At 47.7% G+C, this 143,525-nt stretch overlaps 1 protein-coding gene and 2 long non-coding RNA genes across 19 annotated transcripts in view; 1 reads left to right on the top strand and 2 right to left on the bottom strand.

Annotated features, from left to right (window-relative positions):
• Positions 1 to 32,496, top strand: part of LOC102553495 (uncharacterized) — a 510,601-nt gene extending 478,105 nt beyond the window's left edge. For 2 of the 11 annotated variants that reach the window (XM_087589474.1, XM_087589470.1), the window contains 6 exons: positions 21,995 to 22,212; positions 23,238 to 23,432; positions 25,574 to 25,765; positions 27,132 to 27,312; positions 27,425 to 28,006; positions 28,717 to 32,496. In XM_087589474.1, coding sequence (XP_087445600.1) covers positions 27,211 to 27,312; positions 27,425 to 27,970 — 648 coding nt within the window. In that variant the 5' untranslated portion in view covers positions 21,995 to 22,212; positions 23,238 to 23,432; positions 25,574 to 25,765; positions 27,132 to 27,210 and the 3' untranslated portion in view covers positions 27,971 to 28,006; positions 28,717 to 32,496. The other 9 variants (XR_015640100.1, XR_015640099.1, XM_087589471.1 and 6 more) reach the window with 9 other exon arrangements.
• Positions 32,497 to 34,349: 1,853 nt separating this feature from the next.
• Positions 34,350 to 38,404, bottom strand: LOC120097565 (uncharacterized). Its single transcript, XR_015640514.1, has 3 exons — positions 38,326 to 38,404; positions 36,360 to 36,462; positions 34,350 to 36,189 (listed from the first exon to the last, which is right to left on the bottom strand). It is a non-coding gene; the product is annotated as an uncharacterized LOC120097565 (long non-coding RNA).
• A 20,463-nt stretch (positions 38,405 to 58,867) lies between these two features.
• On the bottom strand, positions 58,868 to 133,369 carry LOC103694002 (uncharacterized). 7 transcript variants are annotated; one of them, XR_015640475.1, is made up of 5 exons: positions 133,058 to 133,369; positions 132,358 to 132,448; positions 64,073 to 64,253; positions 63,693 to 63,863; positions 58,868 to 59,042 (listed from the first exon to the last, which is right to left on the bottom strand). It is a non-coding gene; the product is annotated as an uncharacterized LOC103694002 (long non-coding RNA). The 7 variants fall into 7 exon arrangements; XR_015640473.1 differs by lacking the exons at positions 58,868 to 59,042; positions 63,693 to 63,863; positions 64,073 to 64,253 and adding exons at positions 106,790 to 106,993; positions 108,284 to 108,392; XR_015640472.1 differs by lacking the exons at positions 58,868 to 59,042; positions 63,693 to 63,863; positions 64,073 to 64,253 and adding an exon at positions 105,471 to 105,682.
• Positions 133,370 to 143,525: the final 10,156 nt, after the last annotated feature.

Below are 143,525 nucleotides of genomic sequence, written 5' to 3'. Positions count from 1 at the left end.
TCGGAGCTGGGGACCGAACCCAGGGCCTTGTGCTTCCTAGGTAAGCGCTCTACCACTGAGCTAAATCCCCAGCCCCCCAAACCCTTTTACAATGGTCGGGGAAACAGAGCAGGTCCCAGGCGGGACCGCAACAAGTGGGCGCAGAGAGGGGGAGGGGAGACAGGGTCTTCAGGCAAGCAAAGGCAAGGAAGGGTCAGAGTGGCCCGCAGCTTCAGGCAGAACTGGGTTCTGGGCAACAGCAGGCACAGACGGACGCTCTCGGGCCTGGGTCTAGGCCTGGGCAGTGACTAAATCTTCAAAGGTTTCGTTCTGGGGAAATGTGTGCACTGGCTAAGTCTAAGGGTTCACCTGCGTACTATTCCTTGGAATTGGAGTCTAAAGAGAACGCTGCGAAGGCCTCTGCCCAAGTGGTCCCGTTGTCTTAAGTAGCAATAGTACATAAGTAAACAAAACCGAGAGCGCGTTCTTGGAAGCTGGACTTAGCGGCCCTTTCGTAACCCCTGCTTTATTTTAGACTGTACAGTCCTCCGTGTCTTTGGGGGCTGTGGAAAAGGTGGTATTGAAAGGATAACATTATTAAGGCAGTTTTGTCACCAGACCTGGTTTCTCTACTGAAGAACCAAAGGCCAAAATCTACTTTTCACATTGATGGAGACCTGGGACATGGAGGGAGGCTGGAGGGCAAGGAGGGGGATAGGTTCGTCTTCCTTTGAGCCCCATTGGGAATTCCTCCTGAGATGCTATCCCGTGAACTGGCGATGTTTGACAAAGACGGAAGAGATACAAAAGCCCAAGGAAGTAGTATACCCACAGACAAGGAGCATATGTTTGGTCAGGACAAATAAAAAGCACAAAGTTGCCAAAATCTTCTAAATTCTCACCTGCACATGAGCAGACTCCATCAGCAGGAACAGGACAGAGCCAGTTTTCAGTGTCTCTTTGTATTTGTTTTAAATGGTAAGAACTCTCGGTGAACTCGCGCATCCTTGCACAGTGGGCACACCGTGTGGACTCACAGGCTTAGGTAGAAAGTATGCTCCGAGTTCAAAGTTCACAATGGAAGACCAGAATGCTGCAGAACCAGCTGCTAAGTGACCTTGGGTGTGGAGGGGGGGATTTGTCCGTGGCAGAGCCGCTGGCTGGCCTTAGAGTCTTCCTGAATGCCCTGCGGGCAGCTCGTGAGGATTTAATTGCCCTCAGCCACTTCAGAACGGCCGTGTGGGTACATTAAAGACTCTGTTTGTGGAGAACAGCAGGTCACCACACGCAAAGCCTTGGAATAGTCAGCCAGTCAAATCAGTGGAAAAAATCAGCTTTTGTTAGATTTTGCAGTTTCGAGAATTAGGCATTCACTGCAGAACTGCAGTTGTGAGAAATTGCAATGTCAGGCCTGTTCCCAGTGGGGAAATATTGTGAGTGTGGAGGAACGTAAGATTGGGCCTGACAATGGGAAACTGACAAGAGCCATCACCCAGACAGTGTTTTCTCTCCCAGCACCCCGGAAATGCTAACAAGGGATGCCACTTGGCAGAGGTGGTGGTACTGAGTCAGGTCTGCACACTGACTGGAAAGAGGCACACACCGTGCAAAGTCCTGACCCCAACTTCACACAGAGAACCCACTGGCAAAAATTTCCTATAGATTTAAAAAAAAAAGAACCCCCCAAACGCCAGCATCAGAATCTTCTAGAAAAAAAAATAAAATAAAGGGACCAGTGTCTTGCTTTTAAGTAGCAGAACTGAGGACATCCAAGTGAGTGTGTTTAACCAGTGAGCAAGCAGATTCAGGCTTTAATAAGCTCAACCTCTCAGTCGCTAAGAGGAGGGGCTTGCACCTCTCTGTTGGGTGAAGGAGCTGAATCCCAGGCCTTTGTTTCTACAATGAACTAAAGAGAGATGACCAAGACATCTGCTTTCTGGACTTGACAAATAGAGCTTTCTCAACATAGGGTCTGTAGTTCAGACATAAGACCAAAATCACCAAACACCCAGCTCCTTAGGATATGCCCTAGAGGGCTTCAGAGCCCAGCAAACAGGAGGCTTCCATGAATGGTCAGGTAACATAGAAGCTCGCCCTTGAAATTAGTGACCCGTGGAACTGGGGCTTTAGCAGGTGTGGCAGAAGGAGCAAATGCCACGATGCACTACATGCATAGGTATTCTCAGAAAGCTGTCAGATTCCCTATCTGCTCAGCAGATGTCCTGTGTCATGACTGGCCTGTCACCGGGTGCCCATAAGTTTAAGATCAACTGGGCAAGTCTCACTGCCTCCTGGGTGAGACACATGTCACCCAGGAGGAATGATATGGCAGTCATTCAACAGAGCACATGTCAGACGTGTCTGGCCTAGCCTGAGGAAGACAGAGAAAGCCTTCCAGAGCACATGAAGCCACATGTCCCGTAGCTGCCTGGTCCTCCCTGTGTGGAAGGTTCCCTGGGTGATTTGCCCAGTGGTAGACTGTGATTGGTAGCAGTGGTAATGTGACTTTAAAGAGAGCCTTTGTTACGGTGGGTTTGGACTGGGCTTGTGGTACTAGACACAGAGCTTTGCAAGAATGGTGGCCTCTTACAGTCTGTACAGTGACCGGACAGGCTGACCAGAGGGGCTGCATAGTAGGAGAGATGCTGGATGCTGACCCTGGAAGACACTTGGAAAGCCTGTGTTTCAGACAGTATGTGTGTGTGTATGTGTGTATGTGTATGTGTGTGTGTGTGTGTATGAGTGTGTATGTGTGTGTATGTGTGTATGAGTGTGTATGTGTGTGTATATGTATGTGTGTATGTGTGTTTATGTGTGTATGTGTGTATGTGTATGTATGTGTGTATGAGTATGTATGTGTGTGTATGTGTATGTATGTGTGTATGTGTGTGTATTGTGTATGTGTGTATGTATGTGTGTATGTGTGTGTATGTGTGTATATGTGTGTGTATGTGTGTATGTGTGTGTATATGTGTGTATGTGTGCATGTGTGTGTATGTGTGTATGTGTGTATATGTGTATATGTGTGTATTGTGTATGTGTGTATGTGTGTGTATTGTGTATGTGTGTATGTGTATATGTGTGTGTATTGTGTATGTGTGTGTATGTGTGTATGTGTGTGTATGTATGTGTATTTGTTTGTATGTATGTATGTGTGTGTATGTGTGTATGTGTGTGAATGTATATGTGTGTATGTGTGTGTATTTGTTTGTATGTGTGTGTATTTGTTTGTATGTGTGTGTATTTGTGTGTGTGTGTGTGTGTGTGTGTGTGTGTACAGTGGGCAACTATCATGATCATTAAGATCAGAGCGGCAGTTCATTGTTATAAATTGCTCATTTAGTTCTTCAATTTGTGATTTTTGAGGGAAAAAAAAGCACTGAGAGAAGAGAGTTGTGGGGTTGCTTTGTTTGGATCTGAAAAGTAGTGATGGAGCCCAGTTTTGTTTCCTACTCCTGGCTGGCTGTCTCAGCCCACCCAACCACACCCCAAATACATCTGGGATGTCCTGAAGGGCAACCTATGCAGACCAGGGAGGGGAGGCACACGCGCGCGTGCACACACACACACACACACACACACACACACGTGAATGTTTTCAGAAATGAGTGAGTGAAAGGCCTGTTGGGGCCAGTCTTCCTAAGGCCTTGTTTTTTACCAAATGGGTTTGAGTATGCATAACCTGGATCAAACCACCCTGGTGTGCACCAAAACATTCCTGCTAGCCGTATGGTGGCGGCAGTATTTATTGGTACATACAAAATCATTCTCCTCAAATAGGTCGGAACTACATCTGTGAAATGGGAAGACCCTGGGAGAGCCATGTACATAAAGGTGCTGTGTGCAAATCAACTGTCTTGTCTTGCATGATGGTGGGGTGGTCTTCACTGTAGTCACAGGTACAGCCACTGACCACCACTCCACTGTGAAAGAACTCGGTATCTGATTGGCAGGTAAGTTAGATTTGAAGCCAGAGGGAGCAGGAAATCTCTTTCGTTTTGAAATTTAAAATGCTCGATTAAAACAATAAATCCCTTATCTCCATGTTCTACCGGGGGGGGGGGGGGAGGGGGGCGGAAGTGCCAATGTAGTGTTGATTTTTAAAATGCTATGAAATTTAGGTAAATTACATGATCTACCTGCTAAGGGAAATTACACATAGCATAAAAAAATAAGACGATACATTATTATTCTAATGTAAATAGATCAGATTCAGTAGCTATCCTAAACAACGGAATGGCGCCTAAAGTCACAGTCAAATTACATTATCCCGTTGCATCAAGACATAATATAAATTTAAAAATAGGTAAACTTAAAACCAGCCCACAGGGTCCAAGTTTGATAGCAATATCAACAGCATACATTCTAAAGCGACACTCTTATGAAGAAATTCAAATAGAATTTAGGGGACTTATTTAGGATTTATTCTAATTAGCACCCAAAGGGTCACCTTCCCATACTTGCTCTTACAGTCCCTGCTGTTGGCACTGTGCGAGTGAAGCTCTTCCGGAATGAATGTACTCTGAGGGACCAGAGGTCACATGGGGACAGATACCCCAACGTCACCAAGCGCCTGTCAACAAACGGCATGCTGCGAGCACCGCAGCTATGTCTGATTTGGGATTTTAGGAAGTTGTAATTTTCAACACAGCCGGGTTCTGTGCACATCGCCGAGAGACAACATAATCGTTTATGTGAGATGGGTTCACGGGGCGGATGCGCGGATCGCAGGAGCGGCATAGAGAAAGCTGGCCTGGCCTGCTCCCGTGGAGCACTTCGGCCTTCGACCTGTAGTGCAGAGATGGGACAGCGGAACAGCACATCTCCTGTGTTTTGGAGTGTGTGAAGAGCTGTGAGCTCCTGGCTGTCGCTCTGGCCCTGTGGCTACAGTAGGGCAAGAGTGGGCAGAGGAGCTGTGTGGCTTCCCCGCTGGGGCAGGGGTGTGCATCGTTCCTCAAACCGCAGACTTAGAGAATGGACTCAGAGGTTTCACTGTGGCCTCAGTGATGGGAAACATGCTCTTCGTTTCAGAATCCCCTGCTATTCTTGGGCACCTGGGGAGTCCAGGGAGCGCTGTAAATGGCAGAGTATTAATTAAGATGGGCTTTCCTTTCCCCTCTTTGCACTAGAGGGCTTCAGGCATCTGGAACGGAGGTGAGGCAAGGAAGAACTGCCACATTGAACCAAACCTGTAAAGCGCTATTCCACCCAGCTGCTCAGGGATTACGAGGGACCCCGGCATGGAGTTATCTAGATGCTGTGGGCATAGTTGTCAGCTGAACCCAACAGTTACCTCCAGGCGTCTGGGTTATTAACCCTTGTGGTGCGAGTCTGAATGTGTGGCCTGCGGATTTGAAATACCTAAACACCAAACTGATTATAGCTGTGGTAGTGTCCGAGTACAGGAGGCTGCTGAGTCCATGCCTCTGGATCGAGCTGTACACACTGCCCGTTCCAACTCTGTTCTCTACTCCTAGGGGTCCCAAGCTGCAGGTTCCTTGGGACCCCACAGTGAACTCAGAGAAGCACTGCGGGGGTTTTTAATTCACGGAGAACAGGCAATTCAGGGCATGTTCTGGGTCTTGTGAAGCAAGTTCCTCTCTGAGGGTAGTTCTCAGCCCCAGTGTGAGCTTGGAGCTAAATGACCCAGGTGAAGTACCAGCTTTAGGAAACTATGTTTTTTGACAGACAAGTGTGGCATTAAAACCGATTCCCGTGGGGACAGTGGAGCAGACCAGGAAATGCAGTGCCAACCTCAGCCTGGCAGGGTTGAGCAGTACATGTGGCTTAGAAGCATTAAGGCAGGCGTCCCAAACTTGTGATCTTCAAATGTGTCTGACTGAGGCCAGCTATCCTGGGATACATGTGACCCACAGACCACAGGCCTGGCACGCCTGCAGTAGAGAATTTTTATTCTTTAGTGAAGTGAAAACATGTATTTTAATCTCTGTATATCGCTTTAAAATGACTTCCAAGCTATTGTAACAAAAATATCTATTAAATTGTTTGGTGGTCTAAAGCGTATAACAAACCTAGCAGGTGTTTCTCTTAGCCTGGGAGTTGTGCATAGTGTGAAATTTTGCACTGTTCACAAAGGCATTAAATCCCAGCTCACAGATTCACTTGGAAACGTGAATTGTCGCTTATGTCCTCACGCGGTTGCATAGCTTAATTCAAGATGTGGCTCGAAATACAATTTTATTTTTCCTGCAAATAATTGCCAGAGGTGACATATTCGTTCTGGGATAAATAGTAAAGTGTTGGTTTAATTAATTAGCTTTTAAGAATTGTATATAATTTTCCCCCTTACGGAGTGAATCGTTTACTTTATTATCCAAATTTCACAGTCAGTGTTTTGAAATTGAGATGACATTTCTAATAGTATTCTCAGTTTTTAAAGACCGAAGCAATTTATTTATTTATTTATTTATTTATTTATTTATTATCTATTTTTGAGTGAGCAAGAAAGTTTTCACATTGGAATCTTGCTCATTGGTGTAACAGAATTTAAATCAGGGATGATGGAACATTAGCAACGTGTGAACTCGGGTGCTTGCGCCGGGCACTTGTGTCATTAGCTCTCTGTCACGTTCGGAGGTGAATGATCCACATGCCAGGATGTCTACTCTCTCCTCAACAAATGTTTGTCTGCAGGAAGAGACCCTCAGTAAAGGCCGTGCAGGTTCCCAACTTTAAGTCTTAGCTTAGTCCATGGGCTCTACTATAAACAGTGGTGGACCAACATGTTCCTTCTTTCCTTGGGTGCAGGATGGTGACAGCGTCTCTGATCCCGGACGTGTGGGCAGTGTGCAAGTGGCAGAGATGATGCTGGCACCACGTGACAGTCAGCTCCCTCCGTGAGTGCAGAAGCCCGTGAAAAGCAGAGGGTAGGACTAGTGTACAGCTGTATCCTGGCAGGTGCCAGCCCCCGAGTCCCATCCCCTACAGGGAAGGAAACCCTATGGAGAAGTCAGTGGTACCACCAAGGCCCTGAAACCCCGGCGTCTGAGCGGTGTTTTATTTTTATTTTTTTCAAATGGTTTCCCTTGTGCGTTCAGCAAATATATACAAGTATTCCTTCGACGGTAGTGTTTCAACCTCGTATATTAAATTACTCTTCACAAAAGATTTTTGTTACCTTAGATTGTATTTTCTTCTTTTGTTTTGTTGAGTAAAGTTAAGGAGGATTAAGTGGTGGTGGCGGGGGTGAGGGGGACACTGTTGTCTGGTGAGTATTTGCTGGACTCTTGTTTAGACAAAAGCGTAGAGTCTCACTCCATTCTCTAGTTCCTCCCCCAATGCCCAGCAAAAATACCCGGGGTGGTATATTTTCCCCACTATGAAGAAACCCATCAGAGCAGGTGAAGATGACACCGGGCTCTCTGTCATGACCTCCTAACTGCGCATGAACAAGGAGATGTTACCTTTTTAAAAACTTGTGTCTGTCACAAGGTCCTGGGCCGCAGGAACAAATGGAGCAAACAACTCTGGTTAAGAAACTCGTGTAATGTTAAAGGAATCTGAAATAAGAGGTTCTCAAGAAGCAAGAGAGGAATCACAGAGACAAGAGAAGCCACTGCCAAGGGCAAATCTGGGAAAGGTAAAGTTTTAGTGACAGACCTACAGTCTAGCACAATGGGGTCTTGGGAGACCTCTCCTCAGCCTGGAAGGAGCACATCAAAGTTCCCAAGATTTGGAATTAGGATCCAGCCATCCACGGACTGATGGAACTATTTCAAGTCAGAGGATTACGCGAACTGACTGTGCAGTCAGACAGCCTCTGGGCTGGTCTCTGGGACGCCCATAACAGAGTGCCATGCAGGGAACCTTGAAGGATAAAACTTACCTTACATATCTCTGGAGAGAAGACCAAGCTAGAGATGTGAGCACCATAGTTTCTTTCTTCTGTCATATCAGAAGACATGGCCACATTCCCTGGGTGCTGCCTTAGGACTTTGCACTGCTTGGCTTGTAGAAGCCACATCAGTTTTCTGCCTCCACCTTTGCTGTGTACAAAAACTCCTGTGGGTGCCTGCATCTAAAGTCCCTTTCCTTCCTTTTCTGTTTTATTCTTTCTGTATGTGTATATATGAGTGTGTGCATGTTTGTATTCCGGGGAGGCAGTGCACATGCATCTGTCTACACACTTGCGTGTGGAGGCAAACATTGGATATCGTTACTCAGTCATTGTCTACCTTGGTTTCCGAGACAGGTCCTCTCACCAAGTAGTCTGAAGGAGCTGACCAGTGAACCTCAGAGATCTGCCTGTTACTCTCCAGCACTGAGGTTGCCCTCGAGTACCTGTCTCTTTAAGTGGGTTCTGAGGACCAGAGCGTTTTTTACTGACTGAGTGATCACTACATTTTTCCAAACCCCTTTAAAGGACAGAAGTCACTAGCTGAGGCCCTCACAGATGAGCCTGGCCTGATCTGTCTGCCTGCAAAACCTTTGTTAGCCACTAAGTGTCCTGGGTCAAGGTTTCCAGCTCTCTCTGGGAAATTCGATTCAAGCCACGATGTTCACTGTTGACTGAGAGCCATCTTTCCTAGTAAACACTTTTGTTCGTTCTGAGGTCCTGCCTCCCTCGCCCCAGAACAGGTGACACAGCCCTGCAAGCTCTCACACAGTGCAGCGTCTCCCAGGGCCTTTGCAGCAGCCTTTCACACAGCCGGGCAGCTGCCCTCCAGTTGACCTGAGTCACCCGAGTTAATAATCTGCTGCCTGTGTGGTGAGAGTCACAGAAGGCTGGAGGGGAGAGATGGGTCATTGTGTTAGGACAGCACCAGTGAGCACCTATGTGAAATTCACCCCTTGGGGACACAGTCCCAGAGGAAGGGAACTGAACAATTTCAGGGTGCCATGCTAGACTTACCTCACTTTTTCCTATTTATCCTTAATCCAATTCCTTTTGTGGAATTACACGTGCCACCGTAAATCGCCTTCATCCCTGTGGGAAGAACACTGTGCAGGGACAATGCCACACAGCAGATGCCAGCTCTCCAAACCCTCCTCTGAGCAGTCAGTACAGTAAGCTGAGATCAAACCCCGGGCTTCCAGCAGGCTAAGTGTGCACCATCTAACTTAACTATATCAGGCCCTCAAAAGAAACCAGGAGTTAAGTCATCTACCAAAGGATGTGTCGTTAAGGAATCTAGAGCGGACGGGGTCTAGTAGTCATGATTAATATCATACATGTGAACATTGTACAAAAGATCGAGAGTACCGTCAGGCTTTCATGGTGCCCAGCAGCCCCTTGCTCCCCTTACCCCAACTGTCTTTCCTAGCAGTCGCTTCTTCAACCTCTGGCCATCTCCCCCACGCCTTTATATCCATATTTCTGCATCCCACACCGGCCACTGCTTCGTGTTGATCTGATCATTTGATCATTTGGTCATTGCACAGTCAGACCTTTGTAGCAACCGAGACTTTCCTGTCCTTTTATTTTTTCTATCTCCTCCCCACACCCATCTTTCTCATAGCAGGTGAACCCTGGTTAGTTCCATTGACGTTTGGAGTTTGTTTTGAATAGACAACTCTGTTCACCACTGAGCCTGTGGTAAAGTAGGATCATATTCCCTTTCCTGAGGGCAGGACTGTGGTCTCTAACGTCACTCACGGCCCCGTTTGGTGAGATTGCTCACCTGCTTAGTTTTTTGTTACTCGCAGAGCAAACAAACAGTGGCAGATGCAGAAGAGCAGGAACACCGTCAGCTCAGCTCCTCAGTGCCAACCCTTCAAGGGCCTACTGTGTGTCTACTTGCTTCAAGTTGGAGGGTGCCGTATGGCCACTGCCCTCTCACAGTGGTCCATCTCTCTTCCATGTAGTTCTCAGATTTGTAGACCCCTTGCTGATCTTGTGTCTCTCACACTGGTCTCCAACTCTCTGCTAAGAATGATCCTGAACACTTGTTCCTACTGCTTCTCCTTGAGAGCTCTCGTGACAGGTATGCGCTACACATCTGAATTATGTGGTGCTGGGGAAGGAGCCAGTCTCACACATGCTAAGCAAGCTCTCTACCAGATGAGCTACATCAACAAACCCACTGGATCCCTCACTTTGTGTCTCCTTGCTTTCCACCCTTGTTCTGGCAGGTGATCTCTTCTAAATAGCAGCTATATGAGAATGGTATTTTAGCTGGGTATAAAATTCAAGTGAAAAATTGGTATGAAAAATATTCCCTTGAGAGTTTGTCTTGTCAAGTAACATTGTGTTACTTGAGACCAGTCCTTACCTTTTAAAAATATATAGTTTGTTTATGGATACTTTATTTGTAAATAAGCTGTGCTTAATGTAGCATAAAGCTGATACAGTTGGACAAAATGGCAGGACCACAATCAAGGCAATGGATACATTTAATTTATCACCCCCAAGTTTTCTTTTCTTCCCCTCAGGCCCCACAGCACTTCTATCTACAGACAACCACATGCTGCCTTTCATCACTACAGAATGTTTTGTAGTTTCTAGAAGTTTCTAATCAGAAGAGTTTTTATAAACTTTTTTTTACCTGATTTCTTTCACTTACCATAATAATTTTGAGATTCATCCATATTATTATAGTGCAGGTATCAGTGGGTCCTTTCTTTCTTCTTTCTTTCTCTCTTTCTTTCTTTGTTTTTTGTTAAGTAATATTCTGCTGTATATACCACAGTCTCTTTACTCACCAAGTGGTAAATATTTTTTTCAGTTTTATTTTATGAATTTGGATATAAGTTCATGTAAAGACATGTGCTTTCATTTCTTTTCAGCCCAAGGAGGAGTGGTAGGGCATGTCCAATGATATGCTTATTTGATTTAAATTTTTTTTTGAGATGAATTCTAACTCTGGTCACTTCAAACTCTCCATGACACTGAGGGTGATCTTGAACTCCTGATCTTTCGATCTCCGATTTCCAAGAGCTGAGATTTTTTGAGTGTATTTACTTCTTATGTGCCCTGGGAGTCAAACCCAAGGCCTTGTGCACACTTGTCAAGGACTGTACTAACTGAGAAGACCCTTTCCCTGGTCATGTTAGTTCGGTTTAGGTGATGGTGTTGCCAGGCCTGAGGGTTCCATCTATCAAAAGACTACCCACACTTGTTTTTCTATCTTAGTTCTATGACTGAATACTATATTACTATCATATTACTATCCCACAGTGGTTTCAATTTGTGTTTTCCCTGACTACTGCTAACCCTGGCACCCTCTTCCCAGAGGCTCATTGGTCAACCTGACATCTTCTTAGGGGGAAATTCTCACTTACGTTTTGCCTGCAGGTGTGTCTGTGCACAATGGTACATGCTGTGCCCTTGGAGGTCAGAATAACCCATGTTTGTGGGTTATTTTTATATTACAAAACTTTAAGAGTTACTTTGTTTTACTTTTTGAGACAGGATCTACTGTGTCTGAGGCAGACATTGGCGTTGATCCACCTTCCTCCACATCCCAAATGCTGAGGTTCAAGGCACGAACCATACCTCACTAGAGATATCATATATTGTGAATACAACGCAGCTGTTGGGCAAGCATTGTGTCTTTTGAAGAAGAAACATTTAGAGGAGTTTTGATGAAGGCCTCATTTACTGATTCCTTTTATACCCAAACTTTATGTATCATAATTAAGAAATCCATGCCAAATTCCGAGTTACTATAATTTTCTTTCCCAAGTTCACCCCAGAAGGTGCTGCCCAACTCAATAGCCATTATTACGTGCAGCCATTGATATTTCACATGTAGGGGCTGGAGCAATGGTTCGGTGGTTGTGACCACGTGTTACTCCTGTAAAGTTCTCAGTACCCCCACATCATGGCTCACAAGCACCCCTAACTCCAGTTCTTGGGGCTCGAAGCACCTCTTCTGACCTCCAAGGGCACAGCATGTACCATTGTGCACTGACATACCTGCAGGCAAACACCCATACACAGAACGTAAGCAAATCTAAAATAAATACATTTAGCAGATACCCAGTCAAAATAATAAAGAAAAACATGGCGGTAGACCAGTGTAAGCCCAGAACATTAAGACATGGAGGCAGGAGAATCACTATAAGTTCTAGGCCAGCCTAGTCTAGTATTTCAAAGGCACCATTCTCTCCTTTCCCCTGCCTCAGCACCTGTCAAACAGTGGCCATGGAGATGGCCTAGAGGTTGAGCACTTCTTGTTCTAGCAGTGGATCCTGGTTTGATTTTCTGCACCCACAGAGCAGCTAACAACCATCTGTAACTGCAGCTTCATGGGAGCTGGGGCTCCTCTCTGACCTCTTATGGGCACCAGACACAAATGTGGTTCGCGGATATGTATACAGGCAAAGCAATCCTATGCATTAAAAAAATTAAAATCTTAAACAAACAAAAACCTATTGGAATACACAGAGAAGAGGAGTTTGAGAGTAGATGCCTGACCAAGGCTAGCTAGGGCTTCATAGTAAGACCCTATCTATGAGAAAGCAAGTAAAGTAGGTAGGTAGGTATGTAGGTAGGTGGGTAGGTAGGTAGGTAGGTGGGTAGGTAGGTAGGTGGGTGGGTGGGTAGGTAGGTAGGTAGGTGGGTAGGTAGGTAAAGTAAGTAAGTAAGTACGTAAGTAAGTAAGGCACCCTCCCTCCAAATCCACTGGCCACCTGTGCCTAGTTCTACTTTCATGGCTGTTTTGCAACACTGATCTACTGATCTATCTTTGTGCCAACATCGCACAGTTCCAATTGTGTTTTCCACTATGCCTCATAGACAGGTAGCAGTGTAAGTTACCCAGTTTTGTCTCCCCTAACAAAGATGTTTTAGTTCCTCTGTGTATTTTGAATTTCCATATAGGGTTTTTTAACTCTCCCCTCCAATAAATATAAGCAAAGACGTCCCTTCTATTGGACCAGCACGGTGCTGCGCTCCTCTGTGTCCTGCTGCTCCAGAAGGAGCTGTGGAAGGAGGAGCAAAGGTTTGAAGCCACCTGGCAAACCTACCAAGACCTTTTCCTTCCAGGGCAGGGGTTGAGTGTTTGCCTGGCATGCACCAGGCTGTTAGTGCAATCTTTTTTTTTTTTCCTTTTTGCCCATCTTTATTAACTTGGGTATTTCTTATTTACATTTCAATTGTTATTCCCTTTCCCGGTTTCTGGGCCAACATCCCCCTAACCCCCCTCCCCTTCGATATAGGTGTTCCCCTCCCCATCTTTTCCCCCATTACCACCCTCCCCTCAACAATCACATTCACTGGGGGTTCAGTCTTGGTAGGACCAAGGGCTTCCCCTTCCACTGGTGCTCTTCATTGCTACCTATGCGGTTGGAGCCCAGGGTCAGTCCATGTATAGTCTTTGGGTAGTAGCTTAGTCCCTGGAAGATCTGGTTGGTTGGCATTGTTGTTCACATGGGGTCTCAAGCCCCTTCAAGCTCTTCCAGTTCTTTCTCTGATTCCTTCAACGGGGGTCCCGTTCTCAGTTCAGTGGTTTGCTGCTGGCATTCGCCTCTGTATTTGCTGTATTCTGGCTGTGTCTCTCATGAGAGATCTACATCCGGTTCCTGTCAGCCTGCACTTCTTTGCTTCATCCATCTTATCTAGTTTGGTGGCTGTGTATGTATGGGCCACATGTGGGGCAGGCTCTGAATGGGTGTTCCTTCTGCCTCTGTTCTAAACTTTGCCTCCCTATTCCCTGCCAAGGATATTCTTGTTCCCCTTTTAAAGAAGGAGTGAAGCATTTGCATTTTGGTCATCCTTCTTGAGTTTCATGTGTTCTGTGAATCTAGGGTAATTCGAGCATTTGGGCTAATATCCACTTATCAATGAGTGCATACCATGTGTGTTTTTCTGTGATTGGGTTACCTGTGAGTGTAATCTTTTGTAAGACCAGACGATCCCTGAAAAGACAAGAGCATTACATACATTCTCTACAACTTCAGGATTTCCTATAATTTACCAATGAATTTTGAAGAAAATGATGTCTTCGCCATTTTGATCCTTCAACCACTTACTTAATCACTCTTTATTTTCTCTTCGTTATCTTCTGTAGTTCTCAGGACCCAGCCGCGTCTGTCCTTTGTCATATTTGTACTGAACAATTCTCTCAGACTTGAGGTGGAGAAAAGCAGCTCTACCTCTTTCTCTTGGGCCATCACGTGGCATGGCTTCGGACAGAGGGAGCCCAGACACTGTTTGGTTCTTGATAGGAAGCTGCCAGCCTCCAGGAGTCTGTGGACACCGCCTCTAAACTGACTCCTGGTCCTTTCCTTATGACCTAGTTTGTTCCTCTTGCTTTATTTTAAAGTCTTATCTATAGCCTTTCAGGGTTTTTAGTTCTTTAATTTCTGGGATTGTTTGTTTGTTTGTTTTTAATTGCACAGCCGTGTGCTTGGACATGAGTCTTTTCTTGTCCATTGTTCTGGGAACTTGATGTGTTCTTTCAATCCTGAAAATCATACTCTTCAATTCTGAGAAATCTGTGTGTCTTTAAAACCTCTTTCCTCTGTTTTCTCTTTGTAAAGTTCTTATTAGGGTGATAACTTCTCTATCTTCTTGTGATTCTCATAATTTTCCTCTCTCCTATATTTCTTTTTCTCTCCTGGTTTCTTTTTACCACACAGTCCCTCATGGTTATCAATCCTCTATCCTACATCTGTTTTATTTGGTGATCATACTCATATACACCAGGCCTTTTTTTTTCTCTGAGTATGTCTTTTGGTTTAAATATTGCTTAGATTTTGTTTTAAGAATTAAATACCTTCTTTCTGATGTTTTTTCTAGGAAATACTTTCTGTTCTACCTTTTCTGATTCCTCTCCACTTGTTAGTTCTAGATGCAATCTTTCAAAAGGAGGCTCTTCTCTGAGAATATCTAGCAACCTTTAAACCTTTAATATGTATTAATATTTTAAAGCAAGCATTAAGAAATCTGGGGGGAGCCTCGGGTGTGGGCTACCCAACACCTGGAAGCTTTTCAGGAGACTATGACTTAAATTTTTTGTTGCAGGAGTCCTCAATATCATCTAATTATGGCTGTCTCCCCCTCGTGGGTTCTGCTTCTGCATTCTTGGTGCTGGGTGGGGTCAGAGGACCTGAAATCCAGTCTGTGGACTTTGTTCAATCATTGCTTTCTGTTTCCCCTTTCCCTGGGCTGTGTCTGTGGTCTCAGCCTGCACTGTCCATCCAGCCTAGTTTTCTGCAGAGAAACCTGTGGTGTTGGAAGTGGCCCATTCAGCCTAGTTCTCTGTGTTCGAGGTGGGATAGCTGCCAATGCCAGGCTGGGGAGGATCCTCCTGGACCAATGGTTCTCCATCAGGGCTTCAGAGGGTCATTTCAGAACTTAATACAGTAATCTGGGCCTCCGTGGCTCTGCTGTAGGAACCAGTGTGTTTCTTATGATTCTGCCTGTTTGCCCTCTGCTTTCTTAAGTCTTCTCACCCTTCCCCTCCTCTCCCCTCTGTCACCTAATTCTCTTCTTGGTGGGGAGGGAGTTCTGAAAGAGGAAAAAGAAAAAACAGAAATAAATTGTTTCAAAACACTGAACTTGACTAGGAGTTGCTCGGTTTCCAAGTTTCAAAGCAAGCGGCTTCCACTCCGTGCCCTCGTTGCCCTGCTGGCTACACAGAGTGCACTCATGCTGACTTCGCTGCTTTGCCTTATAATCAGTCTGTCCTGAGGTTTCACGGTGCTGGCTACATTGGGGCTTTCTCTTCCATCGGGCCTCAGGCTCTCTGCCTCTCTCACACGGCTCTTCCTCTGTCCTTGATCTCCCACATCCTCGTGAGAAAGGCAGGCTGGCTTCAGCTCCTCTACCTCTGCATTTTCGTTTGGCATCGAGCTTTGCCATGCCACACCACACTGGGCTTCAGTCCAACCAACCCATTCAAGAAGGGGAGAGATCTGAACTCTTCCAGGTTAAATCATGAGGTAAAGTCCATCCTCCTGACATCATTGGAGCCACTGCATTAGATGTCATCCAGGCACGGTCATCCAGTCTACCTCTTCCTCATCTCACCTCTAGATTGACAGCCATCAGTATTCACTATGACAGCCATGGATGGTGGGATTCTTGTTTTAGAAAATGTCACAAATGTTTTCATGTCCACTGTGGTGGTTCTCAACCACACCCCCACCTCCACCAACAGTCTCCATGAGAGGCAAGTGACCAGGTGGCACTGAGGTGGCTGTAGCTGGGTCTCCATGCCAGCACATGCCCAGAGGACACAAGGCAACCAGCTGGCCGAGGACTGCATATAAGCATTGCGGATCATCCACAGACATGAGCCCTTACTCCTCAGTCAAGGGATTGCGGTGGAAAGATGACTCAACGTTTTCAGTGACTCATGAAGTCACACTCGAAAGCATTCAGGGCAGAAATTCTCCCAGGGTCTATGCAGTGCTGATTGGTCATTCCCCATCATGAAGAAAAGAGTTGGTGCAGGAACAGAAGACCCCAGATAAAGTCAAAAGGAAAGACTGAGGCCATAATCAGGCATATGTTTCCTGCACATAAAAAGAAATGTATTTAGAGATTTCAGAAACAGGCAATCAGCTTAGAAGTCTTTTATGGCAAGGCACTGTCCGAGGTTCAGAACCTGAATAGGAGCCCCATGCCAGGATTTTAATTAATTAATTAATTAATTAATTAATTAATTAAAATTTTTTACTACACTGTCCTTAAGCATCCCAAAGGTCGCCGTGCTCAACTGCTCCCTAGATTTGTCTTGAATCAAAGGTGGCAAGTGGGAGGTCAACCAGCTGTGAGGTAATCTCGCAATGAACCTGGAGCGTGTGTCAGGCATGTGTGGACAGGCAGTGTCATCTCTTCACACAGCAAGAACACCAAGACTGGAGCACACATCTGGGCTGCCTTTCCGAATCAGATGAGGAGCTTACGCAAGAAAACCCAGATTCCTATTAAATATCAGATCAGGGAAACCTAGAAATCACACATTTCCAGCTCGCCCACATGAGGGCTTCCATGCGGTTTAGGGTATTCAGTGGTTCGATGAGAAACTGACTCGATGGACTCACAGAATTAAGGGGTCATTTGCTAAGTCAGCATGGAAGTCAGAGATCAAACAAGGTCTATGAAACTCTTTCCAGGGCCACCCCAGTGTGATTTGCAGAAAGTGAGTTCCATGAACCAAACCTGTTCCTCGCATATGTTATTATGTGAAAGGAGTGGCCTGTGGTTACTCCCAGGGTGACTGAGTGTGAGTAAAATCCTGAAAATGTATTATTTACAAGGATGAGAGGGCAGCAGATCCAGAACTGTCTCGCCAGGACATGTTTGCTGTCCAGGAGCACTTCTCCGAGATCAGGTGTCCTGGTTCCAACATCATTAATTTACCAGGGCCCACTGGCTCAGAGCTGGTGTTCCTTAGACACCGGTCACATGCTGCCAGTGGTACCTACCACATTCAGGGGTTTGACATGCAAATGTGACTCTTTTTGTTTTTAATAGGGATCTCACTATGGAACCCTAGCTGGCCTGAAACTTTTTATGTAGACCATGCTGGCTTTGAACTCACAGAGATCTGCCTGCCTCAGTCTCTTGAGTGTTGGCGTGCACCAACATACCTAGCCAAAAATAGCATTTTGGGTCATCTGAGGGTATAACTTGTTTTCAATAAAATAAAGAAAAATGGAGAGAAATGCATTTACATATCTAAAATGAAGACAGTGGGTCAGTATTGGGATAGTGTGCCGGGTCAGTGCTTACAAAATTGCAAAAGGAGTAGCTAACTGTCCACAGTGCATGGTAGCCATCCCAAGGTAGCATCTGGCTGGGGCGTATGTTCCCTGGTGCGTCTTAGCAATGGAACGTATAGCAGGATCATTTGTGCAGCTTCCTGGAGATACAGCTTCTTGTCCAGGAGCAGATACCCATGCCTGGTCACCCAAGTGAGGAGCAGGCATGTGCCAACACTGTGCATGGATAGCAAACTGACTCCTGGCTCAGGAAACTCCGAGGACCTCTACACCCAGGTGAAGCCCTCCCGCTTATCTCAGATGTTAACTAACAGAGTGAAGGAGAAAAATCATCTCACCTGGCTTCCTCGGTGCATAATCTCTTCCTTCTGTAGCCTCCAAGTCATTGCAGACTTCAGAAATTAAGGCAAGTCATTCAACATTTAAAAACAAACAAACAAACAAACAAACAAATGAATGAATGAACAAAAACTAACTCCAGTAGGCCTGGGGATTGGGGGAGGGAGAGCTGGAGAGATGGTTCAGGGGTTAAGAGCACTGACTGCTCTTCCAGAGGTCCTGAGTTCAATTCCTAGCAACCACACGGTAGGTCACAACCATCTGTAACAGGGACCAAGACCCTGTTCTGGTATGTCTGACTACATAAATAAAATAAATAAATAAATCTTAAAAAACAAAGCAAAAATCCCTTACAGGGGTGCCCAGTAGCTTTTGTTTTAGTTGACTCCAGATGGTTGACAGACAAGATTTACCACTGCAGAATCCACTCGGAAAGTTGCAGGCTGCCTTGCAGGAAAGGTCTGGAATCCATGCAGCATGGCTGCCTTGTGCCTTTATTTACAGACAAGGACACGGTAAACAGAGCTTGTGCAAGTACTTGTTCTAGATCAGGATCTCAGGTCTGAAATTCCATGGGGTTTTGTAGTCTCTCTCTGTCTGTCTCTGTCTATCTCTGTCTGTCTTTGTCTGTCTCTTGTTCTCCCCATCACGTGCTTATCCTCTTTATAGTGGTGGACTTGTTTTACCTCCTCCATCCATTCAACTCTGATACTTTTGACTGATTTCTCTCACAGCTGTCTTTCCTCATTTCCTGACATACCTAATAACTTTTAAGTTGTATAGTGGACACCATAGATGTCACATTATAGAATGTTTCAAGTTTTTAAGGAATACTGATTAGCTTGATAGTGTGTATATGTGTGTGTGAGTGTGTGTGAGTGTGTGTGTATATGTGAGTATGAGTGTGTGAGACTTGTGTATATGAGTGTGTGACTGTGTGAGTGTGTGTGAGTATATGAGTGGGTATGAGTGTGTGAGACTGTGTATGAGTGTGTATGAGTGTGTGCATGAATATTGTGTGTATGAGTGAGTGTGTAAGACTGTGTGTGAGACTGTGAGTGTGAGTGTGTGAGTATGTAAGTGGGTATGATTGTGCAAATGTGGGTGTGTGAGTGTGTTTGTGAGTGTGTATGAGTGTGTGAGTGTGTATGAGTGTGTGAATGTGAGTGTGTCTGTGTATGTGTGCTTATTTACACATGTGCATGTGGAGGTCAGAAGTGACTTCTTCAATTGCTTTCCACTTTAGTTTTTGAAACAGGATCTCTCACTGAGCCTAGAGTGCATTAGTTCCGCTACACTGCCTTGCTGGTGAGGCCCAGGAATCCACCTCTCTTCTTCCTCAGCACAGAGATTATAGACAGGTGCCACTCGGCCTGGCTTTTACCAAGTTGCTAGAAATCGAACTTAAGTCTTCATACTTACAGGGGAAGCACTTTGCCAGCTGGGCCATCCCCCAGACTTAAGCTTGATCCTTTAAGATTGCCCTTTCATTTTCCTGGTGCAGAACAAACTTCTGGGCTGCTGGGCCTCTGTGCAGAGGGTAGCTTCTTGAGTGAATGCATGCTGGGACTTATATTTAGGATGCTGTGTGAGCTTGTCTGTGCATTAGCTATGTTTTCAGAACCTTAGCTTCTTTCTGATAGTGCTGACGTCGAAAACTCCTAACTCACCTTTAGTCTGAGAATAAACTACAGGCTGAAAGCATCTTGTACCTGGGATGTGTTAGCATGGGTCACTTCTCCACCTTCCTCCTTCCTACTGTCTGAGGTAAAGGTGGTTCCATCTTGCCCTGAATCCCCATCTGCCTGGTCTCACAGTGGTCCTCAGTACTAGGACAGTGGAAGGAGTGGAAGGTGAGCCACCCAGGTCCAGGTCCGAGGCTGAAATCCAGTATGTAGATCACAGGGCAAGCAAGAGCTGCCCTTGAGGATGAGGCGAAGAGCAAGGAGTCTGTGAAGGCAATGGCAGACACCTGGTGAACTCTGACCCCACCAAACATCCCAGCCCAAACTGCCCTGACCCTCATCACTCCACCCTCACCAGTCTCCACCCCTTCTAATGTCTCAGGCCCAGAAGCTCCCTTCACATTCACACCCATGCTCAGACCTGGCACGGGCCCAAGCATTGCCAAGGAGGTCACCCTGCTTCCTCCTTACCTTTCATGGCTTCGACCTACCTGATGTTTAGTAGCTCCCTAAGAATGCCTACTAAGAACTACTGGAATGTAACTGGAAGACTTTCACTCCAGGCTGCCTAAGTATTTGCATAACAGCTAACTCTCATCCAAATCTCTGACTTTCTTCAAGCGGGCCTTTGGGCCTTCGCCTTGTCTCTGTTGCATTTTCTCTCTCTGCTGTGGAAGCCCAAACCCCAAAGAGTGTGCTTTTAGCCTTCTCCCTTCCTCCTCTTTTAACGGTTCGGTAATTCATCAGTCTACTGCCTCCATGGCCTTTGACTGACAAGCTGGACAGTACTGAGCATACAGGGCGGCATTCCAAGCCTCCTGAGACAGGATTCCCAGCGTGTGAGATTCCTCTGTTCCTGCAGCCCCCTCCCAAGACCCTGCACCCCCGCCCAAGCCCCCGAAGTCCCCTCCCAAACCCCTGCACCCCCGCCCAAGCCCCTGCAGCCCCATCCCTCCCAAGCTTCTGCAGCCCCTTCCCAAGCCCCTGCAGCCCCCTCCCTCCCAAGCCCCTGCAGCTCCCTCCTGCAGTCCAATCAGTTTTCAACAACTTTCTTTGTGACTCACATCATGGCTGATAGCAAGTTCTTTCTCTGCTTTAGCCTGTAGAGTTAGTTAGTGCTCACCTGAGTCTGTGGATAGGTAAGCAAGGTCCTCTGAGGAGGAGGAGATGAATGCTGTGAAGAAGAAAATGTGTTTCCTTTCCTCAGAGGCTGGGTTCTATCTGCTTAGGCTGCTCGATTCAGTGGTCCATGACAGAAGGGATCTATAGACACTGGCCTGCACCCCAGCAGCAAGCACACTGGGGATCAGGAAACACCTTAGCTCAAATCCAGAACTCTGCCCACATTGCCTCCTAGATCTAGTCTCGTACATCCCTATGTCTCTAATCTATGAGCATGTTTCCCTGATGCTCATTCAAGCCCCCACCTAACAGGTCCAAAGTCTAGGGAAATCCCTGAGGTCTGAGAGTTGTAGTATATTAAAAACGAGTCCAGATACTTTCACAGAATCAAGGACTAGCAAGAAGTTCTGATTTTTTTTAAGATTTTTTTTAATAGATCGGCAGGCATAGCATCTATTGTAGCTGTTGGTTTGGTGTCAGTGAGTAATGAAAGTGTCATTCTCTGTGATTTTTATCAATTACAGTAAATATGCCAATAATCACCCACTTTAGCTGCTGAAACACCCGTGCTGTCTGGAGTCGAGGCTGGGGACCTCTCAGAGGCCTCGAGAGGTAAACCCCACAGGTGTAGACTGACGTCTAGGCAAACAGTAGTTAAGCTAGAATTTGGAGAGGAGGGAAGTGTTAATGTATGTCAAACAGACAAATTTGGACTTTTCCATGAGGGTCTGACAGATCAAACAGGAAATAGGCAGAAATTACTCTCACAGTAAAAATCTTGTCATTTACAACCGCTAAAGCAGCGGGCTCATTTAACACATCAACTCAAAGATAATGATCAGTTCCGCCTGGTGTTTATCCCTCCTCGAGAGTGTAGACACCAGGGCAAGCTTCATGTGTCTGTAGGGGAAACCTAGGGTGACCGTCAGCCCCTATGGCTGCAGAATGAGTCAAGGGCCGACTTAACTGCCATACAGGCTAAGATGGGAGAAGCTTTCTACTTCTTCAAACATAAAAATTATGAAGAAACATGACTGGAAAGTGACAAGAGTGGTAGTCTCTCTGTGACTAATGTCAGGGTAGTCCCACCTGCTCCGTTTGTTTGTTTTCCTTGGCAGCTGTTTGGAGTCATTGGAGCCGAGAATGCATTTCCACACTTCAAGCACGTGAGTGCTATCTGCCATGGTCCCTAACCAGTTCTCAGCCAGTCACCAGAGTTCCATCTATTTCAGAGACCTCGAACATCCGCTGTCAGCAGGCACAAGGCTGTGTTCCGAGATGAGCAACCGAAGCCTCCTCTGCATGTGTGAAAAAGAAGCAAGAGGAGAAAGCAGGGCTCCTGAAAGCCAGGCTGATGAGGGAAATTCCTGTGCTGAGTAAACATGAATTTCTGAATAGGCAGAGTCTATGTGTGAACAGCACAGGAGCTCGCCCCACCCCACCCCGGCAGGTAAGCACGGAGATCACATTCAGGGGCTTTAGGGAGAGCAGTAGGTTACCAGAAAGACATTGACCTAGACCATTCCTCTGTTTTATACTTCTCTGCACCTCTCTGGTTTCGCCTCCTCCTGGGCTTCACTCAGGTAGGAAAAAAAATTGCCCTCTGCCGCAGATCTCTAGGGTGCAAACCCACCCATGAACAATGCACACACACCTTTTATTATATCTGCTACACCTGTCGGGACACAAACCTGCACAGATCACTGTGCACGCAAACACAGCTACACATACCTTTAGGTACACACGCATGTACACCCCTGCCCACACCTGCTCATGCCTGCATACACAAACATACCTGTACGGATACACACACATGCCTATATGCACCTTAAGGGACACACATATGCATGCCTACATCTGCACAAATACATGTACCTGCCCATGCCTATGTGAACAAACACACTACATATATCTGCATGGGCACACACATGCTCACAACCACCCACACATTATCATACCTGCAGAGGCATACAAACGTACTTGAAGGGGACATACATACATACATACATACATACAACATGCATACATACAAACACATAAATACATACTACATGCATACATACACACACATAAATACATACACACATATACATACATTCTACTATTAATAATAAAAATCTAATGACTTTTCCTTCTTTATGGTTTTTCATGTCCACCCAGGGATACTCTGTGAGATCAAAACTGGTCCCTGTGTCTGTCTCCAAGGACACAAGCCAGTTTAAAAAGAAATCATTCGCTTAACAAGGATATTTATTTATTTATTTATTTATTTATTTATTTATTTATTTATTTATTTTTTTCGGAGCTGGGGACCGAACCCAGGGCCTTGCACTTCCTAGGCAAGCGCTCTACCACTGAGCTAAATCCCCAACCCTTAACAAGGATTTTTAAATCAGTTTCCACGGGTGCAGCTTGACTGGTTAATGACTTCTGAAGTTAACATGTTTTGAAAATAAGAGTTACTAACTTCCACAGACAGCCAGGGGTTTCAGGGAGCCATGAAGATGTCTCAGCAATGTACACAAGACACGCATAGGTGAAGCTGGACACTAGTCAGACCTGTGAAGTAACTTCCTGTAACAGAGGGAGGAAGACTGGCGGGGATCAAGTGATCGCATCACCTCATTGGCTCTGCAGGTCTAAGTCAACTCAAAGGCAACCGTGGCCCAGGTAACTCACTTCACTCCAGTGTAGGAATGTTCACGTGGGGGTGGCGAATGGTTTTCTGGGAAAGTGAACTTATCAAATGACTTGAGCAAGGGGTTCTTTCTGTAATCGATGTGTTTCCCAGGAAACCTGGACTTCTCCATCCACCTTCAACTATTCCTAATGGGAGAATATTTGTTTTCCTCAATGAGTAAATTATTATCATCACATCATCATCATCATCATCATCATCATCATCATCATCATCATCAGTGGTAGTAGTAGTAATAGTAGAGTGTAGTTATTTGAAACAGGCTTTCTATATACAGTCTTGGCTGCCCTGGAACTTACTATATAAATCAAGCTTACAGAGATCCTCCTGCCTCTGCTTCCCAAATCCTGAGATTAAAGGCTTGTGTTACCATGCCCAGCTAGAGGAATACTTTTAGATTGTAGTGCAACAATGTGTATGTTGTGTTCACCACACACTATTGTTAGCACACTTGCTAATTCATAACAAGTTAACTTTCATAGTACAATGGGCATGTTTGTAAAATATTTTGGCAAACCGTTACAGACTCATTATTGAGTTAATTAAACCTCTCACCCAGATTGCTTTGGGTTCTAAGAGGCACACATGGAAGGTTTTTATCCTCTCTAGAGTCTGATGCACCCTCAGATTCAGCAGCCAGTCAATGACATTCCTTTCTCCCCCTTCCACGGTGGTACATGAAATAGAAACACACAACACTCCCCAACAGTGCAACACCAAGGAAATGCTCATGCCCATGGAGGGAAGCATGACGGAATTTGTGGTACGAATGGTCTAGGATAAAAATGTAACTTGTGGCAAGATCAACTATTCTTGCTGATCCCCGTTTATTTAGGAGTTATAAACTATTCCCCCATGACTCCTTTTATCTCAAGAGCATTTTGCCACATGTATCCAACATAGAATGCCCCTCGCCATTTCCACTACCAACTGAAAAGGCTACAGGCAAACTCTAGCAATTTCTCAAAGAATGAAGCAAGCCCTTGGCTGCGTTTACTTAGCATACAAATGTTGTTTAAAAAAAAAAAAACAGACATTCGACTGCTGTGCAACGTTCTCTCAGGGAAACAAGTACTACAACGCCAAGAAGTTCACCCTCATCCTCCACCTGCCACCAGCTTCCCAGGCTGCTCCTCTGTGTCTGTTCTCAGAGACAGGACTTGTAGAGGGAACAGGGCCATGGTGACATGGTGAGGGGATGACGTCGTCGTCGTCATCGTCATCGCCATCATCTTCATCGTCGTCGTCATCATCATCATCATCATCACCATCATCATCATTGTCTGATCAGGCTCCCAGATAGGAGCATCAGTTCTGCTGGTGCCATGCTGGAAGTGATTCTCCTCCAGAGCAAGCAGGCCGTGCGTGCGCCTCATGCAGGAGCCAATGCTGTGAACTCATGGGGAGAGCCCTGTGGTCTGAGGGCTGAAGGTGGAACTGCTTTGCTTTCAGCCCCTGCCCCTTGCCTCGGCTCATTTTTCCCGGACCCTCCTATATGCACGGTGTGAAGGGAATTACCTATTACTTCAATTATTTGTCTCTTATCAGCTGATGTTAAACTACAAGGATTTGCATTGAATGGACACAAAGAAAGAGCAAGTCACGGCACATCGCCAAACGAAAGAGTGATGTTCAGGCGAATTTAGCCGAAATAATTTACTGCTATAAAAGTGGGGAAGTGGAAGGTACAGCCTTTGACCAATAAATCCCTGCTGCCCGTGAAACCCTTATCTGGTCCCCTCCGATACATTCCACACAAGGAAGCCACCGTCACTGGCTCTGGCTTGTTATGTGTAAACCTTGATCTTCTGCACTTGGTGTCCTAAATATGGGTAATTAGCATCAGTTTATCGCGCTTCTGCATATTTCCTGTACTCTCCAAACACGCGAGCTTCCGTTGGCTGCCATTCTGCTACAGGAGATTATGAAGACAGATTGCAGAGAACGAATATGCTAAAAGAGATTAGGAAGGAATAGAAATAGCAACTTGGCCAATAAATTCCTCGTGAGAGCCTTATCATGCAATTACACGTTGACTAGCTTCACTCTCCCAGCCTCTTAATCCAGTGCCCCCACCAGGAATAAAATTTCACTAATTTCTGAATTGCCGCAGATCCTCCTGACTTGTCACCGAGAGTGGCTGGAATGAGTGGTGCTGCAGGAAACGCGGAGCCGAACTTTACAATAAAAAAAAAAAAAGTAAACTTTGAATGTCAGCGACATTCGACGTGGGCGACGTGCGTTGGGATGTTCAAAGCGGCTCAGAACCTCTGAGTGAGCACATACAGTCTGGGTTCTCAGTCAGGTAACTTTGCTTTGAGTCCCACATTTCCTCATCGGGGGTTGTGCCCTTCCTGGTCCGTCTGAAAGGGAGGGCTTCCTCACCAGTCCACCAGACTGCCAAGCGTGTTTGAATGCAGAATGGTGCACTAGCTGTGACTCCTTCTTGTTGACCTGACAGTAGCCTGAGCAATTCTGGGACACTCCCTCCACCTCTTTAAGTTCAGTTTCCTCCTTTCTCAGACAGGCTGTCTCTCACAGCCTCCCGAGTGCTCTAGCCCCCTCTGCACATTAAGGTATATAAATAGGAAAATTCCTGCCCACTCTGCACCGTAAGGAGTGCAACCAAGAACACTGTAATAGGGCTGCTACAGGGGGAGCGTGATTCTTGTTCCTCCCTGACTGTTAATGTTATTCTCCCCAGGGCTTTATAATAAGTTAGGTATTTAAAGAGGCCCATTAAGCCTTTCGATCTACCAGGGGACTATTTATAGCACAGAGCCACAGTCAGACATCATGAGGCCCCACAGAAGCAAGGTACAGCAGCAAGAACCCCACAGGACTGAGCTTCTCTTGACTAGAGGGCATACACGGACATCTAGATCAAACACGAACCTGTGCTCCCAGAAAAGATGGGCCTTCCCCTTCAGGGTGGAAGGAATTCATTAGCTAAGAAAACCCAGAGCCATTGTGAAGCGAGTTTTAATGTGTAGATCACAATACGGCCTCTGCTTTCTTTTCTCTATAGACGATTCCTACAGGGATTTGCTGACTTAGGGGTCTCATGAGCAATCCAGAGGAAGGGTTCTAGGTTTCCTTTCTGAAACTGTAGCTCAGATCAGCATCCACAAAGCAAGCACTCCACGGTGCCTCTTTCCACACGGCCACTGCATGCACTGTTTCTAGAAACCTGGTGTAGCTACATGAGGAGCCCTCGCTAGATGAGCAGGCACCCAGAATTCAGGTATGGCTGGACCTTGAGAAGGACGGCTTTGCCTTTTGCAGGCTGTCTGGTCTTTTGTTGGCTGGCAAGGATTTTGTTTTCCAGAGAGGAGCCTTCACTAACCTTGAGTGGGAGAGAAGCCTCTGAGGCACACAGAAATACTTGTCTGAAGGAGTTGGCTCTTAGAAATCACAGCACAGAGGCCTCCAGCAGAAGGGGAAGCTCCTGTAGTAGCTGCCACCCTGCAGGCACCCCTCTTACTGGGGTCACCAAGAAACAGCACTACAGAGTCTTGGAAGTAAGAACGCTCCTCAAAAGAGAGGCCCAGGAACCTGTTGCTAAGGGGCCAGGAGGGCAGGGCCTCTGCTGGGTCTGCATGAAGGAGCCGGGTGCTTAGTGATTCCTTCCCGGAGCCTAGGTTAGGGATTCTCTATGATGTCACCCACAGCTCTACCCAAGCAAAGATGCACTTCGACTGCTAGGCCTAAGGCACACGTGGATGCTGGAGCTCAGCTCGACAACTGGGAATGGAGGACCCCTCCAGAGCCCCAAAAGACCCCCGCCCGGGGGTGACATCAGTTGGGGAGCTATTAATAACTGCCCTCCCCTCTGTCATATTTCCTGAACTGGTGAGCTTTGTGGAGGGGGTGGAGTAGGAGGGAGCCGCTTGCCATTAATCTGGGAACAAACAGCTAACCCCGGTGACTGGTATTTTCCCTTTTCTTTTCTCACTTTTCTCAGTGTGGGGAAGGCGATTGTGAGGCGCTCTGCTGGAATTTGGCAGCGCGGAGGCTTGGAGAGCAGCCCCATGCTGGCTCCTATTCAGCCGGCCAGTTTTCCTCGAGCTTTGGAAGTTTCACTCAGCCGTGCACTCAATGGCTTCACAAAGCTGATTACAAGCTTCAGCGCATTCCTGAAGGAGCCAAAAGCGACGCAGGTGCAAACGAGCCGAGGGAGCCCCTTATCCCGGTGACAGAATGGGACAAGCTGGGAAAGGCTTGGACCACACAAATCCAAGGCTCACCAGGCAGCAGAGAGCCTGCCTTGGGAACCGGGGGTCATTATCCGCCCTATTCAGCGGGGCCGGGGACCCTGGGGCCGGGGAGGCCGGCCGGGCGCAAGCGCCACCGCCAGTGCGCGCCTGCGGCAGTGGGGACCCCGCTGGGCGCTGCAGCCCGTTGGGCTGTTGGGCGCTGCGTTTGTTCCTGCCGACAGCGGTCCGCGAAATCCATCCTGCTCGTGAAAGTCGGTGTCCACGCTAACCCGGGTACTGGAGAACGAGGGTAGCGAAGATGCGCAGTACGCGGACAGTGCGCAACTTCGGTAATCGAGGCCGCATTCACTGACATGATCCTACCGCAGGCCACTCTCAGCCCCCACCCCCACCCTCGCCCTGGCCCTATCCCCCTCAGCGTGTCTTCATCTTTCTTCTCTACGAGTATTAAGGGGAGCTACCTTAACAAAGTGCTGTGGGCACGGGCGGAGGGTGCAGGGGCGGAGAATAGTGGTAGGTAGCCCCGCAGGACCAGATCACCAGGTGATCCAGTGCACCCGGCGGGGCAGTGGCGAGCCTGGAGAGCCACCTCTGCCTGTGTGAATTAACGACTTTACTGCCAGAGACGAAAGGACTACAGGCCGCGGGGGCAGGCTGGCTCCCAGTGTAGAGCTTGCAGAAGGGACCAGCGTAGGACAGACTGAGGTGGGACCACTGTAATTCAGGGGACGGCTGATCTGGCCTCCTAGGCTGCCCCTATTCCCCACCCCAGTCCCCGCTCCGCCATCTAGGCCAGCACAGCACGAGTAACATCAGCCTAGAGCCCTCCCCTCCCCCGTGTCCTCCCACTCCCCGCCCCACGTCTCGAGGCCTCAGCCCAGCCCCACGCTTTGCCCGGTTGCACCCCGAGGTGCCCGCGTGCAGGGCGCGGGCCGGCAGGGCGCGCTTGCCGACGCTCTTTTGTCTGATAACTAATTTGAGTTAATGCGATCTTTATGTAAAGCTAACAGCGGATAATTGTCTATTTTCTCGCCAACAGTCTCCATCACAGTCACTTATCTGGAAACCTGCGGCTGGATTAATCGCTATATTCCCAAGATGAGCAGTGCTGCAATCCGCCGAGAACACGGGTGGGAACACGGAACCATACCCCAGGTTCTCGCGGGGCCAGCAGCTGGCCAGCTCCCTGCAGCGAATGCTGCACAGTTGCTGGCACCTGTTCAGGTTGGGGGGTTCCGGGCACTTAGGTGCCCAGAGGCTGTAGAAGAAGGGAAGGACATAGGCCTGTGGGAACCCCGGCGCGTGAGAGAGATTGGTTGGCCCCCAGAGAAGGCAGAGAACTGCCTATGCAAATAAAGAGCTTTTTGACCTGACGGGAAATAATGCTTCTGAACCTTCAGACCATGGCCTATTCAGATGCAGAAAAATGTTCCCTCCCATCTTGATCTCCCAGCCTCACCCCTACCACACCCACCGCTGAGCCTTAGGCCCCTCCCCTGTGATTTCTGCCTTCAGGAGTTAGCAATATTTACTTAGGAACTGTGGGCGTGGAAATAAGTCGTACTTGTCCAGCCCCTGGTCCTACTTATTCAAGTTAAAGATGGTGGGCTGTGTGGTGCCAAAGCTCTAGGGAGAGTGCTTGTCTCCAAATCCTTTCTCTGCTGAAGTCAAAACATCACCTTTGAGGGAACTATTAATCGGTGCTGGAGATTGCCCTGCCTGAGGAGGTGTGAAAGCCAGGCATCAGCATGTGAAGCTTAAGGTCATAGAGATGGAAACTGTGTGCCTCCATTTTTGGCAGCATATTAAACATCCAAGATGGGCATTGGCCCATCACACTATTAGATTGTTAGATGAGGGGGTACCCCAAGATGCCCCCCCCCCAACAGCCTCTGCAAGCTCCTCTTAAAAGTGTCCTGGTTGTTCCTCTCCAGCAGCTTGAGGAAACCTTCAAGAGCAAATATGTGAATCCCTGCAAACCAGTTCCAGCTAAGGTTCCCAGGACAGCCGTCCTCGTGCCCTCTGGATGCCTTCCAACTTCAGCTCTCACCTGAATCCTGTCACCTCTGATCCGTGGACAATGCGGAGCCGGACAGGCCCTGGTCAACCAGGCAGAACAGGTCTATGCAAATGCTGGAGGCCAGCCCTGGGAACAGTGCGCCCATTGTCCAGGGCCTTTCAAAGCCGGGAGCAGCTGCTCAGACTTGCCGCCCTGGACCCTCGACTGCCAGAGTAGCCTCATCATTGCGAGACATAGGCTCTGAAATCATACGCCCCGAGTTCACGAGCAGCCTCGCCCTGGGTGTTTCTGTCTGTGCCACATTTCAAAGTCCAGAGCTGCTTTTCCGTTGTTGGGGACCATAGGAGGGCAGGGGCAGGGGAGAGTTTGCGGGTTTCTTACTAGAGGATCTGAAAACTTTACAGACTGGCCTTGGCTCAAAGGACTAAGTGGGCAAGGCTTTTCTGTTGTCTCTCGCTTGCTGTTTGCAAGTTTAAGTGCATCGAAAGGAGCCAGGGTGAAGAGACAGAGCAAGAGCCAGCCACAGTGCTGAGGATATTTTCATTAGCTTGGCGCTTCCTAGAGAAGCCAGCAGGCTCACTGGATCAGCACCCTCAGACCACCTCAGCTCCCTTCACAGAAGCATCAGTGGTTTATATAACCACTTCCATACTCCCTCCCTGACTTCCCCTCCCCTCCTCTGCAATCTGAATTAGAAGGGATGCTCTTGGGCCAGGAGATGGTGGTTCCTAGTGTAAGAGATGAGAATGAGGACCAGCACTGGGTGGCCTGTAGTGTGTCAAACCTGAGACTACATCCCTCTGGTCTTTAGGCACAGAGCCTAGTGGAGAGGATTTCCAAGGATTTGGGGGGAGAACCAGGGCTTCTGGTGAGACAGCTTCCTCCTCACTTTAATATGTTTGGTCCCAGGGACCTCAAGTGTATTGCATTTTGCTTTGTTCTGGGTCTCATTCTGTAACTCAAGCTGGCCTAGAACTCAGTGAAATCCAGGTGTGTCAGCTTTACCGAGTGTGGTAGCACAGGCCTGAGGCACCCTGCTCTGTGGACACGTCCCCTGACTCTTCTCAGGACTCTGCTCCTGATCTCTCTGCCTTCTCCCTGGATGGAGCATGCTTCCAGAAAACAGCAAAAAAACCACTAGGTCACTTCTAGCAGGATCGTACTCAAGATAGGAAGGTTGCAGGGTGTGTCCTCCTATACTGCGTAAGGCCTCCCCTCTGTACCTCAACCCTCCCAAGGAGCCTTCCCAATTCTTGATAGCCTGAACAGGAAGGGCTCAGATAGATGTGAAGTGCGACAAAATATTGTTTTACACAGGAAAAAAGGCTGGAAATTAGTGGAGCAGAGATCCTGTAACACACGAGGCTTATATATTTGGGTTTGATCCTCTGAGCATTCTAGGCTGCCCAAAAGCAGGGAGACCATAGGGCAGCCATTTGAATATTACTGTGGTGGGGAAGGCATCAGGATGTAAACTGCATGGACAAGCTGGGCTGTCAGTAAGGACCAGATGCCCTAGAGATGCTCAGGAAGTGCAGAGGTCATGGATAGGAGGGTTGATAGGGCTGGCAGCCAGAGATGTCATGGACAAAACAGGGACTCCTTTCTGCAAAAGAGCCTTTCCTGTTTCTGGGGAACAGTTATGGGCTTGCCCTTGCCTCTCTCCCCTTCCCCCACACAGTGGGCATTCATCCTCACATGCTTATGCACACTTGCACACATCAGGTGCCAGACATCAGCTCGTAGGTATAGCAAGTCATTCACAAGTGACAGACTCACACTCAAAACCAGGGCATTCCCTAGTTCTAGAGCCGGGTTCCAGCTGAAGGCTGGATGACTCATCTGGCCCGAGTGTTTGACCTCCAGGCAGAACCTGAAGAACTCTGGGTTAGGCACACAGGACAGTGTGAATCCAAGGGCCTTTCCTTCTGTCCTGTCAGGATCTGGTTTTGTCCCAGGTTGGACAACTTGTGGGTGGGCTTGTCAACTTTTCTTCTGTGGTTCCTGCTTTGCCTTTTCTGTTTGTATTTGTTCCTGGGTTGCTCTCAGAGTTACATATTTAACGCTATCCAGGAGGGTACCTGGCCAGCACACATGGTCCCAAGCACCCAAAATTCAGACTGTCATGCACAGATTTTTAAAGCTGCTGAATGAGAAGGAGATCATTGATTACTTGCGATGTTGGCTACAGAAATAGCGGTACTTGGAATGTGTTGCATTAAATAGAACACATTGTTAAAGTGAGCCTCACTGACAGCTGCTCTTGGAAGTCAGCGTGGCCTTGTTAGCTCCTCTTTCTGGCTGTGTGCCTTTGGTCTTTCCATGATCCTCTAGGAAATGGAAAAGGAAAAAACAAGTGCAGAGGAAAGGACTGAGCCTGCGCTGGGTAGAGGCAGCCAGAGACCCTCCCAGCTCCTTTCTAAGTTACTCTTGTAACAATCAAAACTCCCTTGCTTGCAGCAACAGAAAAAGAAGTACACATTGTATTTATTGCTGGAATTGTATTCTTTCTACTAGAGCTTTGATTCTGTTTAATTACATTATGATCTCCCACAGCCTTCCTTAAGCCCTGCAGCAACTTTTGAAGAATCTTGGTACTACCATTGGGTGGCAGAGGAATGTTGATTCCAGGAGCCCCTGTGTGAATGCCATGGCATTATAAAGAAACCTCTTTCTGCTATTTTCAAACTTTTAGTCAGCTCTTGACACTTTCTGGCTTTAATTTTGCCTTACAAATGAGTCACACAGGTCTAACTGCCACCACTCAAACCAAACACAAAATTCTGAGCAGAAACTTGTCTTCTATGAACAGGGCCTGTCCCAAGAATGAGTTCAGTCTGGAAATTCTTCTCTGGGCTAACACAGAGCTTTAGAAGCATATGAAACCAGACTTAGGCCAAGGAGGCCATGAGGGAACATGCTTATAAAGGTCTGTGTTACATCCCCTCATGCACTGGGGAGTGTGCTTGCCATAGTGCACGTGGAGGACAGAGGACAGCCTTCAGGAGTCACTTCTCTCCTTCCATGCTGTGGGTCCCAAGGATCTAAGGCAGGCCATCAGGCTTGGCACCAAGTGCCCTTAGATGTTGAGCCTTCTTGCCAATCTAAGTAAACTTTAATATTAAAAATTTTCAAGGTACTCTCTATATATAATATTTTAGATACCAGATGTCTGTAAGCGAAGTCATAAAAAAAATAGAAAATTTATTTCATCATTTGATAATAAGAAATGAAAAACCTGCTCCCTGCTTATTGTCCTCAACATATCCTATTAAAGTACACCATGAACATTTTACATGAAAAGGCTTGGAGTATATACAGCATCGTTCAATATATTTACTTTGGGTATTGTATAACCAATATGAAAAAATTTGGGAAAATATGAAGTTAAGTCCACTATGCCAATAAATTGGAAATATCTCGGAGATAATTTTGAATAAAATGATTTTTCATCATAAAAGGAGTTGTTGATCATTATTTCTATGCCCATTAACTCTTCTGATTTTGGCTGAATTCTATCTAAGAGAAAAATTATGAAATACCAATGTCAGGGTATATATAAATGAGCTGATATGGTTTCTTTGGGGAATGCACCCCTTGCAAAATATCATTCTTAGGATTTTCTGTTTAAGTAGTAAGAAATTAGTAGCAGCATCCTAGAATGTTGTATGTATGCATGTATGCATGTATGTTTATATGTATGTTTGTATATCTGTCTATTTATTATTGTTTGCTTGAAATGGGTTCTCATGTATCCCAGGTGGGTCTCTAACCCACTGTGTTAGCTGTGGGAGACCTTGAAGTTCAGATCCTCCTGCCCCTAGCTCCTGAGGACTGGGATTACAGATGTGTTCCACCATGCCCAGCTTTAGGCCATGCTGGGACTAGAACACAGAACTTGGTGCTATTGGGAAGGCACTCTACAAACTAAGCTACACTCCATGCCCCCACACTACATATTTTTAATAGTTGCCAAGAAAATACCTTCAAATGGGGCACATGTCTTGTTGAAGACATTAGCCTCCTATTAGCTGTCCAAAAAGGTGCCTCGTTCATGTAGGATGGCTGGTGTGTCCCTGGACAGGGTGCTTCTGTTTGTGATAACTCCCCGAGTTTACTCTTATTTATACAGACCCACAAGCAAAGCAGCAGGACTTCAGCCAGTGCTGTCCCTGTTCTCCTACTTTCTCAGAACCATGTAAGATTGGAAGATTCCAGAATGTTGAGTAAGGACACAGGAAAGATGAAGGGAGAAGGGGGCGGGGGTCACAGATCGCACATAGCAGAATTCAAATTAGCTAATGCTCCTGGTTTTTTAGGGAGTGCATTGCATGGCCCCATTTGCTTCATCTTCTAAGACCATGGAGATGCTCATGGGCCTTCTGTTTTCCTCCCCCGCCCCCAGGAGATTACAATGGTTATGCACTTTCAAATATTCACAGGCAAGATATTGTGGATAAACAGCTCAAGACTCACTAAATTAGGTCACTGCTCATATGGGGCCAGTGTTATATATCCCTTGTGTTGAAATTATCTGGTGTCAGCTACATTGATTGAAAAATTGAAAAAGCACTACAGACCAGGGGAAAAAGTCTTATTACAAGATGTCTCAGAAGCAGATAAGAAAGGAACGAGGGCCTCTGTAAACGAGGTTCTTATCTAGATTTTAATATGGCAGTAAGCAAATTATAAATGTTTTTGCAAGTAAGATAAATTACATAGGAAAGCAGACACATCTAAAGCTCTCGAGATTCTGGGCTAGCCATATAGACTTCGTGTGTGAGCCAAGCTGGTGTGTGTGCGTGCGCGTATTGTGTGTGTGTGTGTGTGTGTTCCCCCAAGACACATTCCCTCTAAGGGCAGAGCCTCAGCAGAGTCAGGATACACCACCTGGACAACTATCTCATTCAGTTCTCAAGGTTGTTCAAGACATTGAGGCCAAAACCACTGGGAGAACCCCTGGCCTTAAATCTCCTCATTAATGATGGGTGCATCAAGCAAGTTTTTTAGAATAGATCTCCCAAGGAAGCCCTGGACCATGTCCAGGGTGGACAGGCCCGAGGGGATGTTCTTCAGGCTTCCCTACAATGAATGGCTGAAGTCAGAAGCCAGTGGGTCCTTTTACCAGACAGCTTCTTGGTAATGCCTTTGGAAACCAGTAAGCCCAGTTGAATCTTGTCCCTGGTGTCCCCTGACCAACCACAGTTAACCAGCCTGTGTTCCAGATAATTGTTCACGATCATTGATACTATGTCTCAAGACATCAACACAAACGATATCAGTGGAGATATGTCAGGAATGCACTCGGTGCCCTGGAAGCTTAGCACCCTGGAGGGCTTTCCTGTGTGTCTGAGTGGCGCTAGCCATGATGACCTTTCACTCCAGGTCCAAATCATGTTACTGTGGAAAGGACATACCATGAGCTCTAAAACGACGGAGTGAGAGGAGTCAGGCTGCCTGTGAGGACAGCGGTGAGCTCCCTGCTGCACTGCAGGATGGCTAGAGAGGAGGTTAGCCACAGCTGCTGTGGCTGGGAATGGTGCTGAAGCAGCTGCTGAGACCGAAATAGAAAACATAGACGTTAGAGGCTGGGGTCTGGAATGAAGAGTGTTCAGGCCTCAGAACACGCAATTTCATGTGTAAAGAACAGAGCTGGACGGTTCAAAGTCACCCCAACTAGGCTTGAAGGCCTCTGTTCCTGTCTGGTATGAACTGGGAAACCTAGTGTCCTTGCTGGGGCCACTGTGGTGTCTGCTCTAGGTGTCTGTGCTTGACCACCCATACCACTCATGTGGGGAGCAATGAGTGTCTGAGACAGAGCTGGACTCTCTCCTCAGTTAATGCAAATTGGGTATTGTGGGGGGGGGGAGTCACACCTCCAGGAGGTGAGGCCTAACACTCCAACCAATCCCTTTGGAGCTTCACTGGCTGGCCCCTTCCTAAGCCATTTTGCAACCTCCTGGTTGGTTCACTGGATTCAGTGAAATCAGGACTTGTCTGAGAGGTACAGAGCTAGGGACTTCTTCCAGGCTTTTCACAGCCCCACTAAAGTTGCACGAAAGGATACGCACTGAGGGCTGACCGGAGGAAGGTTGGGGGAGTCTTCACTCAAAATCAAGCTCTCGCTAATTGGGAGGGCTTTCTTCCTTGTGGGTACAAGCACAAGGTTCCTGGCTTGTGGAAGTTTCTACTTCAAGGTTCTGTCATGAAGTAGGCAGAGAGGGTGGGCAAACTCTTTCCCCCCCCCCCGAGGCTTCCTGAAGCTTTTCGAGCCTTCTGATCCCCAGCCTGAAAGGTTCTCTGTATCTTCCCTGGGTTTGTTTTCATCTTGATAAGACAAGGAGGAGATACGACTTAAGAAACACAGGGATGACCTTGGCATAGTTGTAATCGTGAACGTTTCTTTGAGAGGCAAGGAGGAGCACCGTCACCTTGTCCTGGGAGTACAGCAACTCCAGGGGTCTCAGCCAAGAAGGACAGACAAAAGCATTCCTGGTGGGAGAACAGCATTAGCAGAGGCATGGAGGTGTCGTCGGAGGTGTGGGGGAGCACGGGGTCTGCAGGGAGCTGTTAAGGGAAAGCATTCGGAAGCCAATGAGGGAGGGTAAGCGGTCATAGCAGATAGGCTGTGTTCATGCAGGGCCTGACCCCAAATCACAAACCTGGAGAGCGGAGTGTAAAGAACAGACTTCCTGGAAGAGGTGGGACCTCGTGCTGCTGGAAAGAGGGAGACACAAAAAGGGAGGCTGTGTTTCTTGGTCCATTCTGTGAAAGATGCAAAGAAGCCAGGTTTAACAAGGGCAGTGTGGACCAGTGAGCACACACACACACACACACACACACACACACACACACACACACACACGGTGCCTGGTCAGAAGAGAGAGAGCCTATGCCGGTGCAGTGTAAGAGTGACCTCCAGGTGCCTATATTTGAAAAGGGTGCGTCTGAGTGATGGCCCTGGCTAATTGAAGGTGATTCTGCTTCCTGAAGTGCTTCTGTGAACGCGTGGAGTGGGTGGGCCATGCGTGAGTGCCATGCCGGCTCTGAAGTGCTTTCCAGGCTTTTAATGAAAACATTGATTACCAAGGTTATTATCTTGGTAAAATAAAGTGCTTCTCCCACTGTGGTGGGCTTGAAATTAAAACACTGGCACTAAAGCACAAATTATAATTCGTGTTTAAATATTCACGTGCGTTATTTTTGTTGATTTTTGTCTCTGTGCGTGCGTGCATGGGTGCATGCGTGCGTGCGTGTGTGTGTGTGTGTGTGTGTGTCAGGCAGTCATGTGTGGACACTGAGTGTGAAGACACTCACTCGATCGCTATCTACGTTATTCCTGAATCCGAATCTCACTGTAAGGACCTAGGTAAAATATTCAGGCCTAAATGGAATTTTAAGGTCCTGGTAACAGTTACCTGGCTCGCCTGCCATAGTAAGGAAACTTCCTCGCATGTTTCTGCTGTTACTAAGTAACTTGCTAATGCCAAAATTGATCGCATATTCTGTTGTGCTCTGTACCCTTGGAAACCAATCACAGCAGAAGTCAGTAGAACTGCTCTGTCTAGTCACTCGCTATAAGCTTGGACCGGAACCAACCACTTCTGGACAGCACTTCCTGCACCTGTGTATGAGCCTTTGGGGTAAAAGCTACCCCTGCGATGGGCACCGATACAAGGAACTATTTGGAATAAGACTTCCATTCTGAGTAGCTGTTGAGTAGAGTTTAAGTTCTCAAGGCCGCCCTGGGAACTGACATCCTGCTTGGCAGAAAGAGACATGTATGTGGGTAACTGACATCATGGTTGGCAAATTAGGACTTGAATGTTAGGCAAGTCCCCTGCCACAGTTGAATGTGCCAACCAATGGGAGCAGGTTAAGTGTACAACAAAATCATGTTCCTAAGGGAACCCCTATCCCTAAATCCTGATTGGTGGAATAACCTGGCACAGATGTTTGAGACTCTGGGGCTTAAAAACCCTGTAGGATCACTCTGGGTCATGGTTCAGTTCCCTGGTCTACCAGTCAATAAACCATCCCTGTCTGAGATCAGTGTTCACGTGGTTTGTAGGCAATTGCGGGAGCCCAACGCTCAGTGACTAGCTAGAGTGGCAAGCTGTGAGCCTCCGGATTGGTGTGCGGCACCATGCCTGGAGTTTTATCTGTGCCCCGGGATTGAACTAGTTGACAAGTATTTTACTGAGTCTTCTCGTCGAGCCCCCCTGTTGATTTTTCAATAATAAGATAGAGGAAATTAGCATATTTCAAAAGACTGGTCGTTGTGTTTGAGAGGAGGACAAGCTGTTACACTTTTCTTTTAGACCTACAGACAGTGCACAGTTCTCAGGATCCCAGCCAACTTCCGAGCACTTCCTGTGCCTTCAGCTGGATCGCCTCATGCGATCCTCAGATACCCCACAAGGCAGCTTATAACCCAAGATGGCCACCTTGCTGGCTAGAAATCTGGGGGTGTCACTGCACTCAAGATCTAAGCTGCATGAACGGAAGCCTACTCTCCACTGGTCTTGCCTCCCATATTGTTTTACAGACGTTGTATCGGTCAAGTTTCTCTGTGACAAAATCCTGGAGAATTACATCTAATAAAGTGAAAAGATTTATTCTGCTCACGGTTTTGGTGGCTTTACCCAATGGTACAGCCAGCTCCACAGTCTTCAGGCCTGTGGTGAGGAGGGTAGCTCTTTGCTTCCTAGCAACCAGAAACAAAAGAGAAGGACAGGAAGGAGTGGGGATCTCAAGACAGCCTATAAGGATGCGCCCCCAGTGATTTAACTTCTCCCTAGCTCCTGTACTAATTAGTCTACCATCCTCCGGAAGGTGTGTCATCCACTGTAATCCAACTCTTTGGTGGCATTTAGATGACAGTCATAAAAATGGGAGGGGGAGGGACGCTGATGCTCGTGCTCCACCAATGCTGTACCGAGACTCACATATGCGCATGCGCGCGCGCACAAACCATCATTTCCCTCCTATCACGAGCAATCCAGCGCGAATACGTTTGCCCCTAACTCGTACAGGAGTCCTGGTTTTCCTGCTTCGTTTTCTTGAAGGCCCATGGCCAGCATGCTTCAAGCAGGTCCATCATCTTTCCCAAAGCTAGAAAAAATTTTTTCATTTTATAAAATACTTTTTCCTTTTTTATTAAATTATTTTTATTTCCAACATTGCTCCTCTTCCTGACCCTCCCTAATTGCTGGTACTTCTTTGCTGTAAAATATTTTGGATTGAGATTTGCCCATTGCTATTTTAAAGATACAGTGTTATTGCACACTTACAGAGTAAACACATGTTCTGTGCACTACTGGGAAACCAAAACATTGTGTGAAAATTCCTTTACCATCAAATTTGTTCCTTATAGTGGTCTGACCTCTGGACTACAACATGTCTGAAGTACACAAGCAGACATGGTCTGAAATGTACAGTGTTGGTAAGATACGTGGAGTGGGTATGGGGCGCATTCATGTAATCTCAGCCAGTGGGAAACTGGGCCATCCTCACATATATGTTTGAGGCCAGCCTGAGCTACACGAGACGCTGCCTCCATAATAAATAAATACAACCTGGATCTCTTTGTCCTTAATAAAAACAGATGTGTAGAGAAAATGACCCCATACAGGGAGGCAAAATAAAGACATTCCGACTTGGATCTGGAATGACCTCAAAGTGGTTGTCAGCGGATGGTATTGAATGGAAGTTGGTGGAAACTTTAGGAAGTCAGAGCCAGCTAGAGGAAATAGGTCACGCTGTGGTGATGTTCTTGCCTCTCATCCTTTTACCTTCCTGTGTTTCCTGGCTGCCCAAAGCTGAGCAGCTCTGCTCCTCTATGACTTCCTTCCACGACTTCTCACCACGACCGTTCTGCTCCTCCGCGAATCCCCACTACGACCATGATGCTCTGCTCCTCCGCGACTCCCCACTACGACCATGATGCTCTGCTCCTCCGCGACTCCCCACCACGACCATGATGCTCTGCTCCTCCGCGAATCCCCACTACGACCATGATGCTCTGCTCCTCCGCGAATCCCCACCACGACCATGATGCTCTGCTCCTCCGCGACTCCCCACCACGACCATGATGCTCTGCTCTACCACAGGAACAGCACAGCCGAGTAGCCATGGACTGAGAGTGTTGGAATCATGAGCCACGCTGTCTTTCCACCTCGAAGCTGATTTTTCTTAGTCCATTTATCATAGCACCGGAGAGTTAACCAACATGGAACCCCAACCCCTGACCCCGTTCCACCCAGACACTAACTCTGCCTCTATTCCTGTCTTGGGTTCAACTTGTGGGACCACAGGTATGGACAACCTAACAGGAGGGAAGGGAGGTGAAGGCTGAACGGTGCTCATGAGAGAATGGTGAGGACCAGGGATTTCCTCATGCAGGAAAGGGCTTCAGGCTTGGTACTAAGACAGCAGCAGAGAAAGGGAGGACTGGGCGATGTCCTCTGAGTGGCAGGGCAGCGTGCCCCTGAGTTGAGTCATGACTACCCCCTCTCCAGGTGTAAAATCTTAACTCCTCTGCTTCAGAGACTGCCCCGATTAATAACTCCCTTTGTAGATGTAATTGGTTAGAGGTGACCCAGTCCCTCTGAGCATGTAGCTCTAGTTGACACCTTAGAATGAGAGCAAGGGCCCACAGAAAGGCCAAAGCAGCCGGAGCTGCCTGCAAAGCCCACCTGGTGTTCCGAGTCAGGAAGACACCTCTCCAGGTACATTAAGGCCTGCCTGTTTCCCTAAGCTACCTAAGCTAAGATTTTCACTCCCAGAACCGTGAGGACTCAGTGTGGGCAACCCGGGCTGGCCACATTGTGCTGGGACGGCCCCAGACACTGACTCAGAGCCCCTAAGAGGAACAGGCTGGCGTAAGCATGGTCTCCAGGGCTGGAGTCAGGGGTGGAACACTCAATGCCCAGAGCAGGTCCCAGGGTAGAAGGGAGCTGTGCCTGAGCGAAGTGGGTTGGCAGGAAGTGGACAGCTGGTTCCACCCCTACAACCTGCCAGGGACATACGTGTCCCCTATATCACACCTGGTTGAGGTTCTAGGACAGGGAGATCTCAGGTGTACTGGTGTCCTTAGCTACTAGGTGAGAGGCAGATCAAGTCTGAAGTTCCTGCGGTGATGATCCAGGGTACACTCCCGTGCCAACTACACTTAGGTGATCCCCTGGGGGACATAGACAGTGATCCCCAGTTTACCTTTGAGGAGAAGCATTTAGCAGGCTGTGTAAGTGAGCTAGGGAGAACGGACCACCACCAGCAGCAGCAGCAGCACCCTGGGTGCTATGAGCACATGGATCTGGAAGCAGTGAGGTCTCTGCAGCCCATGGTTCCAGAGGCATCAGGACGCTCTGCACAGGCAGATGCTGGAACTGGAGGGAGCTCAATCCTTACTCCGGTAGGCACAAAGCCCTGGGCTCAGCACTGCCTAGAATCAGGGGATACACACTTGAAATCCCAGGAGTTCAAGGTCACCTTCAGCTACATAACAAGTTCTAGGCCATCCTGGGATACATGAGGGAAGGAAGAGAGGGAGGGAAAGATAGAAAGGGAGGGAGGGACGTCAACCACTTCAGTGTTTACCGTATTTGCATTTATACACATAACATCAGCACCCTTTTCCTTGTCCCCTGAGCCAACAGGAAAGGCTCCTGACCCTCCTACCTTGTCATCTTTCCTTGGCGGTGGGCTGGGGTCTTTAAAATAAATTGGACAGAATGGGCCACCTATTCTAACCTCTCAGTTCTGGTGCATCTCAGGCTGCTGCTCCAGGGGTGCAAGGCAACTCAGAGACAGGCCGAGCTGATTTCAGATCTGATTGCAGCAAGCAGGGCAGGGTAATTGCCAATCAGGCGACAGGAGGTGAGATTCAGAACTGCATCATGGGTAGCCCCACCTTGGAGTCCTCCGGAGCCCCGCAACACTGGCTACTGCCACTCACAGAGCTGAGAGGCAGAGAAGCCCCTGCATTGTCTCACTGAGCTGCTGGACCCCTGCTGGGTCCCGCCAGCCCCAATCAGGGTCCTCTTGGGAAGCTGCCCCTTCCTGAGATTGCAGGGGAGACCAGGATGGCCTCAGGGTTCTTAATGAGCTCAACATCAGCCAGACTCAAGACTCAGCTGACACCATGGGATCAGGGCTGGGTGCAAGGCCTAGGGGCTGCTGCTGGCCACATCTGCTTGGCCTTCAAACGGGTTCAGACTGGGACACCACCTGAGGTGAGAGGCGTCCCCCAGCGTCCCCAGCGTCCCCACCGTCCTCTGCAGATCTCTGAGTAAAATCACACATTCTGAATTTGAATATGAAGGCTAATAAATGAGACACGAAATCAAAATTCCTCGTATATCAAATGCGAGCTGCGCAGCGGCAGGACTTTAAATAGATCTGTGGCGACACGCTTCAAAATGGGCAATCTGGATGGGGGAGCTCGAGTGGCACGGGTGACTTTGGGGAGCAGACCACATGGCCTATGGGCCCTGCTCCTGTCTGTGATGGCCAGGGCTGTGTAACCTGTCTTCTTCCTGAATGTTGATTCTGGTTCCCACTTGACCCGTTTAGAGGATCCTGACAGCTCCCCCTCCCCCCCCCCAGCTGAGCAAACATGTTTTTCTTTGTCTCTTTCACCCTTTAAAGCAGAACCCCTGTCCTAGTGACCTGTGTATCCTATAGTGAGGGTAGTGCTCTGTACATGGTGGAGTTGGCTGAGAGGGTAAGAGGGAGAGAGAACTGAAGAGGGGCAAGGAGGAAGAGAGAGAAGGAGAGAAGGGAGGAGGGAGAGAGAAGGGAGGAGAAAAGAGAGGAGGGAGAAAGAAGGGAGGAGTGGAGAAGGGAGGAGGGGGAAGAAGGAAGGGGAAGGGAAAATAAAAGGAGAGGAGGGGGAAGGAGAGAGGGAAGAGGGGAGATAGGGAAGGAAACCAAAGAAAGCGAAATGTGGAAATGAAGCTAAATTCCAAATATGCCTATGGTGGCTTTGATCTCTGGCTTGCACTGTTGGAGGGAGAGAGGAGAAGGGAGAGGGAGAGGGAGAGGGAGAGGGAGAGGGACGGAGCTCTTTTCCAGGTGGCACTACAGGGACTCAGGTATTGGGGCCTTGGAAGCAGCAGCATACATTGGTCTGCCCTCACCACCCAGTGCCTCATGAAGGGCAGTTTCTGCAAGCCACACCCAACACCTTACAGATGCACCTCCTCCCCCAGTGGCCAATGCCAGCTGCCAGGGCTGTAAGCACAACCCTGAGAGCTCCTAACATTAGTGTCACCCTTATGTCTCATCCTTCCTCAGTTGCATGCTCCAAGAAAGAAAGAGCAAATCTTACTTTAGGGGTAATGCTCCAAGGGGACCACCTGCGACCACAGGATGTGTGCGAGCCTGCTTTAAGCCTAGTTATCCAGGCACACAGACAGACACAGACAGACAGACACAGGGTATGTGAACTCAGAAAAGCAGTACATTGCTTTTGACAATGTTTACAAAAAGATGAACTTTCCTTTCATGCACGGACCTGCATACGTGTGAACTTGACTGGAGGCTCTGCTGTCAAGAGCTATAAAGTCTCAAGTAAAAAACAAATTAGATTTATTTGTTGTGTATTTGCTCGCACAAATGTATGTGCACCATGCGCTTGCCTCATGTCCAGGAAGGTCAGAAGTGGGTGTCAGGCAGCAAGGAACTAGAGTTGTACATGGCTGTGAGCTGTCATGGGGCTGGGTCCTCTAGAAGAGCAGCAGCTGCACTTAAGAAGCACTGAGTCATCTCTCTAGCCCCTAACATCTCAGCGTAGGTCCTGAGCTGCAGCACTGCGAAGGTGTGAGCAAAGAGCTTTTGTGACTGGGGAGAAAAGGTCATTTTACTCTTGTGTGTAGAGGATACGGGCTTTTCGGGAAGTGTGGGAATGGTGTTCATAGCCAAAGACTTTTGGGATGAATGGGTCTGAGGATTTGATGGTTTTCTAGAGGTCCCCACTCCCCACTGACATCTCTTTCTGCATGTTCAGACACCAGCTGCTGTTGTATGCCACATGGGTACTAGAGGTACTGGGGGCATTTTAGAAACCTCCAGTGCAAAGATTTGCACAGGCACTGTTAGATTCCCTGGAAAGAGTCACTTAAGAAGAAATAGCACCACAGGGCTCTGTGGCCACACACACTTGTACTGGCTGGTTCTATGTGTCAACTTGACACAGAGAAAGGAGACTCCATAGAGGAAATGCCTCCATGAGACCCAGTTATAAGGCATTTTCTCAACTAGTGATGGGGGTTTGGGGGCAGCCCCTTGTGGGTGGTGCCATCCCTGGGCTGGTGGTCTTGGGTTCTATAAGAAAGCAAGCTGAGCAAGCCAGGGGAAGCAACCCAGTAAGTAATATCCCTCCATGGCCTCTGCATCAGCTTCTGCTTCCTGACCTGCTTGAGTTCCTGTCCTGACTTCCTTTGGTGATGAACAGCAATGTGGAAGTGTAAGCTGAATAAACCTTTTCCTCCCCAGCTTGCTTCTTGGACGTGATGTTTGTGCAGGAGTAAAAACCCTGACTAAGACCACACTCTGAAGCAGTTAGAGTTGCATCGTGATTACTGATGTCTTCTGAATATTTGCATTGAGGAAGTAGGAAGGGGTAAAAGGAATGGCTGCTCTTCTATGGATACCTGTCTTAGGGTCTTATTGCTGTGAACAGACACCATGACCAATGTAAGTTTTATAAAGGACAACATTTAATTGGGGCTGGCTTACAGGTTCAGAGGTTCAGTTCATTATCATCAAGGCAGGACCATGGCAGCATCCAGGCAGCTACATCTTCACCCAAAGGAAGCCAAGAACAGTCTTAGCATCCCCAGGCAGCTAGGAGGAGGGTCTCCAATCCCACCCCCACAGTGACACACTTCCTCCAACAAGTCTTCACCTTCTAATAGTGCCACTCCCTGGGCCAAGCATATGCAAACCATCACATTCCATTCCCTGGCCTCCACAGGCTTGTTTAAACACATGAGTCTATGGAGGCCATTCCTAAACAGAGTATAATTTTTAAAAAAAAAAGTACATTTAGTTCAACTTCCGAAGTCCCCATAGTCTATAGCAGTGTCAACAAAGTTAAAATTCCAAAGATCAAAGTCTCTTCCAAGATCCATCTAATCACTCAGCTGTAATTCCCAAATTAAGACAGGCAACCAGCTGGGCAAACTTCAACATCTGCCATCTCCATGTCTGATGTCACGCGGTCTTCAGATAGTCAACTCCTTTTTCATCCTTGTTGACTACAGCAAATTTCTTTCTCCTGGGCTTGTTCCACTCCCTGTTAGCATCTGGCATCTCTAACATCCTTGGGTCTCCAAGACAGCTTCAGTGTCTGAGATCCACACATGATCCTCCAAAGGGCTGGCTTCACTTCTCCCTCTGTAACTCTCAGGTTGATCCACTCCACTGACTCAGCTGTTCTTGGTGATCATCCCATGGTACTGGCATCTCCAATGCACTGGGGTCTTCTGTTGCAACTAGGCTTCACCAGTAGCCTCTCACAGTCTCTCTTCATGGTGCCAAGCCTCAGCTCCTTTCCATGACACCTTCAGTCCTGGGCCATCAACTGCAACTGGGGCTGCACTTTCACCAATGGTCTTCTATGGCCTCTCACAGTGCCCAGCCTCAGCTGCTTTTCTTGACCCCTTCATGCCTTCAAAACCAGTACTACCTAGGTGTCTCTTACACATTACCAAGTCCAGCCACAGCACAAAGTACAACCTTGGTTGGCTATCTCTGGAACACAGCCTCTTTGTGCTCTCAGAAACACTTCCCAGAGGTTTCACCTCAATGATTTTGGTCTTTTCTTAATCACCACTAATTTCTTAGCTCCAGCTGACCAGCATCAATTGTCCCAGTAGTCTCCTCCTCTTGAATATAAAGCCACAGACACATGGCTGAAGCGGCTGAGCCCCCTCGTTCTATTACATTGTCACCAGCTTCCTCTTTTCTAACTCTTTCACCTGGACCTTACTCTGTAGATTGACCTTGAATTTAGAGATCTGTATGCCTGTCTCCTGGGATTAAAGGTTTGTACTAAGTTGCCTGGGGCTAACATAGCTGGGTGGATCTTGCCCCAAGGTCATTACTTCCTTCATTCAATTTAATATCCTTGAACACAGAATTCAGCTCCATTTTACTTCCTGGTGTCCCTTTAATACTCAAACTATATATTTTGGGTTTTTTTTTTCCTTTTGCAACTTCCCTTTTTTCATTAAATTGCTCTTCAAGAGACTTAACCACAGAACAAAATCTATGATGGGCATTTCTGAGACTTCCTTTGTCAATGCAATTAATATGAGTCTTTTCACCTTAGCCTCAGGCAGACTCTTCAGACAAGGTTAAAAAGCAGCCACATTCTTCACCAAAGTACCAGAAAAGCAGTCTTTATAGCACATACCAAAGTTCTTCTGATCTGAAATCTCTTGGGCCTGGCCTGCAGAATTCAAATCACTCTTAGTAACAAAGACTTCTGCATTCCTACTAGGATAGCCCATTAAGCCCCATTTAAAGCATTCCACTGCTTTCCAAATCCAAAGTCCCAAAATTCAGTCTTACAAACAAAAGCATGGTCAGGCCTATCACAGCAATACCCCACTCCTGGTACCAACTTCTGTCTTAGTTAAGGTCTTATTGCTGTGAACAGACACCATGACCAATGTAAGTTTTATAAAGGACAACATTTAATTGGGGCTGGCTTTACAGGTTCAGAGGTTCAATCCATTATCATCAAGGCAGGACCATGGCAGCATCCAGGCAGCTACATCTTCACCGGAAGGATGCCAGGAACAGTCTTAGCATCCCCAGGAAGCTAGGAGGAGGGTATCCAAGCCTACCCCTATAGTGACACACTCCTCCAACAAGGTTACACCTTCTAATAGTGCCACTCTCTGGGCCAAGCATATGCAAACCATCATAATACCCAAACCTGAGCTATGTTCTATGCTGGAGCAAGTGTGTGCATGAATGTGTGGTGAGGTTAATATTAGAACAATGGAGTGTGCCAGCTTACACATATTTCTGCAAGTGTGCAATGTGTGATCACATGTGTCACAATGGCATTAAGACTCTTGGAGGACATTTCCTGGGGAGATGTGAGCATCTCAAATAGGAAAGTGTGCTGTTTGGTTCTTGTCAACTTGACATACTCGGGAAGAGAGAAACACAACTAAGAAATCGCCCCAATCAGATTGGCATGGAGGCAAATCTATGAGGCATTTTCTTGATTAATGATTGCTGTGGTAAGTCCCAGCCCATTGTGGGTGGTGCCACATGTGGGCAGATAGCCCCAGGAGGTATAAGAGCAAGCTGAGCAATCCACGGGCACCAAGGTAGTAATCAGAGTTCCTCCATGACATCTGCTTCAGTTCCTGCCTTGTGCTTCTGCCATGGCTTTCCTTCATGGTGGGCTACAAATTGTAAGCTGAAATAAACCCTTTCCTCAAGTTGATTTAGGTCATGTCTGTCACAGCAATAGAGAGAGAAGTAGGACAGGAACTAATGACAGACCAAGGCATTAGAAACAACAAGACCCAACTTGGTGAACCAATGTGTTTATTGGGCTTATTAACAGATGCATAGGTGGTGGGTTAGTTACAGGAGCAGAAGTGACACATCACCAAACCATGAATGACAGCTCAAGAAAGCTGGAACTCACTGCACGATTTGCAGGCAACCCAACAGAACAGGTTGGAGAGTGAACCTTCCATGCATCTGGGTTTATCTGATGGTGTCTTTAAGCAATCCTTACTTTGTAGATAAGCTTGGGGAGATTCCAGTATATCAGAACTGGTCAGTTTTAGGGACTTTCTGAGACTTCTAAGTTGTTTACTCCCTGAGTCAACAACTTTAAAACATCCTGAGTCTCAAGAGCTTCCCTCCAAGGCGGAATGTTTTATCTCAGAGGAAATACACACACACACACACACACACACACACACACACACACACACACACACACACACACACGTATGGCCATTTTGCCTTGAGAGTTCTGGTCACTTTGCAAGTCCACCAACACTTAAATCGGCAAAGCTAGCCCTCAGGAAGTGGAGTAAGAGCTTCAAACACAGGATTTCACTAGTGAGCCATGAGTCTGGGCGCTCTGTGGGCATGACTTCTGGGCGCTCTGTGGGTGTGGCTTCTGTCAGACTCTTCTTTGGTAAAGTGTCTCTTCACAGAGTTAGGCAACTTCCCAGCCAGGCAGGTTAATCTTACTGATGGGTTTTTGACAATTCTCTCTATACCTTGCATAGGGTCTTTGTGAGGTAGTAATTTAAAAGCATCCCGGAATAATCTACACCTTTGACCTTTATAATTTATAGTGATTTATAGTGATCTGGACACAGCCCAACTTTTAATTTGGATAAATTCATGTTTTCCTCTATAGATCTGTTTTTCACATCATATTTAAGAACAATTTGTACAAGCAATGCAATGTTCTTTTTCCTACATTTCTTCCAAGTGTCTCTGCTACAGTTTTGAATTTTACGTTTATATCTGAGGTCAATTTTTAGCTATAGACAGAAGGTTTGTTTTTCGTATGGCGTCCAGTGGCTGCAGTGCCACTGGCTGACAGGACTGTCTTTTCTCCATTGAATTATCTTTGTACTCTTGTCAAAAATCAATCGTGTGGGTCTATTTCTGGACTCCATCCTCCTGTATTGATCCCTGTCTGTCTTTTTGCCAATACGGCATTGTCTTGATCGTTACAGCTGTAGACTGAGTTTGGGAATTAGGTAGTCTTAATTTTGTGCCTTTTCAAAATTGTTTTTTGTATGATTCCAGTAACTTGTCTTTCTACGTAAATTTTTGAGCCGGCTTGTCTGTTACAAAAGAATCCTGCTAGGGCTTGATTAGGACCAGCTTCATATCTGCAGATGGATTTCCAAAGAATCGACAAGCTAATATTACCTTCGTATGCATGCCTGAGGTACTGCCCTGTGTGTGCATGGGTACTGCCCTGTGTGTGCACGGGTACTGCCCTGTGTGTGCAGGCTTTTCCAATCATCCTATGACTTTTAATATGTTCTGTCCTCTATTCCATGATATAAACACCTGAATGTTTCATTTTTGTGATTCAGTTGGAAGAATATTTAGAAGTTAATTCCCAGTTGCTTGTTGGGAATGCATATATACATACATGTCCTTCCATGTTGCTGTATTACACTCTTGTTAATGCACGTGTCGGTCTTAGCATAGATATGTGGGTTCTGCAGGATCTGTGTGTGTTGATGACATCGCTCGTGAAGAGATGGACGTTTGTTTTCCTTCACGACTCATGTAATTTTTCTCTTTCCCTTGTCTATGCTTAAAGGAAACCTCTCTTATGTGATATTGGATAAAACCGGAAATGGTTGAATGTCTTACCTTGGTCTGGCTTCTTTCTTTGCTTTTGTTTTGTTTTTCTTTAAGACAGGTTCTTTATGTACAGCCCAGGCTGGCGTTGAACACACAGCGATCCTCCTTCTCTGGCTTCTCTCATGCTGACATTACAGGCATGTGCTACTGTGTCCTGCTCATTCCCAGTGTTAATAGAGAAGCAGCTACCCTTCCCCCAGTGCCTGCAGTAGGAAAGGCTCAGGCTTGTGGTAGAGACTGGCTCTGTTGGGTAAACATTCCTAGTTTACTGGGGTTTTCATAGTAGTTCGGTGTATTTGGCCAAGGGCTTCCTGAGCCTCCACAAAGACAACAGTGTTCATTTTTTGTAGTCACCGATGCATACACACACATACACACACACACACACACACACACACACTCACACACACAGACACACACAGACACTGACACACAGACACACACACACTCACACACAGACACAGACACACTAATAAAACATTTTATAAAAAGACACCCAAGAATCTTCCCTTCCCTTCTACCCTTTCATCCAGTTCTCACCTATATTAGCACTTTTTCTCACTGCTCTGACCAAGTACCCAACAAAGACAATGTAAGGAAAGAGAATCCATCTTGGCTCACATAAGAATTTCATGGTAGGGAGCCCACAGTGGTGGGAAGTGGGCTGCGGGCCTCGGCACATCCTTGGTCAGGAGGCAGGGAGAGACAGACGGTGGGGTGCAGCTGACCTCCTCACCTTTTTCTACTTTAGGACCCCAGATGGCTCTGATCTCACTCAGGGTGGGTCTTCCTTTCTCAGTCAATCCTGCCTGACAACTGGATGTGGAGTACATTCTTGGAGCGCACACATGGTGCTGTGGTTACTAGGACAGTGCTGGCTCCATGACATGCTACACTTCATCTCGGCACCCTGGCCCCACAAAGACCTGGGATGAGGAGGTCTCAAACACCCAGCTTAACCTTGAGCAACAGGACATAGAGCAAGAGGCCTTGATGTGGGCAAGAACATTCCCACCCACTCACCCTTTCTGTTTCCCTTCCAGTTCCTCTAATAGTAAGCCATCCAATAGTAAGGTATATAGTCCTGCAGTTTGTTATGGTACTGAGCTGGACCATGAGGTCTCCAGATGTGATGGGATCAGCTAGGCCATTGATGAGTGACTGTCTTGCATGCCTTTCATTTTCCTTCTGCTTCCTTGCCTTCCTTGTCCTGTGCCAGTCTCTCTCCTTCCTCTATGCCTTCTCTAACCTCTTTTCTTTTCTCCAAATGTATTCCCTGCTCCTACTGCCCCCCCCACCATCACCACCACCACCACCACCGGCACCACCACCACCACACTGCCTGATACAGATTCTCTAGTCTGGTCTCCAATCTCTCATTCAAACCAACTGGCATGGCTTATGAATGACCTAAAACACATTCTAATACACAAAGTGTTCTCTAGGGAATAAGGAGATCATGGAGGCAGAACAGGAGCTGTGGGGGATGGGGGAGGGAACGCTTGACCACAGTTAGCAGAATGCAGACTGCTACTGTAGAAAATACCATACATGTAGTCCAGTGAAGAATTAAAACAGACTGCTACAGCATCCAGAAAAGCAGTTCACAGGTGTGATGGTTTGTATATGTTTGGGCCAGGGAGTGGCACTATTAGGAGGCGTGGCCTTCTTGGAGTAGATGCGTCACTACGGATGTAGGCGTAAGACCCTTGTCCTAGCTGCCCAGAAACCAATCTTTTCCTGCTTGCCTTTGGAACAAGAGGTGGAACTCTCAGCCTCTCCTGCACCATGCCTGCCCTGGACACTGCCGTGCTCCTGCCTTAATGAAAATGGACTGAACCTCTGAACCTGCAAGCCAGCCCCAATTAAATATTGTCCTTGTAAGAGTTGCCTTGGTCGGCTGGGGATTTAGCTCGGTGGTAGAGCGCTTGCCTAGGAAGCGCAAGGCCCTGGGTTCGGTCCCCGGCTCCGAAAAAAAAAGAAAAAAAAAAAAAGAGTTGCCTTGGTCATGGTGTCGGTCCACAGCAGTAGACCCTAATAAGACAGGGCCCCTTTCTGAGTGTGCACAGGTAGTCAACTGCGCTGAGTAAAAGCTACTTACTTCGTGCAAACTCGGTTTCTCTGTGTTGAAGTTCAGGAGGGAGCAGTATCTAGTGCTCAGAACACTGTACTGGAGTCAGCAAGCATCCAGATCTGGTTTATTTTGAGGACTAGAGAGATGGTCCAGGGGTTGAGAGCGCTTGCTTCTCCTGCAGAGGACCAATTACCTGCACCTGTATAGCAGCTCACAGACATCTATAACTTCCCAGGCATCAGGTGTCCCCTTCTGGGCTCTGGGGGCACTAGGCATGCACGTGGCGTTCTTACACACAAGCAGGAAAAACACCCACACACACAAAATAAATCTTCTCAAAGATTGTTATTGGGTCTCCTGGAGATTGTGAAGAATGGACAGACAGGAAGGGTAACTAAAGAAGCCGCACCTCCTATCCTTGTTGCTGTGCTAAACATTGATTTGTTTGCTTGGTTGGTTCATTTTGAGACAGGCTCTCTCTAGGTAGCCCTAGCTGGCCTTGAACTCACAGAAGCCTGTTTGCCCTGCCTCCTGAGTGATCTAAGGAACCCACCAACACTCCCTCCATGAATAGTAAATGACCTTTTAAAGAAACAATTGATACAAGCTTTTCACACTGTATTGGATCTTGCTAATGCTTCTTTTAACAGACTCTTAGCAGAGGACTCCAGAGACCAGTTACCACCTGCCACCCTTTGTATAAAAATGTCCTTACAAAATGTTGCAATGCTGCCCTATACTGTGCCCTTCAGGGTTAGAAAGGCACCTGAGAGGTTTGCAAGAACCCAGAAGGAACAGGGTTGGGGAATCAGACAGGCTGCTGTGGCCAGGCATAGCTACAAAGTTCTTGGAGTTTCATGCTTAGGTAAGGCACAGATGATAACACATAAAAGAATGAGAGAAATGCTCTAACAACAGCCTGCCTGTGCCTGTAAACAGAGCAATGGTTCAGGAGTTTGAAGGAAAGCACCCTGGGTAGGTTAAAAAAGACACCTCCAGAAGCCAAGGTCCCAATGTCGGAGATGGACTACTTCGTAACTGTTGTGGGCCAAAGAGGCCCCCTGGGACTTCTTGCCCACAGACTAGATAGCTAGGCTCTACTGCTGAACACACCCGCATATGTTGGTTGTAGACCTGAGAGGTCAAGTTGGGATGGAACTGGAAGCTTCCTCCTTGCTGTCTAGGTTTTGCTTCACTAGAAGGCATTAAATAAGCTACTGGTGGAGAATTTTTTAAAAGCAGTCCCACTCGGCTGCAGATCTTGCATGCTGTATTATCAGCATGAAACATTGTATCTACGGATACAATAGTGGCATGACTGCTAGGGGTGTAACCAGTTCTTTCCAGTTGGATTTCATCCTGTTCCACATCTGGTGCTGTCAACCCTGTCAATATTCTGTACTCTTGGAAACCTGGGGTGTAATGAGAGAACCAGAGTTGTTGTTTTAGTACAAGGGTATGCTGTGCTTGTGAAGTTGACTTTGGAATGTTTGTATTTAGGACTGTAAGTTGCTGTAAGTTGTCAACCACATTTAGGGGAACTTGTATTTGTAGTATCAGTTGCTGTGAAGACCCAGCCAGCCCAGATCACTCTCTCTGACTTGTTCATTCTCTGTCTCCCCGTCTCTATCAATCTGTCTCTAGCTCTTACATCTCAACCTGAAGACAGCCTTTTGCTCTCCCCCTCCCCAAATAAACCTCTTGTGTTAGATCTCCCACAGGGTAGCACACCTTACTCCCAACCTGCCAAGCGTATGTTTCACCCTGTTTTACCCTAGCAAGACTAACAAAGACTCGGCAGGCATATTAGTCAGGGTTCTCTGGAGTCACAGAATTTATGGAACGTCTATATTGAGGAAATGTATTGTGATGAGTTAATGTAGTCCAACTAACCCAACAATGGTCAGCTGTGAATAGGAAGTCCAAGAATCTAGTAGTTGCTCAGGCCCATGAGGCTAGCTGTGTCAGCTGGTCTTCTGTAGAAGTAGGTTCCAACAGATGTGCTGGCAAGTAAGCAGGTAAAGAAGAGTGAGTCTTCCTTCTTCCAGTGTTCTTTTGTAGGCCTCCTGCAGAAGGTGTGGCCCAGATTAAAGGTGTGTACCACCATGCCTGGATCTGGGACTTACTTTGTCCCAGGTTGACTTTGAACTCAGATATCTCCTTGCCTCAATCTCCTGGGATTAATGGCCTGTACTGCTTGCCTGGGCCTAAGTTTTTCATGGCCACTATGTCTCAAGATCTCCATGCCAAGATCCAGGTCAGAAATGTGAGCCTTTCAACCTCAAGCTCTGGGTCACAGGTGTGCCCTCCAATTCTGGATTGTAGTTCATCCCAGGTATAGTCAAGTTGGCAACCAGGAATAGTCATTACAGTGGCTTTCCTGGCACTTGTGTGCCACCCACCTGTGATCTGAGCCACACTAGGAATTTCTTATCTGCAGTCCTCACCTCCACCCATCACTGAGCATCCTATCTTTCACCCGCAATTGGTAAGTTCTCCCTTTCAGTCAATGTAAATGCTTCCCTGAGTCTCTGACAAAGGTCGTCTGACCATCTCCCTTGGGTGAGGTTTCAAGCATGATTTTTCCCCTTCTGGTTTCATTTGAAAGTCCTGATACTAGGCGTCTTAGGGTTTTACTGCTGTGAACAGATGCCATGACCAAGGCAACTCTTATAAAGGACAACATCTAATTGGGGCTTGCCTACAGGTTCAGAGGTTCAGTCCATCATCATCAAGGTGGGAACACGGCAGCATCCAGGCAGGCATGGTGCAGGAGGAGCTGAGAGCTCTACATCTTTATCTGAAGGCTGCTAGCAGAATACTGCCCACCCCCAATGACACACCTACTCCAACAGGCCACACCTCCAACAGTGCCACTCCCTGGGACGAGCATAGCCAAACCATGACACCAGGCCTTCCATCAAGGTACCTTTAGCTGCCTTATTCTAACAATCACCTCCCAAAACAGTGCCACAGCTGGCAACTAAGCATTCAGTTCCCGAGCTGGTGAGGAATGATTTCATCTCAAATCCCCACTGGGAGTTCATCTGGCCCACAAAACCGTCAGCCCAATAGTGTAGGCTTGCCTTATTAATTAATTAATCAATTAATTAACTTATCTATTTATTTTAATGAAAACATAAGACCAGCAAATCTCCCAGAGTTCTATTCTAGCTTCGTCAAGGCTTATCTGCAAGCAGACAGCAAGCCTGACCTTTCAAGCAACTTAAGGCGCCTGAGGTAGTGGTGAGAGAGCAGAAGCAGGGAGGGCAGTGTGAGCTACAGTGTGTGATACAGCAGTGGAGATAAAAAACATCCGGTCAGCCTCACGATCCGTGCGTCTGTCTGTACGGATGCCAGCCTGTCCCTTGCAATCCTTCCACAGACTGCAAGTACCAGGCGTGCCCAGGCATGTCCACGCAACGTGCCCAGATTGCAGAGGAGCGAGGGCCTCCATCGTGGTACAAAGACTTCTCGATGAAGGGCGGTATCCCTGGGGCTCCATACTTGGCCCACGCCTGATAGTGAAGCGTGGTCTCTTGAGAAGGGAGCCTTGAGAAGGCGTTCCTGGTTTCCGAGGGCTGACCATCACTGCAATGTGAGTATTGTGTTAATAGGACCTATTCCTTTGTCTGTTACATCACCGGCTGTCTCACAGAGGTGCTTAAGTCAGTTCTCATAAACACCGGGGAGCAGGCATGGACCACACAGCAGGATGCTCTTTGTTTTAAAACCCAGAGTGTGGAGGCAGCCTGTGACCCATGGGGACATTTTCTGGCAGTTAGCAAGTGGCCAGAGGAGTTTAAAACCCTGGGGTGAAATCAAAGGCCCTTAAGAGAAAAACACATAAATGAAAATGGCCACTTGGTCATTAGTCACCAGGAGTTGTCTGACCCGGGGGTGGGACAGCATTACTGCTATTATGAACTATACAAATGTAGAGAAGAAGGTAATTACCTCCTTCAGACCCTGAAAAGTTAATGTTGAACCGCTTGTTACCATGGACACACCGGCTGTTTGCAGCACTGGTCTTTCCATGGTCAGCCAGGATGCTCAGTAAAACCAGCCATACCACCATGGTTCCCTGCCTCAGTGCTACCTTCCTGTGCAAAGAAAGTCCCTCGTTCAAGCACACGGTCTTACCAATAGACGCAGAACTGGGACAGAGAAGGTGTGCAAACTAATGTGACTGGGCCGCAGCTCTGTGGGACCCCAAATAGCAGGGGTGGTGAGAAGGAGAAGAGGAGGGGTAGGGGAGGAGTAAGAGGGAGGGAGGGGGAGGGGGGACAGGGAGGAAGCAGCAGCTATAACTGCAGTAGCAGCCAGAGAACCCTGTCCTATAAGGGGATCCCAAACTCTCTTGATCCTATAGACTTAAAAACATTTCTTCAAGATCTTTTTGGGAGATCCCGCTGGTGGGCCAGGAGATGCTTAGGGATCTCCTTGTTCATGAGAACAGAGGAAATAAAGTAAAGCCCGTTTTAAAGTGGATGTAAGTGTTTTCAAAGGCTTCTCTCTTGATATTTCTGTTTCAGGTGGGTGTTTCCAGGTTTTCCCCAAAGAACACAAATGGATTTGGATTTGCAAAAGTAGAAAGAAAATTTTATTTTAGAGCAAATCCACAAAATAGTTCAGAAGCCACTGCTGTATGAGCAGTGTGCATGTGAGCGGGGATATTCCAGGTCCCTGATCACTATTTGGGGTTTCCTTTTATGAGGTTTAAAAGAAGGGGGAATTGTTTGTTTGTTTGTTTTTAATAGATCTTCCTTTACATTTATTTATTGTACTATGTTAGGGTTTGTGTGTGATACCACAAGGATGTAGAAGTCAAAAGACAAGTAAGTTGCAGGATTCTGTTCTCTTCTTCGACCATGCGGGTTCCAAGGATCCAAATCAGGTCATCAGACTTGGCAGCAGACACTTTTGTATGTGCCGAGCCATCTCACTGACTGGGTTCCCCATTTTGCTTGTCGAGTTTAGATTGTATCGGCCTTTGTTCTCCCTGACTGAACTTTCCCATAATGCATCTGATTTCAATTGGCATGTACAACCAACTGTGCTAGTCATGAGATGGCAAATGGGGAATTCTTCGTATGTTAAGGATGGTTTGTCTTTCTGCACACACAGGCTAGACGGATCCTTCCACTCTTCAGACATGAATACAGTGAGAATATATTTGAATGAACACTGAGCTTGATGACCATTAGGAACGAATAAACTCTCGCTATAACCCAAGAGAAGTACATAAGTAGCCAGAATAAGTAGGGCAGGTGTCCAAGCTCACTCGTTGCATTGCTTGGAGAGAGGTGTGTGTCTGTCACACATGCAAGAAAAGGAGCTAGACTTCCAAGGACCTTGTTTACAGGAGAGAATGTTGTGGAGAGCTGATGAAGTCCTGAGTGAATACATGTGCTTGACATGAGTTCGGCCATGTTAAGGACCCAAGTGAAGGCAGCCTCAGACACTGAGAACTCCAGATGTCTACACAATTCCCTAAAAAAATGGAAATAAACCTACACAGTATATCCTGACTCTCCTGATAAAGACAGCCAAGCTTGGGTCGCTTCTGCTATTTTTAGTAATTTGTCTTCCTTGGGAACTGGGGCAGTAGACCCCAGACACGGTTCAGCAGAAATGGTCGCAAATGGTTTTAACGCTATTTTTAGAAGCAGATGAGAGGAGGGCATTTGTTACCTTTCCTGGGACACAGAGCACTTGAGAGAATCAGCTAAAGGGCTTGTCCTGGCCCACAGTTTCAGAGGGATTGGCCCATGGTCACTTGGCTTACTGCTTTGGAATTCAGGCAAGGCAAAAACTGTCCTGGCCAGAGCATTCAGCTGAGCAGAGCCGCTCACCTCATGGTGCCAGGAAACCAGAAGAGAAAGCCTGGGTTTCCAACATCTCCCTTGAGGACATACTCCTAATGACTTAAGACCTCCTGTTGGACGCTGCCTCTTTTTTTTAAGATTTATTTATTTATTTTATGTATATGAACACACTGTTTCAGACACAGCAAAAGAGGGTGTTGGATCCCATTACAGACGGCTGTGAGCCACCATGTGAATGATGGGAATTGAAGTCAGGACATCTGGATGAGCAGCCAGTGCTCTTAACCCCTGAGCCATCTCACCAGTCATGGACACTTCCTCTTAACGATTGTGCCTACTGCTGATAGCAACATCCCGAGGCCCCAAACCTTGAGCAGCTGGGTCTACCTCAGAGAGAAACCCCCTTCCACCTTTGCTTGGGCAACGTTCCTTCAAGGCACCACGGAAAGCTCCAGCCCTTTCCCAAACACTTTGCTGCCATCTTGGGTGCCACCATCTGGGACTAACTAAAAAAACTGTCCCAAAGACCCATATCCACCTGGTGAGAGTGGCAGAGAGCCATGAGAAAGCCATCTTTCCGTTCCTGCCGGATGTAGAAGCCATAGCCTCAGAAGCTACATAAGAGTGCCCATCTAGTGTCAGGTGTGAAGATATGGAGTTCTTCTCCGTGGGCATGTTAACAGTGAAGTTAGGGAGGCCTCCCTAAGCCTCACTCACTCACTCACTCACTGTGCGGTCCATGTTTCCGGAAATACAATCAAACTTCATCCTGAGCTCCTTCTCTAGGAGTCTCAACTCACCCTTCCCTCACCTCAGCCTCAGCCTGTGGGATGCTCACATCAGCCATTCTCCCTCAGTCTGGTTTCTGCAACCTTCACACCTCCTGGTCACCTCACCTGCACACCTCAGTCTCCTCACACGTTTTTCTATGGGACAGACCAGGAGGGGGGTCTTCTGGGAAGACAGACTTCCTGTGTGCTTTAGGCTCCCTTTCCTCAAATCCAGCTGTCTCTTCATCCCTCAGGACTTACCTGACCTCTATTCTTTCCTTCTTATTGTATCTATCTGTCCAGATCCCCCAGCTCAGAACTTGTCTCCTGCACTGTTTATAGCATCCACGTGTCTCTTTCCTCCTAGCAGAGATGGGAGCTTTTCCTATAGAACAGAAGACACACAGAGAATGTGTTTCCAGAGGTCATGAGTCATGGATCTGGGTGGTTCTGGTGGATGATTGATTGATCTGGGGTCACTGGTGTACAGGAGGGCACCTGCTTCCCCTTGGGATTAAGGTGATCTTTACCTCACCATCAAGCTGCCCATGGTGCCTAGGGCTCCTTGCAGCCGTTCTGTGAAGGGGCATGCTTTAGGGAGTGGAAGGCTGCCCTCAAGACGTCATTGAGCTAGGAGTAAGGACCCTTGCCTCACCCACTGGGGTCCCTTCTGCTCCTACTGACAAAGACAGTTGCAGAAGCTTCTGGGAAATGGGCTGCCTCCCTCTAGAGAAGAATGACCCCTGCGGCCACAGCCAAGTAGATTCCAGAAGTGCACACATCTCCCAAAGGTTAGCCCTCTGCTGCTGTCTTCCCACCACACTTGGAGTGACCATGACAGGCCACTAGGGAGTCCAAGGTGACCTCTTCCATCCAAACTTTTTTTAAAAAATGCATTCAGCTGTGAGATGACACACAAATAAGGAAAGTTAAAAATAAGGCTTTACTTCATTGTGAGTATTTCCTTTACATTGTCAAAAAATATTATTTGTTCCAATTCAAAGCAATCCCTTAGCTTTGATTCTAAACAAGGCTCAGCATTTGGCCGCTTTACGTATTCATAAGCCTTTATTCATGCTAGCACTGTGATATTTAAATATGCTCACACACAGGTATTAAATTAAGTGCTTTACTTTTTGTTTGTTTAATCAGTCATCTGTATCATCTCCTGGTGCCGGCGAGCACGGGAGGCAGCAGCAGCTTCTTTGTGGGTCTCCAGACAGGGAGAATGTAGTCCTGTCAAGAGGCAGGGCTGTGCACTGCTCTGTCCCCTTCTCCTGCAGGCGAGAGCTGGGATGGGAGAAGACAAAGACACTGAGAGTTTGCGGAATCATGTTTTGTGTGTGTGTGTGTGTGTGTGTGTGTGTGTGTGTGTGTGTGTGTGTGTGTGTTTTAAATGGGAACTGAGAACAGTCTCAACAATAACTGCCTAGTTAATTTTGCCTCCCATCTTTCATTCTTTAATACTGTTTATTATGCACACGAAAGTCTCAGAATCTTTCTGCTACATTTTGCACTGTTGAAACAATGCTTGCCCAGATTTGGGTTAGCCATCGTCACACTTCAGCTAATCGGTCAGGAAGAAGCCTCCTCCAGTGCAGTTTCTGAGAGGCAAGCCTGGGTCACAGGAGCAAGGTATTTCTATAGCCAGCCATAGAAGTTCCCCAGCACCATCAAGAAAAGGTCCTCCCCTCGTAAAGATGCTGGCGAGGCAGAGGCATGGCCTGATGGTGAAGCTAAAACTCCCACATGCGCCAACTTTAAAGGCAGTGTTCCACTCTCAGCCACTAAGCAGGGATATCTTGTTAATGAATGTGTGCGTGGACTCCACAAACACCACTGCTGTCCTGCAGGACACTGTGGGTGTGTGCATCTACAGATGGGTTTGGCTACACAACCACCTTCGGACATATATCTCCTCATGAGCCCTGTTTGCCAAACTCATCGTGATTTCTGTAATTATACACAGAATGTATTTTCCCAAACACACAAAGAATATCTTTATGCCACCACTTAGGGTCTAGATTGAACTTAAACCACTACTTAGTCGATCTCTCTTAATAGGATACTAAAAGGAAATTTTATGACAACATTATCAGTAGCATTTTGCTGATAATTAGAATAACAATAATAATACCGAGATATTTTTTCAGTAATAATGGTGTTATTAATGAGATTTTTATGAAAGACAGGCTTCTTTGCTATAATTATGAAAATTGATCTTTTGCATTTTACTTGTTCGCTGAAATCAGATAAGTGGCTTAACTACATGTATTATTTCTAATAAATATTCAAAAGAATGCATTTAAACAAGGCTCCTCATTCTATTCTTGCTCATATTCCTTGCATTTAAATAAAAGTGTAATTGCTCTGCTTTTTAAACTGCTAGTTTGGATTAGCTGTCTAACCTGCACAGGGTAGCTGTTTGCTGTTTGCATTTTTAATAGCTTTATTACCATTTGGTGAAGCCTTAATTTCTGACTCCCTTGAAGAGTCCTGCCTTTAAGTCAGCGCTACAATTTAACCAGCAATAATCTGTCAAGATAAGATAAAGAACCATACCGGAGGAAGTGCTGTGTTTTTGTGTAGCATTCTGTCATTGTTAAAGGCAAGATCCGAGCGTGTCAAAATGTAACCTCCAAAAGTTTCCTAAACTTTGTAGCCAACTTCCTGGTTCATGTTTTTACTCACTCGCTCCTGAGTGTGTTCTCTCCACCAGGGAGAGCAGTTATAATGTGAGTCTCATTGTCTGAGAGCATAATGAGCCTAAGGACCCCAGCAGACTCTATACCTATGTGTGTTTATACTGTATGTATGTATGTATGTATGTATGTATGTATGTATTATGTATGTATACTGTATGTGTGCTCTCAAAGGAGCTGCATACACAGAAAGACCTGTGTTTCAATGCTGGAGGTAATCTGTGTCTGAGCATGTGAGCCTGTGGGTGCCTGCGTATACATACATGTGTGTTCCTGTGCACACGCATATGTGTGTGTTTCGTGTCAAACCTGCAACAGAGAAGGGGGTTCTGATGAACTGTCTGACACCCACTGTGCAGTACCAACAATTAGCAGTTCTCAGAGTCTTACTCATTCCATACCTCACCACCAGCAAAGCCCGAACGTGTAAAGTTGTATGTAAACATTCAAGAATGAATTTTCAAAGAAGGATTCTTTTTTAAAAGTAGGATTATGTGAAAATTAAGCTAAGTCATTAACACCATAAAAGACCTAATTATAGACCAGCTTATTTCTCAATTAACTGTTACAGAGTCGATATAGGTTCTGTTTTTCAATTTGCCTTATACCTTATGTTTGACTCGCACAACTGTGGTTTCAAATGTTTTTCCTGGCTTTTGACTTTCAGGTCTCTCTCACCACCCTTCACTTTTCCTCAGTCCCTGTGATTTATTCCTGGGGCAGCCACTACCTGCCCATCAGTCTTCTATCTGCAAGGTGAGGTGCCCACAGTTTGCCCACTGTTATACCCAGCTGGTCTGGCCATCTCCTCTGCGTTTTCTTTGGGCTGTAACTAGATCTGGGGACTAGCCAGATTCTGTTTGGGGTGGACTTTCTAATGGTCCTAAGACACCCATTCCCCTTTTTGTACTACAGGAGTCCTGATGCTCAGTATTTCAAGAGACATATGAATACATTCTGGGTTTCATCAAGGCCAGACCCTGAGGCCAACACCCTCTCTCCTCCACTTACCAGCTGGACACATCTCTTCGAAGAAAATGTTCCTGATATTTTAAGTCTGGTTACGAGTTGTGCAGTTTATATTGGGGAGGCGGGATAAGTGCCCAATCCCCTCTTTTTATTTACTAGTTGTTAAGATAATGAATCATTCATTAGCATCTTCACTGGCACCAATTATTTTTCAGTTTAATTAAGAACTCATGGGCTTAAGCAGATGCATTGAGTTGCAATTGCTGCTGTTATACTCTGATGATCAAATTGTCTGCTCCTGGCCATCAGAAGCTTGCCCATGTCTGTCTGTCACCCTGGAGGTGGGACAGACATACCGCTACTATGGTTGTCTACCTCCAGCCTCAAAGAACTACATCTCCAAGAAATCTGGCTCGGTTTAGTTGAGTCGTGTCTGATACTGCAGTCTGGCCCAGGTGCCCACCATGCCTACATGCAGATACGTATATCTGTAGTTACCTTCCTGTATGAAGACTCCAATAGAAAGCTCACACAAGGTGGCATCTACCTCTTGTCACCAAATGGGCTGTAGGAATGCTGATTCCAGCATCTAAAGAGTAAGTTCCTCCAAATCAACGCAACGGAAGCTTCAGTCAGTTGGATGCGTTGCCAACAGAGTAAAGCGGTTTCATCTAGCTTGGTACTTCTGTGACTAACTTAAGGTCACAGGATTTTAACGAGCCAGATGCTATGTCCAAGTGCTAGCTTCTGACGTTTGGATGCCCAAAGCCTTATGGATCTAAGGCAACCTTCCCATAGTGTTCTGCTACACCTACATCCTTGGCTCATGGGAGATGACCCCATGGGTGACCTCAGAGTGAGGAAAATTCATTGGGAAGAAACTCCCAGGGTGGATGCTGTCTACAGGAAGGCTCTCGTGGACGCTCAGCGGCTGCTTCTGAATGATGCCTGCCAGGTCGTGGGCTTATCAATGGGATAGGGATAAGAGACTGGCAGACACAGGCTGGCCATGTCGGCCAGAAAGGCGACTGGCTAGGTAGGCCATGCCAGCTCTACAGACTACCTTGCTATGAAACCTTATGAACATGTAGTCTCGGTTCTCCAAGCAACCTTCGGACCTACCTTCTGTTCTCCCCCACCCCTCAGATGCTCCATAGCTTCGTTCCCCAGACAGCAGATTCCTAAACAGCCCACCTTCACACTGTTCAGCCTCCCTCACAAAGCCCACATCCCACATCTCTGCACATCCATCCTGTCCAGGACCCCTCACAACAATGACCACCACCCCATCATACTCCCTGAGGCTCCTCCCCATAGCTGGAGTGGGGTGGGGGTGCTGTATCCTATACTGGGTATTTGTGGGCACTTAATTTCTGCTGTAGGTCACGATACCACCCACTGTGCAGACGGCTAAGTTTGCATCAGGATGTGATGCCCTCTCCGCTGTGGAGACAGTAGAGTTACCCAACTATGCCACACACCCAAGGGACTCTCCTCTGGCTCCTGGATGGCAGTCACCTGGGCTTTGCTCAGCATGAGTGGCCATGTCCTCGCTTGACAGTGCACAACTCTAAGTAGAAAAGGAAACCTGGCCAGTCATCCCTGGATTTCTGCTGTTAACAGCTCTGTAGATAATTTCATGGTGCCACATTTACAAGGCGCCTTTGCTCCTCAGAGGAGACAGAGTTGTGGTGATACTGCTGGGGGAGGGGCAGAGATGTGAGAAAGCCACCTGTACTGGCTGGTTCTGTGTGTCAACTTGACACAAGCTGGAGTTATCACAGAGAAAGGAGCCTCCCTTGAGGAAATGCCTCTGTGAGATCCAGCTGTAAGGCATTTTCTCAATTAGTGTTCAAGGGGAGAGGACCCAGCCCATTGTGGATGGTGCCATCCCTGGGCTGGTGGTCCTGGGTTCTATAAGAGAGCAAGCTGAGCAAGCCAGGGGGAGCAAGCCAGTAAGTAACATCCCTCCACGGCCTCTGCATCAGCTCCTGCTTCCTGACCTGCTTGAGTTCCAGCCCTGACTTCCTTTGGTGATGAACAGCAACGTGAAAGTGTAAGCTGGATAAACCCTTTTCTCCCCAACTTGCTTCTTGCTCATGATGTTTGTGCAGGAATAGAAACCCTGACTAAGACACCACCGAAATTACTGTTGTTGCTCTGGGTGATAATAGGGCATCAATTAAGTCGAAGTGTGGGGCGAAGGACTTCTGCGGGCTGAGGATCAGACCAGCTGGGCATAACAGTGGGCAAACCGTGGGCATCTCACCTTGCAGATAGATGACTGAGGAAGGGGAACCTATCCCTCTGCAGACCCCACTCGTCCTCACATGGAAGGAGGCTCCCCTAGGCTTCTGTCCACCATGCTGCATTAGCAGAGGATGGAAACACAGACGCCAGTAAAAGTGATTCAGACCTTCAGACACAGGGGTGAAGAAAGCTGGGCAAGGAAACCAGAGAGCAGTCATCATCTGACCTGTGGATGGCCTTGCCAAGGGACAAAAGGGATAGAGGTAAACCCAAGCAGACATCACACCTCGCTGTGCCCTACCACACTCCTCACCTCCCCTGCCTAGGCAGTGAGCTGCTGAGTGTCAGGGCTGCACCCTCCCAAGCCAGCCTCACCCTCCCACTAGAAGAGTCAGTGACCTTCAATCAGTTGCTGTGACGCTTGCTCCGAGCCTGGAATCAATCCCTCTGGTTCAGCAACAGAATCAAGCACCAACGAGGTTAACGGACATGTGTCCTGCTGTGGTCCTGTGTGCCCAGATCCTGTCAGGCTGTGTGGCTCCTCCAGCACACTGTCTGTCTCCTTCGAAGAGCTGGCTATCTAGCAAGATGACAAGGACCAGGGGACACGATAAGACTCGTGGCTTGTTCACTCTGCGTGTAAATTAATAAACAGTCCCTGAACTAAAATGACTTGAAGGTGTTATATCTCTGAGGAGATGTCTCTGGAAGCAGAGGTCAGAGGTTATGTGCCTAGTGTCTAACGAGTAAGAGATTTTTCATTTGTTCCTGCTTGCTGCTCTAAAGCACCACCTGGTTGAGGAGAAGAGTCTCCTCAGGTGAAGGAAGAATGAGCCCCCAGAAGCCCTGTCACAGTGGAGCGGCATGCTGAGTGCCAGCTGGGGCTGAGGCAGGCCCAGGAGTCCCTGCTGGGCACAGGAATTTGGGGAGCCTCTTTCCTTATTTTCTGCAGCCCCGAGGGCACATTTGATACAGACGCAAGAGAAAGTCGAGGAAGCAGCACCAGTTTATGCTCAGGCAATGTTAGAGGGAACTGCGGGTGAAGGAGCATCTTCAACGTAAGTCGACCAATGTGCGCAGTTCTCCTCGAAGTCAGCGGATTCACTGGGTCAGCCACGCAAACCAGTGCCCAATTGGCTTTCCATGAAACGAGGAGAAAGACAGCTTCCCAGTGGGACAGACGATTTCTTTAAGAGGTAAGAAGGAGCTGGAGAGACAGCTCAAGGAAAGAGTGGTCCTTGCTGCTCTTCCAGACGACCTGAGCTCTCTTCACAGCACACCCTGCCCAGCAGCTCACAACTGTTGGTGACTCTGACTCCAGCACTGGGGAATACATAGCCTCTGGCCTCTGGAGGCGCCCACAATCGCATGCACACACCCACATGCAGAAGACCCTTACTGACGTGCAACTAGAAATAAAACTAAAATAAATAAATCTACAAAAAGGATCAAGAGGGTTTTCTGTGTCACCATTTGGAACCGGGGCTTCCCCAGGTCGTTTCACAGGCCAGTTGTGAGTGTGCAAACTGCTACTATGAGAGTCACAATCTCAGAACAAATATTGTGCTTCCTTGACACATGGAAAGCCTACTGCTGACAGGGGGGATAGAAGAACCATAGTAACATTATGTGACAAGATTCTGAGTCAATCACAACAAGGAATGAGCCTCGAAAGGCTCTCCAAGTACCAGGGCACAGTGGTCAGAAGACAGTGTTCAGGAAAGAGCTCAACCCAGAGATTGTCAGGGGTTCTTCGAAACCTTCTTCCCACATTAATGCCGCAGGTTCAGGGCAACTGGATCTGGATTGTGACACAGCCACACACAGTGAACTTGACAGCCGGCCAGATTTCTGTTTTCAATCAGTTTAGGGTTACTATAATCTCATTATAATGCTTGAAAGACGACTAGTAATAGAATCTCATGGAGCCGCTCTGCTCCTCCAGGCTGCGGCTTCCCCTGATTACCTGGTGGGCCAGATCGGCTTTCAGCCACTGCTCTTGTGAGAATAATCATGTGTTCAGTGCACGGTTCTCCTTGCAGCCAGTGGATTCAACGGGTCAACCACCAAATTAACCCTTGAGCCCCTTCCCTGGGAACATCACACTTATTTTAAAGAGCCACCTGCTTCTCTGACGCTGGGCTGTGTGGTGGGGGAGCTCCAGTTCCCAGAGCCAAAGCTTTTCCAGGGCCATTCTGTATCTTCTGGGGTACAAAGCTGGGTTCTCATAACATAAAGTTCATTAGCACCAAGCACCATTTAATGTTCTGCAAGGGCCGGGGAGCACCAGGCTGGGTGACTTATTGACTGAGTTTGGGGATGGGGAGGTTGGGGCACACTTCTATTCCGAAAAGTTCCCGAGACATCAGATACTCTTTGCAACTCTGTTGCATTTGATTTTCTCCAAGAGACCCAACTTCGCAACTCTGTTGCATTTGATCTTGTCCAAGAGATCCAACTTCGAGCACTAAACGCTCTCAGACTTTAAGGGTGGAAGAACAGCCCCTCAGGGTTCCTCACGATGGGGTAGGCAGCTGTAGAAAGAATACAATATTGAAGATGGGAGTCGGGCAACCATCTGCTTCTTATTGGGGAAGGGGATTCCAGAGTGCGCCTGCACATCTCAGTGCTCTCATCACTGGAAAGTGGGGAGCACGGGGTTTGAGAGGTCTAGTTGACTGAGTGACAGAGGTCAGCAGCACCTGTGTACTGCAGGAACCAGGATGCTGACTGCAGGTATTTTGTGACTAGCAAGGAAGGGTCCTGAGGCTGCTGTCCTCACAAGGGCATAAGGTTCTAGGATACAGTCAACAAGCTTGGCCTTGGTGCAAGATGGTTTTGTTTTCTCCCAAGACTGCAAGAAAGCTGTGTGAAGAACATAAGTGAGACAAGGGTGTTGGTATGAGGGAGTGTGCTGGCTGCCTCCAGAGACCTGCCTGTGCTTGGGATCTCAGAAGCCAAGGAAGAGTGCAATACCTACCCACCCATCCCACTCTAACTCAGAATAGGCCCAGACAGAAGGCCCAGGGCCTTTTGTTCATCCAGCCAGGATATCTCACAGCACCTGGTGAGTTGAGAATTCTACTTGATAAGCCAGGCAACCCAAACACAGACAGGCCTAGCTCTTTCTCTGTTCAGTACTGGACCCCAGTGCTCTGTGCTGTATCCACACAGGATGTCCAACCCTAGGAACTATACAAGCGCAGGGAACAATAACCTGCATGTCTGCCTCTGAGACCCCAGGCCACCGCCAGTGGGAGGTCGGTGCAGAAACAATCCTATGCTTAGAAAATATCTATCACTGATGGGATGTCTGCACACACACACACACACCCTAAAAGGTCTGGGATGAGGTCTCATGTGTAGGGGTCATCCTGATGGAGTTCATGTCATTATAAGAAGAGACAACACAGAGTTTGCCACTTGTCTTTCTGTCTCTCTGGCACTCTCTCTGCCACACGGAGACACAATAAGATAGCTCTTTCAGCTAGAAAGAAAGTCCTTAGCAGGAGCGCATTGGGCTGAAGCCCTGGTTACAGACTTCCAAGGTGGGGATCTGTAGAATAAATGCCTGTGTTTTGAGCCCTCAGTCCCAAGCTGACTACGGCAACTGGCTTTGCATGGCTATAGCAGGGTGAATCCAGACACGATGTCACAGTCAGGATCAGACGCTGATCTGGAAGGAGGAACGTTGTGCTGCCTTGGGACAGAGTGACCACCTTGTCAACTTCACCCAGAGAAGACAGAGGAGAGCAGACATACTGTGGCTGTACCTAGTCCCTGCAGTGGAATATTAATTGGGAAGATGAGACGTGGGTGAGCATGTGCCAAAGCGAGGTTATTAATAAGACAATGCCCCACAGCTGTGTGGCACTTTTCAGCCGAGATGAGATTTACAAAATCAAACAAATATATGTGACAGCCACCTGCACTTTAAGATGAAGATGAGATCAGCGTGGGGGAGGGGCTTTCACAAGGTTACCAACAAGGTAATGGAAGAGCTGGAAATACCTCTTACGTGCCTGATGCTCTCTCCTCACCCCACACGGCCTGGCCATCACACTCTGGTACTGAGGCAAGAAAATGCCAAGTCCAGCACTTTGCCCTAAGTGTCATTGGTCCTTGAATTCCTTGGAACATTGTCCAAAAGTTTGTCTTTCTAGGCAATGTCCATTCCTATGTCCACCAAGAACAGACTGAAAACTGGATGTTCAGAGTCATCTCAGCCTCTGGCAGGAGGAGTTGGTACTGGTGACCTCCGGCCAGGCAGGCAGCAGATTTTTACCCTCAGGAATCTCCTCCCTGCTGTAGTAACTGAGAAGCTTTATGGCAAATGCCAGACCTAAAGAAGAGAGAGGCCGGTTGAAAACTCAGCTTTCCAGAATGCTGAGGTCCCAACTCTGTCACTCTAAAACAGTGCAACCCAGACCATAGCAGTCTTATTTGGAAATGGGTTTATGGTAGATGTGGAATAAGGGTTCTAGTCCAAGATGGTATTTTATAAGAAGAAACAGACAAAAAGAAAATGCTATGCAATGACACAAGCTGGGTGGAATGCTGTAGCTACAGATTCCCAAGAGCCACCATGGTCTCTATGGGAAGTCAAGGGACTCCAAGAGTTGCCAAAGACCACCAAGGGACTCCAAGAGACACCATAGGTTTCTTAAGGACACTAATGTCACCAAGGGGATGACAAAGGTCTTCAATGGACACAAATGTCATCAAGGGACACCACTAGCGACCAGTGGATACCACCAGAGTGTCAAAAGTTGGCAAAGGATACCAAGAGTCACTAACATATGCTAATGGTCACCAAAGGACCAAAGGGCTACCAGGGTATGTCAAGAGCCACCTAGATATGCAGGGGACCACTAAGGTATCCCCACCTTTGAACCATCTGGAGTGATAGCATCCTTGTGAGAGGAGAATCAGAGACGTCTAACATGGCAGGAAGGGAGAAGGCTTGGCTGCCTTCTCTGGGGTTCTGTGTGTTCCCAGATAAGCTTGATGGGGCATAAAGTCAAACTCAGAAGATGAAGTATATGTGTTTCCGAGCACCCTGTGGAGTTGCATTTCCACCCTCACGTGGTCAATTCCATGATGCCCACAGTCACAAGATGTACAAATCTCTCCAAACTCATGTCATCCCTGCTCCAGGAAGCTTTGGCCTGTCATTTACTAATGCTGGCATGGTCTAATGTAACTCAGCATGACCTGGGTCTACCAAGCCTACTCCACAGAAACATAGTCCGTTTCTCCTCTCAGCTTCCATGCCTAGTGTGCGCCCCTGCTGTGCTCTGTGCTGGTGTGTTACCTGCAGCGCTGTGTCCTCTCCAAGGAGCTCTCTCCTGTGTTACACAAATAGCACCGTGAATGAATAAATAGAGAAACATTGCTGTGAGGATCAGTCTTCACTGTCAGTTTGACTGGGTTTGCGATTACCCAGGAGACAGTCCTCCGAGGAGGGGAAGAACTCTTTGTGAAGGTGGGTAGTGCCATCCCGTGGACTGCTGCCGTCTTGGACTGAGCACAAAGGAACAAGGAGGAACCCAGATTGGCACTAAGCAGTCATCTCTCTCTGCTTCTTGATGCAATGTGACCAGCTGTCTCTGTCACCATGACTGCCCCAGCAAAATGAACTGTCATCGCAAGCCAAGTAAATCTTTCCAACCAGCAAGGTGGCACAAGCCTTTAATCCCAGCACTTAAGATGCAGAAACATGTGGATCTCTGTGAGTTCAAGGTCAGCTTGGTTTACAAATCGAGTTCTAGGACAGCCGTGGGCTGTTACATAGAGAAACCCTGTCTTGAAAGACAAACAACCCCCAAAACAAAACAAAACAAAACATGCTTTTGTCAGGCATATTTCATGGTAACTAGAAAAGTCACAGTCTAATTGCTGAGAGATTTAGCCATAAAGGTGAGTTTGGAATCAAGGAAGGTTTCAGCCATTGGGAAAGCCACTAGTCTCTCCTGAACCTAGGGTCTTCAGATATGGCTGTGTATCAGCCTTACCTACAGACTTTAAAAACTCTGACTATGAGGTCCCATCTCAGGCCAGTTGGATCAGAATCTCTAATGGGACTTTTTCCATCTCACACAAAAGAACATTCCCAGGGCATCTAACTTGCCCCCCAGATAGAGGACAATGACACCGTCTTTTGAGGACAAATTAACCCAAAGGAGGAAGCAGGAGATGCTCCTGTCTGTGGCCAGTTAGGAACTCATCCCCATCCCCTAGAATCAAACACTGAGGGTTTGCTGGCTTGAGGGTTCTCCCTAGGGATAGGGTACTTTTCCCAAAGTAGACCTTCAGTAGGGGAGCATCATGGTAGACATCTCAGTTACAAGCTGTGTCAGACTGAACTTGTTCATGAGGTGCCATCTGCAGACAGTTGTCACACTTTGGGAATTGCTGGCCCTGGGGACCTAGGGCTGAATACACATTCACCTGAGGCTCCCAAGACACTCAATGCTTAACTCAAAACTGTGTGAGATGTATAGCACACTGATCTCTCAGGGTTTGTTGCGGTAACCATATGATGTGGTAAGCAGTTCCGTCTTCCCAGACACCAAGGTCAGGGAATCAACTTGACTCTAGAGAAGTATCCAGGCTCAGCTACTAGGGTCCTTGGTGCCAGGAATGGATCTGGTGTCACTGCCTTGGTCTCCTGGGTGGTGTCTGAAGTGAACTCCAAGAATTCAGGACGAGGAGTGAAGGAAGTAGTATTTTCCAGAAGAGACAGCATCACACTGCCCAAGCAGGTAAATTATGGGTTGCTGCTGACAGTGAAGCAGCCTTCTCTTGACAAAGGGTGTGTCACAGGACTCACCGAAGTTGCTTTAAGCTGCTGTCTCCAAGTGGAGCTAATCACTTGTTTAGTGATAGTTAATGCTTCCGTAGAAAGGCTAAGAAGAGACTTAGAGCTGAAGTGTAAGCTCCACTGTCAGTGGAGAATCAATCAAAAAAGGAAAAACACAAATAGAAGTGGCCAGCTAGTCAACTGGAAAATGGGATTTCATTTACATAAAACTCACAAGCATGACTGTACATGAAGGCAAGGAATGTCTACTGAGACAAAGAACTCAGCACTTTTTTAAGAATATGACTACTGGTGGCCAGCTTTTCTCTCATAAGCAGGAGAAATTGCTCTAAGGTTTAGGGACCTTCTGGCCAGTCTTTCAACAGGACACCTCTCTGGGCTTACCTTGAGCAAGTCAGCCAGAGAATGGGTCTCTTGCAGAATGAGCTGCCTGGAACATCTATTAATATTGGGTATTTCCCATGGTAACTAATGTCTAAGATGGTTGATTTCTAGGCACCGGGATGGGAGGAACATTTTCCAAAGTTGTAGTTAGTCTATGAAATCTCTCAACCCTATTTACAAACTGTACATTGTTTCTTGTGCTGGGGGTGCTTGAGTTTCTCAGTGGAAATTGTCATCCTGTTACTCTACCATCTTTGTTTCTGCTTTGTTGCTACATCCATGTGTCCTTAGTTACTGACCCGTCTTGACAAACCGAGTTTCATGACTGCGTTGTCTGCTTGATGCTGCTGTTCCGAGCCACAGCCACTGAGGTCTTTACTCTGAGCATCATTATGCTTCTGTTTCCATTTGTTCATATCCATTTGCCTATTCAGTCATTGATAGCTTTTCTCAGCACCAGTAGAAGGAAATTTAAAATGAGAGCATGAGTGTGTAGTTTTTTAAAATCTGTCTGACAACCTCTTGAATTTAACTGAGAAATTTATCCTGTTTACATTTAGTGAATAACTGATGGGTCTAAACTTCTTCCCTGTCTTACCCTCTGGTTATTATTTGTTACACTGTATCTTTGTATAGTTTGAGCTTGTTGTCATTTATTTCTGTTTTCTTTATTCACTTTGCATTTCCTCATTTTTCCCCTGGTAACTGGTGGCTACTCACACTAGTAACACAGGCATTTAATCATGAAATGAAACCAAAGAGCTGGGTTCTCTTCTGCCTGGATGTTCCCTGATACAAAGTAGCAGCCTGCACCTCTGGTGGCCTCCCCTTTAACTCCCAGTCAAGAGAAGCTTTTTCAGCATTCCCAGCTCAGAGGACTGCTTAAACCTCCCATTCGCATGTGCTCTATTCCTCTTAAAGCACCACAGTCAGACTCTCATTGCAAATTTTCAATTTCATTGTTTTTTAATTTGCAATGAATCCGTCCCAAAGCTTACTGATATCTATATTTCTTCTTTGGCTTTACCGTTTGCATTGGCAACAGGAGGAAGACTGACACTCATTCTCTAAGTAGCAGTGTGGGTGCTATTTTATTACTAATGAAGGTGAGATGAAACACTTGGATCTGGCCAATGGGGGGCATTGTGAGAAGAGTAGCTGGAGTCTGTCCAGCTCACTGTATCTCAGGGGTATCCTTCATCCAAAGGTCTATGTCGGCATCTCTGTTGGCCTTGCCCTAGCCTCACGCTAGACCAGGTTTTGTTACCAGTATTTTTATCCTTATTCCTTGGGACAAATTTCTTAAGGCAGTGTCCATCAGCTAAATATGTTTTTAATTCCAGGTTACCTGACATGTCAGACTTGGGCTGAGGGTGGGATGTAATGTCTAGTATCTTCCCTGAGCTGAAGAAGCCAAAGAAGAAATATGTCCTAGAGACCTAGAGACTAACCCAGGAAGTCCTGGGACAGAAGAATAACACCTTGTAATTGTTCTAGCATAGCTATGGTAGCCATGAGTCAGGAATAGCAAACATCCTAACCTTAGCACCGTTCCTGTTCTACTTGTCAGACTGGGGAGGCAAAATTCAGTTTCCTGCCTTCACCCCTCAGGTTCCCGATGTTTCAGTTTCCTGGGTGACCAAGAGCCTCTCATTTTTGTCTAAGAGGATAACTTGGAGGTAAATGTCAATAAAAGAGGCTGCCATCCAGATGTGAACATGCAGAAGAATGCCATGCAGATGTTGCTTCTCGGGAAACATAATAGAAAACCCAGTAGAAAAGGAACATCAAGTGTCTTTGAAATCACTCATTCCCTTTTGTCAGTTTCTCAGGAGGGTCATCTTTCATATTCTCTGTGTGTCTTTAGTAACTGCCAGTGAGTGGACTAGGGTGGGGAGAAGAAGAGTGGGGCAAGATATGGTGGACCTCTGGGAAAGAGGTCCCCAGACTTCTCTTCATCTCCCAAGAGTTCCAAGTAGACTGAGTGCCCCAATTCTCCTAGCACATTATGTATTAACCAAGCATTTGTGAGTAAAGCTGGAACCTGGATGAGAGAATCTTCGTAGGGTTCAGAGCCCACACCATCTGAAGGTGCTGCCATCAAAATCCCAGCATCTCTTCCCTCATCTGGGCTGTGTCCCAGCTCTTCCCTGAGCCACATTGGGCAATGAGACCCCATGCATCAGGATATGTGTAGCTAGCACCAGGTACCTCACTATTTGCATCCAGGATTGTGCCTAGAGAGCATCACATCCAGGTCAAAAGTCAATGTCATCTTCTCTCCCACATCCCAGGATGGGTGGGGAAAATCACAGCTCTACGTCCTGAAACGCTGGTATCTAGTGGAAGCTGCTCTCGTCTCCAAGGTCTTTCTTGGGACAAGTTCATTCCTTTGGTCCTTCCAAGACCTGCGAGATATTCTAGAAAAGCTGAGCCTCTCAGCTCATCCACACTCACGTTCACTTTGCCCTAGTTATCCCTCATGTGGCCAGGCTGGGCATGGAGTTCAGGCGGTAACATGCGGACCTGACATGTACAAAGGCCTTGGGCTCCAGCCTAGCATAATGAAGCAATCCCAGAATAACAGAGTGTGCATGCAAACCCAGCACTCAGGAAGTGGACACGGAAGGATCAGGAATTTCTGGAGGTCGCATTTGGCAACATTTGGGACCAGCCGGGTTATGTCAGATGCTGTTTCCAAAAAAAAAAAGGGGGGGGGAGGATTTTACTTTTTCTTTGTTTCATTTTGTTTCTTTGGATCCACAATGTCAAGCAATCACAAAACAAGCGTGAGAATAGAGAACACAAGCAAGGGGCAGTGTCCTGGCTAACTTTATGTCAACTTGACAGAAGCTAGAATCATCTGAAAGGAGGGAACCTCAACTGAGAAAACGCCTCCATAAGATCCAACTGAAGGGCATTTTCTTAGTTAGTAACTGATGGGGGAAGGACCAACCCACTGTGGGTGGTGTCATCCCTAGGCTTGAGGACCTGAGCGGTCTGAGCAAGCCACGATGAGCAAGTCAGTAGACAGCATCCTCCATGGCCTCTGTATGAGCTCCTGCCTCCAGGTTCCTGTCCCGTCTGAGTTCCTGTCCTGACTTCCTTCGGTGATGGACTACAATACGGAAATGTGAGCCAGAGAAACCCTTTCCTTCCCAAGTTGCTTTGGGTCATGGTATTTCATCACAGCAATAGAAACCCTAAGACAGTCACCCAAGTGTCCCCAAGCCTCCATAGCAGCACATACACTAGGCTCCTCTTCATAAAAGAGCAGCTGCTCTGTCGGCACTTGGTGTGTTCCCAGCTAGGCACTTTGAAGGCAGCTCCAAATTTCCCTGAGGAGAGTAAGCGGCAAGCTTTGGATAGAATAGGTCCTCCTGCTACCCAGGCAAGCACCATGCCACCGAGCCATACCCAGGCGAGGCTTACTCTGGATAATCAGAAGAACCATCCCAACTTGGGTTCTTGACTCGCACCTGCCGGTTCATCACTGGATTGCTCACCATTGCGCCCCAGGGGATCTGCTTCCAGATTCCCAGCAAGCAATTCACGGTCAGGCCACGTTGATCTGACTGCAGCACAACTTCCTCTGGTCTCTACACCAAGCTAATTTAGAAACTGTCGATATGCGTGCGACTCGGTTTTACTGAGTGCAGCTAATCACTTGTGCGGTCTAGCCTGGAGATTAGAGTCACGTGGAGACGTCACTGCTTCACCTGCCAGAGAGGCAAAGGTCTCTGACTTTTCACCTTTAAAAAGTGAGTTTCCATGGTAACACAAACCTGATGGACAATTCACAGTTCAAAACAAAACAACAAAAGAAAATAAGCCAGAGGCCACCGAGTACGCTCTCCTGAGCCACGGGCGAGCTGCACCACCGATCATAGGTTTGAACAAACTGGGCACAGGAAACAATGGCTGGATTCGGATGGCCCGGAGAACCGCTGCCTGGGACTCTGCCTGCTGCAAACCCTTGAAATTAAATTTTTAGTTTCTCGCTCTTCAGTCTCTTGGCAAGTGACCTTCAAGTACGGAACAGTTGGCTGACGGTAGGCGGAGTGCGCAATTGTTGCCACCAAGCTCGCGGCCCCTGCAAACGCCGTTTCCGAAATCCCAGGACAGTTAGGAAAAGCTCGCGGAACCAGCGCCTCGCTTTCGGGGTGGCTTTCGCTTGCCATGTTTAATTACACGGCTAGGTCCAAATGAAGGACGCAATTTATAGATCTCCGCTCCTCCGGGAGGAGTGAGAACGCGATCTATTTGCAGCAGATAGATTATTTTTTCAGGCACTTTAGGAGACACCCAACCCCCCTCGGATGCAGACTGTAAAATAAGAAAACTGTTACCCAGCTGGGTAACAATGGGCTCCCACCGCGCTTTTCTGCGCAGCCCGCAGCTGCGGCGAAAGTGGAAACTCAGCCGCGGGGAGACATTCTTTCCTGCCGCCGTTTCTATGGGCAAGGAGGCCTCCCACTGCTCCGGTGTATTTTCTATGCAAAAACTGCAGAAGAAGTGACATTTTAAAAGTTTTGACCTTTTTTCTCCCCCCTTCATGAACCAAAGCATACATTTTTTAAGCCTTCTGATAGGGTGTCAGTAAAAAAATAAATAAATAAAATAAAAGGTAATAGCCATCACTGTAATAATGAAATGTTTCGAAATTTGAAAATTCTATATTGACTATAATCGGATAACCTGTATCTGGAAACAGATCGCGATTCAGGGCCAGGAACCATTTTTGTATTGTCCCACGGGAGCAGATTATGACAGATTTCGGACGTTTTTGGGAAACAAGTTCCTCAGATGTCAGGTTTATGGATGTGGATTCAAGACCTGTGCGCTTTGCACCCTCCCACCCCAAACCCAAGACTCAGGAGGCTCAGTGCTACAAGGTGTTCCCACCCGTACCTACGTCACTTGCTGGAGGGAGGAGTGAAAGGGGGGGACCCTCCAAAAATAAGAATGCTAGTTTTATAATTCAGTATGTTGTCCCACCCCTCTGATTTTTTAAGAAAAGTTCAACTCTCACTTATATATAAAACTTCTTTAAGAGAAAAAGAAAAAAAGAACAAAATGACCGTAAGAAATTTATTATTTAAAAAAAAAAAAAGACCTTCCAGTTAGCAAGGGACATGAGTGTGTGCACATGCAGGGCGTAGGTGGTCATGTAAATTACAGAGATATAGGGAAGGCTTTCATAAGCCACACGGGGGACAGAAAGAAGAGCTCCTGACCCTCAGACTGTCCCAACCTGACCTGCACTTTTGAACCTCAAGCCATATCCCCGTATCCAGCAGGGACTCTGCTGCAGGCTGGTGAGTGCCCAAATAGCCAGTCATCTGCAGTACTTTTAGGTTGCAAATTTCAGGACAGGAGGTGCCAGGGATGAGTGAGTATCCTAAGGTTTTGGAGTGGGGCCCTTTTGCTGGAAGCTGACCTGACTGAGGGGGCAAGCTCCTGTAAGAAGCCATGTTGGATGCACTGAGCTCCAGCATGCAGCCTGAGTCTTAATCTGAGTTCCCCTTCTTCTGAGCTGAATGTTGTGCTGTTCTCTCTTCCCTAGACATTGGGTGCTTGTGAGTTTCCCTGAGCACAAGTCTCTTACAGGAGAAGCTAGGTCACAGGCTTATAGACACAGTAGTTGAGGAGAAGACAAACCCACTTATCACAGCAGCATCGATGGCCCTTAAAGGAAAACTGTTTCTTCCTGGCCAAAAGGGTAGACTAACTCAGGATGGACAGACACCATTGCCAGCTCATGTAGAGTACCCCTGGATGGATGGGTGTCCTTGCTGACTCACTAACGAGATAATCCAGTCTGCTCAGGAAAGTGGATTCACCTTAAATAATCCTAAAGAGATGGGAGGGATAATTAACCCTTAATAAAATCATGTACTTTCCTTCCAGAGCCCTTGTGTTCCCACCATGGTTTGTGGAGTTGCAGCCATGCATCTAGGTTAACCCTGATGACTTCTCTGAATTATCCAGAAGAGTGTAACTCTTGCTTTTTTTCCTCCTGCGTATCTCCCTTTCCTTGTTTTGAATATTTGCCAAAGCCTGGATTACGCTTTTCTAAACACCTCGAGCTCTCTCTTTTTCTAATAAGTTAGTCCCTGGGTCCATCTCCTTTTACCGTGTGGCTGCTTACAACATGGTTTTCTCCCTTTTTTCTCTCCATCCTCACAGCTTGTCTACCCTGTGGTTTTTCCTTTAAGCTCAAGTAAAATTGCCCCGGAGTCTCCTTCTGAGCCCATTCTTAAGTTCTTTTACTACTGAGACCAAGAACTCTGACAACACGTGGCACCCATATGACACCCCTAAGTCTCCAATAACATATTCTTTGCCCTATGTCTCACCCAAGGCGCAAAAGCTTCTATGCCATCTCTGTCTTACCCTGGGATGGCGAACTGCAGAGGCCAGGTCGGTTTGGACCCCACATACTCCACAGAGGCAGAAAAATGATGGATCTAGCTATCCACAGCAGAACATAGAAAGCAACCAGGAGGAAGGGCCAACAGGAAGGGCCATAACTGAGAAAGCACAGATTCGAACCACAGGAAGGCACAACTACTCCCTCCCAGAGCGGAAAGCAAGCACACTATATACTTAGAGTGTTTCGTGAGACCATCACTTCACACAGCTGCTGGGGCTTAGGGGTACAGGCAAATGTGGCTGGTAAACTCCCCAGGGGTTCTAGGGTTCTGTATGAAAACCAGTACCACCGAGTGCCAAGCGTGCCGAGTAGCGCCTCAATTTCAGGAAGTTGTGTGGTTTTTGACTGATGCTAACTGCTTTGTTAAGCAATAATTTCAGGAATCATGTTCAACTTGTAAATGACTGTGAAGGCTGCCGTAGAATAGAGCAAGTAGCCTTTTATTGAGTGATTCACTTTTCCAGACATGTCCTATGCTGGCTTCATGAAGCCATCCAGTAAGTGGGGACCTATGGAGACTACTCAGCGTGGCATCCCTGTCAACAGAAGCCAGGATGTTTCTGCCTTCCAAAAATGGAGAAATGACCATTAGAAGGAGGCCTGGCAAACCATCCTAAATGTCCCTCCACACTGAAAGAGTCATCAGGAATAGGTTCTGGACACAGAGTGTGGGGTTCACTGTTCTTGGATTCTATAATCTCTGGGTGTTGTTGGACCAGCAATTTTAACCTTTAAATGTTAAGTAAAATAAACTCATCTCAGACAGAAGCTGTGGAAAAACCTCCACCTGGATTTAAGAAAACTTCAGGGGTTGGGGGGGGGAGGGTAGGACAACAATTGTGTATTTGAGCTAGAGACAAATATTGCATTAAATTTCTCAGTTTTTCCTCTCTACATTTTATTTTACCACGCTCCTTTTTTTATTATCTGCAAAATGGGGATGATAATGGTGTTTTCCTGCTGGAGGGAAGACAGCTCCGATAGATAATGCCTCACTTAGCACTAGCTCAAAGTCATGAGAGATAGTTTTTACTGTGGGAAAAAAAATGTTCACACAAGGGGAAAAGATAGGCTAGAATAGCTCCAGTGGAAAGAGAAGACTTAGAGAGCCGTAAACACACTGTTCTTACGGAAGTCTTAGTGAGGGCCACAGGCATGGCCTTCCAGCTTAGCACCCCTCAGAGCCCTGGTTTCCAGAATGATCCTCAGAACTACTGCTCTGAGCCTCTCCAGGGAAGGCAGACTTTGGGGGCACAGCAGTTTGAAAAGTTGAGGGTCTCTGTGCTCAAAATGAAATGCGATCACAACGGCTTGCCTTTGTCTGTCAGTGATTTCCGGTAACTTCCTCTTGCTGGCTTGGTATCACATTTGCATGACACAAAAGGCTAGGCATGCATATTAACGGAAATGAGTACAATAATTAGTCACATGTCGTCCCCCCCCCGTGGGGGGGGACTTTAATGCAAACTGTAGTTAACTGTGTGGCTTGCGAACGATCATTGTCCGCACGGAATGTGAAAAGCTGCAAATGTATAAATTGCCCTTTAATTAGATTTCACGTGTCACTGGTTCGCTTAGCTGAAAGGGCCTCACGGCACCGCGAACATAGCAGTGAACGTGGGCTGTGAGATCTGCTGGATTTCAGCTCGAGGTGCAGACTGCAGAGCCGAGTAGAAATGTTTGAGGGAAATTGGCCCTGCTCTCTGTTTTGTCTCTCAGCCTCTGTCTGTTTCTCTCTTTGACCCTCTGTGAGATCAGGCTACATACAGAAGCCTGACCCGGTGTTCCACAGAATGCTGGAAGTGGCTCTCCAAGAGCAAGCTCACATGGAGGGTCGAGGTTCCTACGCTAAGGTGACTGAAGGCCTCCTGTTCCTCAGAGGGCTCCATTCTGAGATCTCCTCCCTATGTGCTCCAGAGGAGTTGTCCAATCGCTGGGGAGGTTAACAGGTGGCATCTCGGATGGTCAATAAAGACTCCAATACGTCTGCAAGCAAATGGAAGTTACTAGGAGCACAGCATGAGCGGTGGGAGAAGGAAGACCCATCCCAGCAAACGTCCGTTAGCATTTTCTTACAGGGTTTTCTACTTTGGGGTCTTAACTTATACTGTAGTCTCCTTTCCTGAGAGACCTCCTCACAGTTTCCAAAAGTGTCAAGTAGAAAAACTGTAGAAATTCCAAGTTTTCCATTGAATGGCATAGCAAACTTCAGGGTTCCGTCCATCCCAGTCGTTGCTGTGTGAGCCTTTCCTCAATCCAGCAGGCCCACGCTGGGCATTCTGTCCACCTAGAGGTCACTCAGTAGCTACCTAGCGACCCTTATCTTAACTGGGCTGCTGTGCTAACCTGTTAATGTAGATGTGGCAAAGTGGAGCGGTAGCGTGCTTCCTCTGAGAGAAAGCTGGGAAAAGCGGGAGAGATGGAGAGAGACAGAGCTGGAGACCTTTCTGTAGGATGTTGTTACAGTTATGCTGTTGCCACTACTAATCTGCCATTGTGCCTAGATGATCAGTTAAACTTCAACATAGAACACACATATAGGAAAAGCCTAGCCCACACAGGAATCCACACAGTTCCTGGGTCTAAGCATCTATCTTCTGGGGCCTTGGGATGCCGTCTTCCAACCATAGATAGACATTGGTTTGCCCGAGCCAGCTCGGGTCTGCCTGTCCACACTCTATCTGCCCATGCGTTCCCTTCAGCAAACCCCGAGGACCACGTGAAATCGGACCCATCTCCAGCCTGGCTAAGGATTCAGTCCTCTGTAGCCTTGTGGATGCAGAAAGCGCTCAGATGTGCCTCCCCCACCCGCAGCTCTCCACGCAAGGAGAAAACAAGGAGGGGTCATGGAGAGTTCATCGGGTGAGGAGGGGAACACCCCTCCCAGTTGCCAGGTGAAGTGAGAACTGTTTGTATAATTATTTGAAATTAGTTCTCCAAGATCTGACTGAAAAGGCCTCTATGTGCTTAATACATAGGGTTTTCTTTCTTCTGCGCTAGCATGTAAATACTAATACTGAAAGACACAGGCTGCCATCTTCTTTTACTACACGACTGGGGGTGGGGCATGCGACAGAGTTTGACCTTTTCCGAGAGGGGGCAAAAGTCATTGTGTGTACTCCTCTCTGCCATTCCCTACTAGGCTTCATGACTGTGAACCACCAGCCATTATGACCTTGCCCACAGACTTCCAGGGCCTTGTTCTGTTCTTGGCATCTGAGAGGGTGTCTTCCAGTCCTAAGATGCTTATGTTGGACTTAAGTGCCTTGACCCCCAAGCTCACTGGCACCATCCTTTCCCTCAGTCCCTATCTCCCTCTAGGTCGTCCCAGAAGACTAGTTTAACCCAAGGATACAAAATGTTCATTTTAAAGATGCTCAGGGCCGGAGAGATGGCCCCTTTGGTAAAGTGTTTGCTACTGAAGCAGGAGGACAGGGGTTTGATCCCCCGGCACCCACGTGAAAAGCTGGGTATGCGGTATGAATGTGTTATCTGAGAGCTAGGGGGTGGTGTGAGGCAGGTTCTGTGAAGTCGCTGGCCAGCCAGCCTAGAAACTCAGTAAGCTTTGGGTTTAGTGCAACATACGGCCTCAAAAGCCAAGGGAGAGCAATTGAAGAAGACCCCCAATATCAACTCTGTCCTCTACATGTATATGTGCATATGTACATGTGCAAAGGAAGTGGGCCGTCACTTCCTTTACCCAAATTTGGCTTCCTGAAGGCATAAAGACTTGAGTGCCCAGGTTCACAAAGTTGTTCCCACAACAGCATCTCTCTGGGGTCTCCTATGCTATACCCAGACTTACTTAGGGCTCATAAGCTGCACCCCTACACTGGAATCCTTGGATTGGAGAGCGTCTGATAAAGGCCACCTTCAGAAACTGTCTTAGGAATCACATTCCTCTCCCAGGCAATATGGTAGCCTGGAGAAACTAGGCTCAAGTTGGAAAAGCCCAGGGCTGAGGTATGGCTTGAGGAAGGGGAAGCCCAAAAGGAGTCCCTGGTAGAGCATAGGGGTAAAATGGAGGAAACACACGGGAAGAGAACTCCTCCATTGCATCTGTCTGTAGAACACACACAGTGTGACACGCTAAGTCACCTGTCCACAACATGTAGGCAGCTGTGTTGTGCTGTTAGTATGGCTAAGGGAGCAATGGGAAGCCTACCATGTGCTGGCCTCGTTAGTCACATGATTCCTCTGAAACAGCCAAACATTGAAGAATGGAGACCCTAACAGGAATCTAGCTTAGACAACCTCCGAGAAGAACAGTAAAGATGTCCCTTCAAGGGGACATTGATTCCTACGAGGTGACACACTATGGTCCTTCAGCATGGCCCTTGATGGGCAGGCAGGACAAGGATACTCTCCCACGTCCTGTTAGAGCAAAGGGTGATGGGAGATTTTCTCAGCCCCTCCGGGCCACCCAGCTAGAGCCAGTTAGGGTTCTAAAGCCTCAGGAGCAGCTCCATCATGAAGGAAAATTCCTCCAAGACTGAAGTGTGCCAAGAAGATCTGCCTTCAGGACCGGCACATGAGGTTTCCTTCTAGAAGGTTCCAATCAAGACAGCCAAAATGCTTACTTTGTCAGAGGTGGAGAAAATATTTCAGCAGAAGGGCGGTGTGTGAAGCTGGAGGAGATACTGAGGACAGGCAGAGGGTAGACAGACACTCTAGGGTAAGTAAGACCCAAAGGGACACGCTCTTTGCGTACACACACCACCACCCCCCCAACCTCCATCCTTGGCAACATCAAGACTTAATTGAGAATACTGTCTCCTGGTTGGTCCTTACGCTCTCAACTAATATATACAAGAAACAGTCAAAAACCCACTTCTTCTTTTAAAACCCACTTAAAAAAATCCCTGGGCAAAGCTTCTCTCCTGTTGCCAGCTTCAAGGTCCTCCTTTAGCGCTGAGGACTTTCCTGTTTAAGAAACTCTTGCTGTCTTTCTCTTTGCTCTCTGTGCATCATTTACATCCTTAAAACACTCAGCAAGAGAGTTTGCACTCTCTCAGGATGGAGGACTGAGGTGAGCACGGATTGGGGCGCTTTTAAAAGCCCGGGAAATGGTTCAGCAGGGCAGCAGAAGAGGCAGAATGAGAGGGTAGGGTAGAGAAGTAGCTGTGTGGAGACGAGTCTGTGTCTCGGGAGCCGAAAGGAAAGCAGTTCGTTCGATCATTTGCTCCACTGCAGTCTACTCGGATCCATGTCCTGGAGTTGTCCTCAAGTGCAGCACCCTAGGTAACCTTGGCAGCAAAAACAAGTCTCTAGGACCAAGACACTGCCCATGGGTGCCACACTAGGTCTCTCTCTGAGGGAATCTGTCCCAAGCCTGAACACTACCTCTGCCTCCTGTCTCTCTCTTTCCTTTTCTGCACCCCTCTCTCTATCTCTGCCTCCCTCTCTCTCTGCTCTCCAGCCTGCATCCAGAGCCCCCCATTCATCCACCACTTGTAGTGGATAAGCCCCCCCACTCCAATGTGGCCTCATTTTGGCTTTGCCAGGTCCATCTGCAGTGAGTGACCCATCACCAAATAAGGTCACTCACTGGAGAAGCTGGGGTTGTAGGACTTCAGCCCACTTTGGTGCGGGGCACGATCCAATCTGCTTTTTAGAGGCTAATGTTTTGGGTTATTCAAAAGGGAGACAAAGCTCCCAGTTTCTCTCTGCCAGGACCGCAGAGCAGATGCTCTTGCAGAACATACTCGGAGGCTCGATGGGGCCGCAGAGCCCTTGTTTGGGCCCATTGTGATGCCCATGAAAAACTGTTTACTTCCTCGGCTGCCTGGATCAGCCAGCGTTCTGGACTTTGGACATCTTGGGCTACAGTTGAGATTTGGATTCTTTCCCGGGCAGACAGACAATAAAAGGACCACACAGAGAGACGAGCCCTGGCTTCGCCAGCTCACATGGCCAAAGAGGCTGCCATCCTGCCAGGCAACTCAAGGGCAAAGGGACAGGCCAGAGGTGCAGGGTGCATCTGTGACGTGACTCCTGAGAGAACCCACACACCACTGACTCCTTACATAAGCGACAAAGAACTGCCCTGTCTCCCCTACTCCTGATCTGCCTCGGGTTCATACGAGGTCAGCGTGGCTGAGGTATTCCGGCCACCTTTGTGTCCTTGTGGAGAAGGAAAGGGCTGACTGAGGGGGTGGGTGCTAGGGAGAACGAGCCGCCAAGACTTCACAGTCTCAGGGCAGAGAGGCGGAACCAGTAGTCAAGGCTGCCAGACAGTGCCCCTCTCCTGTCTTAAGGAATGCCCTCACTACAAGGCCGCTCGGACAGGTGGCTCTAGAGGGCACCACCCACTGACGTGCTGGATAAACGGGAGGAGAAGCAAGCAATTAACGGAGGAAAAAATGCCCAAGGAGCGACCAGGAGCTCATTAAAACAAAAACACAGGCTAGATAATTGCTCAAAATGCATCCACCGGCTCAGGAATAGAGGCTCGCGTGCATGCGCGCGCGGCGAGAACAGCTGGATCCGCGTTCTCCACCCAGCCCGTGTTGCGATGCGGATGTGGAGCGGAGAAGCGTCCTTTACAATGGAAATGAATCTCAGTCTTTGGGGGAGGTTCCGCTAGGACTGCCAGCATTTCTACAAGAAGGGCCAAACCCCGTAGATGGAGGGCGAACAAAAAAGGCTTTTAATTAACCACTTCTCCATCACTCACGCTGAGAAGAAAGGGGTTCTCGAAAACATGGCTGCAAGGACAAGGACAGCATAATTTGCTAAAGAGCCACTTCCTTCTGTTAATTCCCCCCAAAGCAAGGCGAGTCTCTGAATATAATCGGGGACAAGACCAGACCAGCAGTACAAGCTCTGCAAAGACAAGAGTCATTGCAGGGGCTATCAGCTAGCTGGACATCAGAGAGTGACTCACCCTCTGAGACACGGGAGGAAGCAACAATGTTGAAGGTGAGGGGATGCCAGGAGGGAAGGACAGATGGACACAGGGGACTTTAGGGACAGCTCACGCGGCTTCCCTCACGTCACTGCGACAGACCAACCACAGTGCCCTAGAAGCCACCCAAGGATTCATCACCACACCCTGGGTTTGACCAACAGCTAAAACCTATCTCCGTCTTTAAAAAAGCGAAAAATCTGTGACAAAGCATTAGCTAGGTCTCCGGGACAGAAAAAAAAAAAGAAGAAGAAGAAGATGGAGTATTGCTCTGTGGGTGTCTGAGTGTGAGGGTCCTAAAGCAGCCAGGGTGCTCAAACCCAGAAGAACCATGGTATGATTGATGTGTGTGCTTCTCTTAACAAGGCACTGAGGGAGATGCAGAATGGCAAGAACGAACTCCCCAAGGAGCAGAGAGCATTGGAGCCAAGGCCTCTGCTGTAGCGGGTGTAGCGGATGCAATATAAAACCCAGAGAAAATGAGCCAGTGTAATCCAAGCTCTACACACACACTGGAAGGGCGAGGAGAGGAGGAGCAGCAAGGACATGAGGGACGTAAGCCAAAGCGCTGGAAGATGGGCTTTCAAACTCTTCAATTCAGGAATATGGCTTGATGAGTAGAAGGCCGGCCTAGCACACCAGGGACTCCGAGTTTGACCGCAGCACCGTCTAAAATGAGGTGGTACAAGCCACATGGGCCTGTAATGTAATCCCAGCCAACAGGTAATAACTGGGACCGGAAGCTCATCCTTAGCGTCTTAGTTTGGGTTTCTGATGCTGCGATGAATGGACCTCATGACCAAGAAGCAAGCTGGGGAGGAAAGGTTTATTCAGCTCACACTTCCACATTGCTGTTCATCATCCAAGGAAGTCAGGACTGGAACTCAAGCAGGTCAGGAAGCAGGAGCTGATGCAGAGGCCTGGAGGGGTGTTTCTTACTGGCTTGCTTCCCCTGGCTTGCTCAGCTTGCTTTCTTATAGAACCCACGACCACCAGGCCAGGGATGGCACCATCCACAATGGGCTGGGCCCTTTGTCCATTAATTATCACTAATTGAGAAAATGCCTTCCAGCTGTGTCTCATGGAGGCATTTCCTCAGCTGAGGCTGCTTTCCCCGTGATAACTCCAGTTTGTGTCAAGTTGACACAGTAATCAGAGAGTACAGGTAGCCTCAGCCTGCTCTAGCCCCATGTGGTCTACATGAGACCCAGTCTTAAGACAGTCCTTGTGAGTCTTCACAGAATCAATTTCCTGAATTTTACTTTCCCCTTTTAAAGTTTATTTGTATTTCTTAATCCTTTGAATACATGTATCTCTGTATAGGTCTGAGTACATGTGAGTGCTGGTCCCCATAGACTCCAGAAAAGGACACCATACCTACCCCCTGGACCTGAAGTTAGAGGTGGTTATGGGCTGTAAGCTTCAGTCCTCCCCAAGAAGGTTATGATTCTTTTGAGAAGTGTGGTGGTTTGTGTGGGATGATGTCATTATGCAGGTGAAGGCAGGTACAAGATAGAACGAGGCCTGTCATTGGATGAGAAGGAAGGATGGGCGGGAGAAAAGTTTGAGGGAAGAGGAGGAGACTGGAATGGGAAAGAAAGGAAACTTCAGAGAGAACGTGGAGGCTGACGTTAAGTTTCCACTCTGTATTTACAGGGTTTTATGAATATTCTTAAGGGATGGATGTGTACAGGGCTTTGTGTGTAGGTGGGCAATTACATCTTATCAATCGGATCAGAGGTTATTGTGTTGTGTGTTCTTTCATGTGGCAATTTAAGTTTAAGACAGTGTGAGGCAGCTAGAGACACTGGGCCACCACGGAGTTGGGATGTGTGTTTCTGGCATGGTGGCAGCCTGCCTTGGGAACTAGATGGGTAGAGAGATTGCTGCCGGGCTCAGAGAGAAGCCATCAGCAGTGTGATATGGAATGGAGCAAAGCAGGTGAGAGACTTTGTTGACTGAGATTAAGATGTCTACCAGATATCTTGGGGCCCTGCGGTGCCGGACCTAGTGGAGGGAAAGACAGCATTTTTATAATTTTACAGCAACAAGTTTGAATAAGTTTGGTTCCCATAGACTCCTGTGTTTGAATGCTTGGCCCACAGAGAGTAACACTATTAGGAGATGTGGCCTTGTTAGAATAGGTGTGGCCTTGTTGGAGGAAATGTGTCACCAGGGGGATGAGCCTTGATGCTCAAGCTCTGCCCAGTGTGGAAGAAACAATCTCCTGGCTACCTTGGGATCAAGATTAGGACTCTCGGGTTCTTTTGGACCATATCTGCCTGTGTGCTGCCATGCTTCCCGCCATGATGGTAACCGACTGAACCTCTGAAACTGTAAGCCAGCCCTGACAAAATGTTTTCATTTTATAAGAGTTGCCGTGGTCATGGTGTCTGCTTGCAGCAATGGAAACCCTAAGACAAGGAGGAAAGGATTTATGTCAGATCACAGGCCATCACCGAGATTCAAACGGGAGGAGCCTGCCACAGAAGCCAAGGATGGTGCTGCTTAAGGCCCTGTCCCTCTCTGCTTTCTTACCCTGTTTGCTTGCTTGCTCTTTTAAATATTTTTGTTTATTTTATTTTTTTTATGTGTGTGAGCCTTCAGCCTGCATGTGTGTGTACCACATAAAATCCTGGCTCCTGAAGAGATCAGAAGAGGGGACCCTGGAACTAGAGTTACAGATGACTGTGAACCACCTCATGGGGGCCTGGGAGTCTCACCTAGGTCTTCCACAAGAGCAACACGTGCTCTTAACTGCTGAGCCATCTCTCTGGCCCCACTAGCGTGCTTTCTTACAGCGTCCAAGACCTCCAGCCCAGGGGTGGTACTGCTCACAGTGAGCTGAGCCCTCCCACATCAAACATCAATGGAGACAATATGCCACCCGCTCACTCAAAGCCCAGTCTGGAGGAGGCATTTTCTCAATTTCTACCAATAAATAAATAAATAAATAAATAAATAAATAAATAAATAAATAAACCAGCTGGCACAAGGAACAACTGCTGAGCCATCTGGCCAGTCCTCACTTCCTATGTTCTAACTGGATTGCTTCACTGGTCTAATGGTTGTCATCTATTCTTACTGAAGTCCCAACTCTCAGTATACTGTAGTCGGCTATGTGATTATTGTACACAGAAAACCCACTTGCTGACAAAACGCAAGCTTAACTAGAAGTCAGGAACCGTTATGTGTGTCCTGAAGACATGAAGTTTGGGTGTGCCTCCATAGATATCATGCTAAAGCTACCTCACCGTAAAGGTGACATCGTTTGGTCCCTACTGACTTGGCTTGGACCATAACAATGACACGGTTCAGCCTGCCAAGGGTGTAGGGGAGAGGCTAGAGACTTCTTCTGTAAGAGTGGACCTTTGATAGATCTCTTTTTGCTTGGAGGAGCCTTCGTGGGAGAAGATCTGGGTAAGAGATAGGGATTTTCTCATTGGGTTTGCAGGAATCACAGAGAGGCAGTATTCTGGGAAAGAGAGCTAAGGAGCCCTCTTGGGTTTGGAGGAGCTGGAGAGAAAGGGAGACTCGCTGGACAGATTGACACAGAGAATTCTAAAGAGTTGGCAGTTTAGCCTAGGGTCACACTTGTAAACAGATACTTTGTATATACTTCAGAAAATAAAGTTACCTCGCTGAACTAGCAAGTTTTTTTTTAACCTTCGTTTACACCCTCCTGCTTCACTCTGGGTATAAATATTAGTTAAATTTAAACAGATACATATCACAAGTAGATATGACCTTGTATGGACCGTAGGGCAGAATGTTACCCTTTGGATCTTAAGGCTCCTGTGTGCTGAAGGCTTGGTTCAGAGCTCATAAGCTTGGAAAGGGATCGAAAGCTCCTGGTGCTATCAGTAGATTGGTCCATCAAGGGGTTCACTGGACTATTAAGAGGGGCAGAAACTAGGACTCAGCACTTGGCGGGAAGACGCTGGTTGCTGTTGACACACTCTGGACCACTCTCTTGTCCCTGGTCTCTTCACACACTGCAGCTTCCTGTGCCATGGGCTAAGCAGATTTTCTGTCACCCCTTTCATTTGTAAGCTGCTGCTTCCCACAGGCCTCCAACCATAGAGCCAAGAGATTGTAGACCAAGACCTCTCAAATCATAGGCCACAAATGTCTTCCCTGAAGTTGATGTGGCAGGATTGGCAGTCAACTTGACAGGATCTAGAATCACTGGCCTCTGAGGATGCCTGTGGTTTAACTGGGGTGGGATGACCATCCACTGTGGATGGCTCCTTCCCTGGCTGGGACCCTGCACTGTATAATGGAGGGGGGGAGGTAAGGGGCAGCGTGCCTTCATCACTCTCTGTTATGTGGATGTCATGTGACCAACATCTTCCTGCTGCCCTGACTGCCCACCATGACAGACTGAGTCCTTGAACAGTGAGCTGAAATAAACCCCTTCTCCCTTACGTTGCTTTTGTCAGGGTGTCTAGCCCAGCAACAGGGAAAGGGACTAAGGTTTGCTCAAGCATTGTCACAGATATAATTAATATGGAATGGTCACTCCCATATGTCTTAGAAACTTGCCACCCTATAGGTCCCCAGGGACCAATCATCCCCATATGAGGTAAGTCACCCCCATGTATGCCCAGGGAGCAGTCATCCCTATGAGTACCTGGGGACCTGTTAGCCCTACATGTCCCAGGAACCAGTTACTCACCCCACCCCACTGTGCACACAGTCCATCCCAAAGACTGATCTCCAGTGGTTGAAGCTATGGATTCCCTCATCTCTGTGTTGGGAGCCCAGAGCCAGATCAGCTTCCTCTGCCCACGCTGCGTGTTGTGCTGTTTTGTTCTGAGAGCCGTAATGTATAGAAGTGGGACACACTGTTTGAAGCCACTGCTCTGACTTCATCTTGTGAAGGTTTTTACTGCGTGAATTGTCTTCTTAAGGGTTGTGAATGAAACACAGCCTGGTTTGTACTTGTGCGTGTTTATTCCGTGTGCTTTGCAGGGCGATGAATGTCTTCCAGGACGTAAGGAGCAGTGGGAATGAATCGGTATGAATGAATGGATGAATGAATGAATGAATGAATGAGTGAGTGAATGAATGAGTTAGTGAGTGAGAGAGTGAATATGAATGACAGGATAAATGTTGCTGAAGAGACTGGGGACAGCTTGTTTGAAAGAAAGCAGAAGGCCTGCCCTCAGAAAACCCAGGACCTCGGTCCTCTCACAGCATTATCACAATCATAGGCGTTTCTTCCATGAGATGCCTGGGAGCTCTCACTCTGCTTAGGAGGGACCATGCCTCCAGTGCAGTGCAAGCATTACCCGTCAGCTTGCTCACTATGTTTTATTTTGAGAATGCTTGCTAGGGTTGCTCCATGTTCTAGACATGGTGCTGGGTTAGACCATGAAATGCTGGATAAAAATGGGCCCCCTTGTAGCTGTGAGCATGCCAGGTTCCCTGTAGAGGGAAGGGTTCCACATCTATGAGCATGCCAGGGTCGCCATAGAGGAGGGTTCACACCTATCCATAAAGATGCCAGGGTCTCCATAGAGGAGGGTTCACACCTATCCATAAAGATGCCAAGGTCTCCATAGAGGAGGATTCACACCTACCCATAAAGATGCCAGGGTCTCCATAGAGGAAGGTTCACACCTACCCATAAAGATGCCAGGGTCGCCAAAGAGGAGGGTTCACACCTATCCATAAAGATGCCAGGGTCTCCATAGAGGAGGATTCACATCTATCCATAAAGATGCCAGGGTCGCCATAGAGGAGGATTCACACCTACCCATAAAGATGCCAGGGTCTCCATAGAGGAAGGTTCACACCTACGCATAAAGATGCCAGGGTCTCCATAGATGAGGGTTCACACCTATCCATAAAGATGCCAGGGTCTCCATAGAGGAGGGTTCACACCTATCCATAAAGATGCCAGGGTCGCCATAGAGGAGGGTTCACACCTATCCATAAAGATGCCAGGGTCGCCATAGAGGAGGGTTCACACCTATCCATAAAGATGCCAGGGTCTCCATAGAGGAAGGTTCACACCTATCCATAAAGATGCCAGGGTCGCCATAGAGGAGGGTTCACACCTATCCATAAAGATGCCAGGGTCTCCACAGAAGAGGCTTCACCCCTGGCTGTGAGCATATCAGGTTCTTGGTAGAGGGAAGAGCTCTATATTCAGAATTTCCAGAAGGAACAAGAATCGATATTATTGATGGAGTGAGTACATCAGTTCCTCCTGAATCCTGCTCATTTTATCAGATTATAAATAACTTTCGGGCCAACAGCCAAGAGGAAGCAGCCCCAAGACGCAAGGAGCCTGCAGCCTGCTTTGTGAGAGTCTTTTGTGCCCATGCGTTGGGCTGTAGCTTCCACACAAAGATTTAGGAACTAAAAGCATGAGCTGATGTGAAGGGAGCTGGTGGGGAAGGGAGGTGGGGCTCATGAACAGCAAGCCTGTCTTCCTATGTCTTGGTCAGCTCCATATCTCCAGTCTGTCTCACCACCTCCTCCTTCACTGTGGTTCCCCATGGCTGGGATTTACACGGGTTCTCTGGAGCCCTGTGCACTCCATGCTTCTCCATGCCCTGTCTTGGCTGAACGCCGGCTACTTGGTGTATGACGAGATGGGGGCGCGAGTGGGGTGTGCTGTAAATGTGCACGCGGTGTGAACGGGGATTCTATGTGAGTGGAGCTGTGGTGTGAAGAGGGTGGGGGTGTGGATGGGTTAAAGTGTGAGCAGGGGTGCGGTGTGAGCAGCAGCGGGGCACAAATGGTAGTGAGGTGTAGGCAGCGATTGAATGGTTGGGGAGAGGGTGTGTAACCAGGGCTAAAGTGTATAAACGGGGTGGGAGGTGTGGGGTGTGAATGGTGGATGTGTGAATTGGGGTACGGTGTGAGCAGAAATTATGAGAAGGGCCGGTGTATGACCGTGACCTTGCATAGGGTGAGAACGGGGATGGGTGTGAACGTGTGTGATTGTTGATGGGAAGACCGGCAAGATGACTCAACAGGTAAAGACCCTCCCCACACTAGCTGAACGTCTTGAGATGCTTCCCAGAACCCACACACGAGATGACAAGAGGGAACCAATTCCATATGGTCGACCTCTGATCTCTACACCCAAGCTTGGCATCATACCCACAGACGTGCGTCACACATACACACGTGCACATAGTAATGATGAAATACTATTCCTTTAAGGTGAGGGATTTTTTCACACAGGGGCCAAGCCCTTCCAGAAAAGAATCTTCCCCCACCGCTCTCATACTCTCCTATCTGCAGGTCCTCCCCTGAGTCCCATGTGAAGTCTGGGCCATGCTGGAGGCTTTGGCAGGCACCACAGACAGGTATTACCACACTGCCCTGGTTCCTGCATGGCCTCACTAGCTACAGAGCTGTTGGCTTGTTCCTAAGAGGGTTGGAACCCACGCCACACAGAAGCTAACAGCAGCTCTACTGCCTCAGATCTCAACACAGGATAAGCATCCCCTGAACAGTCCTCACCCAAGATCCTCAGCGAATACAGACAGGAACTGTCTGTCCCACGTGGGACTCATTTATTCCTATATATATTATGTACTTATTGCTCAGTCGCTGAACCCTCAGCTGTGGGCGCTGACGAGAACTAAAATCCATGGGTTAAGTGGCATTTTCTTATTGGCTTGTGCTTTTGGTTTGTACTGTCAACCAAGAAACTCTCTTCAAACCTGGAGAGTTGAGGCAGGCACCACAGAGAATGCCACTTGCTGGCCGGCAGGCAGGAGTATCTGCCTAGGGAATGGTGCTACCCACAGTGGGCTGGGCCCTCATACATCAATTAACTATGAAGACAACCACCTATGTGCCCACAGTCTGGTTGGTCTAGAATCTCAACTGAAATTCTTCTCCCAGATTGTGTCAGGTTATGTCAGGTTGACAGTCAAAGCCAAGGACCGGATTCATCCTTGTGCTACCTCATTCTGGCAAAGTGGTGATGGGTTTTGTAGCTAAGTCAGCATGTGTGTGCATGCATGTGTACATGGGTGGGCATGTGTGTGTTCTTCCGCTAACCTGTTCTGTGTCTGTAAAGCAGGCAAGCAAACTACTACTATTCATAGTCACTTTATCCGATGTCTTTCCTTATATAATAGAATATAACTAGACCAATCGGAAGAGGGGTGACTGTAACTGCAAACATCTGCCTAGGGGGGTGTAAACATGTGGCATCCCCCTTCTCACTGCCGACGGTCATGCAAGATGCTTGAAAACCTCCGTCTTGGTTTCTCCCTCTCCTAGCACCATCTTCTGTTCCCAGTGTTTATTTTCCTTACACGTTCACAGATGACATCACCATTTTTGCTGTTGTGTGTGAGTGCACAGGCCACCATGCACATCCAGAGGTCAGAGGACAACTTTGAGGAGTTGCTTGTTCCTCTCTCCCTTTATATGGGTTCTGAGAACCAAACTCAGGTTGTCACACAGCCACAGCGAGAGGCTTTACCCACTGAGTCATCTCGTCAAGCCCGTTCACAGTTTTACTCTTTATTGGGGCAGTTTGGTTTTTGTTTGTTTGTTTTGTTTTGTTTTTAGTTTTTTTTATTTTTATTTTTAGCTTTTTATTGATTCTTTGTGATTTCACACCATGCCCCCCAATTCCACTCATCTCCCCATCCCTTCATATTTACCCTCTGCTCCTGAAACCTCCGTCCTGCCCCCCTCAAATAAAATTAAAAGAGAAGACGGAGAAAAGCTGTAAGAGTCCATGTATCAGATACACCCTTTTGTTCACACACCTTTACTTACAAACGTTCACTGCAATCACTCATTGGCCTGGCGTGATCCCTCCGGCTTCTGCTACGCTGTCTATACTGGGTCCTCAGAGGGACTCCTTTCAGATATCCTGCTGTTGCCTGTGTCATGCTGCTTTGGATCTGAGGGCTGGCCCTGTAGATGGAGTAGATGCTGCCAGTAGCCCAACTCAGAGCCCTGGACCTGGGCTTGGAGGTAGCTGAGTTGGTCAGCTCACCAGCTCTCCTCTGCTGCCCTGACTAGCTCAGCCAATGCCACAGCTGGCAAGGGGCAGGGTCACCTCTCCTGCTTTTATGTCCTAGGGGACAATCCTTTACCAGCAGGGTCAGCTCCACTATGTTGCCTGAGCTGGGGCAGCGGCTGCTCTCCTGAGTGCTGCAACTAGAGAGGGACATGAACAGCTCCCCTGCTCTCATGACCCCAGGGCCAGGTCACCTGACAGCAGCAGATGGTATGGGGTGAAGCCGGGGAGGACATCTCTCCCTTGCTGGTGCCACCGCTGGGGCATGTCTTAAGAAGACATCTCAACTTTCAAGTAAGTCATAAACATGGTGCCTGTTACTAGAGCAGGTGCTGTGACCTCCGTGACTGAGGTCTGTGCACCACTGCAATGCAGCAAGAGGGTGCTGGAGGGGCTGAGCTTCAAGTCTGTGTGCTGGTGTGTTTGGAGACCACACTCGACAAATCTTCACTCCTTACCCTAGCCCCTGAAGAAAAGCTTCTTCAAGGAGCTAGTTGGGAAATGGAGCCACAGGGAAGAGAGCCTGGGCTAGACTCTGGAGCAAAGGGGCCCAGTTTCCAGGAACTTAGCAGCTGTCTAAACAGAACTGACACCAACACCAGCGGGTGACCTGAGCATCTGGAATCCACCTACAGACAGGCTCAGGCCACACAGGTCTGCTGCCAAGACCTCCTTAACTGCTCACTCGATACCTGGCTCTATGGTGAAGTCCCTTCTCACAACACAAGAAACTATCAGTCACAGCCTTTGGCGTCTGCAGTGTTCATATCACCCAAGGACCCAGTCGCTGCGTGACTGCTGCCATTTCAGTTGTTTGTCCCCACTTCCACTTAAACCTTCCCCAAGGGGACAGCTGTCCCTCCTAACCCTGCTCCCTGTGGGGAGCATTGCCAGTTCTGTAATTGTCCCCCTCCCCATGCCCATTGTCGTTGACTGAAGAGAGTCCAGAGCTGTGTATAACCAGGTAGTAGAAATGGGGAGACAACACCCTGGAGGGTCCTGCATCTGTGAAAATGACATCTGGAACAAGGGGACCCAGCTCAGGAGATGACATTCAACTCAGAGGATGGCTGGCTTCTGGAGGCTGGGTATCTCCCTGACAGGCTGAGAAGGAAGGGGCATGGGAGAACAGCAGCAGGGGGAGGGCCAAGGAAATCTGCCCAGGGGTCAAGGAGAAGAAGGAACTCTCAACCCCACCCCCCACCCCAAGCCCCGTTCCCCTCATCCCCCATATACACTGTGTGCAAGAGAACCTGTACCTCAGTCAGGGCTCTTAAGATGGGGAGAATCTCGAGGTTGCAATCCAGGGAAGTCAGGGGTGTTGTGTAGCAGTTTCCTCTAAAATTGAACATTTGGTCCTGCAGGGAAGAGCTTTAAGACAACAGGCAAACAGCACTCATGTTTTAATCACAAACCTCCCAAGGTGGAGGCAGAAGCATGTGCATTTCTGAGTTCAAGAACAGGCCTGGTCAACAGAACAGTCCACACAGAGAAACAGGATAGACAAGATAAAGCCACTCAAAATCAGTTCAGGAAGTCCCTGAAACTGACCAGATTCACAAGGCACCCACCCCCCTTCCAAGAGTAAACAAAAAAGGCTGCTGAGAGTCACTCTCAGAGGAGCCAAACTGCAAAGAAGGCTCTGACCAGACTAGCTGCCAGGAAGAAGCAGAAAGCAGAGGAGCTTCCTGGAAGAAAGGTCAACTGAGACACTTGGAAAGGTTACTCTCTGACCTGCTGAGATGCCTGCCAACTGCTGCTGTTCAGGGTACTTTGGGCCCCCAGATCTTATGAGCTGCCCCCTGTGCGGGGGGTAGGCTTTGGTGATGCAGCTCTCTGAGTCATTTCTGCTCCTGTAAATAACCATAATAAGCTCATTGGTTCACCAGGTTGGACTCTGGTCTGTCCTCGGATCCCAATGTGTGGCGGTGTCTTAACAAGTCAGCTGCACACATGCTAGAGAATGAAGCGACTCCCCATCTCTGTGTCCATGATCAGCATGCCTTAGTTTCCTTTCTTGTTAGGTGATGAAATACCCCCAACAAAAATGCCCATGGACTCTCTGCTCTTAGTTCCAGGCTCCTGTCCATCACTGCAGGAAATCACAGTGGCCAGAGCTTGAGGGAGCTCGTCACGTGGCATCCGTAATCAGAAACAGAAAGTGAAGGATTTCACTCTGCCTGCTTCCTCCAGAATCTCCAATCTAGGGAACAGTGCCACCCACAGTGGACAGGTCTTCCCACCTCAACTAACAGAATCAAGGTAACCCCATATAGATGTGCCCAGAGGCCCCTCTCCCAGGGGATCCTAGATATTGTCAAGTTGATAATTCACTCTAAACATTACTCAATGGAAGCCTGTGTTCCCTCTCTTTCGCTTCATGGCAGTCTGTTGGCTATGTGTGTGCACACATGTGCTGGGATGTGTGTGTGTGTGTGTGTGTGTGTGTGTGTGTGTGTGTGTGTGTGTGTCTTAATCTTGATATTTAACCCAAGCTGGCTGACAACCAGAAACTCACCTGTCTCCTAGATATTAGTATCCCGGCCAGCTGGGAAAGCTGGGTGAGGGATGAGCTGTGGAATAGTCATACCACAAAACGCACCACAAAGTAGCTCACACGGTCACATATTCCTGTTGTTTCTTAGTTCCCTTTCCTCAGTGACATCAATATTCAGAGGTGTGCTTTTCACAAGGAGCCTATACTCACGTTTTTAATTAAGTTTATTTATTTAGAGACAGGATCTCTTCCTCATGTGCGTGTAAGTTTGTGCGTGCGTGCGTGCGTGCGTGCGTGCGTGCGTGCGTGCGTGCGTGCGTGTGTGTGTGTGTGTGTGTGTGTGTGTGTGTAGTCCAGGCTGGCCTCACTCTTGTGGCAGTCCTGAAGGACCCTAGGGACTTTCACCAGCCTTACACCCACCAGCCTCAGGGCAAGGCTAGGCCAGGTTCCATTCTCCACCCACAGGAACATTCTTTAGTAGAAAATTCTCAGAATGTGCTGACTGATGCTTGCTAGCCCATAGATTTAAAGGCCAGTAAGTTTGAACTGTAACCTTGCTGAGGTAACCTGTGCCCCTAAATAGTATAAAATCTGCTTTTAATAGCCATTTTGGGTTGCCTTCTAGTCACTCGCCATGAGGGGCTGATTGAGGGTCAACCCTGATGCGGCCGGGATGGGGTCTTCTTTTGCATCAGTCTGCGTCTCGGTGTCTCGCTCCGGGGCATCTGGAAGTAAGTACCACTGGCCTAGGGTCAGGGTCTTACATGCCTACTCAGTCTCCCAGGTGCTGGTGTCACAGGCATTTAAAGTGCAACTGGAAGTGGCTGCCCACAGCCGAGGATCAAGCCTGTGTGTCCAGCTATTTGGGTTGGTGAGCAGCACTTAGGGCCATCCTCCTCTCTACCTTGCTTCAGGAATGACCAAGGAGCCCAGCTTCCATTAGCTCATTTCTTTCCTAAGCATGGGCATCATGAGATCCAGTCTATGCTTATTCTAGAATTTTCTAATACGTATTCATCTTAGCAGAGTTAGAAATTAATCGTTATCTTCACGCCCCTCCAAAACGCGGTGGAATCCACAGCCTTACCATCCTGGCCCCTTCTGATTTATATACACACCCCGTGGCTTCAACGGGAGAGTGGATCTTGCCTAAAGAAGGCGTCCTTCGACTGGCCTTGCCCTGCACACTGCAGCCCTGTGGTCACCTTGCTGCCTTGTGGCCCTGGCTGGCTGTGGACGGTGACTCACCACCACCCCCACTCCAGAGCCCAGACTCCGACTGAAGAGCCTGCTTCTCGAAGACAGCAGGGGGTCCGAGGCTTTCCATCTGGCTTTTTTTCTAAGTGGATATTATTTCACTTGAAGGAGAATCAGTAGGAATCAGAGGACGCTCCTGCACAATCGAGCGCTGAAAGACTTTTTAAACCCGGTACAAAAAGGGGGGTGGGGCACCCTGAGCATCTTGGTGCCAGAGACCTTGACCCCAAGATGGCTGTGATCCTTCATGTCCACATCTGTCCCTATTCTTAAAACTGGACTGCATGATCCAGTGGTGAAATGAGCGAGGATACCATCCCAGTTTCCCTGTGCGTGTTGGGGGCAGACATGGGAAACATGAGGTATGCTGTGACCCCTGAAAATAAGTCTCTACCCAAAAGTGGGTCCCCACTCCCAGGAAGACGGGGCTGAGCGGGGGTGGGGGGTGGGGGGTGGGGTTATCTCTTCTCTCCTAATTTTCTGCAGTTTCCATCCATTCCAGACCTCCTCACTCCCCTCAGCCTGGCCCTCTCAGAAATGAATGGCTCTTTCCTTCCTTCCTTCCTTCCTTCCTTCCTTCCTTCCTTCCTTCCTTCCTTCCCTGTACTTCCTGCCCTCCAGTGTCCTCCCACTTTGCAGAGTACTGGTAGAACACACTGGGAAAAAAAGTTTCACTTGTCCCTCCCTCCCTCCCTCCCTCCCTCCCTCCCTCCCTCCCTCCCTCCCTCCCTTTCCCTTCCTTCTCCTTCTATTCCTCCTTGTCTTCCTCTTTCCTCCTACCCTAGATCCCTTTGTCTCCCTTTTCTCTTTCTCTCCCTTCCTCCCTCTCCCTCACTTCCCTTCTCCCTCCCTTCCCCTCTTCCTTCCTTCCTCTCTCACCTCTCATCTCTTCCTTTCTCCCTTCCTTTCTCCCTCCCTCCCTCTCTCCCTCTCTTCTTCCCTTCTCCCTCCCTTCCCCTCTTCCTTCCTCCCTCTTTCTCCCCTTCTTCCTCTCTCCCTCCCTCTGCCCCTTCCTCTCTCCTTCCCTCTTCCTCTCCCCCTCCCTTCTCTCTTTCCTTCCTCCCCCTTTTCTCTCCTTCCTTCTCTTCCTCCCTACTATTAACCCCTGCTCGCCCTGGACCTGTAGCTCTGTGGCTGCCCCTCCTTCCTTCCACTCAGTTCTAGGTAGCTCTGTTGTCCCCTCCACCCCTGCTTTTCCTCCTCTCATTAAAGAGGAGCGGTGGGATTAATACAAACATTCACCACGGTCCTCATTATCATTGTTTTGGCAACGGAAACAAATGGGAATCAAGTAGTCTTTTTCCTGTCAGGGAGGTGTCAATAAACCGAACAATTGCTTCGAGACTGCCTGGCTCACAATCCTGGAGGGCCGCAAAATAAAACTCATAGGAGATGCTGTCCATCGACCTCACTTCCAACCACAGGTCATGGGTTCTCTATAAGAACAGGCCCCCGAGTCTGGGCAACCACTAGCTGGTGGTGGAGCTCAGAGCTGGCTGTTCATGATGTCTGGAACTAAGAGCTTCCAGAGGCCCCAGCCCCTCCTCTGATTTCACTTAGGGTCCCCGGGACTGCCAAGCACGTTCAGTTCCAAAGGTTGCAGCCCGCAGAGTTTACCAGCAGTGGTTTGTAAATGTATGTGAAAATAGAGAGATTGCAGAGAGGGGAAGGGAAAGGGGGAGGGAAGAGGAAAGGCAAGGGGAGGGGGAGAGAGAGGGGGAGGTGCTTTTAGAAAGTGCATTCCAGAATTCCCTTAGAAAGAAATCCTTGCGTGCAGTGACCTACTCGAGCCCTGGGCCTTAGGAAACCATTATTGTTCTAGAAGAGCCTGGCAAGAGACCCCGTACTGTCCTGACTGACTCTGCGTGTGCCCAGTCTAGGCCGTATACCCCCCTCAGAGGGACCGTACAGGGTCTCCTAGCAGCTCAGCTTTCATTGGCAGTCAGGACAAGGGATGAGGTATCTCCTGTTTCACAGTAACAGTGTCCAGGCAGGGAGGCTTGTAAACGCGTTCCTCGGGGTTGGAGAGGCCCGGGAACACGAGCCAGCAGTGCAGTGCGGTGGCCTCCCGAAGGCTCAGTCTGTTTCCCGTTGCTGAGTCCTCAGAATGGCGAGGGAGGAAGGGTGTGTCCATCAGTCTCCGAAGAGACACAGCAGGGAAACTTAAGCACTCAATCACTTCCCCCCAAGGCCCTGCCTTTTAATACTTGTCACACCTGGTCTCAGCGGCTTCTCCTTGGGTTTCGGAAGGCAGAGGCTGCCTTTAACTAGGAAGCTCCTGTTTGGCTGGGAGTGAATGACATGGACTCTTCCCTTCCCGGCAGGGACCAGGCTGCTCCTTAGCTGCTCTTGCAGATGACCGGGTATATCCATGCTCACGTCCCTTCCTGTGGCTTATCCATCCATCTGCCCCAATGAACATCTCCCTAGGGTCAATGAACCATGTAAAAATCCCAGAACCAACGGAGGGAAGTTTAGCCCTCTTCCTGTGTTTGCAACAGAGGAGGCCATGTCCTTGATTTTGTGATGGGTTTCTGTTGTCTTTTACCTGATGCTCTTCAGGGAAGGTGCTCTCTGAGGGAGAACCTCAGCTTGGATACAGGAGCCCATTTTCAATGACTGGGAGATTAAGGCCTTTACTTCCCTGATTCTGGGTTTCCCATCTGCCACACTGAGTGAGGTGCTAAAGCCAAAATCCTTTTTACCTGTAAAACCAGGAGCCTACCCCTTTACCAGGCTAAGAAGTCAGTCGTCACCACAAGCAAGAGAGTGCTTCAAAGCTAAGAGAAATCCCCAGGACAGACAGAGGGACAGCACGTGAGGCACCAGCTCCGAGAAGAGTGGGCGGGGATCCTTGCCTATCACCTAGGACCCTCACCACTCCTATCTTTGTTCCACCTGCCCCACCCCAATCTGTGAGCGGCCTGTCTTGCTCTGCGTGTCTTTTTGAGCTCTGGGGAGCAGTCCCTAAGCTTTGATGCTTCCCCTCGGTGGGCATGTGTGGGTGAGGCTCTCAGGCCCCAGCAGCGCTGTCTTTGGCTGCCCTGAGAACTCTGTGCGGAGAGGGCAGTGGAGGTGGGACTTTAACCCTCGGACTCCTGTAGGAGATACACACAGCAGGGGGTTCTTTGATCTCCACTCTCCAGTTCCCAAATCTGTGCCCTGGGCACTCACCCCTGAAGATAACCTCTCTAAGCAACCCCTGTGGACTTCCTGATCACCAAAGGAGGGGCAGCCAAGGGAAGGTGTCCCTTCAGGACAATGGAGCTGCTGGAGGAGCTGCCAGGATTGGACCTGGGGACATCAGGACCTGTGTGTGGCAGCCACAGCCGTGGTCTGGAAGGCCTCCACTTCATTCCTTTTCTGTGACCAAGCACACCTCCCAGTGTGTGAGTGTGTGTGTGAGTGTGTGTGAGTGTGTATGTGTGTGAGTGTGTATGTGAGTATGAGTGTGTATGTGTGTGAGTGTGTATGTGTGTGAGTGTGTATGTGAGTATGAGTGTGTATGTGTGTGAGTGTGTGTGAGTATGTGTATGTGTGTGTGAGTGTGTGTATGTGTGTGAGTGTGTATGTGTGTGAGTGTGTATGTGTGTGAGTGTGTGTGAGTATGTGTATGTGTGTGTGAGTGTGTGTGTATGTGTGTGAGTGTGTATGTGTGTGAGTATGTGTATGTGTGTGTGTATGTGTGTGAGTGTGTGTATGTGTATGCGTATGAGTGTATATGTGTGTGTGTGCGCACACGCATGTGTGTGCCCTCACAGGAAAGCCCACTGTCCGGTTGCTGCAGCTGATCTGAATGAGCTGCAGTCTCTTGCAATGGGAGAGTGAGGAGAAGCTTCTGGCAAGGCTTAGAAAGGATGCTGGGTCTGAGAGGATGCCGTGTGTAGAGAAGTAGCCTACGGTGCTTCCTAGCCTGTGCTCTCTGTCAAAAAAGAAAGAAAGAAAGAAAGAAAGAAAGAAAGAAAGAAAGAAAGAAAGAAAGAAAGAAAGAAAGAGAGAAAGAGAGAGAGAGAAAGAAAGAAAGAGAAAGAAAGAAAGAAAGAAAGAAAGAAAGAAAAGAGACACCTCCCAAAACAAACAACAACGGAAAAACAAAACAAAACAAAAACAAAAACAGAAACACTGACCTCTGGACTCTCAGAACTCAGGCAAACAGAACAACTAACCACTGGCCAGCCTGAGGTAACTCAGGTCCTGGGGGTGAAGCCAAGATGACCAAGGGTGAATGAACAGCAATGCCTCTACAGCATACAAAAAGTCCCACGTCCAAACAAGATTTGAAGTAGACACTAGACTCTGCGTGTAGCTCTCTAGGTGTGTGTGAGTGTGTGTGAGTGTGTGAGTGTGAGTATGTGTGAGTGTGTGTGTGAGTGTATGTATGTGTGTGAGTGTGTGTATGAGTGTGTGAGTGTTTGTGTGTGAGTGTGTGTGAGTGTATGTATGTGTGTGAGTGTGTGTGAGTGTGTGTGAGTGTATGTATGTGTGTGAGTGTATTATGTGTATGTGTATGAGTGTGTGAGTGTTTGTGTGTGTTTGTGTGTGAGTGTATGTATGTGTGAGTGTGAGTGTGTGTGTATGTATGTGTGAGTGTGAGTATGTGTGAGTGTGAGTGTGTGAGTGTTTGTGTGTGAGTGTGAGTTTGTGTGTGAGTGTGAGTGTGTGTGAGTCTGTGAGTGTGAGTGTGTGAATGTTTATGTGTGTGAGTTTGTGTGTGTGTGTTTGTGTGAGTGTGTGTATGTGTGTGAGTGTGAGTGTGTGTGTGAGTGCGTGTGAATGTATGTATGTGTGTGAGTGTGTGTTTGTGTGTGAGTGTGTGTTTGTGTGTGAGTGTATGTATGTGTGAGTGTGAGTGTGTGTATGTATGTGTGAGTGTGAGTGTGTGTGAGTGTATGCATATGTGTGTGAGTGTGTGAGTGTTTGTGTGTGAGTGTGAATTTGTGTGTGAGTGTGAATTTGTGTGTGAGTGTGAGTGTGTGAATGTTTATGTGTGTGAGTTTGTGTGTGTGTTTGTGTGTGAGTATGTGTATATGTGTGTGTGTGAGTATGAGTGTGTGTGTGAGTGTGCGTATGTGTATATTCCTCTGGAGGTCAGAAGACAGTGCTGAGTGCCTTTCCTCGGGAGCTCTCGACCTTTTGTCTCTCACTAGGGTGGAACTCACTCAGCCGCCACTCTGTCCCCATCAAGCATCAGGGATCTATCTTTGCTTCCCCCGAGCTGGCCTTACAAGTGTGCCGTCTGCCCAACTTTTTATTAATATGGGTTGTGGGACTCAAACTCAGGGCCTTAGAGTTGCAATGCCATCACTCTTCCTGACTGAGTCACCTCCTCAGCCCCTGGGCTGCTTTCTTTAGCTGGTCATACCAGCAGAGCACCCAGAAGGCTGCTCTTCCAATAGCACCCCATGCCCATGGCAAACCCCAGTTTGTCTTTATTCCTTCCATATTTCCCTGGGCAAAACTGCCCATTCCAACACACAGGAACACATGCACATGTATTCACATACATGTACACATGCAGATACTCCCGTGAGGGCAAACACATGTATACATAGCAACACATAAGTGCATGTGCCTCCACACACAGCTATACCTTCACAAGGGCCTCGTGCTTACGCCTGCACGCATACACACAAAGCATCATTGTACACACACACCACCCACATAATCACTCGCAAGTACAAGTAGAACGCACTCAGATCAGACACACATCCACACACAAGTGCATAGGCATGCACAGACAGAGCACACCAAAGCACACGTGCACATGCAGAGAACTCATGCACCATGATCCTCTCTGATTTGCAAATATCACTTCAGTGGGAGAGAAACCTCTTCCCGACTTCCTCCTCAGTACCGCCTAAGTGCAGTTCCAAATTCTTCTTTACAGAAGGTGACGGTCAGGCTGATTAAAAGGAAATTAGGCTGAATTATTTGGGGAGACATATTGTCCATCATCGGTGAGAAATGCTGTAAGTTAATTCATTTTAATTCATTGACTGGTTTCAGGGAAGATAGATTGGGGGTCCCCAGGGAAAAATCCCCGCTACACATGAAGATTCCTTAAAAGACCTGTCGTGCTTCTTCCTCCCGTCAGCTTGCACACATGCACACGTGTCTCACAAGTACACTGGTCCAATGTCACCAGACAGATCTTTCTCCACACTAGATAGTGAAGCCGCTGGGGTTCATCTGGACCACAGGGCTGGTGACGGCTTGCAGGTGAGCCGCAGAGCCTAGCTGCTCACCCTTCTGGGGAGCAAGAGACACTGCTTTGCATTCATACTCCCAGTTTCCTCTCACCACACAATATGAAAATACCCCGAGACCAAGAATTGCCTGTTTATTATGCTGTCTCACAGATACATATCCCATTATATGGGGAGGGATGAAAAGAGAACCTGCACGGATCTATTTTTAGCAGATGGCTTGAATGCTATAAATTTTAGGGTGCTTTGCGCCCCTCCCCCTCCTCCGCCCCTTCAAGCCTGTCAGCTGTAAAATGGGTCTCTCTTTAACCCCTAATGGATCTAGGAGATGAAAGGTGGACTCCTGAATTAGTGGTGCTGACAGCCCAGCCAAGCCCGGCAGCAGGGGGTCTCTTTTGTCCCGGCCACTCTGACCTCCCTCGCCCTGTCTGTCGGTGGGAACCGGACCAGAAGAATGCAGGGCGGAGTTAGGAAGCACCAGTGGCCGCCCTGCGCTGGGCCACCCGCCGGCCCAACCCGCAGGAGAGTTGACATTCTTCAGCTGTGGATATTCTGACATCATCGCACACCTCCAGCCGGCTTCAGCCCTGCACGCTTTGCTAATGAGGACAATGGGTCCAGGAGCAGAGCCGCCCCTGGCCGAGAACGGGACGCTCGCCCATGTTTATTTGAGAAGCAAGTGTTTCGGTGTTAGAGCTTGCCTTGGGAACGCTGGGCTGAGGTGGCCGGAAAGGAAGAATCTCTTCCCAAGTAGTCCGTTGTGCTCGGGCCTGCTTGACATTAAGGTAGAGGTGGGTTGGAAGCACGTGTGTCTCCCGGTTATGACATGCATGCTGCCCAGCTAAGACTCCCACTTATTCCACAGACTTATTTGACTCGTAATAAAATTTCTTCCACGAGAATATACAACTCCATAAATGAAAGACCCACCCAGCTTTAGAGAGAGCTTTCCCAGCTAGGCAGAGCCTTTCCTTCCAGCGCTGGCTCAGCAAGGCGTGAGCAGGCAGAGACTTTGGGCTGGCCCGGGACCAGCCTTCAAGAGGGGCAGGGCAGCCAGGACGCCTCAGTGCGGAAATCTGAAGCACTCGGAGGGCAGCACCTGTCTGCAGACTTCAGGGAAGAGGCGGGGCCGCTCCGCACACCTTTGCTTCGTGGGGTAGCTCCCGCGTTCAGGAATGTATATTCAGACTTCACCTAGCAATCTGTGTGTTTGTATCCGTGCATTTGGGAGAGTAAATTAAAAAAAAAATGTTTGGGCAGAGCCATAAAAACCTCTGGATTAATCCAGCTCTTTGCATGTTCGACAGCAACCTGTTCTTCTCCCTCCCCCCCCCCCCCCCGAAAACACAAAAACTATGCTGTGTTTTATTTTAAAATATGAGAAGCCCAGCCAGCCCCGGCCCAGCGCTTCTGAGCAGAGTAATCAGGGCCTGGAGCTGGTCGGGAGCGAATGGGTAATTAGTATTCAACTCCCCTGGAACGGTAAGACCCCAGCTCCTCACAGAGAGTCGCCGCACTTCAAGGGCCGTCCAGCTCTGCGAGGGACGTTCTTTGTGTTGCTAATAAACAGCACAATGCCGCCCGGCTTTCGGGTACAATTTGGACAGAAATTGAGTTATGAAAAAGCAAGGTGTTTTCTTCCAGCTGTGTGCTGGGAGCGTCCGGATCAGCCGGACCTCCAGCTCGCACTTTTATTTGTACATAGAATGGAAGGAAGGTTTTAACTAAAAAAACCACCATTCTGATTCATACTACGTTCTTTTCCAAGAACCCTTCTTCTACTGTGAAAATATTTAAGGTTTTGTTGAATCACTTTCTCTGGTTTTTTTTTTTTTTCATAAAAGAAGGAGGGCAATTTTCTACCATATTTTCTAGAAAATGATCTGTAAAACTTTACTCAATATTTTGGGGGTGCTTAAAATGTAAAATGTGGGGTGTGTTGTTCTGTAACAGAACCTAGTTTTGGAAGGTTTTACAAACAGGTTGTTCACAGTTCATATTTCTCCTTTTGCAAAAAAAAAATCAATTAATCTACATTATTTCTAACACCAGAGGTAATTTCTCAGACTGATCTAAAATGATGGGGGGGGGGATGATAAGCCGTACACGGCTTTCAGCACACTCTAAGTTGGAACTGCACAGCTTCTTGTGGTTTTTTTGTGTTGGATTTTTTTTCTTTTTTTGTAAAGAGGATCCGTTAGAAAGTGCTTGCGAATGTTCACTCTGTAGGAGAAAACATGTTTTAAAAGACAGAGAAAGAAAAATAGGAAAATAAAGGTAAGCAGTAAGATTCACCACGCTGGATGAGTCTTTTATTAATCACACGTGTTTTTCTCCTTTTCAGATGTAAATGCTGGCGCTGGCTGATTTGTTTCCTCAAAAAACGCACCTTTCTGCCTCCGAGAGAAAAGCGCCCAGCTTTTCAGAGCTCTGAGTAACTGAGCCTTGAGATTTCACTGCGGTTGTTGAAAGCTGGTTTTACGCCCTGCCTGCGGGGGGAAGAGAAGAAACCCACCCAGAATTCCAGATCCCACCCACAGGCCAATGGTTGGGAAGCTCAGAGCCAGTCTGTTGAAGGGAAAAGCACTCCCTCTTTTGCTAGTCTAGTTTTATGCTCACCCAGCCAGGAGATAACAAAAGACACAGTTGGGTAGAGCATCTCAGGGACTTCTAACACTACCTGAGAGACTCGTGGATGTGGATAACACAGTTTAGGGGTTACGACAGCTTCTGACATTTTAATTTAATTATTTTATAGTTATCCACACTTGCAGAATGTTTTTTTTTTAAACACTGCAGTGTTTGGCACTTACCCAACTGGCCCGGAGGGTAGTGGAGGATGAAGACCTTTTGGAGAGTAGAAGGAGACAAGGAAGGTCTCTGACCTAAGTTGTATCCCAGAACAACAGGACCAAGTCTTGACCAGCACTGCTTAATTATGCATAGCCTTGTCCCCTGCTGTGACTCCTCTATTCAGTCTAAAGCTCCCCTCATCCTGAAGAGGGACTTGGGGTCACTGGTCACTTTTGAATAATTTCCTTCTAGCTTGGTGGATGGGAGACTCAGACTAGCCCGTGGGGGCTCCTGCTGCAGTCAGGGAATTTGAGGATTAGGTGAATTCAAGAAATAACATGAAAGGTACCCGTAGGGTAAGACTGGAAGCCCCTCCATCCCAGCTTTCTACTACAGATGGGGCATGTTCAGGTAGGTTTTCAGAGAAGGCTGGAAGTAGTCCCCATCTGGACTTCACGTAAGGAAGATGGCGTTCACAAGAAAAGCATGGGCATTCTCTCCTGCACAAACTCTCTCTCCTGTAACCACCCTCATGTCTCTGTTCATTGTGTGGGGCCACAAGAACCCAGGAACTCCAGTTTCCGCCCCTCCAGACGGTACTTGTTACCGAGTGATCATAAACGGGCGGAAGTATCTTGACGCGATTTAAGGGAAGCTATGGTTAAGTTAGCTCTGTTAAACAGGGCACACTCAGAGACTCATTCATACCTGTGGAGGAGTGTGCCCAGACACACGCTCTAGCTCCAGCTATGGTCTAGGATTAGAGGCGTCTCCCGGAAAGGAAGCCCACGTCACACCGTAGATAGGTGCCTGTCTTTCTTTAACCTCCACCAATTCAAAAAGGGGACGTCCACTTCCTCTTAAATGTTGAACCGAGTCTCTCCAAAATGCATTTGCTGAGGCTCTAAGCCTGGTAGCTCAGCCTGTGGCTGCAGGGTGCACAGCACTCAGCAGAGGTGGCTGACTGGGAGGAGGTCGCAGTGGAGCAGAAGGTTCTGACTGGAATTCTAGAAAGGGGAGAGTTGGAAAGACCTAGGTGTTGATGGAGGGAGAGAGGGAGGGAGGGAGGGGGAGAGAGAGAGAGAGACAGAGACAGAGACAGAGACAGACAGAGAGAGACAGAGAGAGAGAGAGACAAAGACTTAGACAAAAGTGGGGGTAGTGTAAGTTGATGTCTTTATGCAGGAAGGCAGGTACAGATAGAACGAGGTCTGTCATTGGAGGAGAAGGAAGGGTGGGTGGGAGAAAAGTTTCAGACAGGCAAGAAGAAGCCAGAGCAAGGAAGAGGAGCTGGGAGAACATGGCGGCAGATGTTACCATTCTTCTCTGCTCATTGTTACGGGTTGTTATGACTATTTTTAAGGGATGGGTGTGTACAGGATTTTGTGCCGTCTAGATGGGCAAATTCTATCTTATCCATTAGATCAGAGGATATTGTGTGGTGTGTTCTTTCATGTGGTGACTTAATTGAGTTCAAGAGAAGGTGCAGTGGCCAGATGCACCAAGCCCACTACAGAATCGGGATGTGTGAGCCTGGCGTGGTAACAACGCACCAGGGGAACTGTGAGTGAAAGCAAAACAGTGCGGCAAGGCGCCACACTGGAATGGCTCACAGACGGCCTGGGTTAGAGAGTACCATGGGGGCCAGCATGGGTAGTTCCTATGGCCTGACGAATCCGAAACTAGTGAGAGAGCGACTGCCCAGGTACACGCTACATTTTTTTTTTAAATCAATACAGGTCTGACCTGGCTTGACCTTTGGAAACCTCAAAGTCCATCCCCAGTGTTATACTTCTCCAACAAGGCCACACCTTTTAATCCTTCCCAAACAGTTCCACTAACTGGGACAAACATATAAGCCCATGGGGGCCTTTCTCATTCACCGTATCCTCTTCCCTCGTTATTTTGGAAATTCTTGTTGTGCTTGGAATCTAAAATGTCCCCCACAGGCTCATTTTTTTTTAAATGTCTGTTCCTGTGCGGCTGGGCTATTTGAGAAGGCTGTGAGGTCTCTAGTGAGGCATTGAAGGGTCTATGGAGGCCTCAGATTTTGGTTTCGCTCTCTATTTTTCCTGATCTCTGTGATGCTGAGGTAAGGAACTTATACCACATACTCCCAACAGCATGAATTCCACCGTGCCTTCCCCCCACCCCCGAGGAGAGAGGGACCTTCTGAAAATGTAAGCCAGATGAGCCTTTCCTCGGGCTGTTTCTGTCAGGCACATGGTCACAGCAGCACAAAAGTAGCAAGTAGAGATTTCACACACCACAGCGTTCTGCCTACAGAGATCATATACCTTGTCTTCAGATGGAAATCCTCAGGAGGCAACACCTGCAGTCTGACCATTCGAGCTGTGCTTCAAGACCCAGTCAGAAGTGGTGGTGCACACCTTTAATCCTGGTGCTCTGGATGGAGAGGCAGAAAGATATCTGAGTCTAAGGTCAGACTCGTCCACAGAATGAGTTCCAGAACAGCCAGGTTCACATCCAGAAACAACCCTGTCTTGAGACAACAAGGAAAATATCTTTGTCCGTCTGTCCACCTTAGAATAGTCTGTGAGTTTGCTGCCATTGGCAACTAGGGTTGGTTTGGTCGTCTTCGTCTTCTTCTTCTTCTTCTTCTTCTTCTTCTTCTTCTTCTTCTTCTTCTTCTTCTTCTTCTTCTTCTTCGCCTTCTTCTTCTTCTTTTTCTCCTTCTTCGCCTTCTTCTTTTTCTTCTTCTCCTCCTCCTCCTCCTCCTCCTCCTCCTCCTCCTCCTCCTTCTTCTTCTTCTTCTCTCTTTCGAAACAAGGTTTCTCTGTGTGGTCCGAGCTGGCTTTGAAGTTCAACGTGCTATTGTTATTTCTAACCCCACATTCCCATTCATGCGGCATCCCCTGTCTCCTGTGCAAACGGTGATACTGGTCATGCCCCAGTAGGGACTGCACTGCTCAGCCCTCTGGCGTATCTCGTATGTGAATACAAGTCTACTTTACCCACCAGTCCTCATGACTGGGACTAAGGTAGCTTAGTCATTTTGCTTTTACTCTGGCTGCTGAGTTTTGCTATGACAATCATACAATCATAACCCACGACTACCCCGTGCGCATTTTCATCACGGCACATCTATGTGCAGACTCAGGGAGACGTGAGTCACATCCGCTTTGCTCCTGAGCGGTTGCCTCCTGGCGTATTTTTAGAGCCATCGTACCCAGCGTGCTTTCATCCAATGAGGAGGATATACGATGGTTTTAGCAAATGTCTGTTTAGCAGATAGGTGTCAAGCTCATTCAACCCATGGGCATGGTCTGGCAGCCATACCTCAGTACAGGCTGCGGACATCCCACCGTGCACACACCCACGGCCCCTTGAGTCCTCTCTCAGTCATGACGTTGTGGACAGGACAGCTCCCGCCTGCTGCGAACTGGAACACACCTACTTTGCGCCTTTAGCAGGAGCTCTGAAAACCTCTCGGCATCTCACATTGTGCCGTTCGAGTAGCCTGAGCAGCTCAGGAAGCTGTTGTCCTGCTCAAATGCTTTCTGGGGAATTTTGACAACCAAGCTTTGGGCTGGACAAGTGCCCAATGCCCAGAGAGTGATTTCTTTCTTTGACATAATTCAGAAGGCCAGAGATGGTGGTGACATCTTTGGCACTATAGTTATGGGATCTGTCCTCCTCCTAGCCCTGCTCCTATGGGGCCCATGATGTCCATTCCTGCCTTCCGTGGGAGTAGGTGGTGTGAACTGATTAGAGAGTGGCCCACAGCAGGGACCATCACCGGGCAGCTAATTCTGAAATCTCTGGCTCAGTGAGTCATACTTTATGTGTAAGGGGTCCTGAGCCCAAGTTCAGGAAGAGGGAGCCACTCCCCGCCATCATCGCTCTTCTTGCAGCACAAAGCTGTGTGGATGTGGCGCGGAGACCCAGAAATCTCTGATTCTGCGGCATGAAAGGGTGACATTTACCCACCAATAATTAGCCCTCGTCACAGGCGCACTTGGTAAAGGCGCAGACACCTTCCTCGACTGCGCTCGGGGTACGCGTAAATAGCATTGATTGGAGCACAATTTCCGATGAATGACATGATCAGATGTCCCACAAAGCGCCCAGGTGTCGGGCGCACCACGCTGCGTGGCCTTGTTCCCTTGGACCCGTTAGGCTGGTGCAACCCACGCGGCTCTGGTTAGAATGACTTCTTCAGACCGGTTCTCCGTTATAGTTCCCTCCCTGTAAGTATACAGTCTGAGCTCCTCTCCCTTCCCCAGCCCAGCCCCCATCCAGGAAGGAAAGAGGAGATCCCACCACACACCTTACCATCCTGCCAGGGTAGTCTGGGGCTCCCCAGCTCCTTGAAGGCCAGCCTCTCCCTATCACCTAGATTCCCTTTCCCACCCCAGACAATACCAGAGCCACTGAAGTGCTGGAAGTCCTTACAACTGTCTGCCCCATACCCACCTGTGTGGCCTTAAGTAACTGATATAAACCTGTACCTGCAGGTGATCACCGGCTCACTCACCTTGAACTGCGAGTGTGTGGATCTGGGCACATACTGAAGAGCATTTACACTGGGTGCACTGTATTCTCTGATGGTTAAATGGGTACCTATGCTCAAGGGTTCGTCTGTGCTCCATAAACACTGTCCTGGACTCTTCTTTCTTAGTTGCATGGAGGTTTTCTCTGGGGTTCCAGATAACCCGGAAAGAGGAGGCCAGGAGCCATTTTGGGTCCACATCTATATTACCCGGAGAGGAATGGTATGCACCCACTTTACAGATGAGGACACCGAGGCCAAATCCTGTGCTTTCTAATTTCCTCAGGAGAGGGATTGGAGGAGGAAAAAAAAAAAAAAACAGACCAAACCAACCAAACAAACAAAAACAAAAAAACAAGACAAAACAACAACAACAAAAAAAAAACCTAGGTTAAAAAGTCACTTAAAGCAAGATGTGCTCTAAGCAAGTGTGTGGCTAACAGCAGGGGTGGGGCCCCTCTGCTGGGGAAAACATTGAGTGGACATTAAGACATCTTCAAGGATGAGAGCCGCCAAGACTCTCCTACTGACAGGACTGAGAAACACAAGTGGGTTTAGGAAAACTTCTGAGCCCACTTTCTAAAAAAAAACCTCACACATCCCAGGCTGGCTTTAAGTTCTCTATGTGGATGAATTTGGATCCCCACCCTACCTCCCGCCTCCATCCTCCTCCTGCAGGGATTATAGGTGTGCAGTACCACACTCAGTTAATCAAGGGCTGGGCACTGAATCCTGGGCTTTGAGCACAGCAGGAAAATGCTCTACCAACATCCTCAGCCTTGTCATGAAAAATTTTAAATTAAAAATCTTGGAAACTAAAAGAGATGCCCTTTAAAAAATATTTGGGAAAACACCAGAGGAGGAGAGAGAAAATGGAGAGGGGAAGGGGAAGGAGTGAGGGGGATGGAGAGGGATGGGGTAGGGGAAGGGTTGGGGGAGGGGAGGAAGAGGGCAGGGGGGCGGGAGGGAGAGGGAGAGGAAGGGGGAGAGGGAGAGGAAGAGAGAGGAGAGAATGAGAATTGAAAAAAACTGACACTTCGGAAAGTTCCCAGTTGACTAGGCATTATGAGGAAGGGAATAGAAGAGAGATGAATAAGAAACACAGCCAATTCACTGGATATAGCACTGGTATGGCCACTGGGAAAGTCTCCCTGAAGTAAAAAAAATCAGCAAAACAGTGCAGATAAGTTTACATGCTACCAGCAAATAAAACATTCCCCAGAAATCCAAGAGTCCCCCAAATCACAAAACAAATCTAGCTGGCTCTTTTCTCACAGGGACATGGGGGACCCAGAGTGGGCTGCGGTAAGGTGGGGATTTATTTAAGGAAGAACAATCAAGGAATCAGAGCTGGCTTTATTTGTCCATATGTTGGTGCATTGTGGTTAGCCAGAGAGAGGACCTGCCCGATGGCTCCCCACTATGTCTGTCAACAACACAGACCTGTCTGAGGGCATATTGGCTGTGAGGCAAACTATGAGGACTGATCTCTGCTCTGGTGTCTGGAATTGCCCAGTGCGAGGCAGAGTTTCCATTCCTTGCAAAAGAATTATATCATTCAAAAGCCTGCTTCGAACTCTGCTCTGATGGGAGTCACAGAATCTTGGAGGACGTGAGCTTGTGCATACCTGTGGTGTGTGTGTGTGTGTGTGTGTGTGTGTGTGTGTGTGTGTGTGTGTGTGTGCACTAGGATGATTTGGGTGGAACATGTTCCCTGCAGGCTCGTGTGTTGAGTACTTGGCTGCCAGCTGTGGACACTTCTCTGAGGAGCTGTGAAATTTCCAGGTCTGTAGCCCAGCAAGCTAAAGCAGTTTCCGTTTAAGGAGACTGTCAAAGAATGAGCATTGGGTTGGGTCTGGACAGAGAGAGTTCCCTCTTTACATCCTGTGCGCCAGCAAACAAGCCACACTGGACCACTTCGCTGCAGTGCCCTTCCCACCATGAGATCCCCCACTCCCCAAGTGACTTCTGTTAGGTACTGTCACAGGGATGAAGAAGGACCTACCTGTGTTTATGTATGTGCAGATATCATGTCTGCAGGTGTGTGTGCATGTATACACCACTGCGTATATATGTGCGAACACATTTGCCTGAGCCTGTGTGTACCTGTGGATGTCTCCAAACAGTACAAGTAGAATAGGTGGGCAATGATTCCTGAACCACAGTAGCACTGAGTCTGAAGAGAGCTCTGTGTGATTGACACTTTCTGTTCCTACCTTAGGGCCAGAGCTTGCCCAGTGGGATGGTACCAACATAGTCCTGTCACCGCTAGAAGTGTCCAGTCCTTTAACTTCCTGGGTCACAATCTGAGACACATGACCACACTTTATAACTTAGTAATAGAGAATATTAGAACATAATCATTTGCAATATGATTGATTTGGGCATGAGATAGACTCATTTTGGGAAGAGCCTACAAAAGTGTCTGAGAGTACACGAAGTTTCCAGCGGCGAGTGCCCGGTGCCCCCATGAGGCCAGAGGAAGAGAATTCGATTGTCTTCTATATGGCTTCAGACGGACATCATCATCCAAACCGGAAAACGATGGGGGAAGGGAAGAGGGGAGAGGGTAAGTGGGGAGGGGAGAAGAGGGGGGGAGGGAGGGAGAAGAGAGGAGAGGGCAGGGAGATGGAAGGTACATTGTTCCTGTGCCCCTCTAAGAAAGATCCTTGTAGGGGGAGCATGACAACGGTTTCCTCAGCTCACTCCTGAGGCCCACGGCTGAAGCATCCAGTTCTATTCTAGATGACAGTGAGCTCAGTGGGGTGGGGAACCAGGGCTCCCCATGAGGGTGAGACTGTAGCCTCTCTGGGCTGGGAAAACTTGCCCAGAGACACACTTTCTGGTCTTGTTTCCCTCTACCTTGTCAGCCTTTGGCTGAAATCACAAGAAACCCCAGGATACTCCTCTCTCTCCTCTCTTCCCTCAGGGTCCACCCTTCTAACTGGTTCTAACCCACATGGAAAGAAGAACTCAGAGGGAATGGATGGATTTGTTTTTTTAATTTTTGTTACAGTGATATCTCATTGGAAGTCCTGAACCAGAACAGAATCTATCACCGGGGAACTTTGAACCTCAGCCACGGTGTTAGCATTCATAATCATCAACAGTAATTGCTGTAACAGTTCCTAACGATTTCCGACGGGAGGGGCGCCATTCATCTAACTAAACAGTCTAGAGTTTTCATTTAACAGAACTGTCCAAGCATGATCAGAAATGAAAAACAGAGAATACTAAATATGCCCTTAAATACAGACGAGATTCTATGACAAAGTTATTTCTTGGCTCAAATCAAAATTTTGAGCAGTTTACTGCCTTTGTGCCTTCCCAAGAGTTTTATGTAACAAACTTTCAGTGTCATGACTAATAGCCTCTCTTGGCAAGGATCGCTCTTGTAAAACTGCTACTCAACCTTTGTGATCACGGTACACTCCTTATTATGGGATGCATTATGCAGTAGCTCTGGCTCGGTGATGGGACGCGGCAACCTGCTGTGAGACTGCCTATCAGAGCTTCTCTTAAGGCCTTTTCTCAATTGTCAGCAAAGTATTTTTTAAGGTTAAAAGGTGTAAAATTATTCTGAAATGCTTTTCTGACCTGTCGCCTATCACCGCAAAAAGCTATGGTTCATTTTTTTTTCAAAAATTGTATTTTTTTGAAATGCAGTAATGTTGTAAGAATAAGCTTCACATGAGGGAAATAGTCTCCCGAAATGCTCATGGTATTTTTGCACCCTTCTTTCCCAAGGACTGAAATATTAATCATTGCTTGGAATGTTAATTTCAGATTCAATTTTCCTTATCACAACTGTCCATTTCTGTGGCGGAATTAATATGAATGACCAGTGCTCACTTTTGCGTTCTCTCTCTCTCTCTCTCTCTCTCTCTCTCTCTCTCTCTCTCTCTCATTGCTTCATGTTTCATAATGTCAAAGTCAAATTCCCCACCATCACGAGCTATAACCTCATTATTCCCAGGTATGGGGGGCCGGCTCTTGCTCTCAACACTGCTATACCTGCTCCCTGATTGAGCCCACACTGGAAGTCAGTGGGAGTGCCCCTGATGGGGTGGGCTGGCTCCTCACCCTCTGGCTTGGCTTGAGCAAGTCATTGAAGGCCTACAACCCATCATCTTCAGTCCTCCTCCCAGCCCTGGTTCCCATAGTCTGTCTGTCCCTGCTGTGGTGAGCTGTGTGTGCTCACTAATCCCATCAGGATATTTTGAATTCAGTTGTTGAGTCTCAGATGCAGAGAGAACCAGGGTGTGGGGACACTGTTCTCAGGAGACACTGGCCTTCTTAGCCCTCCTGGAAGCAGAGTAACATTGCTCACAAGGACCAATGTGAGCCTGGTTCAGTGAGAAGTCCTTGGTTGGAGGGGTTATAGTGTGCCAGGCCCTCCACTCACGTCACACACATGCACACACACACACACACACACACACACACAGAGAGAGAGAGAGAGACAGAGAGACAGAGAGACAGAGAGAGACAGAGACAGACAGACAGACAGACATACATACATACATACAGACAGACAGACAGACAGACAGACAACGTGATCAAGTTGAGTTGGTGCTGTTTGCCTGGAGTCTTAGTACTCTAAGGTGTTAGCAAACCTCCTACACTGGACTAGCCTATGCTAGCCAACAAGATCCCGTAAAAAATAATACCTCACCACATTTTGTCAAGGTGAGAAATGTTCCAGATGTTAACTACACTGTAGCCTCCTGCTCTTTTCTCATACAAGCTATGACTTCCTATGTTGAAGACTTGATGCTCATGTCAGCAAGAGTCTGCCATTAGCACACATTAGCTAACTTCACTGAAGGCACGTGTGAGTGTATGTGTGAGCATGTGTGTGTGTGATTACATGCATCGCACTGTGCATGTGTCTGTGACTGTGTCTATTCTTTTATGTCTGTGTGCATGCATATGCATGTATATATTTAGGGGCATGCGTGCAGGCATGTGTATATGCCTGTGTACACTCACATGTGCATGTGAGTATGTGCCTGTGTGTCTGCATGAGCGTATGTCTCTGCATGCCTGTTTATATAGACATATGCTTCTGTACATTCATGTGTGCACGTATGTACTTGTGTGTATACATATATGTATGATTTTGTTTGCCTCATGCTCAAAATGCATGCTTATTCCCAATCCTGGCCATGGACTTTAAGTTGCTGTCTGTGGGTTTGACAAACCACAGTGGAATACACATAGATTCTCCAGGACTGGTCTTAGACCACCTCACCGTGTGACCCTGTTGCCATGTGGCCCCAGGGAATCCCCTTTCTTGCAGTCTCCTCACTTTCGGAGTGAGGACTTGCTATCTGTTGCATAGAATGGTTTTAACTCTCAGTGAGCGAATACGTGACAGCCCTTTGCTGAGAGCTAGGAGTGCGAAAACATGGAACTGACGGATTCTCCTTAGAGCTCAGATATGCCGGGTTAGGTCAGGTAGACGGGGACCATTGAGACATCTTCAGATCAGGAATGTGTTTGAGACTGAGTGACAGTCATGAACTGTAGGACTAATTTCTTCCTTGGTAAATAGTGGTTGATTTTGTCTCTGGCTGGTGAGATGACTCGGTGGGGGAAGAACTCGCCTCACAAGCCTGACAGCCTAGGTTTGATCCCAAGTCCCACATAAAGGTAGGAGAGAACTGACTCCACCCCGCCATGAACACAACAATAAGTCAAATATTTTTAAAATTAAGAGTTTGCCTACTAAGGGAGGTGTGGGGACAGTGTACCCAGCTGTTCAGAAGTGGTTTAGCCAAGCTGGCCATAACACACACCAGTAATACGAACATTTGAAACATAGTTTCATTGACTCGTCTACTGTATCAGGAAGAAGAATCCAAATGAAAAAGTCAATCAACAAACTTCCTGTTTTACCTTGAGTACTATTCCAGGATAAAGCCTCAATTTCAGCAGCCAGGCAAGCCCCAGCGAGTATAGGTTCTCTGTGGCTAATGAGTCAGTCTTCAAAAGGTAGGGGCAAAACAATTCTATGTTCAATCTATTTCCTTTCTATTTGAAACAGGGTTTTGCTATGTAGCTCAGCCTGGCCATGAGCTCACAGCAAACCTCCTGCCTCAGACTCTGAAGAGCTGGGTGGGATTATAAGCCACCATACCTGGATCCTCTTCTATGCTTTTGGAAGAAACTTGGGTCCCGGAGATAACTGCTTGAAACAGAATTTCAACAGTTTTGCCCAGAGGTGCCCTCGGTGGACCAGTCAAGCCTTGTTGCTCTCCTACCAAGTGGACGAAACACCACTTTGTTTTCCATGAGCTTAGTCCAGCTCTGTGAGGTCCTTTTCAGACCTGATGTGGCAAGACAGGGTCACAGGAAAGCACAGGACCATATATCACAGACAGGACATCTCTCTGCCCCCACAGACAGAGCACACTACAAGTGGGCTGCGTGGGAACATGATGTGTTGGCGGCAGATGACCTGCTCCAGGGTCTCTAATACTGAACCACTCCATACCCTCATCATAAGCCAAGGCACCTTGCCGGATGGGTACCTCACAACTTCTTGGATGTCTTACCCTCCAAAACAACGGAACATTCTGTGACAGATGAGGAGGGGGCTCTGGAGAGACAGTTAGTGACTAGAGCCAACCATGTCACAGGACAACCATCTAAGTGTGCTCAGTCACCTGTACTGCCACTCAGGATAGGACCAGATGAAGCCAGACTGTGCTGATCCTATTCCTAACACACTCTGGCCACGCCCTCCCATGACCACGCCCTCCAGTGGCCACGCCCTCCAGTGGCCACACCCAAGCTCTACAGGGGAAGAGACCCTGGAAAGACCCTGACTTGCGCCTCAGTAAGAAGTTTCTGGAATTTCTAATATAAATGTTTGTATTATTCTTTGGTGAACGCCCTCCAGTCATGTACTATGCACAGCCCCAGCCAATGGCATCTTCTATGCCTTCTCCCTGACTGGCCCCCTGTTGTGCATAATTATTTAAAAAAAATCTATGCTAACGCCCACTATGTGCAGGCATTGCGGTCTCCTCTTCCCCATTGGGAGCCACGACCCATGGTCTTCACAGATTAGCCTGTCATTGAAAAGCTCCACCCTCCGCCCTCCCAAGCCATCTGTCCCCTGCGGCTAGCCGGGTGAGACTGGCAACCACTGGCTCTAAATCCCTAACCCCTTAAAACGAAAACTCCAGAGGCTTGTAATTTATCAGCCAGATTTATAACAGTAAATCTTCAACCCCCAAAATGCCCACACAAAGAACTCAAAACTCTGTTGATATAAATACAAGCTACACACCTAGATAGGGTAAATGCACCCTACATTACTCTATCGTCCTTCTATGATATCCATAGCTACCTGTGGCTCTTTAGGCCACGTGGATCTAGTTCCATCTGCTCTCCATCTCCTCCTGTCTGTCTCCCTCTGTGCCCTCTCTAAAACTCAGTTCTGCCTTCTTTTTCCACTGCCCAGTCACAGGCTCTGTCCTAAGATTTCACCCGACCTCACCTGAGTACAGACAGCCCCAAGCTCCTCACTTGGCCCAGAGTCACTCAAGGCACCAGCCTTGCTTTCTGTCTCAGACTGGACTCTTGTGACAGCAACATCACCCATGATGTTTCATCAGAAGCAGTGGAGACACTCTGTCTTAGTCAGGGTTTGTATTCCAGCACAAAACATCGTGACCAAGAAGCAAACCGGGGAGGAAAGGGTTTGTTCAGCTTACACTTTCCACACTGCTGTTCATCACCAAAGGAAGTCAGGACTGGAACTCAAGCAGGTCAGGAAGCAGGAGCTGATGCAGAGGCTATGGAGGGATGTTACTTACTGGCTTGCTTCCCCTGGCTTGCTCAGCTTGCTCTCTTATAGAACCCAAGACCACCAGCCCAGGAGCAGTACCACCCACAATGGGCTGGGCTCTCCCCGTTGATCAGTAATTGAGAAAATGCCTTACAGCTGGGGTCTCATGGAAGCATTTTCTCAAGGGAGGCTCCTTTCTCTGTGATAACCTCAGCTTGGGTCTTGGAGGTTGTCCTGATCAGATCAGGGTAGCCTTGCTGTCATAGCCACTGTATAGGAACAGTCAGTGACGGAAAGGTCAAAGGTCACCTTTACTACGTCATGTGGAGGGATCTTCATGATGATTACTGTGGTTGTCAGCCCAACAAGATCAAGGAACTTTGGGGATATGAATGAGGTACACCTTTGTTTCCAGGCAAGAATAACTGAGATAAGACCTGATGAATGTGAACAACACCATCCCACAGTCAGGGTCACCAATTAAATACAAAGAGAAAGCAAGAGGTGAAGGAAGATGGGTGCCAGCATTCCTCCCCCTTTCTCAAAGCCAAGGTGGGCAGTCTCTGAGCCACTTGTCCACGCATCTGACCTTCAGAGCCAAACCTACCAAGTGCTACCCAGTCAGTCACCCTCTGGCCTTCCTAGTGGGACTGCTGCTTCCTTTACACTCTGGCCTCTCCTCCCCACAGTGGTGCATCTGCTGGAAAAGCAATCCCTCATCTGTCTAAGGGGTCAGTCTGTCACTCTAAGGGGCCACTGCCTGAGGCAACCTAGTCCCTCCACATTGATCTAGTAAGAGGTGTCAACAGCATGTACCAGGACCACACCCTTGAGCGACAGGGCTGGAAGGCTGAGGTCCAAACTGTCGCTGTGGTGCAAAGCATTTTCTGGTTTACTTTTTGCAAGCTGCAGTGGAGAAGCAACTGTCTTCTCTAATGTGACAAGTGGCTGGATTGGTCGCTCCTTGATCTGTGCTTGCAAATGAGCCAGTTCTTTTCTGAGTTGGGCTCTCCCTCATACTGCTTTGCCAAACACAGACAATGCCCTCTGCCGAGGCAGAATCAGGCCTCTCAAAGGGAAATGTGGACACTGTAATTCTCCGTGTCTGTGCATGTGGTCTATTTGAGGAACAATGTCTTGAGATGGACTCTTGTTAGAATGAGCTTATCCTGGGTGAGTGATCTTAACCCCGTCACGGCAGTCCCTGTAAACTTGGGATAAGAGACATCAAGGTGGAATAGGACATATAAAAAGAGACAGACAGAAACAGGGAAACATCATGTGACAGTGAGATACACACAGGGGTGATGGGCTACAAACCAAGCAACAGCAATGGTTGCTGAGAGTTACGGGGATGATTCCCTACTTGGAGGAAGGGAGTCCTCCAGGCCCTTCACAGGCAGCAGCTTTGCTGCCCACACAGACGCATTGATCTGCTAGCCTGCAAAACTGTTGAAGGCAAAATATTGTTATTTCAAGTGACAGTTATGGTAGTTTTGGTTATGGCTACCCCAGTACAAATACATTGCTTGGGACTTATTCTTCCAAAGCCACATGGTAGTCAAAACCTAATCCTCCAGCTGGGCTTGACCCAATCTATGGTCAACTCTGAGATGGGAACCTCATCCCTTAAGACTGGGTTGTAGGCAAGCCTGTGGGGCATTTTCTTATGTAGTGATTGATGTGGGAGGGCCAAGCCATTGTGAGTGTTTCCATCTCTGGGTTGGTGGTCTTGGGTTCCATAAGAAAACAGGTTGAGAAAGCCAAAGGGAGCAAGCCAGTAAGCAGCATCCCTCCCTGTCCTCTGCATCAGCTCCTGCCTTCAGGTTCCTGTCCTGTTTGAGTTCCTACCCTGACTTCTTTTGATGATGAACAATGATGCAGAAATATAATCCAAATAAAACCTTTTGCTTTAGTCATGATCTTTTATCACAACAATGATAACTCTAAATTACTCACTGAGATCTATTTCTGGAGCTTTATCTAGTATAGTAAAGATCCATACTTCTTCAGCTCAGATAATCTTTTCCTTTCTATCCCACTGAGTGACTGCTGAGATGATGACAAATATTTCCTGACCCTTTCTGACCTGTAGCACCCCACTTCTGGTACCAATTTCTAGACTAGACAGAATAAGAGCATGTTTTGCTGTGGTAACAAACAATTCTTAAGACGTCAGAGTTCTAAAAAAAAAATTAAATGATTGCCCTTCATTGTGTCTGATGAAGAGAGAGGTGAATGCTGACCCTTCCATTCTCTTAGATCTTCCTGACCAGATATTGAACTGTTGAGAGTGTACAATAGCCAAATAAGGTCTGCTAGCAGAACTGACAGGACTCTGATCAGAAAGCTTCTTGAGGAGAGTTAAGGCTATGAGAAGGTCTGAGTCAAAGCTGCCTGCCAGCCAGAATCTCTGTAACTCAGCATGTGCAGGTGCAGGTGCAGGTGCAGGTGCAGGTGCAGGTGCAGGTGCAGGTGCAGGTGCAGGTGCAGGTGCAGGTGCAGGTGCAGGTGCAGGTGCAGGTGCAGGTGCAGGTGCAGGTGCAGGTGCAGGTGCAGGTGCAGGTACAAGTCATGGAGAGGCCTGTCTCAGGGCTGGGATGGCTCTGGATGGTCTCAGCAATTCATGACCGACCTTACCCAATAAGTTATTGTTTCTTTCTGATTTCAAAACTGCTTGCTATTTCTCTTGGTTTTGCTGTTTTAAGTACGCGCGCGCGCGCGCGCGCGCGCGCGCGCGCGCGTGTGTGTGTGTGTGTGTGCGCGCACACACACTTTGGCTATATGTATTTATGTGAACATGTGCACATGTTATGTCTGCTTGCATGTAGAAGCAATGTTGGGTTTCTTCCTCAGTTTTTCCACCTTACTATTTTAAACAAGGCCTCTCATTGAATATAGATTTCTCCAATTCAGCCAGGCTGGCTGACCAGTGGGCCCCAGAAATGGTCCTGTTTCTGACTCGGCAGCCTGAGATCACAGCTTGTGATACAATGTCTGGTGCTTTTCCAGGTGTGCCAGGGATCCAGACTCAGGTTCAATCGCTTGTGTGGTGGTGCCCTATTGACTGAGCAGCTGCCCACTTCATACTTGTTGTTTATTTTGTTTGTCTGTTTGGTCCATTGGTTTTTGTTTGGAGTGTTTTGTTGTGTTTTGGTTTGGTTTGGTTTGCTTTGTTTGAAACAGGGCTTACTATGCAGTCCAGGCTGGTCCTGAACTTCTGACAATCCTCTTTCCTCAGCCTCCCAAGGGCTGAGATTACAAGTCTACACCATTGTGCCAAGTTTTGGTTGGTATTTTCATTATTTTATTTCAATGTGACTAATATTATTTATTGACAAGATTTCTGCATTGAACTAAAGAATAGTGTTTTGTGTTTAATGTGAAAAATCGCATGTGGTAATTTTATTTAATTACCTCTGACCTCATAAGTATCATAGCTTAAAAAGATAAAACCAGACTTGAACTCTATCACAGAACTGAACCGTATAAAATTTCTAAAACAGAGCAACTGTGGTAAACCAAGTTTTGCTAATTTCTTGTTTGTTGCTGTCGTTGTTTGGTTTGAGACAAGAGCTCTCTGTAGCCCAGACTGGCCTCCTGCTAGCCATGTGACCAAGGAGGACCTTGAACCCAAAACCTTTACCTCCCAAGTCCTAAGATTACAGACAAGAGCCATCACCCAGTCCAGGCATTAAAAAAAATGTTAAATATGAAACACAAACAAATTTCCAACAGAATGGAAGCAGTAACAAGCCACTTTCCATAGTATGCAAAAATCCCGTAATGCCAACTTCAGAATGTGGCTGCCTTCTCTGATTTCCTCTTATTACTGGTGTTAAGATTCTGAAGCTCATAGAATCGGAACAAAACCCTTTCTAACTGTAATTTACAGAACTTGGTTGCAAAAGAGCCCAAGGTCCTGAAGAACCTAGAAACTTCTCACCAAATATGGAGAACATTGCTTGGGTTGTTGGAACTCAAAGGCTGTCACTGAGTTCAGGAGCTGGAGTGGATGAGTGGAGGTGGGGGCTGGGGGGGTCTCCACTTTATTTTGAAGGTTTTTCCTGCCTGGCTGGACTTTTAAAACCTACAATTCTCAGGCATTCCCAGGCACCATAAAACCTACCCCGCAGCATGAGTCTCGGGAAGAGAGTAAAGGACACAGAATCCCCCCTCTGCTCCACCCCCCTGCGGCCCCTGAAACCACAGAGACATTTGGGAACTGCGAAGTAACCACGCGCCCTCTTCAGAGAGGAGCCCCTGCCTCCACAGAGCATCCAAGAGGGGCTCGGTTCCTCCCCTCCATCACCCTCCGCTCTCCGACACACTTCACTTTCAGAAAACAGCTTTGTAACAATCCAGACACTTTTTTCCCCTTATAAAAGGAATCCACTCCCTGCGCTACTGGTTCAGAATTTTCTCCGTCTCTGCCTCATTGCGCATCGCTGGTCAGCACCAGAAGAGATTAAGGGCCATCACAGCAAGCCAGGGATAAATTAATTACACTCTGCATAATTCCTTCTGGCAAAGCCAAGTCTAAATTCTGCAAAAGTTTCTAATTTCCAAGTTTCTCTAGCATCAATACTCTCCAATTAGTGACTGCTACAAGAAACAATTGTTTCACCACTCTGGGTTTTGTTTGGTCTCTCTCTCTCTCTCTCTCTCTCTCTCTCTCTCTCTCTCTCTCTCTCTTCTTAAACAGTCTTTGAAGCTAATTTTAAGACTATGAACTCCCGTGTTCCAAACATACAATGGAGATGTAAAAATTACTCTGGTGACCTAGCCTTTTAGGGATAAGGTAGCCTTAGGTTATGACGTAGAAATACAGGAATTTCAAAGTCTGGAGACCAGGGCTAAGTATCTGCTCCCAAGATTTATAGAATTGAAAAGAAAGGATGTAGAGACAGGAGAGGAAAAGAGGAAAGAACGAAAGTGTGGAGGGAGGGAAAGAGATGTACTAACTGTAGGGGGAGGGACGACAGGGAGGGGACAGGTCTGTACAATGCTCAATTATTTTATCCAATAAAACCGATGTTCCTATACGATGCAAAAACCTTTTCACCATGTTTCCAGACATTAAACAAATGCTCCAGATCTTGCCAAAACAAGTTCACTGCCCCCCAACCCCTGGCTGGGGAGAAACTTAGTTATGTTGATTAAATCATAATGCTACACACACTTATAATCTCATATTTGGAAAAGCGTCTGTGTTTGTGTCCGACCTATGTTTGTTGATGTAGTTTTGATTCACTTGTTGGTTCTGGCAGAGTTCCTCTGGCTACCACTCAGAGAGTACCAAGTGTATTCTTACACCAAATCCGTTGACAGCTCTACTTTGTGAAACAAAACAAATTACTAGAAAAAAAATGAGAAGCAAAGATATTTAAGAGCAAACTCACAGTCAGAGCAAAAATGGTGCGTGAGATCAGTAAGAAGTTTCCTGAGCTTTGAGCCGCTGTGCACTCCCAGGTCACCACGTTTGTTTCCACTTTTAAGGGACGTGCAGCCATATTTGTCCCAGGAACGAGCAGTCTGCTGCAGTACACCAAAGCTCCGTGTGGTAGACCTCCATTCCTCTGGTGACATCATGTTTTTCACAAAGCTGCCCTCTGAGCATTGGTTTTGATAAAAGCCAAGTATAGCCAGCCAGCCCTGGGTAACCCAAGGGGACATTCCAGTCCCCACAGGTGTCCAATGTTTGCACACAACCCAAGCACACACTTCCATGTGCTTTAATTCAGCCCTATACTATTTGTAATCACTAACGTATCATAGGCACTGTGTGAGTAGTGGTCTGTATTGTTCAACAAATAATGGCCAAAAAAAAAAAAAACCCACCATCAGTCAGTGGTACATGAACAATGAGACATGGTTTTCCACCTACAGGTGGTTGAGCTCTGTGCAGAAGCAGGGAGCCAACATTTGTGTGAGATCTCAGCCTTGGACAGCTTAAGAGCACGGCCTCCGTGCTCTTACCCCTTGAACCCAGAGATTCCAACTCCCTGACAGATCCATCCATGGCATCCTAAAGAAATGGCGATGGTCATTTGGAATTGAAATCAAAGGTCATGCTTTTCTTTTAGCTCCGCAAATACTTATAATTTGGACCATTGTAGCAAGTAGACTTGTGCATAGGCTGCTGGGACACTGAAGTCGCCCCTGAGAGGTTGGGCTGGGATCTTATAACCACCATTATATCGTATATTATAATAACTACCTTTATTCTTCAGGGAACCAATGACAAGTGAAGGACAGAGTCCATCTTCCAGCTGATCCCCTGACTTCGAAGCCCTTGGTCTTCAGCTCTCTTCTGCTTCACGTCTGTTTCTAAAGGAAAAAGTTTAATTCCTCTACGCCCTTGTCTAAACCTTTCTGCTTGACACCCCAAACATGTTCAAGCACTATTCTGCTGAAATGCCGAATTCTAGCAGAACGAAGAACAATTAAGGACCAGGGCACCTTCTTTTGGAAAAGGATTTCCTTTGGGCGCATTGATTTGAACAGAAAGACTTTTGTGCAAGAGAGCCTACCAGCAGGCACCCCCGGGGTGCAAGGAGATACAGCCTAAGAGACAGGATGATTAAAACGGAAATCCTCTTCGGATGGTTCTCTTCTCAACCCTCGTTAATCCTGGATGCTTTAGCTAATGTTTTCTTCCTTTGACATTTGGACCCGATAGACTTTTAAAAAGTCACAAATTGTCCCTAATAACCGCACAAATTATGTAGGCTGTTGGCTGAGCATTTCTTAGCACTTTGTCTCCTGCATGCTACAAAGCAACCGTTTTTTTCATTAACCATTCTTCTTATCCAAACAAGGTGGCAGCTTTAGCATAATAACAAAGCAATTTCCTGTTCTGCTGACAAGTGACACTCTGTGGCTAAAGTCACACACAGAGCAGAGAAATGCTGAGGCCTGCTTGCAAGGCCAACACAAGGACTGTGGCCGGGGTACTGCTCTGAGCTCATCCCACTTGTCTTACAGCACCCGGGGCAGCAGCTGATCAAGGTTCCCTGGCTCTGCATGCCCAGCGCAGCTTCAGGCAGAGTGACCTCTCCTAGTAACCAGATTGTGCTTCTGGAAGAGTCTGACACCACTGCCAAGTGAACAAGACAAAAGTGACTAGTGGAGGGTAGGGGGGAGGAAGGAGAAAGGGGTTGGTGTCAATTCAGAAGGGTACAGAAATCTGTGGAAGTCAGTGCTTCCTGTGAGGGTCACAGCTCCCCCTCAGGTCACCGCGAGTTATGCCAGCAAGAGAGCTCATCAACTCATCAAGACTGGGTTGCCAGCAAGCCTCACTATGGCTGCCTCAGAGCAAAGTCGACTAGTTAATGCCTAGCATCAGTGCAGACTCACCGACCAAGCTCTGAGTCGAGACTCCTTCTACCCTCATCCCATTCCACCCCTGTTTTTAGCCAATTTCTGGGTCACCGGTCTTCATTGAGGACAAGCAAGTACGGCATAGTCATCTGCCTGAGGACCCACTATGAAGCTGACATCTAAGAAGTGGTAAGGAAGCAGTGGGCCTCCAGGAGAGATGGGAGTCCCTCATGGGCAGTTGATAATCCCTGTGGTCCCTTCCCACACCCCCGCTCTCCCGCTGGGCCTCCTCTTCTTCCCTCTCATCCTTTTCTTCCTTCTTTTCCTCCTCTTCCTTCTCTGCCTCCTCCTCTTCCTCCTCCTCCCCCTCCTCCTCCTCCTCTTCCTCCTCTTTCTCTTCCTCCTCTCCTTTCTCTTCCTCCTTTTCCTTCTCTGCCTCCTCTTCCTCCTTCTCATCCTCTTCCTCCTCTTCCTCCTCCTCTTCCTCCTCTCCTTTCTCTTCCTTCTCTGCCTCCTCTTCCTCCTTCTCATCCTCTTCTTCCCCCTCCTCTTCCTCCTCTTCCTCCTCTCCCTTCTCTTCCTCCTCTTCCTCCTCTGCCTCCTCTTCCTCCTCCTCTCCCTCCTTTTCCTCCTTTTCCTCCTCTTCCTTCTCTTCCTCCTCTTCCTCCTCCTCTTTCTCCTCTTCTTCCTCCTCTCCCTTCTCTTCCTCCTCCTCCTTCTCTTCCTCCCCTTTTTCCTCCTCCTCTTCCTCCTTCTCATCCTCTTCCTCCTCTTCTTCCCCCTCCTCTTCCTCCTCTCCCTCCTCTTTTTCCTTGCCCTTTCTTCCTCCTCTTCCTTCTCTTCTCCCGCTCCAGCTTTCTCCTTATATCTCAGGCTCTGGTGGATCCAGCAGTGTCTGTCCACACCAGCATGGTCCATGACCACAGTGGCCCACAGCTCCTGAAGAGGGCTAGGAAGAGGACCATGGCCAAGGGAAGATCTTCAAAGCTCCCAGCTATAGTCCCCAAGTGATACGTGCAAGCCCTTGGGGACTTGGCTGTTTTTCTTTCTTCCCCAGGTGCGTGTGTCTTTTTACCTCAAATTCTCCAGACACTAATGCTACAAGACAGAAAGGAAGGCAAGGTTTGCTCCATGTTCCCAGCAGACCTGAGAGGAGACTGAGCGGGAACCTTGGTCAGGTGGAACACTCTGGCGACTCTATGACCTTCTTGCACTGTTCTTCCTCCTCATTTCCGTAGGTGACAGCTTAGCTGTGCTGACTGTAAGAAGAGATCTGTGGTTGCAGGCATGTCCTTGCAGACAGTCCCCGATCATCCCCAGCTGCTGCCATTCCTGGGGCCTCAGGTAGGCTTTGTCCTTCCCGTTCCTTGCCTCTGGTGCTTTCCATGTCTCTCCTCTGGACAACAACACCTTGCTTCTGCCCTTCAGATGGGGGTTGGCATCTCTTAATTCTCTGAAGCACCGGTATCAAAGGCTGACTCATCTGCAGTGCCTCAGCACTGCACTTGACAGCTCTGAAGAACACGCTGTGGGTAGCAGGGCCCTGAGCAACTGCTGCTTCCTCCTGTTCCGTACGGTAAGGCAGGCATGCAGCTGATCAAATCAGAAGTTGTCATACTTAACATCGACAAGGAAAATATTTTCTTTTTCTTTCCTTCTGTCTTTTTTACCCCTGGTTTTAAAATCTCTTTGATCTTGTTCAACTCTTTAAAAATATTAACCTTTTCATTTATTTATTTTTTTTATTTATTTTTATTTGTGTCTGTGTAAGTGTATGTCACGTGTGTGCAGGTGCCCAAAGGGGTCAGAGGACATTAGGTTCCCTGGAACTAGACTTATAGGCACTTGTGAGCCACCCAGTGGGTGGGCTGCAAACCAAGTCAATATACATATATATATTTATGTATATATTTTTTATATATATATCACATTTTGCAATTCATTTCATGACAGTTAACCTCAAATTGAGAAAGAAAATATCTTCTGAGTTCTTTTACAAGCAAGCTCCTTGCCATAATTTAACTTTAGATTTCAGGTCAGAACACCACTGCAGTCCTTATAGACTACGTGTACATTGTCAAAACTCTATGTGCCCACTTGGCACACCTTCAAAGTGACGCGCGACTTTGATGGCTGAGCCACCCCCTTGAACGCAGGTCACACATCTCATCAGAACTTCTGAGTGAGAGAATAAATACCCAGGCTGGCCCAGGATCACACATTCACCATGCGTTCTCTTAGGCCCCACCCCCACCCCCATCCCCGGCCCCAACCGTGTCCCATACACATCCTCTCAACCTCTCAATGCTAAACAAACCACGTCATTCTGAAAAAGCCACATTGGAAAAAAAGGAAAGAACACAGGAAAAAAAGAAGTTAAACTACGGTGTACAGGGCTCTCCAGGAGCAACCTCGGGTTCTACAAGAGAATCAACCCATAGTTAGGCCCGTGAGTCTGATGCCCACAGGCTGCCACTCTATCCAGAAGCCACGCTCCAGGCTGGAAGTAGATTGCCTTCCTCTCTGGAAATTGCCTTCAGCCTCTGATGGGGCCACCTGCCTCACTGAGAGCCAGAGGGATTCCATGCTTACGGCATCTACAAAATGCTTTACAGTGCCCCTGGAGGTTACTGAGGGCACCACAGCTGCTGGCCGGATCACACCGAGCACCAGAGCTCTGCATAGAAACCACTTGCTCAGGCAGCCGAGCCCAGGGTGGGTTGGCGTGTGGCATCCAGGGGAGTGAGGTTAGCGTGGACGTGCTCATCCGGCCCTGACCTTAGTCTCAAACATGCCACACACAGGGGGCACGAGATCACTCATGACGAAGTCCCGGGCATCACAGAACAGACACGCCTTTAATGCCAGCAGCACTCAGGAGGCTAAGGGGGGAGGTTTGCCATGAGTTTGACTCAGCCTGGGATCCAATGAGAGGTTCTATCTCAGAGAGAGCTGTGGGCGTGGCTTAACGGAGAAGAGGGAGGCTCAAAGTTAGTGGAAGAACGTGAGGGTCTCCCCGGAACTTTGAAATGACTCTGTTGAAAATAAGGAAGGGGTCTCAACAGAAGTTGAGCCAGCAGTTTGCCTAATAATGTCTGGTGTCCCTTAATTTATATCGTGGTGCTGTTTGATGTCGTTTTCTACATGCTAATTTCAGGGCCCACGGGAGTTACTAAATAAGCAAGGGATTTGAGGGTTTCTGTCAAAGAAAGATGGGGTACAGCAGCTGACTCGAGATCCCCGACAGTGCTGGCAAAATGGCTCCAGAGCTAAGGGCCTTTGTTGCTTTCATAGAGAACCCACGTTTGGTTCCCAGCACCCATGTCAGTGACAGCGCGTTGGGTAGCTCACAATCACCTGCAATTACAGCTCCTGGGGGATCAGATGCCCTCTCCTGGTCTCTCTGGCTTCTGAATGGTGGGTTTGTACACTCTCATGCACGGGTGTGTGTGTATGTGTGTGTGTATGTGTGTGTATGTGTATGTGTGTGTATATGTGTGTATGTGTGTGTATGTGTATGTGTATGTATGTGTGTGTATATGTGTGTGTGTGTGTGTGTGTGTGTGTGTGTGTGTGTGTGTGTGTAAGACACATCACAGCAAGGGGACCTTTAGGCTGAGGAGCCTTCTTAGAAGTGCCTGAATGGTCATCGACTCGGGGCTGAAGGTCGGTTCTCACTACCTCCTCTAAGGGAGAGTGGGCCAAAGACCACCCTCGGCTTGGAGAGGGGGTTCTGAAAGAAGGGGTGTCTAGGAGCAGTGAAAACAAACAAAGTGAAGTCAAATCGTGGTCCAAACTGTCAGCCTATGTTCTGCTGAAGACAGCTTTTCAGATTGCTGTCTGTGTTCTGCTTTCTCGGGAGATCTCCGGACAGCCCTCTCTCTAGGTTTTGCTTGATTTTTTTTTTTTTTTTAATTTTCTGGATAGCTCCTTCTGGCAGATCTGTAAGCCCAGTCTTTTATTTACATATCAATCCAGGCATTTACTCCAGATTCCCTACTGATTATCGTGTGGATCTGCATCCTGTGACCCTGGCCCCTGGATTCCTAAGAGACCACAGGCACACATTTCTTTCCTTCTTTTTAACATTTCAAAAGAATTCAGAGATCCATCTACTTGTAGAGCCCTGCTGATAAACTAACTGGGTGGGACGGGGACCCCACCCTGAGATTACCATTTTTTTCCTTGCGGGGGCCTAACCTTGCTCTGGACCAGGCCGACCTTGAACTCCGGAATCTGCCTTCTTATCTTTCTGACAAGCTGCTGCCTCTGCTTTTCCAGGACTGGGAAGTCTCTCACGTAGTTCATTCTGTACTCTTGTATTTTGCATGGCTGAGAAATTGTATAATTTTGAACTTGTGTTTTCAGAGTCACCTTACACACACACACACACACACACACACACACACACACACACACACACACATACATACACACACAGCCTCAAGGGCTGTCCTGCAGGTCCCAGAGGCCACCACTTTGTTCAGACATAGCCACACCCTCAATCCCCAGTCATGCTGTCTCCAACCATCATGGAGTCATTAACCCTGGCAGGAAAATCATTCCCTGGAGGAGGAATATGAAGTAAATTATAGACACTAATATTCAAACAAGCTCCACATCCAACAACCATCAACACTCGTGGAGGCCCACGCCCCTCAGAGGCAGGAAACCCCGTCAGACCGTTCTTTCTAAGAGTCACGCTGCACCCTGGCAAGAGTTGTTTCAGGTTTCCTAATGACCTGCTTCCCAGTCTCCCTTCTTAAAAGCAAGGTCAGAGTAGCCACCCACACCCCACACTTATCAATCTGTCAAGAGCCCGTGCAAACACCAGGGCTCTCTAGTGTAAGCCGCCAATGTGCCTTCTCCACCTAGGAAACCATTAGGTATTGAGGCACCACTCTAAGCCTCTTGCCGTGTGTCTGTCCGCCAGAAACCTGAGCCTGTGAATTTGAATTGTTGAGTTGTCCTAAGGCTGGAGGGAGGCATTTTTACTTGCTCCCCCTTCCCCCCAGAAACAGAATTTTAAAACAGTCAGTAACTTAGGGAAACAGTCCTAGCAATTTACGTAATTCAATGGTTAAGGAGGAGGAGGAAGAGGAGGAAGAGGAAGACAGAAGAAAGCTATTCCTTTAAATTCTGTGGCATGGTTTAAAATACTGAACAGCAGCTTGCACAAAGATGCAGTGCTCCTCGAACAATTAGAAAGCACTTAAAACGCTTCAGCCAATCAGAGGCCTTGATTGGCTGAGCATCCCTAACCTGTAATCTCTCCTCCCAGGCCAGCCGAGCTAAGGCCTGCAGAACTGCTCTGTCAGTGTCAGGCAGTGGCTAATGCCCACGCTTCCCCCATCCCTGCCCCCTACCCTCATCAGTATGCCCCCTCACTCACTAAGGCTAATTGGACTGCTCCTCTGGCCGTTGTCATGGGTGTCAAATGCTCACTTCAGAAATAACACTTTTTGTGGCTTTAGTCTGTGGGACGAGAAGCTTTCCTTCCCACTGTGGAGGCTGCTGGGCTGGGTGTGAGGCTGTTATCTGAACACCAGATTTGTACCAGATATGACCTGATCCATCACTGTTCTGTGGGGACATCTCACTGAGAAGCAGGGTGGCTGTCACACAGGCCAAGCCTCGAGAAGAGTTACTTACAGCTAGAAATCTATGGCCGAGAAGGGCTCAGTCCCAGTGGCCATTCTGTTTAGTCATTCACCCATTAAACCAGCATTTCCTGAACACCTACTTAGTATCAGTGCCGAATCTATTCCTGACTTCCAGGTCTGACTTCCAGTCTCTACGCCAAGCTACCAAGCTTAGTCTCTTGCGTGGCAGGCTATAAAGTTAGGCCCTGGTTCTTTCTCCCAGCTCCAAGCTCCCAGAAATAAGGCTCAGAATGTCCCTCCTTCTATTTCTTGCCTATACCATGGGCCGTAGGCTTTTAATTGACAAGTAATGCATCCATACAATATGCAAGATATTCTACCTATAGCAGGCATGCTGGTGGACACATGCTAATATGAAAACACTGAAAACACACACACACACACACACACACACACACACACACACACACACATGTGCATTCAAGTAGTTGCCCATATACAGCACCCACTGAGAACATACACAGGCAGATGCACACAATACATTGAGAACATATGTATGTGGCAGGTGCACCTTCCTACACGTACACACACACATACATGCACACGGATGCAGTGCCATTCCTCTTTACCATGTAAAGATGATCTTGTATGACCTTTTCGTCCTCTCATGGATGAAAGCTGCTGGCTCTAGAACCCTCCACTGTGCCTCTGGTGTCTAGATACTCAGTTCAGCTCAAGGCCCTTAAGTTAAGAGGTTTGTCCCCTGGGCTGAAGAGATGGCTCAGTGGTTAAGAGCACTGACTGCTCCTTCAGAAGTCCTGAGTTCAATTCTCAGCAAGCACATGCTGGCTCACAACCATCTGTAATGGAGTCTGCCCCCTCTTCTGTTTTGTCGTAAGACAATGACAGTGTACTTACATTAAAAAAAGGAAGGTTGTCCCCCAACAGCCTCATAATGTTCATGTTTGCTGCACCACACTTCATAGTGGGATAGCACATAGTGGGATAGCATGATCTCTTAACCAGACATCAGAAGCCTTTCCCCCTTTGCACTGATGTGTGATTTGAGATGCCATCTCTGCATGCTGATGTCTATGTTGCAAAATTACAGCATAAACCAAAATTATATACCTCTGCAGACAAAGTCCCCACATCTGCGTCCATGTCAACAACATACAGTGAGCGCTTTCCATAGAGTCCTGACAGCTCCACAGAGAAGCAACTGTGAAGTCAGAGGGGAGAAGGAAACGGCCTGTCAGCATCTGCAAAGCTGGGATTCGACGTGCTGGTGGCATCTGAACACTCACCGGGCTGCACACCGGTGATGGATAGGGAGTCACAGGGTACCAGAGAGCCCAGAGGTCAGACTGGCTTTACCAACAGCTCTCACTTCCATCCCCACCACAGACATCTCAACAGACCAGACCTCTTCAGACTACATACGATGGCTGAAATCAATTCAATAAGCTGTGAGAAGAACTGAGGGGATTCTTTTAAAATTAAAAATGACAGTTTTATCTCTCTCCCTCCCTCTCTCTCTCTCTCTCTCTCTCTCTCTCTCTCTCTCTCTCTCCCTCCCTCCCTCCCTCCCTCTCTCTCTCTCTCTCTGTCTCTCTCTCTCTCTCTCTGTCTCTCTCTCTCTGTCTCTCTCTCTCTCTCTCTCTCTCTCTCTCTGTGTGTGTGTGTGTGTGTGTGTGTGTGTGTGTGTGTGTGTGTGTGTGTGTGTGTGTATGCAGGTCAAAGGACAACTCATAGAAATCTGCTCTCTCCTTCCAGAACGTGTTTCCTGAGTTTGGAACTCATCAGGGTTGGTAGCAGGTCCCTTACTCACTGAGCGGTCTCTGCAGCTTCAGGAGGAATGGTATTTTACAGCTTGAATCCAGACCATCGTGATAAGCTCCCATCTCAGGCCTGTGTTCTCCTTGGCTAGTGGTGTGACTCTGGGAGGCAGGGTCTAGCTGGCTGACGTAGGTCACAGGGTTATGACATGGCCACAGCTTCCACAGCCTTCCCTGCTTCTGAAAGGACGCACATGGGGAGTGTCAGCAGCAGGAGGGACAGGTTTCCAACACCCAGGTCAGGATTGATTGAGCGTCCATTAGCAAGTCTCTTTCATAGCCAACATCTGCCCTGGGTGATAGCTAACACCTGCCCTGGGTCACAGTCAACATCTGCCCTGGGTCATAGCCAACCCTGCCCTGGGTCATAGTCAACATCTGCCCTGGGTCATAGTCAACCCCTGCCCTGGGTCATAGTCAACATCTGCCCTTGGTCATAACCAACATCTACTCTAGATCCTGAAAGCCAAGAATAGTTGGCTGCCTACTGCCACTCACTACAGGATCCTTGGTCCCTGGTGATCATGAAGCCTGATGATGTCACCCTGCAGTGTGAATTCTCCAATAGGGAAAAAAAAATGGACCTGAGAGTGCTAAAACCTACTTCATTGTGGACATGGCTGCTCCCATCCCTGGGTGTGCTCCCATCACTTGGGTGTGAGTATCTAGTTGTCTCCTGTGATCTGGAGACACTGAGGTTGCTAATGCCTTATGGGTTCCTATAAACATGAGAGACCACATATGCTCTAGGCACGATACCTCTGAGTTACAGTGCTGTGTATTCTCTGCAAATCTCGGTGGGGACTTTGCCCAGCAATGCTAAGTGACAGAGAGGTGACAAATTAGCAGTGGATCTATGTCTATTGAGCTACATGGTAGAAAGGGTGAACATTATATGAACATCCAATCAAGGTTCAAACATTGCTGAGGCTCTCTACAAAAGCAGTCAATCTTGCAGCCCAAGGTTTCAACTGGATTGGCTTGGCTTTCCTCGTTTCAGGCTCAAGGCTTGTCTTCGTGTTCCTAGTGTTGAGTGGAGAAACACCACGACCAAAAAGCAACTTGAGTAGGGTGTGGCCTTGGTGGAAAAAGTGTGTCACTGTGGGGCTGGGCTTTGAGACCCTCCTCCTAGCTGCCTGGAAGTCAGTCTTCTCTTTGCCTTCAGAACAAGATGCAAACCTCTCTGCTCCTCCTGCACCGTGCCTGTCTGGATGCTACCCTGCTCCCACCTTGATGATAATGGACTGAACCTTTGAACCCTAAGCCAGTCCCAATTAAATGTTGTCCTTTATAAGACTTGCATTGATCATGGTGTCTGTTCACAGCAATAAAACCCTAAGATAGTGAGGGAAGAGTTTATTTGGCTTACATTCCCGAGTCACAGTCCATTGAGGGAAATCAAAGCAGAAACTCAAATCAAGTAGAAACCTGGAGGCAGGCAGGAGCTGATGCAAGGGTCATGGGGGGTGCCACTTGTGGGTTTGCTCCTCATGGCTTGCTCAGCCTGCTTTCTTATAGAACCCAGGACCAATCACAATGGGCTGGGCCCTCCCCCATCAATCACTAATTATGAAAATGCTCAGTAGTCTTGCCTATAACTAAATCTTATGGGGGTATTTGCTCATTTGAGATTCTGCCTCCCAGATGGCTCTATTTTGTGTCCAATTCACATAAAACTAACCAGCACAATTCTGACCAGGGGCATAGACTGGTGGGGCAGAATTCCACTTTTGCTGATTGACACGTGATACTCAACAAATATAAACACTTTCTGGATTCCAAAAATTTTCCCAGTGCTAATGAAGGACCCTAGGGGCTTTGGACAACCTTACGATCACCTGCCTTAGGGCGAGGCTAGGCCAGGTTCCAGCTTCCCGCCTCAGGTCGAGGCTAGGGCAAGTGCCATTCTCCACCCACAGGAACATTCTTGAGCAGAAAATTCTTAGAATGTACTGACTGATGCTTGCTAGCTAGAAGACTTAAAGGTCAATATGCTCAGCCAATAAGTTTGAACTGTAACCTTGTTGAGGTAACCTGTGCGCCTAAAAAGTATAAAAACTACTTTTAATTGAAAAGCTCTCAGGGAGAACTTTCCCTCGGGATGGAGACCCTCCAACTCCAAAGACCAGACCGAGACACCACAGGATGCAATCAGCAAGAGGATTTGGTTTATTGTCGGGATACACAGGCACAGGCACCTGCGGGCGCTTCAGTCTCTCGGGGGACTGGCGCGCCCCACGGAACCAAGGATGGGCTTTTATAGGATTTTGGGGAGCAGAAGCAAGCATACAGAAGCAGATGCATGGTTACAGGGATATAATTGGTGGATTCTAATGTAGCAAGGGTTTAGCCCGGGGGCCAGTTTCTTAGCTACCTTCCTGAAACATAACGGCTGACTCGGCCCCCCCAAGGGTTTAGCCCGGGGGCAAGTTTCCTAGCTACCTTCCTGAAACATAACGGCTGACTCGGCCCCCCAAGGGTTCAGCCCGGGGGCAAGTTTCTTAGCTACCTTCTAGGAACATAACGACTGACTCGGCCCCCCACCAGGGTGTGGGACCTCTCCCGGGGCTTTTTTTTCATTGTCAGGTGCTCAACCGAAGTCGTCCTGTTGCCAGGCCTTCAACCAAACACATCCTGCTTGGCAGCCGCTGTGTACTCAGTATTCTAACCTTTCCCTGAACCAGTCATCTTAAGTACAGCCTTGCAAAATGGCGTTACTGCTGCTAAGCTGGGGTCTTTCATAATAGCCATTTAGGGTCACCTTCTTGTCACTCACCTTGAGGGACTGATTGAGGGTCGACCCCAACACACTGGAAAAATAAACCTCTTGCTTTTGCATCCATCTGTGTCTCATTCAGGGGTGTCTCGAAGTAAGTACCACAGACTGAGGGTCAGGGGTCTTACACACGTTTCGGGGTGGGCCCTTCATAACCTACATGTCCAAATGATGACACGGTTTGGTTGGCGAATTGTTTTTCTATGCCTACACATTTTAAATTTTCTCTCCCTTTTTAATTAAAAATAATTCTTTTTTTAAAAGAAAGATTTATTTATTTATTTATTTATTTATTTATTTATTTATTTATTTATTTATTTATTTATTTATGTGAGCACACTGTCGCTCTCTTCAGACACCAGAAGAGGGCATCAGATCCCACTACAGATGGCTGTGAGCCACCGTGTGGTTGCTAAGAATTAAGCTCAGGACCTCTGGAAGAGGAGCCAGTGCTCTTCACCTGTTGAGCCATCTCTCCACCCCTGAAAATAGATTCTTTTGTCATATAATATACCCTAATTATAGCTTCCCTTTTCTCTACTCCCCCACGTTCCTCCCCACGTCCCTTCCTCTCCAAATTCACTTCCTTTCTGTCTCTTATTAGCAAAGGACAGGCTTCTAAGAGATAGCAGCCAAATATGAAAAAAACAAAATAAAACAAATATAATATGATGAAATGAAAAACTTTTCATATCAAAGTTGGACATAGCAACCCAACAGGACGAAAAGAGTCCTAAGACCAGGCAATAGAGTCAGAGACCCACTGCTCTCACAGTCCAAAGCCCTATAAAAACACTGAGCTAATAGTTCTAATACGTATGTGGAGGATCTGGCATTAACCTATGCTTGCTGTTTCAGTCTCTGTGAGCTCAATGGATGGTTGATTCAGAGGGCTGTGTTCTCCAAATGTCCTCCATCCCCTTGACTCTTATACTCTTCCGTCCTCCTCTTCTTTAGATTCTTCCCTGGGCTCTGAGGGTAGGGATTTGATAGGGACCTCCAATTTGGACTCTCTCCCAGCATAAAGTCTGGTTCTGGGTCTCTGATGATTTCCATTATTTCCAGGAAGTTTCTACTGCACATGGTTTCCCCTACCCCAAAGCTCACCCCCCTCTCCCCAGTTCCAGCCACCTCTCCCCACTGTGGAGAGCTCCTGGTGCCACCTTCTAGGAATTTGGCAGGAATTTGACATTGGGCTAGGACTAGGAAATAGGCTCAAGATGAGTACAGCTGAGGAATGTGCTCTTAGCATCTTGATGGGTCTCCATAAGACCCTGAGTGCAGTAATCGTGGGACCTCTGTTTATGCTTTGTTTGTTCCTTAACTGCTCTGCTTATGCCTCAGGTCTGATCATATTCTTTGTATGTGCCTAGAATGGTATAAAAGCAGACTGGAAAAAATTAAATAAACCCGCTTCAGCCTCAGAATTGGCTGGAGTCATGTTATATTGTTGTCTAATTATCTTTTTTCTTTACAATCCTCGTCCCCTCCCTCAAGATGCTGTTGACTGACTGAGCTGCCTTGGTCACACCTCCATCCCCGAGTCCCCCACTCCTTCATCCCTGTGTCCCTCTGGCTCTCATCTCCACCCACCTCCAGTCCACTTGCGTCCTGACTAGTTTTTGTATTTGTTTTTGTTTTTTGTTATTGTTGTTGTTGTTGTTTGTTGTTTTTGTTTTTTGTTTTGTTTTGCTTTGTGTGTGTGTGTAATGTGTGTGTGTGTGTGTGTGTGTGTGTGTGTGTGTGTGTGTGTGTCAACTTGACACAAGCTAAAGTCATCACAGAGAAAAGAGCCTTCAGTTGAGGAAATGCCTCCATGAGATCAACTCTAAGGCGTTTTCTCAATTAGAGATCAAGGTGGGAGGGCCCAGCCCATTGTGGGTGGGGCCATCCCTGGGCTGGTGGTCCTGAGTTCTATAAGACAGCAGGCTGAGCAAGCCAGGGGAAGCAAGTCAGTAAGTAATATCCCTCCATGGCATCAGCTCCTGCTTCCAGATTCCTGCTATGCTTGGGTCCCTGTCCTGACTTCCTCCAATGATGGACTATGGTCTGGAAGTGGAAGCCGAATTAACCCTTTCCTCTCCGACTTCCTTTTTGATCATGGTGTTTTTGTCATAGCAATAGGAACCCTAACTAAAACAACTCATAATTTTTTCTATTTCTCCTTCGCAGGGAGATCCATGTACCCTCCCTATACTCCTCCTCTTTACCTGACCTCTCTGGGTCTGTGGATTATAGCTTGAGTATCACTTAGTTAATGGCTAATGTACCTGTATGAATACGTACCATATTTGTCTTTCTGGGTCTGAGTTACCTCACTAAGGAGGATTTTTTCCCCTAGTTCCATCCATTTGCCTTCAAACTTCATGATGTCATTTTTTTAATGATGTCATTTTAAAAAAAATATTTATTTATTTTGTGTATGTGAGCACACTGTAGCTGTCTTCAGACACACCGGAAGAGGGCATCAGACCCCATTACAGACGGCTGTGAGCCACCATGTGGTTGCTGGGAACTGAACTCAGGACCTCTGGAAGAGCAGTCAGTGCTCTTAACCACTGAGCCATCTCTCCAGCCCAGGGTCATGCTTGTAAGCAGCTGAGTAATACTCCATTGTGTAAACAGACCACCTTTTCTTTACTCATTCTTCTGTTGAGGGTCACATATGTTGTTTCCAGTTCCTGGCTATTAAGAATGAAACTGCAGTGAACCTGGTTGAGCAAATGTCCCTGTAGTAGGATTGTCCTTTGGGTATATGTCCAGAGGTGCTCTGGCTGGGTCTTAAGATAGAGAAGCCACCACACTGATTTCCATGGTGTCCGTAAGAGTTTTCCCTCCCACCAGCAATGGAGGACTGCTCCCCTTGTTCCACATCCTCACCGGCATGTGCCTGTGTTATTGATCTTAGCCATTCTGAAAGACAAAAGATGGAGTCTCAAAGTGCTCTTGACTTGCCTTTCCCAAATGGCCAAGGATATCGAACATTTCTTTACGTGTTTCTCAGCCTTGTGAGGTTCCTCTATTGAGAATTCTCTGCTTGGGTGTGCACTCCATTATTTGCTTTTTTGATATCTAGTGTTTTGAATTCTTTATATATTTCGGATATTAGTTATTAGGTGTGATGGTGTTGGAAAAACTCTTTCCCCACCTTTTTATGCTGCTGCATTGTCCTATTGATGGTGTTGCTTGCCTTATGGACGCTTTTCAGTTTCATGAGGCCCCATTTATTGTTGGTTTTGGAGCTAGAACTACTGTGTTCTGTTCAGGGAGCTGTCTCCTGTACCAATGCATTGAAAGCTATTCCCCACTTTCTCTTCTGTCGGGGTCAGTGTATCAAGTTTTATGAGGAGGTCTTTAATCCACTTAGACTTGAGCTGTGTGCAGAGTGATAAATATGGATCTATTTGCACTCTTCTGCACGCAGACATCCAGTTTGAGCAGCAACAATTGTTGAAGATGTCGTCAGTTTTTTTTCCCCCAGTGTGTATTTCTGGCTTCTTTATCAAAAATCAGGTGTCCATATATGGTTGGATTACTGTCCAGGTCTTCAGCTTGATATCATTGATCAATGTGTCTGTTTTCATGCCAACACCATGCGGGCTTCATTACTGTAGCTGTAAAGCCCAACTTGAGATCAGTGATGGCGATCCCCCCAGCAATCTTTTATTGTTTTAGCGATCCCGGGCTTGCTTTTATCCATGAAGTCGAGAATTGTCCTTTCGAGGTCTGTGAAGGATCGTGTGGGATTCTGATGGGAATTGAACTGATCGAATCTGTAAAATTGCTTTTGGTAAGATGGCCATTTTCACTGTGTGAATCCTGTTGCTCCTTGAGCAATGGGGGAATCTTTCCATCTTCTGAGATCTTCTCCAATTCTTTCTGCAGAGACTGGAAGCTCTTGTCATACAGATCTTTCACATGCTTGGTTAGAGTCACACCAAGACGTTTTTGTACTATCTGAGGCTGTTGTGAAGAGTGTTTTCCCCTGAATTCTTCCTCAGTCTACGTGTCATTTGTATTATAGGAGGGCTACTGAGTTTTGTTTTGTTTTTGAGTTAATCCCTGTACCCAGTCGCTTTATTGAAAGTGCTGATCAGCTGTAGGATAAAAATTATGTCACTTATGTATTGTCATACATCTGCAAATAATAACACTTTGAACTCTTCCTTTTCAATTTGTACTCCCTCGGTCTCCTTCTAGCTCTAGCTAAAACGTCAGGTACTATATTGAATAGCTATGGAGAGAGTGGACAACCTGGCCTTGTTACTGATTGAGTTACTCTCTACTTAATCCCATGTTGGCTGTAGGCTTGCTTTAAACTACTTTTATTATGATGAGGCTTGTAGTCCTAACCTGTCCAGTACTTTTATCATGAAGGATGTCACACTTTGTCAAAGGCCCTCTCCGCGTCTAGTGAGAGGACCATCACACCTTAGAGTTTCACGTTTGTTAATTCAGTGTTGAGTAAGATGCTGGGCACCTGCATTTCTGCTGACAAAGAGATTTGCAGTGTTGTATCTTCCCCTGTGCTCTGTTTTTTTTTTTTTTTAATCTTATTTGTTGTTATTTTAGTCTTCCCAGGAGAAAGTTTTTCTTCTATTCTTATTTTAACAAACCGTTATCAAGAATGTGTGCTTCTGTGGCATTTCTGTGAGTTTTGAGAGCATATGGTTCTTTTCTTCCTCCCATCTATGAGGAGGGGCAATGGTATTGAACCAACATGCTCGCACAGAAGTCGCTGGTTTGGCTTGCTGTCATCTGTGTGGGAACTGCGCACATACACAAATCTGTACCATTGACACGCGTTGCTCATGACGTCCTCTGTTATCACAGCACGGAACGCGTGACTGAGTCTGTCCACATCGGTGAAGTCCAGCTCACAGGCACCCTTGCAGTCGCCCTTCCCACCGTTTGGTGATCAGCTGTGTCCGAACAGCTTCTGCTCACACTAGAACAAGCGGAGACAGAATGGAAACGTAAGAAAGGGGTGACACGGGCTGGAGAGATGACTCAGTGGTTAAGAGCACTGACTGCTCTTCCAGAGGTCATGAGTTCAATTCCCAGCAACCACATGGTGGCTCACAACCATCTGCAATGGGATCAGAGGGCATCTTCTGGTGTGTCTGAAGACAGCAACAATGTATACATTAAATAAATAAACAAACAAACAAACAAATAAGAAAGGGGTGATGTGGCCATAGCAGAGGCCACAAAGCAAGAGTAAGAGCAGCTAGTGTGTGGGCTCGCATGAGAAAGAAGAGGTGTCTGATGAACATGGCCCTTGAAGGCAGATGCGCTGAGGCAGAGGAGAGGGGCTCCTGAGCACACACAGGGGCCGGCCTGACTTTGTTGGCCCAGTCTACTCCCTCTTCCCCGCAAAGCCTGTTTACTGTCTACCGGGTGAATTCACACTCATTTCAGACATTTCCCGGTTTGTAACTGCCGTGCACATTTCTCCCACAGCCCCAGCAGGCACAGTGACACAGCAGACACTCCAATGGCACCCAGAGCAATGGGTTCCAGCCCCTGCCCAGCTGCCTCTGTGGGGAGCCTGGGCAGTACAAGCCTTTCTTGTTCCAGCTTCCTTATCTCACCCACGCAGACCCGCTGGGTCTTCCGTGCTCCACACTAATCTTGTCTTAAGCTGGTCTGTGCCGGGATCTGGCTGCCCCGTGCCAGGGCCCTGGCTGCCATCTGTATGGAATTCTTGGCCTCTCCATTGCGATGACTGGAGGTCCGCTCTGAGCCCCACATCTCTATCAGTTACTAAAGAGGCTTTTCTCACCCCTAATAAGCTTGGGGGATCGAGAGTGCTTCCTGCTGGATCTGTCAGTTCTGCATGGCTTTCTGTCTTCCCGAGTCCTCTGATTTCTGGTCAAAAGTCAATGTGTGGCAATAATAATCATAATAACCTTATAATGTTAGTAACGTAACACAGCATTTGTACAGGAACCCTTTTTATAATCTCCAGTTTCCACTGGAGACTAGTTTTACAGATGGGGAAACTGGACTCTGATTGGCTGGGAGCTGGGAGCTGACCGGAAGCCTGCCCACCACACTGCCACGCCCCCACTCCTATGCCTATCCTGTCGCCTGCAGTGGCCCAGTCACTTCGACAAGTATTATGGCTGATATAAGGAGGACACCTGGGGAAGGTCACTGCACAGTCGCCGCTGAGTTGGCCGGGCACGCTGAGAAAGGCATACTCTAGAGCTTGAATTTGGGTCAAGCAGTCTTATATCTTTGCTTTTTTTATCCACTGAACCACTTCACCTGCACACGCCAGAATTCTTTATTCTCAGCTGATGGAGGGGGGTGGGAAGTGGGGGACTTTTCCCTTCCTATGCAATTCCCTCCATCTCTCTCCTGCTTCAAAGGGCGTGGGGGGACAGAACAGATAGAGAGGGAAGGGAGGCCATGACAGTCTGCGTGAGTTCTGATGGGAATGACCCTGCAGATATTCCCATTGGCTCAACTTCTCCGAGGACATGGTGGAGAGGCAGCTCTGTCTACCACAGGCATACCCTGGGGTGAACAGTGTGATCACGACACACTGCATTCAGGCCTGATGAGCCTGGGCAGCACCGGAAACTCCATGGTTGCGCTCCAGCTTGACGCTCTAGATCCAAGGGAAGAGCTGGGTTCTGCCATGCGAGGCATTTCCGAGTTCTGTGTCCGTTACATATTTTCCCGTGGGTGGGTTAGGCAGCTCAGGGACGCAGGGTTTGTATCACTTCGTGGCTTGAGGGGATTCCAGCATCATGGAGGGGGAACGGACAGGGGAAGAGCCGTGGTAGCTCTCGGAAGCATGTAGCTAACTCCTCAGCTCACATCTTGGCTGAAAAGGTAGCAGAGAGAGAACAGGAAGTAGGGCGGGTTATAAAATCTCAGGGCCCACCCGAAGAGGCCCACTTCCTTCACCCAGGCTTCATCTACGGTCTTTGAAACCTGTTAAAACAGACCATCAGGGGGCGATCAAGGGTTCAAATGTCAAACCTGTGAGGCTGTTCCCTTTCATCCCAATTGCTCTCAAGAGCAATTTATCGGTTTAATTGTTTTTTGTTTGTTTGTTTGTTTGTTTGTTTTTCAAAGAACTGGCTCTTGGAGTCATCAATTTTTCTTGCTGTTTTTCTGCTCTCATCTTAGTTTAATCCCTCATCTTCATTATTTTCTCTCTCATTTCCTTCAGATGTGGCGTATGCCTTGTTCAATCCCCAGAAACGAAAGATCAGATCTGTGGTTAGGAAGCTCAGCTTGTTTCTGATAAAAAGAGTTCCTGGTATAGATCTCTGGTGTAACATTTTATATTTCGAATGCATCTCCTCTTGTCTCCAGTTAAATGTTTCCCACACTTTTTTTAGTATAGTAAATATTCACTTTAATTCAGTTCACAATATTTTCACTTGACTTTTAAAAAATCTTTTATTAATTTTTATTTATGAGTATTCGTAGCTGTCTTCAGACACACCAGAAGAGGACACATCAGCTGCCCATTGTTGGAGCCATCTCTAAGCTGGTGGTCCTGGGTTTTATAAGAAAGGCTGAACAAGCCATGGGGAGCAAGCCAGTAAGCAGCACCCCTCTATGGCCTCTGCAACAGCTCCTGTCTCCAGGTTCCTGCTCTGTTATAGTTTCTGTTCTGACTTATTCTGATGATGAACTATGATACGGAAGTGTAAGCCAAA

The sequence above is a fragment of the Rattus norvegicus genome, chromosome 16 (assembly GCF_021556685.1).
Source record: "Rattus norvegicus strain SHRSP/BbbUtx chromosome 16, alternate assembly SHRSP_T2T, whole genome shotgun sequence".
Taxonomy (NCBI): Eukaryota; Metazoa; Chordata; class Mammalia; order Rodentia; family Muridae; genus Rattus; species Rattus norvegicus.
This window is presented reverse-complemented; position numbering and strand designations above follow the sequence as displayed.